This window comes from Helianthus annuus, chromosome 14 (assembly GCF_002127325.2).
Source record: "Helianthus annuus cultivar XRQ/B chromosome 14, HanXRQr2.0-SUNRISE, whole genome shotgun sequence".
NCBI classification, from domain to species: domain Eukaryota; kingdom Viridiplantae; phylum Streptophyta; class Magnoliopsida; order Asterales; family Asteraceae; genus Helianthus; species Helianthus annuus.
The window spans coordinates 167,917,284-168,061,462 of record NC_035446.2 but is presented as its reverse complement, the minus strand read 5'-3'; the positions used below and the strand labels follow the sequence as shown (position 1 = coordinate 168,061,462).

Below are 144,179 nucleotides of genomic sequence, written 5' to 3'. Positions count from 1 at the left end.
AAATTTTCACTTCAAATTCCGTGGCCTTTGGGTTGCAATTTGGGGGTTGGGGAAGAACTACACGGGTATTCGTAGAATCAACGTGTCGATCTTCATTTTCCGTATCACGCGCTACATCAGTATGGGTATGCTGTTAATTTTTTTTACATATACATATCATTTATTCTAAATAAGGTGCCCTTCGAAATATCGGCCCTGGCCGATGGTCCTCCCGCCCACCCTCAGGGCCGGCCATGCACCGCCTGATAAGTAACAATAGCATAAAGGACATGTAATTTCAGGACAAAGCCTGAAATTTGGCTAAAACATAAAGGGACGAAAATTGTAATTTACTCTTTTAGAAATCGTTTTATAACATTTTTCTTCAAACTGCAACATAGCTCGCTATCTGGTCTGCACTTGCCAAACATTGTCGACAGTATTAAAAGTTTGGAGGAATGTAAATTTGCAGTCTGGTCTGCACTTGAAAATTATTCTAACAGAGTCCTTAGAGTTGGTGTTTTAGGTCAATGCTAGTTACATAAAAGGATAACTTAATATGCTTTACATAAATTTAGGAATAGTTTTACATTTTAGTCAAGCAGAAATGACATGATTTCTATAGATAGCATGTGAGGATTTCATGTTCAAGCTAGAAAACCAAAATAGATTTGGTTAACCTAACACTAATGTTCAAGGCTAATTTCTTTTTGTTGATTTCATGATATATTGGTTAAATTATACCACCTTAATCTGTGATGTAGTTTTTCACAATTTGTATCTTGTTAAATCTCAACCATGAGAATTATAACGATGCAGAAGCCAAAACGATAAAACACTTCTCTAAAGATCTTGACAAGTTAACTGAACTAATTGCTTCTTCATTATAGCCGTTTTATTTATCTCACATTACTTACTTATGGTTTAAATATTCTTATGCAGCTTACCAGATATAATTAATGAAACAGTCAAGGATGATGAAGAAAAAAAAAGAAAAGACATATTCGTTATGTTACCGCTAACAAGAACGACTAAAATCATGCCCACCACGTTTAGGAAGGCACAAGTAAGGCTTGCTTATTAATATTATCTTTAGTGTGAAGTTGATGGTATCTTGTTTGCATTATTTGACTAATTACATTTCAGATTTGAGCCTGCATCTGTTCAAGTGTTGTTATCTGAAGAGATAACTCGTTCTTTGAGAAAAGAGGAATAATCGTCCCTACAGCTAAGAGTGGCAGGTATTATTAAATACCATTAAAAGGATTTCAATCAATTAATAGGCGATCCTTGTTGATGAAAGTTGTGTCCCTCTGTTCTTTTTATGGGGCTTGTTTACGGCCATCATCATCTGAGAAAAACCAATCCCGTCGTCCCCTTTGTGATTTCAGTCCATTACCGTCGCCATCATGAGGAAGTCGTTGTGGTTGGGATCCGGCCGGTTGTGGTCACCGGTTATTATTAGGGTATAATAAATATTGTTGGTGCACTTGTGTCTGTACTTTGTCTTTATTCTGTATGATATAAGATGATGTCTTTTGTTAGTCATGTAAGCTTGACCAAGTCAACCATCCTCCTGGTTTGACTTGGCCAAACAGTTAGAAAATGGTTGTCATGTCTGTGTCGAAGGATGACTCATCGAAGGATAGTTTAGATCCTTCGATGAGCTCGAAAGATGAACCTTCGATGGATGTTGATGGACCTCGATAGATCATCCTTCGAGATATATGTAGATCCTTCGACAGGTTTCAGGTCGATAGATGATCCTTCGATCAATCTATCGGATCCTTCGACCAGACGACCAGTGTTGGGTATATATACCCATGTAGTGTGTTCACTTCATTCAGATGAGAAGAGACACTTCACAGAGAACACACACACACTTTGAGAGTTTGCAAAACAGATTTGTAGACATTGAGCTTGTAACCGAACCTTTCATACGTATTAATACAAGTGGTGTTAATCGGTGAATATTGTGTGTCTTGTGTTTGTGCTTGTTTCATCTCGGTTTGCACTCTAGCTTGGATTCCGCACTTGCTAGTGTGTTTCACATAACAAGGTTAAGGTTTGACCTCATCCTCCGAGGGACCTTCAAGTGGTATCAGAGCTTTGGTTCTTTTCCTTGTTAAAACCGAGTTTTTTACAAGACTTTGGAGTGTTTGGACACATGGTTTAGCACCCGTTTTTAGTGTTTTTCTCGCATTTCTTGACGTAAAAACGTGTTCTAAACCAACCGGGTGTGTTAAAGAACGGGTTGGGTAACTTAAAAACTTGTTTTTAAGAAACTTGGTGATTTCCGGCCAAATTCCGGCTTACTCCGGTGACCGGTTTCTGGATAAGGACCTTCCATTTTAAGCATATTTTATTGGTCAAATCGGGTTTGGTAGAAAAAGTATGGTCTGACCATACCTTTCTGCCGAAAGATCTCTACCAACCCATCACCTTTTCACCAACCTGTCATCTTTGTGTCAGTTGTGTCAGTTCACATCGAAAGATATCCTTCGAAGTCGAAAGATCATCTTTCGATCAAAGGAGGTTCGATAGATAATCATCCTTCGAACATCCTTCGAAGTCTGTGACTTATCTTTCGATCCAAGGAATATTTTCGAAGGATATATTGTTCGATCTACAGTTCATACTCGAAAGATAAGGATCCTTCGTCTTGGAGAATCTTTCGAAGTCATTGTTCGAAATTCAACAGTGATCTTTCGAACACTGTTGATCCTTCGAACAAGTATTATCTTTCGATTCTTGTCTGTTTAAATTTAACAAGTTTGTGTTGTCTTGTCTTTCGATCAAGGGATCCTTCGGCTGGCTGTCACCTTTCGAGATATTCATATAGACTTCATTTTTTTCTTATCCAACATGAATCCGAGTTGGTGGGGAACTCCGGCTCCAGATAGTGGAAAATATACAAGTACGGGTTCAACCCCCTCATGGTGGGGTACACCGGCTCCAGATAGTGGAAAGTACACAAATACAAGTCTATCTCCTTCATGGGTCGAATCTCCGGTATCGACATCTTCACAAGCAAATGCCATATCGTCAGGTCAATGGGCATTAGTATCAAATCAAACTCCGAGCATTCAAAGTATTTTATTGAGCGAAAGCGAAACCGGAAGTTTGAATCAACCTCCAAAGTTGATGCACTTAAACGAGTATCCGGGCTGGGTTGATAGATTTCGTACATACGTTCTTGGTCAAAATACTGAACTGAGGATACGTTTCACTACAGATTTCGATCAAGCTATAGAGGTTGCTGCTTCAGATACTGCTACGTTTGCCGATCTTCCTGAAGATCAAAAGAAAACGTATGATCTGGAAAAGAAAGCATACGCCATTCTCACTCAGGCATTAAGCAAAGATATCTATCACCAGTTTGTCAGTTTCAAGACAACGAAGAAGTTGTGGGACGGGTTGAAAACCAGAGGAGTAGGGAATGAAGCAACACGCCAATTGCGTCATGATCTTCTCAAGAAAGAATTTGACGGTTTCACGTGCATGGATAAGGAGTCTTTGGGAGACATGACAAGCCGGTTTTATCACTTGCTTACAGAGTTGAACAATTTTGGAGTAGCGACAACTACAGCAGAGGTGGTGAAGAAGTTTGCTGATGCATTGCCTCCCCAATGGAATAGTTTCTTGGAAATCTTGAAGTATAACGGAGTTTTGAGAACTACAAACATCAACGACTTCGTGCAGCTTTTAGAAAACAAGGATCAGGAGGAAACATTAAAGGCAAAAAGAGTTCCAGTGCCACAAAATCCAGAAATGTATTATGGAACTACCAATTCTTCGTCTGCAAGAACCGGTCCACATGCTCCACTTCAAACGGCGTTTGTCACAAGTACAGATATGTATGGCAATCCGGTACAAGTTCCTGTTAAGCCAGCTCCCACCACAGACATGTATGGAAATCCAATACAACCACCTCCTCCTCCTGCTGCTCAACAACATGCGTGTTATGGAGGGACATCATCTGCTGGTCAGCAATCAAAACCAAGTACAGTACAGCTCGACACTTCAAGCTTCTCTAAGGTCAGTGTAGAAGTAGCAAGGGAACACATGGAGCTGCTTAACACTATAGTGAGCGCGTACTGTGGGTTAGTGGAAGGTCAGATTGGCAACATTAATCTGACACAAGAAGACTATCGGCAGATTGACAAGGAAGAGATGGACTTGATGGATATCAAGTGGGCCTTTGCTAGTGCTGTAAGAAGGGCAAAGGATTTCATGGAAAGTACTGGCAGAACCAGCTTGGAGAGTAAGAAAGACACCAAGTATGGGTTCGATAAACAGGCAGTAAAGTGCTTCAATTGTGGTGAACGGGGTCACTTTAAAAGGGAATGTACAAAGCCAGCACAGCATGGGAACCAGAACCCCTTCAGAAACCAAGGCAACCAGCAGAACCAGAACAGAAACAATGATCGTACATTAATACCTGTCAACAACCAGAGCCAAGCTGGAACATCAAATGCCAATCGGGCACTTGTGGTTCAAGTGGATGAAGGTTGTGACTGGTCAATCCAGTTGAGTGGTGATGCTCCAGATGGAAAAGCATGTTTTGCTGAAGTGGTTAAGGATTTAGTTCACACCAGCGGTGGAGAATCTTCCGCCAATGGTGGTGAATCTTCTGAGGATGAAGACTCTTCGGGATATAGCAGGAGTTCAGATGAAGAATCCTCAAGTTCAGGCGATGATCATGTGGGTGAGACATCAAATACATCAATCGATGCAGATATTGATGAGCTTTTGGAGGAAGCTGCAGCAGGAACTCAAAGAAGATCTATTCTGGTGGATCAAGCTGCTTATTCTTCGTCTTCTCTCCATTCAGCCTTTATGGCTAATGTCGACAGTTCATCAAGTCAGGTATGTGTCGATGAACCCACCGCTATTAATTGTGATAGTTTGCATGCTAAATGTGCTGATTTAGAAGCAAACATGTCTGAGTTGCAAGGCAAACATGATGCTTTACAAGCTAGTTTGTTTGACTTGCAAGACAAACATGTTTCTTTGAATGCCAAGTGGTGTGAATTGCAAAGCAAACACGAGGCTTTGCAAGAAAAGTATGATGTGACATTCATCCACAATCAAAAGTTGACCGTGGATCTTTCAAAATGCACTGAAGCCAATATGTTTTATGAAAACCATGAAAAGGAGTTTAAATCGGTAATTGAAAAGTTAAAGAAAGATAAAACCGAGCTAACTAAAATGGTTTCCAGAAAACAAACTGACATAAATTTGTATATATCACGCCTTAAGACTATGCAAAAAGAGATGGCTTGTGTGAAAACCGAAAGTGAGGCGATCCAACTTAAGCTAGACAGTTATTTGAGCTCTAGCTATGTGTTGGATCACATCATTGACGTTCAGAAAGAGAAACGGGATGTCACATGCATAGGTTACAAGAAATGTCCACCACCAGTGAGACACAATTATGATGCAATGCCTGACGAGGAGGATAGAGTGTTCTTTGAACCATCTGTTCCTCTAGATGTAAAAGAGTTTGCTACAGGGCTCGGATACAAGAAAGAAGTATCATCAGATTCAGATGTATTAGCAGATACATGTGTGTCTTCTACTGAACTGAATCAGGATTCTCCAGTCATTACTGAGGATGCTGATTCTTCTGATGATGAATCTGATGATGCTGTCCCAGCAAAGTCTGATGCGGTAGTCAAAAATGAGGACATACCTCTTGAGAATCACATTCTATGTGAGCCTTCTGCAAAACCCACTAAGACTGTTGCAATCGAGTCCTCATCTACAAAAGAGTCGGAGAGTGTGAACTTGTTGTACACTCTTGTTGGTGATGATAAAATCTACTCTGACAAAGATTTTCCTATTAAGAATGTTAATCAATCTTTAATAAGCAAAGTCTTTGAAAATTCGACAAGTAAGTTTTTAGGAAAGACAGGACCACGTGTTACAGTTACACAGTGTCCTCCTATTCCAAAGGACGAAATTCGAAAACAATATGGCAACAAGAAATTACCAACAGTGCAGAAACAGCAAACTCACACCAAGCCAAAAGGAAAATCACCGGCTCAAGCACAAAAGAAGCCGAATCAAAAGAAGAACAAAAATGTAAACTTTGTGAAATCGACGGGAACGGACAAAATCGAAACGTTTGAAAACAAATCTAACTTAGATTTTGTTAAGAAAACAACTGTACAGAAAAGAAATGAACCAAGTAGTTCAAAACCTAGTACCTCGGGATCACAAAGTTCATCATCATCGGCAAGACAATCACATGATACTTCGGGGTTTGTTGAACGAAGATCATGTTTTGAGTGTGGAACAATTGGACATATAATTCGAAATTGTCCATATCTTCATAAACAAAAAGGAAAAGTTGATGTTCCCCGTGACCAAACTGACCGCAGGCAAACTGTTTCGGTAAAACAAGATCCCCGCCTTGTAAAAGAAAGGGAAAAGAAACAGAAACGCCAACAGGTCAAGAAAATTGAAAAGGCGATTAAAACCGATGTGGTTAACAAAACATCTATTTCTGTCAAACCAGAAAATTCAAAAACTTCTGACAACCATGAAGTTAAAATTTTAAAGAACAACACTGGTAAAACAAAACAGACCTGGAAACCAAAAACGGTTACTGAATCAGGGGGACCATCACAATTCACCAATCATCAAAGACAAGAAGTTATTGTTATTGATGAAAATGGAAGACCCAAGACCACAATGGCTTGGGTCCCCATCTCCAACTAATTGATTGAGTTCATGTGCAGGGTGTTCCAGGAGGAACTATCAGTAGTCATTGGATTGTTGATAGTGGGGCATCCAGGCACATGACAGGCGACATGAAGCTTCTCTAAGACGTCAAATCTATTAGAGGAGGTTATGTTGCTTTTGCTGGAGATAAGGGTGGTTATATTACGGGTGAAGGAATGATATCCAACGGGATTGTCAGCTTTGACAAGATCAACTTTGTGCAGCAACTTGATCACAATCTTCTTAGTGTTTCTCAAATTTGTGACAAGCAATTCTCAGTACACTTTGATGCTAATGGATGTTATGTGCTAAAACCCGGCTTCAAAATTCCAAAAGAATGGATTCTCTTGTCAGCTCCAAGGATAAATGATTTGTACGTCCTTGATATGAGCCAAACTATTACTACATCTGCACAAGCAACTTGTTTCATTTCCAAAGCCACAGAAAAAGACTCTATCTCTTGGCACAGACGTATGGGTCACATTCACTTACGCAAAATGAATCATTTGGTTTCAAATGAATTGGTGAATGGTGTTCCCCTCAAAAATTTCCATCTTCAAGACGTCTGTGTTTCGTGCCAGAAAGGAAAACAAACGAAGAAGAAGCACCCTACTAAGAGAATCAACACGGTGGCAGTTCCTCTTGAACGTTTGCACATGGATTTGTTCGGTCCTGTCAAGCACAAGAGTATTCGGAATGATCAATACTGCCTCGTGATTACTGATGACTATTCAAGATTTTCTTGGGTGGCGTTCATGGCACACAAGAGTGAAACCTTTGGCATTATCAAAAACTTGATCATTCAGATTGAGAATTTGTATAAGTTGAAGGTTAGGCGGATACGTAGCGACAATGATACTGAATTTAAAAATCATGCCATGGCGGAGTTTTGCACTTCAAAGGGCATTCTTCATGAGTTTAGTGCAGCTTATACTCCTCAACAGAATGGCGTCGCTGAACGTAAGAACCGCACATTGATCGAGACTGCTAGGACAATGTTGGTAGAGTCGCAGTTGCCCATTCCATTCTGGACTGAAGCTGTGGCCTCTGCATGTTATACGTTGAACCGAGTCCTTACAGTCAAAAGGCACAATAAGACCTGCTTTGAGCTTCTTCAAAGACGGAAACCAGATTTGTCTTATCTTGAACCGTTTGGAGCTCCATGTACAATCATCGATCCTAATGGAAAGTTTGGGGCAAAAGCAATAGATGGATACTTTCTTGGTTATGCCACCCCTAACTTACGAGTCTGGAATCTAGAGACTAAAAGGGTCGAGGAATGGTCTGAGGTCAGAGTACAAAGGCACACTTTGCCAGTCAAATGTCCTGGTCAGCCTTGGATGTTTGAGTACGATGACTTTTTCAATTCGATCAATGTTGAAGCCGTTGAAGAAAGTGCGGCGGCAAGGATGTTTTTCGAGAGTGACAATGCAACAATTTCACCGGTGGTTCGTCCAATTCTTGTCAATCAAGAACCATCTTCGGTGAACAATAATACTCTCGACAATGAGGATTTTCATGATGCAACCGAATTGAACGAATCTTCAGAGGATGATGAATTTCTAGATGCAGATCAAGAAGCTCCAACAACAGCAGTTCATGGTACTTCAGAGGGTACTCCTCCAGTGGATGCCCCTAGAACAGCTGAAGCTACTGCATCATCCTCTTCGTCAATTCCGGGCATTGATTTAGTTGTTGATCTCAATTTCAACAATCTGCGTATAAATATTCCAGTTCCAGATAATCCAGAAACAAGGATTCATAATACCCATCCTCAACAAAACATCATCGGAAATGTGCAAAGTGGTATTCAAACAAGAAACATGTTGCGAAACAACAACAATGTAGGCCTGTATGCAGCTATTCGAGAATCCGGGCAACAAAACGATTGGTCTTTCGCGTGTTATGTCTCACAGGAAGAGCCAAGAACTTGGAAAGAAGCCATGAAAGATAACTCTTGGGTTGAAGCAATGCAGGAAGAACTGCAACAATTCCAGAAGCTTGGTGTCTGGAAACTCGTAGAGAAACCTGCTGGCTACAAGAAGATTGGTACCCGTTGGGTTTTCAAATGCAAAAAGGATGACCGCGGAGTTGTTATCCGGAACAAAGCACGTTTAGTCGTTCAAGGTTTTCGTCAGATAGAAGGAATCGACTACAACGAAGTGTATGCACCTGTTGCACGTCTGGAAGCAATTCGGATCTTTCTGGCTTATGCCTCATTCAAAGGATTCAAGGTTTACCAGATGGACGTCAAAAGTGCATTCTTACATGGTGTGGTTGAAGAAGAGGTGTACGTCGAACATCCTCCAGGTTTTGAAGATCCTATCCATCCCGATCGGGTTTGGTTGCTCAACAAAGCTCTCTATGGTCTTCATCAAGCACCACGAGCTTGGTATGCAACCTTATCTAACTATCTGCTGGAGAACGGTTTTCGAAGAGGTCTTATCGACTGTACTCTTTTCATCAAAGAACAAGATGGAGATCTTCTTCTGGTACAGGTATATGTTGATGATATTATTTTTGGTTCTACTAATGATGTCTTGTGTAGGAATTTCGAGCGCATAATGCAGGATAAGTTCGAGATGAGTGCTATGGGGGAAATGACTTTCTTTTTGGGCCTACAAGTGCAACAAACTGAGTCTGGGATATTCATCCATCAGACTAAATATGTTGGTGACATCTTGAGCCGGTTCCAGATGTCTGATGCAACGCCCATTGGTACCCCACTGCCACAAAATCACGGAATTACTCCAGACTTGAAGGGTGAAGCTGTTAGTCCTTCATACTATCGCGCAATGATCGGATCTCTTATGTACCTCACAACATCAAGACCAGACATAATGTACCCAACGTGCCTGCTTGCCAGATATCAAGTCAACCCGAAGGCCTCACATCTTGCAGCTGTAAAAAGGATTTTTCGTTATTTGAAGGGTTACCCTGACACCGGTCTATGGTACCCTAGGGATAATAACTTTGAATTGGTCGCTTTCAGTGATTCTGATTTTGGCGGATGCAAAATCGACGGCAAATCCACAACGGCTGGATGTCAGTTTTTAGGAAATCGCCTAGTCACATGGCAGTGCAAGAAACAGACATGCGTCGCTACATCAACATGCGAAGCTGAATACATTGCAGCCTCAAGTTGTTGCTCCCAAGTTCTTTGGATCCAACAACAATTACGTGACTACGGTTTTGAATTCCTAACTACTCCTATTTACGTTGATAATTCTGCTGCATTACAGATCACTAGAAATCCTGTGCAGCACTCAAAGACCAAACACATCGAAATCAAATATCACTTCATACGTGATTGCTTTGAGAAAAGGCTAATCGATGTCGTTAAGGTCCACACCGATGACCAACGTGCCGACCTTTTTACCAAAGCATTTGACAAATCAAGATTTGACTTTTTATTATTGGTAAACGGCATTAAGGTCAAGCAAGAGTAAACCAACATCGGAAAATCATTTTTGTAAATACCTTTGTGTTTTTAAATTTGTCTTAGTTTATTGATTTTAGGGGGAGTAAATCCAAAAATTTGAAAATCCAAAAACATCGAAAAATTTCAAAAACACAAAAACAATAGAAAAACAAAAATGAGTTTCCTGGCGAGCAAAAGAGAAAATGATAGTACATCAGTGGTCTATCCAAACCTCTTTAAACCTTAAATGAAAAACGATAAGCAGCTCTATATAAGATGTATCGGTAGGCTCACAATCATTTTAAAGTGTGCAGGGTGATATAAACTTAAACCGACTGAAGACCAGGTGGGAACCATTCATTGGCATATGGTCTTAGTACCGAAATTTCGTTTGATAGATTGCCGAGGTTCTGAGATATTCGGTCTTTATGCTGCTTATTATCTGGGTATCATGGTTGTATCTTTTACCGAAAAATAACGGAGACGCAAGTCTAGATCTTCCATGATACTATACATACGTGTACATATTGCATACGACCTCAATAAGTGATCAACAATCACATGTCCAAACAAATAAGTGATATAATATCACATTTATCCGGGAGTCAAGTTCGTCTCTCTGCTGTACGGAAGTACTGACCTGTTCACGGACTTGCTCCTGTGCCCTCATGCATATGAAAATCAAGTTCCTCATAAATAAGTGATTATATCACATAGGGCTTGTTTTCAAATCAAAATAAGTGAGAATCTCACATCATATACGGTCAAACAGATGATAATCGGTATACTCACCGGTAAGATGAACCCTCGTGCATACCTTGATACGGGAATGTGTCGTGATGTGGATGAACACCGGTCGGTAAGTATAAATTATACCTTAACGTATCCCCTCGCCATGATTACATCTGATAAGTTGAGCTTAAGTGGACAACAATACCGATAATTGTTGTAGGATGCTTATCTAAATGTTAACTAACTGAACAACAAGAGTGTTCTGGCATGACCGTACACTGATATGATTCTCTTACCCTCAAAACTCGCAAAAAGAATGTCTGTATATATTTATTTACTGTCTTCTGTCTTTACATTTCGAAATATTCAAAAATACCAAAAAGATTTTAGGTGTGTTTTAATATAAACTGTATAAAAGCCAAAAAGATTTTATTTCTATTTTATTTTCGATCGTACGATGTTGGATCTCGAGTCTTCGTTACCTGAAACCTGAACGAAAACTGAATTGACTAAATCTTCATAAGCGGTTGAAATTTGCAAATTTTGAAAGTTAGAAACTAAAATTGATAAATTCGTTAAACTTTCAAACTGTCGGACGGTGTTTGATTGTGACATGGTCATTCGTGTGTCACTTGCTTATGCTAACAATATTCCAAGCAGTTGTTCTCATTACGCGTTTAGATTTCTTGCATGTGCAGATTCTAAAGGCAAGGAGAACATAGTCGATGACAAGCTTCGGAATGAAGACACGACGTGAAGGCACTCAAAAGATGAAAATGATCGAGTTGCCGCTGACCATCATCAACACCACAAGGATCTCAAGCATTTAAGATCAAGTCATTCACGAGCATAACTCAAGGGGGAGCTTATGTTAAGGGGGAGTTTGTCAACACACTTCCTACATGATACGAGTAGTTTGTTGATACACTTTCTGCTTTCAAGACGTGAAGACTTTGAAGATCCTCCGACATTGAAGACTTGAAAGGACGTCAGAGACTTGAAAACACGAAGATCAAGACAAAGCTACAGCCAAGGGGGAGTTTGTTGGTGCACTTGTGTCTGTACTTTGTCTTTATTCTGTATGATATAAGATGATGTCTTTTGTTAGTCATGTAAGCTTGACCAAGTCAACCATCCTCCTGGTTTGACTTAGCCAAACATTTAGAAAATGGTTGTCATGTCTGTGTCGAAGGATGACTCATCGAAGGATAGTTTAGATCCTTCGATGAGCTCGAAAGATGAACCTTCGATGGATGTTGATGGACCTCGATAGATCATCCTTCGAGATATATGTAGATCCTTCGACAGGTTTCAGGTCGATGAATGATCCTTCGATCAATCTATCGGATCCTTCGACCAGACGACCAGTGTTGGGTATATATACCCATGTAGTGTGTTCACTTCATTCAGATGAGAAGAGACACTTCACAGAGAACACACACACACTTTGAGAGTTTGCAAAACAGATTTGTAGACATTGAGCTTGTAACCGAACCTTTCATACGTATTAATACAAGTGGTGTTAATCGGTGAATATTGTGTGTCTTGTGTTTGTGCTTGTTTCATCTCGGTTTGCACTCTAGCTTGGATTCCGCACTTGCTAGTGTGTTTCACATAACAAGGTTAAGGTTTGACCTCATCCTCCGAGGGACCTTCAAATATAATAGACAGGGGTAGAATGGTCAACTCGTAAAAATTGGGTAGATATGATATTTTTAGTTTTTGTTGGGTATATATGATTTTTTTAATGTTTGTAAGGGTATATATGAAATTAATCCTATCAACAATTTGTTGAATTTATTTGTGCAGGAAATAGAAGTATGTCCAAGAAGTGCATGAATGGCTAGCAATTAAGCGAGAAAGAAGAGATGGACATGCCAGTCAAAGTGATGGAAACGCTGCTAAGGGTTGCTCTATCTTTTTTGGCAAACGGTATTGTATTCTAGTTTATTTCCCAACATCAAAAGCTATGTATCATTAAAAGATCTTACATAGAAGACATAAAAAGCTTTTTTTTTATCGGTCCATTAAGATTGGTTTTAAAATTTGTCTTATTTTATATTTGCCCATTATTTCATCACTTTGTATTATCTCATCTAAAATGTAGGGAATCAGAAGATGAATATGCATGAGAGTGTGATGGTGCAGCGGAATTATGTGTGGGGTTAGTGTTGTCATAAGCAATTGATCCAAATTGAATGTGCATATTGAAGATGATATTGATGAACAAGTGCGGAGAAAGGAATGGACAAATCTCAGTAAAGTTAAGAAATGTCTTGATACCGGACATTGTTTCCGGTAACTTGAATATATACATACGAGTTTTGGCGGTTCGAATTGGCGGGTAACTGTCAAAGACAGTTATTTGAAATGTTTGCCCGCTTATCTACCGATCATTACATAAACTTATCATCAACTAATCTAATACATATCATATGCAGTTCTACTTATATGTTCGAGTAATAATAAAAGAATAAACATAACTTAGTTTAATAAATTCAACATAAAACTGCTTAGATTTTTTTTTTAATATTTTGTTTCCTACAGTAGTAGGTCCTACATGTATGATTTATATATCTAGTTTCCACATCCTTACCCTAACGTAAGAGGTGAGAATTCTTCAAACAAGGTCTTAACTTTAAGCTTGTGATTATCATAGATCCCATGCTCGTTTTGTATGTTGTGAGTATTTGTCGGCTTTCTGTAGCGTTTTCACATACAATAATTTAGACTTTTTGGAGTGTTCTCACATACAAGACTTTCTGGAGTGTTTTCACATACAAGACTTTCTGGAGTGTTTTCACATAGACTTTGCAATTATCCTTATTTGTTTAGTATGTGTAGTTTAAAAAAAAAATATATACTCTATGGACGTGGTTTTATTTGATTTTAACCAACAAATTAAACTTATTTTTCAAAATTCTATACACACATTATACTTCTCTTTTTAAATTTTTTTATTATTGTCCTTTGCATAGCAAATTCAAACTGAAATCGCTTGAGTGGGTACCTCTTTTTACTTTTACTTTTCAATCAAAGCCTGTGTTCATGTGATTTTTTCTTTGGCTCGAGTGGCCAATCAACATATTAGCAGCTTGCTCTAATTCTCTGTTAGTGTTTTCCTTTTTTGCTAGATGGTTTATTCAAATTTGTTTTCGGTATAAAAGATTCAATAATGCGTAGGACCTGCAGTCATCATGCATTGAATAGTAAGTGACATTCTGAATCAATAAACATATAAACAAAAATCACTCATCCACATATTTCATATCAATATGAGTTCATTAAGAACCACATAGACACATAGTGACCAATGACCATAATTAAGTATTATTATATAAGTTTCGGAGTCTTGGTTTATCTGTCATCTCCTATATTCATTCCTCCTTAAATCTTCAACACCAGCTAGTAATAATGCTCTTGTCTAAACTAGAATCAGTCTTGGTTGTTGCTCTTGTCATACATATTATTGGAGCAGTCTATGGTTCTAGTGCTGAGTCAGACCATCTTGCATTACTGGAATTCAAATCAAAGATTACACTTGACCCTCAAGGTGCTTTGACATCTTGGAATGATTCCCTTCCTTTTTGCCAGTGGAGAGGAGTGACATGTGGTCGCCGCCACCGAAGAGTCACAGTGTTGGATCTACAAGACTTGGGTTTAGTAGGTTCTTTATCTCCTTATCTTGGTAACATGAGCTTCCTCGGTAACATTACCCTTGACAACAACAACCTTCATGGAAGTATCCCTCATGAGATAGGTCAATTACACCGATTACAGGTATTATCCCTTCCCAAGAATTTGTTCACCGGGGAAATCCCAGCCAACATGTCAAGTTGGCCAAAACTGTCACTCTTTAACTTAAAGGATAATAACCTATCTGGGAAAATTCCAAATGATTTTAGTTCTAAGTCACTAATAACTGTCATAGCCTTATCCAACAATGACCTCACTGGTGGTATTCCACCATCCATAGGCAATCTCACATCTCTTGAAATACTCGCTCTACAAGGTTGTCAGCTAGGAGGGATCATTCCTAGTTCCTTCAATCAATTGAAAACTTGCGAAAAATAGGTCTGGGAGAGAACGGCTTCCTTGGTGCATTTCCTTCGTTTTTATTTAACCTTTCGATGTTAGAAATAATAAGTTTGACAAAAAACCAACTTCATGGTAGTCTACCCTCCAACTTATGTTTGAGTCAGCCCCATCTCACGTGGATAACATTAGGGGGTAATAACTTCAATGGATTCCTTCCACCGTCAATATCGAATTGTTCAGACTTGGAAATCCTTGATTTTTCTTATAATTATTTAAAGGGGGAAATAGGTATTGATTTTGGAAGACTACAACATCTTAGGGGACTATCTCTTGCTGACAACAATTTTGGAAGCAAGAATCTTGATGACATGAATTTCTTTTCTTCTTTGTCCAACTGCACCAATTTGGAAGTTATAGATATTGACATGAACCAATTAGGAGGGGTGCTCCCAAATTCACTTGGGAACTTCTCATCCAAACTGTCTTACCTAGCGTTGGACAGTAACCACCTCTCAGGTAGCATCCCTTCATCAATAGGCAATTTGTTAGGCCTAAACTCATTTTCTTTAAGTGAAAACAACTTTACAGGCTTGATTCCTGAAAGCATTGCCAAGCTTCAAAACCTGCAAATACTATATCTTTTTGACAACCATTTCTCTGGGGTTATTCCAAGATCTATAGGAAACTTGTCACTTTTAACTAAAGAAGCATTTGGTAGAAATAGTTTGGAAGGCACTATACCCTCGACAATTGGGAGATGGAAACAAGTTATAGATTTGGAACTTTATGGAAATAAGCTAAGCGGGTGTGTACCTAAAGAGCTATTCCAAGTGACATCACTTTCCATAGTACTAGATCTGAGTCAAAACAATCTATCTGGAGTGCTTCCACAAGAGATTGGCAACCTGAAACTCATAGGATCAATTAATTTTTCTATGAATCATTTAACAGGTGAACTTCCAAGTAGTTTAAGCAGTTGCGCCAGTCTTCAAAGCCTAGACCTTTCTAGTAATCTCTTTTATGGATCAATGCCGGAATCATTTAGTTCACAGAAAGCCCTCGAATATGTTGACTTGTCACACAATAACTTTTCTGGGCACATTCCAACATATCTGCAACAAATTCCCTTGAAGGGTCTAGATCTTTCCTATAATAACTTTGAGGGTGAGGTGCCTGTTAAAGGTGTTTTCGCCAACACAAGTGCAATGTCCGTCATTGGGAATACCAGACTTTGTGGGGGAATACCGGACCTTCACCTAACAAAATGCACAAGCACAACTAGCAACCCCAAAAGACGAACTCGAAAGCTTTCTGTACGTGCTATAGTAGCAGTTTCGCTATGTTCCACTGTTGCGGGTTTGGGCCTTTTTTGGTTTGTCTTGTTTTACTGTCAAATAAAAAAGAAGAGAGATCAACAATCAGAAGCAAGATTGTCTGAATCTTTTGAGAAGATATCATATGGAAGGCTTTTCAAAGCAACGGAAGGGTTCTCTGCAGAAAATCTGATTGGTACAGGTAGCTTTGCTTCGGTTTACAAAGGAGTTCTTGATGAAAATGGCTACACCGTGGCAATCAAAGTACTAAACCTTCTACGCCGAGGAGGTTTTAAGAGCTTTATGGCTGAGTGTGAGGCCTTGAGAAACATTCGTCACCGCAACCTGGTGAAAGTCATAACAGCTTGCTCAAGTATCGATTTCCAAGGCAATGATTTCAAAGCTTTGGTGTACGATTTCATGCCTAATGGGAATCTGGAGAGCTGGTTGCATTCTGTAGATCGTACCTTAGATATTTTTCAAAGATTCGGTATCATCAAAGATGTGGCTTGCGCTCTTGATTATCTCCATTGTCGTGGTGGAAATGTTATCGTTCATTGTGATTTGAAGCCGAGCAACATATTATTGGATGTGGATATGGTTGCTCATGTTGGAGATTTTGGTCTGGCGAAAATACTTTCCCTTGAAGAAGGTTCTTATGCAAATGCGAGTAGCTCAAGTATCATTAGAGGAACCGTTGGGTATGCACCTCCAGGTAATTCATGATTACTTGTCATTAGACTGTTTTTTTGTTATACGATACAATTCACTCTAATTAAATAAGTTGCAGAATATGGGCTTGGAAATGAAGTTTCAACAAGCGGGGACATGTATAGCTATGGGATCCTATTATTAGAGATGTTGACAGGGAAAAAACCTGTTGATCCAATGTTTGAAGGAGGGCTAGGCCTGCATTCCTATGCTAGGAGTGCCTTGGCTGATGGTTGTGTGCTTCAGATTGTGGATCCAGTGCTTCTAAGTGAGGGTGTCAACGAAAATAGTTTGATTTCACTAGTAAAAATCGGTGTGCAATGCTCTTACGAGTCTCCACAAGATCGAATGGATATTGGGACTGTTATTCACGAACTCTTCGGGACAACATTTGCAAGTAGATCTTGATTTGTCAAACACCCACGATGCAAGTGGTGCGACCTGAAAAGCTAGCTAGCTTTTGGTTTAATAATATTGTATTAAATTGATGTTTGGGGGTGTGTGTGAACATTGCTTTCTTATCTATACAAGTACTTGCTTTCTTCCATATGTATCAATAAACGAGTTATAATGTTTTTTTTTTGTGCAAAATCAGAAAGCATTTTGTCTTTTATAAAGTATTAACTATATCTTACGGTTTAAATCTATAGTTTTCTTTGCAATTCTCATCAAAATCCTACATTGACACCTGCATCTATTGCACTTGGTGAATGAACTAATGCATGTTGATTAAAGTTATTTTGAAGTAAGAGTTCTAAAGCAGAAATTGAGGTAAAATGCCTTCTGTTTATTTAGTTTGAATCGGTTTGTTCAAATTCTCACAGCTTATGAAAGCATAGGAAAAGAAATTGAGGTAAAATTGAGGTATTTTTGGAATAGGTTATATATGGATTTTCTCTCCACATGCATATTCCCTCCTTATTTTTAAACGTTCATAACATTTTTATACGAAAATATAAAAAAAAAATTGCACCAAAAAATTGAGCATATTTTTAACTTTAATTTGAGTACCATATTGCTATTGCTATACAAAATATAACAACTTAAAAAACCCGAAAATTGTGTTTTATTTCTATGTTGCATAATATTATGGTGCTAAATTTTTTGTACCGGAATTTTGTGTCATTATTTTTTTTTGGCTAAATTGCACTTTTCGTCATTTATGTTTCAGTTTTATGTTTCAATGTTTCGACAGGCGCTGCCCTTTGACTTTAAAATTACACTCTATGTCCTTTCTGTTTGCAATCATTAACGGGTGGTGTCGTTCAGCTAAACCCAATTAACTTTTAATGTTAAAACCCCTCTTTTATAAAGGACGAAAAGTGCAATTTAGCCTTTTTTGTGGTAAATTTTTTGTACCGGATTTTTTATGCTAGATTTTTTTGTACTGAATTTTTTGTGTTAGATTGTTTTTTTACTAGATTTTTATTGTATTTTGAGAAAACAAAAGTGGCAGAAGTTTGTGTTTTAGAACCGAAATGTCATTTCATCCTATTTAGACCGTGGGGTATGGTGGGGCGGGGGTTTGGGGCATGGGTTGACACGTGGACTCCGAGGGGCACCGCTGGTCACTTGCATGTTGGGTCGGTATGGCGGGGCGTGGCTAGCCCGCGTGGGTTGGCCACGTGTCAATTATTATAAAAAAAAATTGAAAAAAAGTCTAAAATTATTTTAAAAATACACACAAAATTAAAAAAAAAAAAGCCTAAAATTAGAGTTAATTACACAAATGGGTCCTGTGGTTTATACCTAATTTCGCCTTTGGGTACTAACTTTTTATTTTAACATATTTAGGTTCTATGGTTTCAATTTTGTAACACCTTTGGGTACTAACACCAAAATTAGTTAATTAATGACTAAAATACCCTTGCATTTTTTAAGTTTATCAATGTAACGCATTTGGGTACTAACACCTAATTTTATTTAAGTTTAAATCAATTTTACAAAATCTATTTATTTTTTTATTTCCATCTTTTTATTATATCTCTTAATTAACATAAAGTCTATTTATTTTTTTATTTTCATATTTTTATTAAATTTCTTATTTAACATAAAATCTACTTGTTACACCAGTATTTTTTTAAATAAAATCTACTAGCTATATAGTTTTATGTAAATTAAATTTCTTACTAGTTTTAAATAATGTGAACCTTACTCGTTTTGAATTTTGGATATATATGATTGATAATAATAATAATAATAATAATAATAATAATAATAATAATAATAATAATAATAATAATAAATATCTTTCATGTAAAAAAAATTAAGCCATTTTTAACTCGTTTTTTGTTCATTTACATTTTACTATTTTAGAAAGATATTTAATTTACATAAAATCTACTAGTTGCACCAGTAAAATCTACTAGCTATATAGTTTTATGTAAATGAAATATCTGTTTTACAAAAAAAAAAATGAGTTAAAAAAAGGCTTAAATTTTTTTAGTTTTATCTAAAATACCTAGCTATATAGTTTTATCTAAAATACCTAGCTATATAGTTTTATGTAAATTAAATATTTTTCTAAAATAGTAAAATGTAAATGAACAAAAAAACGAGTTAAAAAGGCTTAATTTTTTTTTACATGAAAGATATTTATTATTATCAATCATTTCAATCCAAAATTGAAAACGAAAATTTAATTTACATATAGCTAGTAGATTTTATTTAAAAAAATCTATTTAAAAAAATACTTGTGTAACAAGTAGATTTTATGTTAAATAAGAAATTTAATAAAAATATGAAAATAAAAAAATAAATAGAGTTTATGTTAATTAAGAGATATAATAAAATAATGAAAATAAAAAAAATAAATAGATTTTGTAAAATTGATTTAAACTTAAATAAAATTAGGTGTTAGTACCCAAATGTGTTACATTGATAAACTTAAAAAAATGCAAGGGTATTTTAGTCATTAATTAACTAATTTTGGTGTTAGTACCCAAAGGTGTTACAAAATTGAAACCATAGAACCTAAACCTGTTAAAAAAAGAAGTTAGTACCCAAAGGCGAAATTACGTATAAACCACAGGACCCATTTGTGTAATTAACTCCCTAAAATTATTATTAAAATTTCCTAAAATTACAAAATCTTACAAAAAAAAAGGATTACAAATCTAAAAAAAAACCCTAAAGCGTTAGGTAGATTTCCTAAAATTACAAAATCTTGTCAAACGACTTCCGCTCCTTGCCCCGGAACTCGATGTTGGCCACCGCCACCCGGTCTTCGTGACTTATATCACCGCCCGGGACGCTGTCGTAGTAGGCTTTAAAACGGTCGAGTTTCGGTCGTAGTTCGCGCCACTTGTGTTGGCACACGTTTAGATTGTGCCGGTCGTTCCCCACGTTGTGCCGGTAGCTAGCGAAAACTTCCGGCCAGCAACGGGTCTCACCGGGTTGGCGGCCCTTCATCGCGTCCACGACGCTCGTTACAAGTGCTAGCTCTTTCTCGTGCGTCCATGAAGCCATTTTTCAAGTGTGGGTTCGGGTAGGTGGAGTGAAGGGTTGGGTAGCGATGTGGACAGGCGGTGGGGGTTTTATAGTAGTTGGGATAGCGATGTGCCTTGGCCAAACGGTTTGGCTTTGCCAAACGGTTATTTTTTAAATTTGAATCCTAGCCGTTATAGCCTAGTCAACCCAACCAATGAGAGCCGGCCACGGAAGACCGCTAGGCACGCCCAACGCCCGGGCTGAAACCCCCGCCCAAGGGGCCACGCCGAAACCCAAGCCCACCCGCGGTGGTGACTTGGGCGTTTGTACCCAACCTACGCCCCAACCCCCGCTCCATACCCCATAGTCTTATAAGTAGTGTCACATATCATATTTACAATCTTAGGCAAAACCCATTTTTTAGAGGATCTCCCTCTGTATATATAAATGTTTGTGTATTTTTATATATATTTTATTTAAAATTATTTTTATTGTTTTTTTATTTGCAGACTAAAAAAATAAAAAATAGAAAAATAAATGGGTAAATTGTCAAAATCATCCACGAGTTAACGAAATTGTCAAAATCATCCCAGAGTTAACTGGGTTATTGGGATGGAAATAAGTGGGTTTCTGATTTAGATGGAAATAATGGGTTTCTGATTTGCCATTTTACTCATGATTTTTTAAGTCTTTACTTTAGTGTCTATCCATGTATGGATATTGTGAGCCACCGCAGTGGTGGAGATTGACCAAAAGTTTCGAGGGGGCGTAAAGGGATGGGACCCAAATTTTTTTTCCTATTGTTATGTTTCGGGTCGGATCGGCTATCGATTCGGGTCAAGTCAAATAATAATAGTTCCAAATAAAACTAAAAAAATTCATTCATTCAAATGGTAACAAACTTTACTTTAATTTATATATTGTATAAATATTTAGGAAAAATAATTGGGAGGAGGCGATCCTATATGTTTTTTCCTAAATATTTATACAATATATAAATTAAAGTAAAGTTTGTTACCTAAGGGGAGGCGATCCTATAAAATTTTTAAAATTTCCGGACGAAAAATCGAAACCTATACACTTCTAACCGAAATATTGGGGTGGGCGGGTGCACCCCCGGGCACCAACAAACCTTCGCCCCTGAGCCACCGTACCATCATCATCACAGTGAGAACCACCACACCAACCCACTAAGCTCCACCCCACAACTATCCGGTGATTCCGACCACCATGCACCACATTCTCCACAATTCCATCGATACCCCCTTCTTTGGAAATTTAGTTTCCCTTACACTTATTCAACCTACCGTCACCGGAGAAATACGATAAAAACGTTTGATAACTAACAAAAATAGGCAAATAAAGAGAAACAAACCTGCAGGGGTCGGAGATGAGTGGCGGCGCGGGTGTGGATGAAGCAGCCGGGCGGATGTTGTTGTTATGAATATGGAAGGGAGATCGTGGTAGCAGTAAAAGAGAGAGTGAGGGTGAAGATAGTTGCTAGTAAAAGAGCAAGGTGATCGGAGATGAATGGCGATGCCCGCGAGCGCTAGATGAACTATGCTTATCTTGTTTAGTTTCATCATCAGAAGGGTTTGAGAGAGGGCATACTGAATCATTGAGAGGCATGATCTTACTAAACCAAACACTCCTACCTCTAACTATTTAAGAGGTAGCCTTTAAATGTAATCATTAAGAGACTACTAAACAGTCCCTTAGTTTGGTATGTGTAGTTTAAAATATATTTACTAAAATGGACGTCGTTTTATTTATTTTTAACCAACAAATTAAACTTATTTTTTGAATTTCAATCAACACGTTAAACTTTTCTTTAATTTTTTTTCTTATTTTTTTATTGCCATTTGCATAGCAAATTCAAACTAAAATGGCTTGAGTGGGCGAGTCTAATTCACCGTAAACTTGCTTTATATGATCTTTTTTTTCCTAATTAAACCATTGTACTTTTTTAACCAACCCACTAATTATACCTCTATTTTTATTATATTTTTTCAATCAACAAGCTTGTGTTCATGTGATTGTTTCTTGCTTTCTTTTATTGCCCTGTTGATGTGCTTTATGTCAAAGAAGTGTATGACTTGCAGTTAGGGGTGAGCAAATTAACCACTATAACCGATAATCGAACCATAACCGATATAACCGAACCACTAATAACCGATAACCAATATAACCAATAATTATGGTTATGAAACTTTGTATAACCGCTCAATCCGTTATGGATATGGTTATGAAGCTTTGGTTAACCGATATAACCAAAACCGAACCGAACTTGTGATATTAACTTTACGTAATGGATTTGTGTTTTACAAAACCATATAGAGGATTTTTAGCAAGATAAAAGTATGTTAGTAACAAAATGATCTTGATGTAGATGTCATTTACTTTGATAAAGAACTAAGGTGTTATGGCCATAATTGTTTTTGTTTGAGAATAACCTTATTAAAAAGAACCCTAAATCGGTAGTTTAACCAAAAAGTTTAGTCTTCGTTATCTTATAAAATAGGCTCAAGCTAAGTTCAAATCATGCACAACCCTATTTATTTCAAACATTGCTTGGTTACTTAACCGAAATTAACCAAAACCGAACCATAACCGACTTCATAACCGATTAACCGTAACCGAAGTTTGGTTATGGTTATGGTTACCAAAACACCATAACCGAACTAGCGGTTATGATTATGGTTAATAGTAAAAACCGAACCAAACCGACCCATGCACACCCCTACTTGCAGTCATCATGCATTGAATATTGACATTCTGAATCAACAGACAAACATAACCAAAAAACACTCATCCAATATTTCATATCAACATGAGTTCATTAAGAACCACATATATAGAGACATAGTGACCCACGACTATAAGTATTTATTACAAAGTTGACTTAGAAAATGAAAATGCTACATGTCTTTTAACCCATGTCTGGATTCGAAAAAATAGAACTTAAAAAGATGATGGAATAATATCAAAATCATATATTATCTACAATTTTGGCCCCTATGGTTATATTACTTTTACCCTTTTAATCTAAAAAGGAATTTTTTAACATCTGAGCTCCCAACGTCTTTTTTCTAACCCTTTTGGCCCCTAAAAGTAAATGGATGGTGTTAGTGTTAGGGGCCAAAAGGGTTAGAAAAAAAGACGTTGAGGGCTCAGATGTTAAAAGATTTTTTTGCGGGCTAAAAGGGTAAAAGTGATATAACCACAGGGGCCAAAATCGTAATTTACTCTTATTATGTTAGACATAATATAGCCGGCCTTAATTTATGTTTACCTAATATAGATTAGGTATAGAATTATCTATATATATCATTGTCATCTATTGTAATTCATCATTCAGAAATGATATTCCCATTACATTGGTCTGATATGGTATCAGAGCCAATCATTCCTAAACCCTAAAACCCTGCCGCCACCAATCAAAACAATCTCCGATCATTTTTTTTTTCCTTTTCCTTGAACCTATCATCTCCGATCAACAATGGCGATGATTCAACCCTTCACCACAGTCGAAAAGACTGCACATAACTCCCATAAATTTGCTTTCAGCCTTTCCCCAACCAACTACGGGTATTGGAAAACTATGATTCAACCCTTTCTCATTACCAACAATTTATTTGGCTATGTGGATGGTACCATCAAATGTCCTCCTTCAAAAACAGCCGCCACCACTGACACCACATCCGTTGATAATCCTAGTCATCGTCACTGGATTGCCAATGATGCCCACGTCCGAATGATCATCATCTCTACCATCTCAGAAGCGTCATTCCAACATGTGAAAGGAACAACATCGCGTGAAGTCTGACTCGCTTTGGCCCGTGCATACGCACCAACCAATCCTGCTCGTCAACCAATCCTGCTCGTGAGTTTTCTCTTCGCTCTCAATGTCACGGCCCCCGACCCGGTTTGACCCGTTTCAGGAGCCGCGGGACAGAAAATCCCATGGTATTTATTTAATTGAGTTTGACAGCGGAAGTTTTCATCAGGATCTTTTAAAATGTAAATATTTCCCGATTATTTTATTTCACAACGCGGGATAAAACCCGGTAATTTACAATCTTGAGATTTCACGAAGAAATCCTTTATTTTACAAAATATGTTTCTTTATTTTATACTGAGCCACTTCTTTGAGCTTGTAGTGCTATATGGCACTTTTCCTAGATCATAACAGATCACCTGAAACATGTTTGAAAAAGGTTTTGTCAGCGGGAAATACTGAGTGAATCATTCTATTTTGCATAATGATGCATAGTTATCAATTACAGCATAAGAGCGATTACAATGGCTTCTATCTTATTTTTATCTGGCATTCTGTCACAATGGTGACAAGTCACAATGGTGACAAGTCACAATGGTGACGATGGTCATACCACTATTTAGATCAATGAACCTAAATAGTGACGATTATCCCTGTAGGTCAATGAACCTAACAGTGATTATCCCGAGTAGGTCAATGAACCTAACTGGGAGAAAGTTAGTAATGTGCACAATACCCCACTAACCAGTAATTCAAGATATCCACGACTTAGTCCCTGCAATTATAACCTTGAAAATAATTTGAGGTATTGTAAAATAGTTTATAAAAAGAGAATGACTCACATTGCAGATTTATACGAGCAGAGTTTGGCCTACTGATTTAGCCTTTTTAACCTAAATTTAATAACAGGCACACAATTCTGGGTTAGTAATCAATCCAGCATTTACGATAACTCACGAGATCAAATTCTCACAACGAACGACAAAGTGCGATACTTCATCCATCGAATTAACGACGATCCATCGAATTAACGACGAATGATAAAGTATAACCCTAATGTGGGCGGCACTTAAACATCCATTGGATATATTGATCGATCGGACAATGAATCGTAATAGCGATTGTGCTAATACCCTGATTGCGGCGTCGATTTAGTGCCTGTGTGTGTTAATTGTGATAAACAGAGCATAACTCCGTGTAGAATTGGAATTTCTTCGTCGTTTCAACTCCCAGAATCAAATCCCAAACTCCTGTATTTATATGTGAATTTTGTTCCTTAGGCGGCCCGCGTGAGAATTAAGCTAACTTGAGGCGGCCCGCGTGAGAACTATTTTCATGCATAGGGTTGCCACGTGTGGGACTAGCTCAGCTGAGTCGACGGTTTCTGAAAATTCCTTTCTGCCTACGTTTTAAGTGGATAATCGTTAATAGGGTTTAACCCCCCCTGAGTTTTAGGGGCCCTAATCCTGATTCTGAAAATTATGAAAATTTTAGGGTTTGTTCAGAATCACTTGGGTTTCTTAATTAGGGTTTCCAATTGGTCAATTAAAGTAATAATTATGACTTTTGATGAGAGTCGTTACACTCAACTTCTCCGTATTGAACAAAAGGGAGATGAAACCACTGCTGCGTATCTTGCACGTGCTCAAGAGTATGCAACTGCACTTGCAAATATAGATGAACCAATAAGAGACAAAGAACTTGTGATGCTTGCCATATCAGGTCTGCGTTCAGAGTATAACTCTCTGAAATCGGGTCTCCTCACCCGGGTTCCACCGGTTACATTTATCGAGTTACATGGCCTCATCAATGATCATGATTTTCAGAATCCCATTTCACTTAAACTAACACTATTTGTTTACCTTTATATCTTGGAAAGGTACTACCAAAGATTCATCTGATAGACATTTCTTGAGATTGGATACATGAAATACATCATGTACTCCAACTAACTCTTCCTGGTAGTTGTAAACGATAAGCAACTGGTCCTATACATTGGATTACTAGAAATGGTCCTACGTATCTTTGGACTTAGTTTTCCTTTCTTACCAAATCTACCAACTCCTTTCCAAGGAGATACTGTTAATAGCATTTTGTCTCCAACTCGAACTCCAATGGCTTTCGTCTATTATCTGTATAACTTTTCTGACGATCTCTTGTCGTCTTCATCCTTTCCTTTGTGATACTGAATATCACAGTTATAGTCACTTAGGATTTTCATCCATCTCCTTTATCTCATGTTTAATTCTTTTTGCCCAAAAATATATATCTTAAATTCTTATAATCCGTATAGATAGTATCCTTACTTCCATACAGATAATGTCTCCAGATCTTAAGGCAAAAATTATGGTTCCTAATTCTAACTCATGAGTGGTATAGTTCCTTCGTTCTTTTTCAATTACCTTGATGCATATGCAATTATCTTTTTATGTTGCATTAACATGCATTCAAATCCTAACTTTGAAGCATTACTTTATACTTCAAAATCTTTAGTTCATAAGGCTAATATCTGAGTATTTAATTAATTTCTGCTTTAAGATCCTCATTCAAACTTAACTATTTTACAGGTTAACTTAGTTAATGATATAATTATCTTAGAAAAATCCTTAATAAATCGTCTGTATTATCCGACTAAACTTCTAATTTCCATTGCGGATTAGGGAACCTTTCATTTTGATAATATCTTATCAGGAGTTACGTGAATACCTTCGGGATTTACCATATGACCTAAAATTGCACTTCTAGCAGCCAAAATTTATTCTTCGAAAATTTGGCGTACATCTTTTTCTTTTCTTAACAAAGTTAAGGCAAATGCTGATAATGTTTGTCCGGACTTTTTGAATAAATAAGTATATCATCTATGAAGACAATTACAAATTCATCCAAATACAGTTTACAAATCCTATTCATTATATCCATGAATACTGCAGGTGCATTCTTTAATTTGAAGGGCAGGACTGTAAACTAGTAATGACCATACCTAGTTCTGAAAACAGTCTTAGGTACATCTTCCTCTGATACTTTTAATTGATAATATCCGGAACATAAGTTGATCTTAGCAAACTATCTATCTTCCTGGAATTGATCGAATAGATCATTAATTCTAAGTAATGGGTATCGATTCTTAATTGTAACTTTATTCAATTCTCTATAAGCAATACACATTCTTATTGAACCATACTTTTTCTTAACAACCAATATTGTGCTAACCGATAAGGTTCCCCGGCTTATCGGTAAAATTCCTGGAATTAGATGAATTCTAAATTCTATCTCCCTATCTGGTGGTAATCCAGGTAAATCTTCTGGAAATACATCTGGGTATTCTGAAATTACAGAAATTTCCTTAATTTCTTTATCTTTAGTATTAATGATTACTGAAATCATATATACTATTCCTTGCTTTCATTCATAACTAACAACTTTCATTAGATATGAACTTTATGGGTTTACAGGGTTTTATCTCCTATAATCATTATTACTTCTCCAGTGGTTGCCTGAATTTCTATGGAATTCTTATCATAAAGAATAGTGGTTTTACTAATCAATCCATTCTTAGCACCACCTTGATTTCAACTAATTTCATAGATAATAGGGTTGCAGAAAACTTATGACTTATTTCTATGTTCTGCATAACCTTATTTATTTTAACTGAATTCCCATCTGCCGTTTCTAATATAGAAATCTATCTAATGCCGGTTAACGGTAAGTTAAGAGTTTGGCAGAGTAAAGTACTTATAAAACTTTGGTTTGCACCAGAGTCAAATAATACTTTTGGGTAAACATTGTAAGCTAAGAACATACCGGCTATCACATCTGGAATCATCTCGGCTTCTTGAGTAGTCAGCTGGAAGGCTCTTACATTCCTTTTTGCTCCTTCTGCTTGTTTGGCTTGATTGTCAAATGGTTTATTCAATTTTGGACAATTTGGCCTAAGATGTCCAGTTTCTCCACAGTTGTAGCAAACTGAAAATTTCTTCTTCCTGCAGTCTTCCTCTTGATGCCCTGGAATTTTGCAAAAATTGCAATATCCTTTGCAGCTTCCAAAATGCTTCCTTTTGCAAAAATTGCAAAATGGACTAGTAGAAGATTGCCCATTTCCTCCTTTCTTGAAATTGTTATGATTACCTGAACGGAATTCTTGGGTAATCTTTTGGGCTACTTTCTTCCTTCTATTTTCTTCTCTTGTCCGTACTAGTTCGTCAGTCAGAGTATTGGCTAAATCCACCGCATCATCAATTGTGCGAGGTTTCGCAGCCTTGACGATATTACGGATTTCGGAAATCAATCCCCAAATATAACGAGAAAAAAGTACCGGCTCTGGCGAAGCCAGGGTTGGTACCACTCGAGCATATTCGAAGAATGTCGTAGTATACCCTCGACAATCTACATCCACCATCCGATGGGTTAGAAACTTATTTGTCATTTGTTCCTTTTCATACTCAGGACAGAATTTTCTTTCTACAAAGCTCTTAAATTCTTCCCAGTTCATAGCATATGCCATCCTTCTTCCTTTTGCTTGTAACACCGTGTTCCACCATTCTAGTGCTCCTTCTTTGAAAAGGTTTGACGCGTACATGACTTGATCATCCTGAGCACATTTACTTATGGCAATTACTGCTTCGGTTTTCTCTAACCAACGCAGTGCCGCAGTCGCTCCTTCATTGCCTGCAAACTCAGTGGGTTTACAAGCAAGAAATTCTTTGTAAGTGCAACCAGGCGTTGAAATTTTCATTTTCTTAGGGAGCGGAGCTTGCCGTGGTTCATTATCATGATTAACATGATTATTGCCTCCATTTACGCTATTACTGAAATTATCTTCAGAAATATGTTTACTTGGAATAATTTGTTGAGATTCAATTGGATTTTTTAACAGCAGCAATGATTGCTGGAATAGCATTGGCTATCCCTTGAGCAACTATTCCTGGAATAGCGTTGGCTATCCCTTGAGCAACGATATTTTCTATATCTTGCCTAGTCACATATTGGTTCCCCGGTTGTTGATTATCCTCATTAACTGGTTCATTATTAGCGTTTTCCATCTGATATCTAATTTATAGATAAATAATTAGGATAAAGGAAATAATCTGATGTTACAATTAATTGCACATAATCACGTAAACAAATATATAAACAAAATTGTAACTTTCTAAAATTTCCTTATATCATGCTTTTATATACAGCCGTTTTATTATTTACATACTGATTTTACTATTACTATTACACAACCACAGTTTCATAATCCCCTATCCTTTGTCAGATGATATTCTAGTAACGGCGTTCCTTCTCATCGTATTTCCAGGAGATCTGTCCCAAAATCTCTTGGATCCTATTCCCAGCATCCATTTTGTCAAAATGACGAAGTTCAGTCATATTCTCGTTACTCATTGGTGAGTTTGGTAAAGGTTCTGGTTTGAACTTAGGAAAAAGCCTATAGGGATGGTTTTGTAACAGTATTTCATTAGTCACCCATTCGTCTATTTGCGAGTGGATTGAAAGGTTTGGAATAGCTGGTTCTAAATTCATTGGTAGTTGTGTTTCAAGAGAATGAATAAAATCATTTTCATTAACAGACTCAATAGTATCATCTGTTGCCATTATAAAATCTAGTTCTTCTTGAGATGGTAATCCCTCAATTTGCCTAGAACTTTCCCCAATTTCCATTTTCTTAGGCTTAGGTTTCTCGAGAGGTAAAGCGTTGAATTCTATAGGTTCTTCTATGTCTGGATTATACCTATTGAAATCTCTGGAAACTTCTATTCTTATTGGATAGAGATTTAAATTCTGAAGGGCTTCCGACAGATCACTCATGCTGTTTATGCAAGATACACACAATTACTAAGTTTAAAAATTATATCAAATTTCATAGAAAACTTTTAAATATTATTTCATATTGGGTAACTATGAAACAACCGAATATGAAAACATACTAGGTTTTATTTGTAAATTTATTTACTGAAATAAGGTTTCTAGACTTTAAATAATAAAAGTGCTAAAACTTTGAGTCAAATTATTTAAAGATTTATATTTACTATTACAGTAGCTAACATATAAAAATCTGCCCATACTGTTCAAAATTAGTCAGATAATAAAACATATAATCACAAAATAGCAATTAATAAGTATTTTTCTAAATTACTTAATTGGCTTAAATTAGTGGCTCGATAAGTGGCTCTGATACCACCTTTTTCTGTCACGGCCCCCGACCCGGTTTGACCCGTTTCAGGAGCCGCGGAACAGAAAATCCCGTGGTATTTATTTAATTGAGTTTGACAGCGGAAGTTTTCATCAGGATCTTTTAAAATGTAAATATTTCCCGATTATTTTATTTCACAACGCGGGATAAAACCCGGTAATTTACAATCTTGAGATTTCACGAAGAAATCCTTTATTTTACAAAACATGTTTCTTTATTTTATACTGAGCCACTTCTTTGAGCTTGTAGTGCTATATGGCACTTTTCCTAGATCATAACAGATCACCTGAAACATGTTTGAAAAAGGTTTTGTCAGCGGGAAATACTGAGTGAATCATTCTATTTTGCATAATGATGCATAGTTATCAATTACAGCATAAGAGCGATTACAATGGCTTCTATCTTATTTTTATCTGGCATTCTGTCACAATGGTGACAAGTCACAATGGTGACGATGGTCATACCACTATTTAGATCAATGAACCTAAATAGTGACGATTATCCCTGTAGGTCAATGAACCTAACAGTGATTATCCCGAGTAGGTCAATGAACCTAACTGGGAGAAAGTTAGTAATGTGCACAATACCCCACTAACCAGTAATTCAAGATATCCACGACTTAGTCCCTGCAATTATAACCTTGAAAATAATTTGAGGTATTGTAAAATAGTTTATAAAAAGAGAATGACTCACATTGCAGATTTATACGAGCAGAGTTTGGCCTACTGATTTAGCCTTTTTAACCTAAATTTAATAACAGGCACACAATTCTGGGTTAGTAATCAATCCAGCATTTACGATAACTCACGAGATCAAATTCTCACAACGAACGACAAAGTGCGATACTTCATCCATCGAATTAACGACGATCCATCGAATTAACGACGAATGATAAAGTATAACCCTAATGTGGGCGGCACTTAAACATCCATTGGATATATTGATCGATCGGACAATGAATCGTAATAGCGATTGTGCTAATACCCTGATTGCGGCGTCGATTTAGTGCCTGTGTGTGTTAATTGTGATAAACAGAGCATAACTCCGTGTAGAATTGGAATTTCTTCGTCGTTTCAACTCCCAGAATCAAATCCCAAACTCCTGTATTTATAGGTGAATTTTGTTCCTTAGGCGGCCCGCGTGAGAATTAAGCTAACTTGAGGCGGCCCGCGTGAGAACTATTTTCATGCATAGGGTTGCCACGTGTGGGACTAGCTCAGCTGAGTCGACGGTTTCTGAAAATTCCTTTCTGCCTACGTTTTAAGTGGATAATCGTTAATAGGGTTTAACCCCCCCTGAGTTTTAGGGGCCCTAATCCTGATTCTGAAAATTATGAAAATTTTAGGGTTTGTTCAGAATCACTTGGGTTTCTTAATTAGGGTTTCCAATTGGTCAATTAAAGTAATAATTATGACTTTTGATGAGAGTCGTTACACTCAACTTCTCCGTATTGAACAAAAGGGAGATGAAACCACTGCTGCGTATCTTGCACGTGCTCAAGAGTATGCAACTGCACTTGCAAATATAGATGAACCAATAAGAGACAAAGAACTTGTGATGCTTGCCATATCAGGTCTGCGTTCAGAGTATAACTCTCTGAAATCGGGTCTCCTCACCCGGGTTCCACCGGTTACATTTATCGAGTTACATGGCCTCATCAATGATCATGATTTCCTGTGCTCCCGTGCCTCTCCTGCTGTCCCGCAAGTGTTCACTGCCGCCACCAGCTAGCATGAATCTTTAATCCGTCCAAATGCAATTCAGCCATCTCAACTACAATCCTTGCAACAACTTGCATCGCAACTCGGGCTACAACTCAATCTCTCGGCTACACCCAACCAACAGCCGCAAGCTTTTTACTCAAACCGTGGTGGTGGAAATCGTGGTAATCGGCGTGGTTCTTATCGAGGTGGCAATAGCAATCGTGGAAATTTTTCTCGGAACCGCGATGAAAACCGGAATCGTCCACAGCAGTTTGCTTGGGCTTCAACTCAAAACATGGTGTATGGCCACTGCAATCGATGTGGAATAGGGCATCTTCCGTCTCAATGTCCACATCAATCCAGTCACTTCTTGAGCCGATCTCAACCACATGCCAACTATGTCTCATTTTCGGACAGCGACTCTCAGTCCAGTGGTGCTCCTTGGTTAACTGACACGGGGTCTAACAGTCATGTCACTCCAGATTTGACAAGCCTGGATAACTCTGAAGCATACCTTGGCAACGACTCGCTCCACGTTGGTGATGGTAATCCTCTTCCTATCTTCCATATAGGTTCTTCTCAAATCTATTCCCCAACCAAAACCTTAAATCTTTCCAATATTTTGCATGTTCCTCAAATTAAAAAGAACCTCTTATCTGTTCAGAAATTTTGCACTGACAATGATGTTTTCTTTGAATTTCATTCGTCTTTTTTTGTTGTGAAGGACGAGTCTACACGACGTATCCTACTCACGGGTCCAAGTAAAGATGGTTTATACTCACTCCGCCTTCCCACCTTAAAGTCTATTCCACGTGTTTCATTCACTGCCACTAAAGCTTCATCAACCATCTGGCACAATCGACTTGGACATCCGCATGATCGTGTTTTCAACTCTATTGTTTCTATTTTTTCATTACCAGTTTCAAATAAACTTTGTTCATCTTTATGTACTCCCTGTCAATTTATCCAATTTTCGTAGTAATAACATTTTGGATTTAATTTATTGTGATGTTTGGGGTCCCGCACCCGTTTTGTCGTATGATGGTTATCGCTATTTTTTATTATGTGTTGACCACCACTCTCGTTACATGTGGTATTTTCCACTTACCCAAAAATCTGATGTTTACCCCACCTTCCAGTCCTTTATCACCATGGTTGAACGCCAGTTTAATACCAAACTCAAAAGTGTTCAATCTGATTGGGGTGGTGAGTTTCGAAGCCTCTCAACACTTCTATCCTCGCTTGGCATTGTGCATCGGCGTTCATGTCCTCACACAAGTGCCCAAAATGGCACTGTCGAACGCCGTCATCGCCACGTTGTGGAAACGGGTCTTGCCCTCCTTGCCCAATCTCACCTTCCACAACGTTTTTGGCACTTTGCGTTTGAGACAGCGGTATTCCTCATTAATCGGATGCCCTCACGTTCTAATTCCAACACCTCTCTTTTTCAACACATTTTCCAACGTCCTCCCGATTATTCTTTCTTACGAGTATTCGGGTGTCAATGCTTTCCCTACCTACGACCCTATAATCCACACAAAATGGACTTTCGTTCTACCCCGTGCATTTTTCTTGGCTATAGCCCCAATCATCATGGTTATCGATGCCTCGACTTAGCCAATGATCGTGTTTACATTGCACGACATGTTCGTTTCAATGAAAATCACTTTCCGTTTAAACCAATACCACATCCCACCACTTATCCCCATCCCGAACCATATTATTCTACCTACCCGAATCCCATTCCTATTTTTCCCAATCCTCCTCCGGGCTTTCCAGCTCATCCGGACCAACCACCTTCCTCTCTTTCACCCACTGCTCAAACTAACCCATCTCCTTCTCCGGCCCAACCACTACATAACCAGCCCATACCTACTACCCTTCCTACCCCAACAGCCCATAACCAATACACAACCAGCCCAAACACTACACAACCTGCACCTCCCCCCACCCAATCAGCCCCTACCGAACCCAATCCTCAACCGGCAGCCCCGCGAACCCGGCCTGCCAACCTACGGCCCAATCCAACTCCTACCCAAAGATATTCTCCTTCCTCGTATCACACCTCTCTTCACTCCTCACCTATTTCTGAGCCGTCCTCCTTTACCATCGCCAACAAATCTCCGGAGTGGCGTAACGCCATGGGCGAAGAGTTTACTGCGCTTGCTAAAAATGGTACATGGTCTCTTGTCCCTCCTGTCAAGAACTCAAACATTATTGATTCCAAATGGGTATACAGGTTGAAAAAGGATCAACATGGCAAGGTCACCCGTTTTAAAGCTCGTCTTGTGGCGAAAGGTTATCGTCAACAGCCGGGTATTGATTATCAAGAGACTTTCAGTCCTGTTATTAAAGCAACTACTATACGGGTTCTTCTCTCCTTGGCAGTTACAAACCAATGGCCATTGAGGCAATTAGATGTTCAAAATGTTTTTCTGCATGGTGACTTAGAGGAAACAGTCTACATGCGCCAACCACCCGGCTTTGTTGACAAAGACAAGCCCGATCATGTGTGTTTACTCCACAAATCTTTATATGGGCTCAAGCAGGCACCTCGGGCATGGTTCAATCGGCTCTCCTCTACACTCCAGACTCTTGGTTTCAATGGTCCTAAAACCGATCCCTCATTATTTATCCTAAAGACCAATGAAGTTCTTCTATATGTGCTCGTTTACGTCGATGACATCATTGTCACCGTCAACAACCAAGATGCCATCAACAAGGTCATCGCCCAACTTAGCTATACTTTTGCGGTTAAGGATCTAGGGGATTTACATTATTTTTTGGGAATTGAAATAGTCCCACATGGCAAAAACATTATCTTGTCCCAGCGTAAGTACATTTCTGAGCTCATCGCCAAAGCAGGTTTATCGGATTGCAAATCTGTTCCTTCACCTATGAGCAGCTCGCAAACTTTATCCCTCGCTGACAGCGCCCCTTTGTCTGATGCAACAAAATTCAGACAAACGGTCGGGGCTCTTCAGTATGTGACTCTCTCACGTCCGGACATCACTTATGCTGTCAACAAAGTGTGTCAATACATGCATGCACCTACTGAAAATCATTGGTCGGCGGTCAAACGAATTCTTCGGTATCTCAAAGGCACTTCCCACTTTGGCCTCTTTATCCGTCATAACTCGGCTTCAACTCTTCATGCCTTCACTGACTCACAATGGCCTTCGTCGATTCAGGCATATTCCGATGCAGACTGGGCTGGTTGCCCAGATGACCGCCGATCCACCGGGGGGTTTGCCATCTATTTTGGTTCAAACTTGATCTCTTGGAACGCTCGAAAGCAACGAACTGTTTCTCGGTCTTCCACCGAATCTGAATATAAGGCGCTTGCTGACACTGTTGCTGAACTCACATGGCTAGAAGCCCTGCTCCAAGAACTTGGGATTGTACCAAAATCGACTCCAACATTGTGGTGTGATAATCTTGGAGCTACATACCTCTCTGCCAACCCGGTATTTCATGCTAGAACAAAACATGTTGAGGTCGACTTTAATTTCGTTCGTGAAAAAGTAGCTCAAGGCAAGCTAAAGGTTCAGTTCATTTCAACTGCAGATCAAATTGCTGATGTGTTCACAAAACCGCTTCCTTCTCAACGATTTCTGGTTTTACGATCCAAGTTGCAGGTCGTTCCCCGCCCTCAACTTGCGGGGGAATGTTAGACATAATATAGCCGGCCCTAATTTATGTTTACCTAATATAGATTAGGTCTAGAATTATCTATATATATCATTGTCATCTATTGTAATTCATCATTCAGAAATAATATTCCCATTACATTGGTCTGATATATTATTATTATTATTTAAGTTTTAGAGTCTTGGTTTATCTATCATCTCCTAAAATTCATCCTTATATCTTCAAAACCAGCTAGTAATAATGCTCTTGTCTAAACCAGAAGCAGTCTTAGTTGTTGCTCTTGTCATACATATGATTGGAGCTGTCTATGGTTCCAGTGCTGCTTCAGACCAACTTGCATTACTAGAAATCAAATCAAAGATTACACTTGACCCTCAAGGTGCTTTGACATCTTGGAATGATTCCCTTCCTTTTTGCCAGTGGAGAGGAGTGACATGCGGCCGCCGCCACCAAAGAGTCACAATGTTGGATCTACGAGACTCAGGTTTAGTAGGTTCTTTATCTCCTTATATTGGTAACATGAGCTTCCTTGGGTACATTTTTCTTTACAACAACACACTTCATGGAAGTATCCCACCCGAGATAAGCCATCTATATCGATTACAGGTATTATCCCTTTCCAACAATTCATTCACGGGGGAAATCCCGGCCAACATGTCAAGCTGGCCAAAACTTACGTTCCTTAGCTTACGATTTAATAAGCTATCCGGTAAAATTCCAAATACTTTCACGTCTCTAATGATGATAACTTCATTATCCTTGGCTGGAAATGACCTCACCGGTGGAATTCCACCATCCCTAAGCAACCTCACATATCTTCAAATACTCGGTCTTTCCTTTTGCCCGCTAGGAGGGACCATTCCTGATTCTTTCAATCAATTAAAAAATTTGCGAATGAAAGGCCTGGGAGAAAATGGCCTCGTTGGTGCATTCCCTTCGTTTTTCTTTAACCTTTCGATGATGGAAATTATAAGTTTTCTAGAAAATCAACTTCAAGGCAGCCTACCCTCCAACTTATGTTTGAGTCAACCCCATCTCACGCGGATAGAATTTGCAATCAATCACTTCGATGGCTTCCTTCCACCATCAATATCAAATTGTTCAGAGCTAGAAATCCTTGATGTTTATCAAAATGATTTAAAGGGGGGAATAGCTATTGATTTTGGAAGACTACAACATCTTAGTTTTCTATCTCTTGGTTTCAACAGTTTTGGAAGCAACGATCTGGATGACATGAATTTTTTTCATTCTTTGTCCAACTTCAGTAATTTGGAAACAATAGAACTTTTGAGTAACCAATTAGGAGGGGTGCTACCAAATTCAATTGGGAACTTCTCATCCAAACTATCGTACTTAAAGATGCAATCAAACTATATCTCAGGCATCATCCCTTCATCTATAGGCAATTTGTTAGGCCTAACCACAGTTTCTCTAAGTGTAAACAGCTTCACAGGCATGATTCCTGAAAGCATTGGCGAGCTTCAAAACTTGCAAATACTGTCTCTTTATGACAACCATTTCTCTGGGGTTATTCCAAGATCTATAGGAAACTTGTCACTTCTAACTAAAGTAGTATTAGGTGGAAACAAGTTGGAAGGCACTATACCCTCGACCATTGAGAGTTGGAAAAAAGTTATAGCTTTGGATCTTCATGGAAATAAACTAAGCGGGAGTGTACCCAAAGAACTATTCCAACTGTCTTCACTTTCCATAGGGATAGATCTGAGTCAAAACAATTTGTCCGGAGTGCTTCCACAAGAGATTAGTAATCTCAAACTCTTAGGAATACTTGATTTTTCTATGAATCATTTCACAGGTGAACTTCCAAGTAGTTTAAGCAGCTGCACCAGTCTCCAAAGCTTAAACCTTTCTGGCAATCTTTTCTATGGATCAATGCCGGAATCATTTAGTTCATTAAAAGGCCTCGAATATGTTAATGTGTCACACAATAACTTTTCTGGACACATTCCAAGATATTTGCAACAAATTCCCTTGAAGCATTTGGATCTTTCGTATAATAACTTTGAGGGGGAGGTACCTGTCAAAGGTGTTTTCACCAACACAAGTGCAATATCTATCATTGGGAACACCAAACTATGCGGGGGAATACCTGACCTTCACCTACCCAAATGCACAGGCAAAACTAGTGACTCCAAAAGACGAACTCAAAAGCTTTCTGTGCGTGTTGTTGTCGCAATTTCACTATCTTCCACCGTTGCAGGTTTAGCTCTCTTGTCCTTTGTCTTGTTTTACTGTTGTATAAAAAAGAAGAGAGATAAACCATCAGAATCAAGACTGGCTGAATCTTTTGAGAAGATATCATATGGAAGAATTTTCAAAGCGACGGAAGGGTTCTCAGCAAAAAATATGATCGGTACAGGTAGCTTTTCTTCGGTTTACAAAGGAGTTCTTGATGAAAATGGCTTCATTGTGGCAATCGAAGTACTAAACCTTCAACACCGAGGAGGTTTTAAGAGTTTTATGGCAGAGTGTGAGGCCCTGAGAAACATTCGTCATCGCAACCTGGTGAAGATCATAACATCTTGCTCAAGCATCGATTTCCATGGCAATCCTTTCAAAGCTTTGGTCTACGATTTCATGCCAAATGGGAGTCTCGAGAGTTGGTTGTATTCACAAGACCACAAGCTCGATCTTGCTAAAAGAATCAATATCATCAAAGACATGGCATGTGCTCTTGATTATCTACATTGTCATTGTGGAAATGTTATTGTTCATAGTGACTTGAAGCCAAGCAATATTTTATTGGATGCTGATATGGTTGCTCATGTTGGAGATTTTGGTCTTGCGAAAATACTTTCCGTTGAAGAAGGTCCTAATGCAAATGCTAGTAGCTCAAGTATCATCAGAGGAACCTTCGGGTATGCACCACCAGGTAATTTATGATTACTAGTCCATTAGACTTTTTTTGTTATACAATAGAATTCACTCTATTTAAACAAGTTGCAGAATATGGGCTTGGAAATGAAGTCTCAACCAGTGGGGACATATATAGCTATGGGATTCTATTGTTAGAGATGTTGACAGGGAAAAAACCTATTGATCCAATGTTTGAAGGAGGACTAAGCTTGCATTCCTATGCTAGGAGTGCCTTGGCTGATGGTTGTGTGCTTCAGATTGTGGATCCATTGCTTCTAAGCGAGGATGTCAAAGAAAATAGTTTGATTTCACTAGTAAAACTCGGTGTGCAATGCTCTTACGAGTCTCCACAAGATCGGATGGATATTGGGACTGTTATTCACGAGCTTTTCGGGACAACATTTGCAAGTAGATCTTGCGATGCAAGTGGTGCGGCCTGAAATGCTAGCTAGTTTTTGGTTTAATAATATTCTATTAAATTGATGTTTGGGGTGTGTGTATATAGATTTGTGTGTGAACTTTACTTTCTTATCTAATTTGTTATATATGAAAACATAATCACAAGATCCATACTCTAGGAAGCTCTTGTCCATATTTACAAGTAATTTCTGTTGATACATGTTTGTGGACGCGACTCGACTTAACGCGACTCAACTTAGCAACGACTTTCCTCCGTCGTGTGCAAGAAGACTTCAAGCGGGCCAAGAGAACAAAGGACTGGACCTTAGTTCTGGGCTGAAACAAGACGGCGAAACAAGTCCTTGGGCTTAACAGAATTGGCGAAACAAGACATTGGGCCTTTTCCTTTGGGCCGAAGCCCATAATCGACGAAACAAGGATATGGTTGACGAAACAAGCCTGTTTCGTCAACATCAATTCAGTTTCGTCGTCTTTCACATGTGATTCGTCGAGTGTGGTCTGATTCGTGGAGTCTGTTCCGTTTCGTGGTGTCTGTTGCTATATATAGTCTGAAGTCAGACAGAAGACAAGTGGGAGAACACAGAGAGCAAAAACACACACTCACGAGAGAACTTAGAGAGTTTACAGAATAGATTTGTAAACATTGCTTTGTAACTGACTTTTCATACGTATTAATACAGAGGTGTTAATCGGTGAATATTGTGTGTTGTTTATTTGCGTGTTCTATCTCGGTTTGCTATCTCGGTTGGATTCCGCACAACCGGGTGGTTTGTATACAAGGATTAGGCGACTAGATCCTCCCCTAGCCGGACCTACAAGTGGTATCAGAGCCTTGGCTCTTCTCCTTGTTAAAACCGAGTGTTTTCGGGTGTTTTCCGGGTGTTTGAAGTTTTTATTTTTCTTGAAAAATCTGGTTAAATCTTCAAATATCTTCATATTTTGCTGGAAGTTCACATAAAAACCTTGTTATTTTTCATTTTCACATGTTAAAGAGTGGTTTTTAGTGAAGTTTTAAGCAAAAATTTGTGTTCGGAAAGTTAAGTTTCACCGGAAAAGTAACTGTGTTCTTCATATATTCATATTATCTTCAAGTGTTCTTCATAAAATCTACTTTTTGATCATTGAAAATTATATGTGAAAGGTGTTTGTGTATTGGAAGTTGAACCTCACGAGTAGCGTCCAAGGGGGAGTTTGTTGGTACATATTATGTGGACGCGACTTGGTTCGGTTCAACTCGATTCGGTTCGACCCGGTTAGCTTCGGCTCAAGCCCGACGTCACGACATTCCTCCGTCGTGCGTCCCAGAGTTCGGCACGCGAAGCACGGAGAGCCGAGAACGTTTCCCGCTTGACACATCATCATGACATCATCATGATGATGTCATATACTTTGACCAAATGATTTAGAAATGGCAGCCATGTATTTCACGTAAAGAATGCATGAAACAATAATGTTGCCTTTGATGGAGAGAGGAGAAAAGAAGACAAAAATGTCTGATGAAAGAATGTTGTTGAATGAAGTTGAAAAATTCGACATGATGAGATATGTGCCAAAATTGGTTGTTATGGTTTTGATCGGGTCCTCAGGAAAGATTCCAATGAAAAGTACGCGCCTGTAGCACGTCTGAAGCTTTTCGAAGATTCATGGATTTTTTCTTCCACAAGAAGTTCAAAGTCCACAAGATGAACGTGTAGGGTACTTTTCTCTATGGTGTGATTGAAGAAAATGTGTTTGTTGAACAAACCAACCGGGTGTGCGGATGCCTTGGCGTGGATTGAACAACCGCACACTACCTCTCAAAGAAAAAGAGAAAGACAAAGACCTTCGCTGGTACAATGTGTAAGAGACCAGTCGGACCCAAAGGTTTATGATCTTGTTGCTATGAAGAGATTTCTCAGTAGCTACAAAAATCGACTTTGATGTCCACAACGGGTGGATATCCAGTTTGGGAGAGCGCTCAGATTCCTTGCAATGCAAGAAGCAGTTGCAGGATACGGTTTTAAATTTCTAATCTCTCCTATACTTGTCGATATTTAAGCTGCTTTATAAATTGTTATCCCCTCGTAGCACTCTTTGACCTGACACATTGATCTCGAATATCACCGCACACGTGATTGTTTCATTATGAAACTCATCAATGTTGTCATGGTCCACACCGATGACCAACGTGCCGACCTTTTTACCAAAACATTTGACAAATCAAGATTTGACTTTTTATTATTGGTGAACGGCATTAAGGTCAAGCAAGAGTAATCCGCATCGGAAAATCGTTTTTGTAAATACCTTTGTGTTTTAAATTTATCTTAGTTTGTTGATTTTAGGGGGAGTAATTCCAAATTTGAAAATTCAAAAACATCGAAAAATTTCAAAATGCAAAAACAATAGAAAAACAAAAATGAGTTTCCTGGCGAGAAAAAGAGAATATGATAGTACATCAGTGGTCTGTCCAAACCTCTTTTAAACTGAAATGCAAAATGAAAAAGGGATAAGCAGCTCTATATAAGATGTATCGGTAGGCTCACAATCATTTTAAAGTGTGCAGGGTGATATAAATCTTAAATCGACTGAAGACCAGGTGGGAACCATTCATTGGCATATGGTCTTAGTACCGAAATTTCGTTTGAGAGATTGCCGAGGTTCTGAGATATTCGGTCTTTATGCTGCTTATCATCTGGGTATCATGGTTGTATCTTTTACCGAAAAATAACGGGGACACAAGTCTAGATCTTCCATGATACCATACATACGTGTACATTCTGCATTCGACCACAATAAGTGATCAACAATCACATGTCCAAACAAAATAAGTGATAATATATCACATTTATCCGGGAGTCAAGTTCGTCTCTCTGCTGCACGAAAGTACTGACCTGTTCACGGACTTGATCCTGTGCCCTCATGCATATGAAAATCAAGTTCCTCATCAATAAGTGATTCTATCACATAGGGCTTGTTTTCAATCAAAATAAGTGAGTTTCTCACATCATATACGGTCAAACAGATGATAATCGGTATACTCACCGGTAAGATGAATCCTCGTGCATACCTTGATACGGGAATGTGTCGTGATGTGGATGAACACCGGTCGGTAAGTATAAATCATACCTTAACGTATCCCCTCGCCATGATTACAAATGATAAGTTGAGCTTATGTGGATAACAATACCGATAATTGTTATAGGATGCTTATCTAAATGTTAACAAAAAGAACAACAAGAGCGCTTTGTCATGACCATACACTGATATGATTCTCTTACCCTCGAAACTCACAAAAAGAATGTCTGTAAATATTTATTTAATGCTTTCAGTTTCTGCATCTTGGTATATATTTATTTACTGCTTTCTGTCTTTACATTTGAAATATTCAAAATACCAAAAAGATTTTAGGTGTGTTTTAATATAAACTTTATAAAAGCCAAAAAGATTTTATTTCTATCTTATTTTCGATTGTACGATGTTGGATCTCGAGTCTTCGTTACCTGAAACCTAATTGAAAACCAAAACGACTGAATCTTCATAAACGGTCGAAATTTGCAAGTTTTGAAAGTTAAAAACTAAAATTGAACAATTTGTTAAACTTTCAAACTGTCGGACGGTAGTTGATTGATATATGGTACATGTGTGTCATTTGTTTAATGTTATCTATATTCCAAGCAGTTTTTCTCATTACGCGTTTAGATTTCTTGCATGTGCAGATGCTAAAGGCGAGGAGAACATGTTCGATGACAAGCTTCGGAATGAAGACATGACGTGAAGGCACTCAAATGATAAAGATGATCGAGTTGCCGCTGATCAATCATCAACACCACAAGGATCTCAAGTATTGAAGATCAAAACATTCACGAGTATAACCCAAGGGGGAGCTTATGTTAAGGGGGAGTTTGTCAACACACTTCCTACATGAAACGGGTAGTTTGTTGATACACTTTCTGCTTTCAAGACGTGAAGACATTGGAAGATCCTCCGACATAGAAGACATGAAAGGCGAATCTCGCGAGTAACGTCCAAGGGGGAGTTTGTTGATACATGTTTGTGGACTCGACTTGACGCGACTCAACTTAGCAACGACTTTCCTCCGTCGTGTGCAAGAAGACTTCAAGCGGGCCAAGAGAACAAAGGACTGGACCTTAGTTCTGGGCTGAAACAAGACGGCGAAACAAGTCCTTGGGCTTAACAGAATTGGCGAAACAAGACATTGGGCCTTTTTCCTTTGGGCTGAAGCCCATAATCGACGAAACAAGGATATGGTTGACGAAACAAGCCTGTTTCATCAACATCAATTCAGTTTCGTCGTCTTTCACATGTGATTCGTCGAGTGTGGTCTGATTCGTGGAGTCTGTTCCGTTTCGTGGTGTCTGTTGCTATATATAGTCTGAAGTCAGACAGAAGACAAGTGGGAGAACACAGAGAGCAAAAACACACACTCACGAGAGAACTTAGAGAGTTTACAGAATAGATTTGTAAACATTGCTTTGTAACTGACTTTTCATACGTATTAATACAGAGGTGTTAATCAGTGAATATTGTGTGTTGTTTATTTGCGTGTTCTATCTCGGTTTGCTATCTCGGTTGGATTCCGCACAACCGGGGTGGTTTGTATACAAGGATTAGGCGACTAGATCCTCCCCTAGCCGGACCTACAATTTCTTTCTTCCATATGAATCAATTAACTTATGACTTTTTTGGGCCAATGGGAATCTACCGATCTTGGCCACCCAATCGGGTGAGCTTGGTTCGGATCAGCAGCAGTTTGGTCGTGTCGGGTTTAGACATTTAGAATCAGTAATAGCCCGGTCCGGTCGAGATGTTTCGGGTCGGGTCGGGTCGAGACACCTCGGGTCGTTAATGAGCCGGGTAGGGTCATGATGTTTTTGGTCGTTAACAGGTCTGGACGTTTCGGGTCGTTAATCGACTAGGTCGGGTCGAAGTGAGACACATCGGGTCGATAATTAGTCTGGTCGGATCAAGACGTTTCGGGTCATTAACTTTGATTCAAGACGTTTGGAGTCATTAAAAGGTCGGTCAGGTCAAGACGTTTCAGGAACGTAACGGGACGGGTCTGGTCTGTAACGGGTCGATTGGGTCGTTAACGGGTCTGGTCAACCAAGACGTTTCGGCCCGTTAACAGGTCGTGTCGAACTGAAATGTTTCGGGTCGTTAAAGAGTCGGTTCGAATCGGGGTATTTCAGGTCGTTAATGTTTTGGATCTTTAAAGGGTCGGTCCGAGACATTTTGATTCGTTAAAGGGTCGGTTCTGGATGTTTCGGGTCATTAACGGGTCGGGTCGGGTTGAGACGTTTCAAGCTGTTAACGGGTTGGGTTGGTTTGAGACAGTTTAGGTTGCTAATTGGTCGGGGTGTTTCGAGTCGTTAACGGGCCAAGTCAGGCCGATACATTGCGGGTCGTTAATGGGTCGGGCCGTAGTGAGAAGTTTCGAGGTCGTTAACGGGTCGGGTCGAGACGTCCCGGGTCTTTAATGGGCCGAGTCAGTTCGATATGTTTCAGGTCATTAACGGGTCGGGTTGGGTTGAGACATTTCGGGTCGTATTGTTGCATGTCGGCGGTGGTCCGGGTCAGGGCGAGGCGTTGCGAGTCGGTGACGGACTAGTTTGAGTCAAGTCATTTTCGACATCGACTTGGTTTTTAAAAGCGCGATTAAGCGCAAAGCGACCCTAGGCGCGAAAAGCTGCACCTTGTGTGACATAAGGCGAGCTTTGTACAAAAAGCGAGCTTTTTGGAAGAAAAAAAATCCCAATGAGGCGCGCGCTTCTTGTACAGAATGTGTTTTGTGCTTTAAACTATTATACATGTAGCTAAAATGGTTGATACATTTAAGTGATACATTAAATAACATGCAAACCTTATTTATAACTATTTTTTAGGTAAGGGATTCTAAAAATCTATAGGATATATAAATATATATATATATATATATATAGGGTAAGGTTCATGCGAGAACCACCCTTATTACGAGAATCGCGAGAACCAATGTGAACACAAAATAAAATCTAAAAAAAATCAAAAAAGCACTCAAAATTTTTTTTTTATTTTTTTTAATATTTTTTAATAAAAAATCGCTATATTTCGTTACCATAAAAAAAAAAACTTTTTTTTTTCGAGTAACATGTATCCATGCACATATGCATATGTATCATTACTTCAACAAATTCGGTAATACGTTATCAGGAATAGACAATTGCACTTTAATTTACAATACCATTAGTAATACACTACTTTTTACATTACCAATATTCAAAATGCACATGTGCATAATTAGGTATAACCATGATATAACGTGTTTTGGTACAAAAAGTTTGTGATTTTGAATGGAGAAGTAGGCCCATATACATGTTTTTTGGTTAGTTATATCTAGTGGTTGATGGTTTGGTTATAGTTGTCAATTTTTTATGTAATATGTTGATAGGATGGTATAAATGGTGTTTACATACATGTAATAAAGTGAAAATATTGTTAATGGTATTGTATTATGGATGGTAGGAGGTAATGGTATTGTATTATGGATGGTAGGAGGTAATGGTATTGTATTATGGATGGTAGGAGGTAATGGTAGTGTATTATGGATGGTATGATAGATGAAAGGGAAAGTGTATTCAAAGTGGTGTACCAAAACACCTTATTTCATATTGATACATATAAATGCACATGTGCATTTCTAATATTGGTAATGTAAAAAGTAGTGTATTACATATGGTAGTGTAAATGAAAGTGCAATCTATTATATATAATAAATGAAAAAATTTGGGCTGACGTGTCATTACCTTAGAGCTTCTTAAATGGCTTTTTGGCGGGAAAATAAGATGGATCATTTTCTTGCTCGCGGATCCCGTTTTTAGCTACCCGACCCAATTAGTTCGGATCCTATATAATCCACAAAATTAGGCGCTCTACCTAGAAACCCTAATTTTTATCTCATTGTTCTGGCCGTTCACTCCATTTGGCAAGGAACACGACCACCAAGAATCGCATCAACAATCAACCTAATATGGTGTTATTCATTGATTCTTGCTACCAATTTCTAATTCTCGGTATGTTTATTCAACTTTTACAGTTTTTTTCATTGACGTTTAGAATTTTGCTGTAATTTTTTTTCGATTTACAAACCCTAAATCGATTTTTTGTTGATACTTGAAGATCCTAGACCGATTACTTCTCTGTTTGATTCTTCAAAATGCTTTAATCATCCAAGAAGTCTGCCTTTAAGGTACCGTTAAGTGTTGGATTTTATACATGTATTTGATGATTTATAATGTCTATATATGATTTCTACCTTTGTGACAAATCGGTTCTGATGTCTTCCATGCGTTTTTGGCATTTGGGGTTTTTAGGGTTCTGATGTTATCATCTCCAATTGAGGCTATCGGAAGTTGACGAGTCACCGGTGTCTATTGTAGTTGTTTTGCTTTGTTGCTTGCATTACTCATTGCACTAGGTATTTCGTTACAGTGTAATCTAAGTATTTGGGATTCCAATCCGGTTCGGAGGAGGTGTCAAACCGAATGGCAGAGAATACTATGTCGAGTCTGGTCAACTGGGTTGCGTACAGTCACTGAGTCCATAATTGAATTACTGGAATCTCATTCCATAATTTCAATGTTTGTTTGTTGGATGATGATTTAATGAGTTTTAAAGGCTGTAATGGTAAATTTCAATGCGTCTCAGCGAAATTGGGCAAAGATGAGATTGTCCGCATCTTGGCAGGGCAACCCGGATGGTCATGTGGTTTCACATGGCAACCGTAAGTATGCAGCCATGGCGGAATTTATCTACTCTGTTTGATTATTTACAAATCTGAGCCTCATAATCGTTTTAATGGATAGTGACTGACTGACCTTTTCACTTACAATTTGCATTGCGACAGACAGAAGTTTAAAATTTTGAATGGCTTTATAAAAAATCACCATTTTGAATGGCTAAGCATGCAGCCTTTAAAATTTTTCGCCATTTTCAATGGCTAAACATGTAGACTCGGAAAAGTTTCGCCATTACAAATGGCTTTTTGCTGGATTTCGCCGTTCCAAATGGCATTTTGCAGGTTTTCGCCATTCCAACTTGCTCTTTGCAGCTTTTCATCCTTTTCAAGATGATTGGTTCTTACACTTTCTGATTATTCCCTAACACAACCTACTACCTTTAAAAATTCGCCATTTGTATTGGCGCTGGAATTATTTGTGCAACATTTTTGAAACTAGCATTAGTTGTGATCATCATTTCAAAAACAACACTATAACATCAAAAAACTCGGTGCTTATCCCATCTTCAATGAAGATTTTAGAGAACTCCCTGGGACTTTCAATGCGGAGCGAGGCGATAGAGATATTTGAGCAAGTCAGTTTTGATTTATTGACTAAAAAGCTATAACCTGTATATTTTTCTTTCTACCATAACTGATGTACAAAAAACGGGCTGAGCCGTTCGCGAGACTGGCTTGTGAAAAGTCTTCTATTCTATTATATATAATAAATGAATAGATTTGGGCTGAGGTGTCATTACCTTAGAGCCTCTTAGATGCCTTTTTGGCGAGAAAATAAGATGGATCCTTTTCTTGCTCGCAGATCCCGTTTTTAGTTACCCGACCCAATTAGTTCGGATCCTATTTAATCCACAAAATTAGGCGCTCTACCCAATTAGTCCATAATTTCAATTTTTGTCTGTTGGATGATGATTTGATGAGTTTTAAAGGCTGTGATGATTAATTTCAATGCGTTTGAGTGAAATTGGGCAAAGATGAGATTGTCCGCATCTTGGCAGGGCAACCCGGATAGTCATATGGTTTCACATGGCAACCGTAAGTATGCAGCCATGGCGGATTTATCCACTCTGTTTGATTTTTTACGAATCTGAGCCTCATAATCGTTTTATAACATCGACACATTCACTATTGTTTAGAAACGCAAACCATATTTTGAGACAAACTGACTCTGTCTTGGTCAACGTAAGTCACAACCAACTGGAAAACGCGGCAAACACTGGATTGAATAATCTTTTACTGCTGCTAATCCATAAATAACTAACATGGTACTTTTTGTACCTTCTGTCTTAAGTTTATAAGTCAAAGAGACCCCATATCGCTTCTTCTTCAGCCTACTATATGTAGAGGTGGCAAAAGGGGTGGGTTTGGCGGATTTAGAACATGTCAAAACGGGTAATTCTTTTAATACGGGTCTAAATGGGCAGGGTTTTTTTCGGGCTGATGTGCGCATTTTATATATTATGAATAATTAACGCATTAAAGAGTTATAAAAGGCATACTGGTTAACACAATGATCATTTTTTTATTAAATGATTCTGATTGGATGTTTTCGGACCTGTTTGGACCTTCATCTATGTTTAAGATACAAATTAAAATACAAATTAAATCCAATTTCTATAATCTTGAAAAAATTTAGCAAGTGGGCTGTTGTGTAGTAAAAAAAACACATGAGTATGTTGTAACAAGGTATTGAGTTGCTAGCTAGATCCTCAGTACTATTTCTTTGTTCTCACACTTCTCTGGAGAACATGCTTCATCTGTAGCCGAAACAATTCAGTGGTTCGCATAGTTTATCTGTGTTTACAGGTATAATCATTCTCATTTTCTATTAGCTTGAATCAGCTTAAAAAACATGTGGGGTTATTTATGTGAACCTAAATATATGTATATCTATGTAGGTTTGGGTGTTCACACAGATCTAGAAACCAGTTTTCATGCTAAAGTGATGTTCTTTTCACTTCTACCATTTTAATCATCCTATTTCTGAGTGATTGGATTATCATATTCTCCTCAAGAACACAAGATCGTCATACTTGTGTCACTTTCTGTTTCAATAATCTATATAATCACATACTTCTTCTATCAGGTATACATTTGTTTCATTTACAAAAAATGTTGCTAGAAGCGTATAGGATGTAGATGCATTACTTGATTCAATGATGGTGTTTTGGAAACCTTTTTGTAGTGTTTTGAGCAACGGATATAGGAAAAGAGATGACTAGAGTCCCGTTATAGACCCTCAATGAAAAAAATCATTGGTCCGCCATTGGTACCGCATAGTAGCATAGTATCAACACCAAAGTTTATTTTATATATTTAAACACTCTTGAGTTGTTCATCTACATGCATCATCTGGCATGCATCATCTGGCTATGATTATATAATACCATTTAAAGATGGAATATCTTGCCTAAACAGTTGTTGGATTAAGATTTAATAAATAAGTTTTGAAATATTTATTATAGTTTTTGGGGAACAAATGTGAAATATTAATGGGATGAGATTTCGATTTTATTAGTGTGCATATGATACACATCCAGGTGTACATTATTTTTTGAAGATGAAAAGGGTACTTTTTTTCACATGATATATTTTTACGATATCAGTTTATTCAGTATTCCTTTCGTATTGCAAAGAAAATACAACGTTTCACATGATACTTAACTCTTAGGAAGACAACCTTTAGAGGATCCGAGGTAACAGTTGCACGAATGGCGTATTTTTTTTTTTTTATTTTGATCACTTTGTTTTAAGTAGATGTGCTCTTTAAGTGGGAGTTAATGTTTTTTTTCTATAGACATTGTTGTCGAATTAGATATCCCATCAGTGAAGAAAAGTTCAAGTGAACCTATATTCAAGCGACCACGCCCGTCTCCAAACACCATCGTCATTACCGAAATTTAAGGTATATACCTCTTTTACTTTCAAGATTTTTTTATAGGTGACATTACTTTGAAGACTATCCTCATGATTTTTTGGCTGGTTCTTTTTGTAGAAGGGACTCGATTTACTAAGAGAATTGTTTTGGCAACTTGAAGGATATGCATCTTTAAAGGGACTCGACTATCTTTAAATTGTATTTCCACTGTCATTAATTCATGCAACATAACACTGTGTTTGTATTTTTTTTATTTGAACACTTAATATTTATCTAATTAATTTTTCCCAGCCCGGGAAGCAATCCCGGGTGATAACCTAGTTGTCTAATATATGTAATGAATTACGGAATTTGTCAAAGAAATGACAAAAATGCACATGTGCATGCTTGTGTATTATGGATGGAATGATAGATGAAAGAGAAAGTAGTGTACCAAAACACCTTATATCCTGTTGATACATATAGATGCACATGTGCATTTCTAACATTGTTAACGTAAAAAGTAGTGTATTACACGTGGTAGTGTAAATGAAAGTGCAATTGACTATTATTTGTAATGAATTACGGAATTTGACAAAGAAACGATACATATGCACATGTGCATGGATAACTGTTACTCGAATTTTTTTTTTTTTTTTGAAATTTTTTTTATTTTTTTTATTAACAAAATATTGCGATTTTTTCAAAAAAAAAATAAAAAAAAAAAAATTTTGGGTGTTTTTTAGATTTTTTTAGGAATTACTGTTTGTGTTCACACTGGTTCTCGCGGTTCTCGCAATAAAGGGTGGTTCCTAACGGATCTTTGTCCTATATATATATATATATATAGGGTAAGATTCATGCGAGAACCACCTTTATTGCGAGAACCGCGAGAACCAATGTGAACACAACCTAAAATAGCTAAAAAAACCTAAAAAAACCTAACCCCCCCCCCCCAAGCTAAATGCTAAAAACTAATCCGTTAACAGTTTCGAGGTCGTTAACGGGTCGGGTCGAGACGTCCCGGGTCTTTAATGGGTCGAGTCAGTTCGATATGTTTCAGGTCATTAACGGGTTGGGTTGGGTTGAGACATTTCGGGTCGTATTGTTGCATGTCGGCGGTGGTCCGGGTCAGGGCGAGGCGTTGCGAGTCGGCGACGGACTAGTTTGAGTCAAGTCGTTTTCGACATCGACTTGGTTTTTAAAAGCGCGCTTAAGCGCAAAGCGACCCTAGGCGCGAAAAGCTGCACCTTGTGTGACATAAGGCGAGCTTTGTACAAAAAGCGAGCTTTTTGGAAGAAAAAAAATCCCAATGAGGCGTGCGCTTCTTGTACAGAATGTGTTTTGTGCTTTAAACTATTATACATGTAGCTAAAATGGTTGATACATTTAAGTGATACATTAAATCACATGCAAACCTTATTTATAACTATATTTTAGGAAAGGGATTCTAAAACTCTATAGGATATATATATATATATATATATATATATATATATATATATATATATAGAGGACAAAGATCCGTTAGGAACCACCCTTTATTGCGAGAACCAATGTGAATACAACCAAAAATGCCTAAAAATAGCTAAAAAAACACACAATTTTTTTTAATATTTTTTTTAAAAAATCGCTACTTTTAGTAGTAAAAAAAATTTAAATTTTTTTTTAAACTTTTTTTTTGCTACTAAAAGTAGCGATTTTAAAATAAAAAATATTAAAAAAAATTTAGATTTTTTTTTGTTTTTTTTAGATATTTTTAGGTTTTTTGGGGTTTTAGTTTTTAGCATTTAGCTTGGGGGGTTAGGTTTTTTTTTGGGGGGGGGGGGTAGGTTTTTTGGGGGTTTTAGTTTTTAGCATTTAGCTTGGGGGTTAGGCTTTTTTAGGTTTTTTTTAGCTATTTTAGGTTGTGTTCACATTGGTTCTCGCGTTTCTCGCAATGAAGGTGGTTCTCGCATGAATCTTACCCTATATATATATATATATATATATATATATATATATATATATAGTGTAAGTATATGGAGAAAACCAATTTTATTGAGAAAACTTAGCAAACTAGAATATGTGGACCACATTCATCCACATCACCTCATCCAAACCCATGCTTTGAGGGTGTTTTGGTCTTTTTGTTTTGGAGCATGTGCTTTGTACTTTCACCAACTAACACATTTCCCCAACCCTCGATTATACCCCAACCCCAACCCATGATCTTGTTCATTCTCTCTCTTCTGTACATTCACCATCAAACCATCATCATCCATTCTCTCATCCTCTCTCTCTCTCTCTTCATGTTTCAATATAAACACCAAGAACACACACACAAGTGTGTGTGAGAGAAGCAAGCCTGAATCGTTATTGTTAAAGAAAGAGAAACACCAAAAACACACACACAAGCGTGTGAGAGAAAGAAAACAAGATTCTCCATCGTGTTCATAAAGAACACCAAGAACACACACACAAGTGTGTGAGAGAGAAGCAGGCTAAAATCGTTAGGTTGCATGAGTTTCTAGAGAGGGAAAGTTATTGGAACATCAAGACCGAAAACACATACAAGTGTGTGAGTGAGAAGCAGGTCAGAAATCATTTGGTTCATGGGTTTTAGAGAGAGAAAATTGTTAGAACACCAAGAACACACACAATTGTGTGAGAGAGAAGCAGGTCAGAAATCGTTTGGTTACATGGGTTTTGGTTGAGAGAAAAACTTGTTAGAACACAAAAAACATACTCACAAGTATGACATGGACTGGTTCCATGTCTTAATGTTATTTATTTGGTAAAAGTTAAATGATTTTGTGTGTGTATTAGTAAAATAGATTTGATAGTTTGTTGGGTATTTTTTTTATTTTAAATGTATTAAAAAAAATTAGAATTGAGATAATGATTGTTGTTGTTGTTATATATTAGTTACATTTAAAAAGTCCATAATCTAATTGCAGATGATCTCGTTTATTTTACAAAAAAAATTGTGTTTGGTTTGGTTGCTTGTTCGAGACTTTTGATCTGAACAGTAACTGTTTTTGTTAGTTTGATTGCTTGTTTGGGGCTTTTGATCTGAATACTAACTGTTTTTTTTTTTTTTTGTTATACTAGGCGGTAACACATGTATAGGTATGTTACATGTGTTACAACAAAAAGTTTACACATGTGTAACACGTAACACATGTTATACATGTGTTACCACTCTAGTGAAACACAAGTTACAAACATGTGTTACATATGTGCAAGCCCCTATATGTTGCTTGTTTAGGGCTTTTGTTTATCCTATATGTTATAACATGTGTTACCTTAGAAACTTCATAATTTAATCATAATATCTCATTTATTTTAAAAATAAAAAGTAGTGTCTTTTTGTGGGATAATTAGATACATATATTACATGTTATTTATAGTTACCCCAACCCTTTTTGGACACAAATGGGGCTGCACATATGTAACACATGTTTGTAACTTGTGTTACATTAGAGTGGTAACACATGTATAGCCACATTACACATGTTACATATAGTTGTTACACGTGTTACAACAAAACTTTACATTTAGAAACTTCATAATTTATTCATAATATCTCGTTTATTTTAAAAATAAAAAGTAGTGTCTTTTTGTGGGATAATTAGATACATATATTACATGTTATTTATAGTTACCCCAACCCTTTTTGGACACAAAGGGGGCTGCACATATGTAACACATGTTTGTAACTTGTGTTACATTAGAGTGGTAACACATGTATAGCCACATTACACATGTTACATATAGTTGTTACACGTGTTACAACAAAACTTTACATTTAGAAACTTCATAATTTATTCATAATATCTCGTTTATTTTAAAAATAAAAAGTAGTGTCTTTTTGTGGGATAATTAGATACATATATTACATGTTATTTATAGTTACCCCAACCCTTTTTGGACACAAAGGGGGCTGCACATATGTAACACATGTTTGTAACTTGTGTTACATTAGAGTGGTAACACATGTATAGCCACATTACACATGTTACATATAGTTGTTACACGTGTTACAACAAAACTTTACACAAGTACACATGTTATAACATATACCGATGTACTTGTTTTATTCATATGTGAATGGATGTTTTGTGTTCAAGATGAAGATGGTTATCAAGGAGCAAAGCATATTGTTTTGAAGTAACAATGAAGGAATCTTTTCTCACAACATTATACAGATACATATTAGAATGCCTATTGTTACTTCAAAACAATGGACAATTCTAATATGTGCAACACATCCTAGAATTGCCTATTGTTTTGAAGTAACAATGAATTTATCTTTTTTTTCAAAACCCCTTAGGATAAGGGCTACATGTGTAACACATGTACAACTGTCAGAAATTTAAAGAAGGCAGATGTGTAACACATGTAACACATGTTACAATTGCTTATTGTTTGAAGTAACAGAAAAGGTTGTAACATAAGAGCTACATGCGTAACCATATATTAGGTAAGTATGATACATATGTAATATATCTACTAACTTGTTTGTCTGGTAAGTAGCATCGAACGCTAGCACATCGTCAAAAGCCTTGTAGTTTAGCTTGGATATCTCATCAGCCCAAAACACAGCCTTCAACTTCCCATCAGATACAACAAAGTCGTAGTAGAAGTGTGGAAGATAAGTATATGATACTAGTGTAACAAATTAAAGGGACAAACGATACACTTCATGTTACATATGTACCTAGACTTGTTATTAACAATGTTATTAGTAGATAAAAAAACTGCATTAATGTATATTTTTTTACATTGAACCCAGCTTATTGGTCATAAGTCTTACACATGGCAAGAAGTTCTTCTAGTGTGACGTATGATTTAACAATAATAGGATGATATTGCTCGTTGACATTCGGTGTCCACAATTTAGTGCCATTAGAATACTCGTAAAGATGGCAACGTGGAGTATGTTCTAGATCATCTGTGGACATAGGGACGGATGTTAGTATAAGTTTACGTGTGTTATGAACGTTATAATACGTTTAGCACCCTAGGGTAACAACAAAAGATCACACATGACACTTGTCGCCATGTTACACATGTTATTTGTGTGTGCACATGTAACATCTTCTCTACAACGTGTGTAACATCCTTAAAAGTTGTGTTCCTACTCTGTTTTATATTTTGTAAGTACTTATAGGTAAACATGTTTTAAAGATACAACCTGTAACATGTGTTACACCGAAATGTTACACAAGTGTTTCCAGTTTACACATGTTACATCTTGTGTAACTCTGCTTTATACTTTGTAAGTGTTTCTAGTTTCCAGTTTAAACATGTTTTAAAGATACAACATGTAACATGTAAGTACTTATAGGTAAACATGTTTCAAAGATACAGCCGTATCACCTTACAAGTTATATGTTTTGCTGACAAACGCCATGTCACACATGTTACACACTATAAAGTGAAACAACAGTATTGAACGCTACTACATATTTCCCATTCTGTCGTAACATGGTAACCTTTTTGTGGGGTATCGATGCTGTAGGTTTATACAGACTTAACTATATACAAATGATCCAAAAATGATCGTAGATGTGTTACCCTCTAGTGTAACATAAGTTACAAAACATGGCTTACATATGTGCAGCCCCGTTTTTTGGTAACAAAGGGGTTAAACATATGTAACACATGTTTGTAACATGTGTTACACTAGAGGGTAACTTCAGTACAACGTGAAAGGTACCCACCACCTGCCCTTCATTGACTTCTTATTCCACTTCTTCATCGGTTTCTCCATATACCTTTTTTCGCTTTATGGCCACCTTTTGTCGCATCTGATATTGTGGTTATCTTTCTTCCTGCCAAGATCCCTTCTCGTTTGGCTGCAACTGCTATGGTCAAGTCGTAATAACACAAGTTACAGTCCAGTATTTTTAATCTACTAATTAAAAAAATAGTAGTAACATAACTAACACTAGTTACCTTCTACCCAATTATGCCCTGAACTTGAAGACTCCCCAAATTTTGAGTTTTTATCTGCATCATTTCACACATAAAAAAAAACTAAATAAAACCACCCAAAAAAGGTTACATATGTAAACAGTTACCATACACTTCAAACAACTACTATCCGGTGGAACCAACTCTCTCGCTGCAAGCACTAAACAAACATGTAACATATGTTAGCACAACCTTTCGTATTTGTTTGCCTTCGTATAGCTTTTGTTTTTGTTTTCTAGACTAGACAGTTGTGCTCCCACAACAATTGTTTTAGATGTGTTACCCTCCAGTGTAACACACGTTACAAACATGTGTTACACATGTGTAGTCCATTTTGTGTCCAAGAAAGGGTTGGTTTTAACATTAGAAACACGTGTAACATTGTTACAACATATGTAGCAGCAAAAAGAACAACTTTTATATATAAAATGAACGAGATCATCAACTATTAAATTATGGATTTTCTAAAAGGTAATGAAAATGTGATATCGGAGTGAAGTTTATACAAGATAACTAACAAGTCATCTAAAATAACATTTCAACATTTAAAAAGATATAGATTTGTAAGTTAATAATAACTGATAATATCAAAAAATAAAAATGATTTTAATACAAAACGAAAACCTGTAACTACATAAACATTTACCATTACTAGACCACTTTGTGCGTGTGTTCTTGGTGTTCGAGACGAACACGATGAAGATTGTTGTTCCTCTCTCTAAATCTGTTCTCTCTCATGTTCATCTTCAAATCTGCTTCTCTCTTATGTTCATCTTCAAATCTACTTCTCTCTCATACGTGTGTGTTCTTGGTGTTCTAACAATTTTCTCTCTCTAAAAACACATGCAACCAAATGAATTTCTGACCTGCTTCTCTCTTTCAAACTTGTGTGTGTTCTTGGTTTTGGTTTTGGTTTTCCAACAACTTTCTCTCTCTAAAAACTCATGAAACCGAATGATTTCAGGCCTGCTTCTCTCTCACACATCTTGGTGTTCTTGATAAAGACGATGGAGAATCTTGTTTCTCTTTCTCTCACACACTTGTGTGTATGTTTTTTGTGTTTCTCTTTCTTAAAAAACAACGATTTAGGCCTGCTTCTCTCACACACACTTGTGTGTGTTCTTGGTGTTTATTTCGAAACATGAAGAGAGAGAGAGAGAGAATGGATGATGATGATGGTGGTGGTGACTTGTACAGAAGAAAGGGAATAAGAGGACAAGGCTCACATTTTTTTAATATATTCTATGTACATTGTTTCATTGTGTTTTTACCCAAATACCCTTTAAACTACATATGAAGATAAACATTGCAATTTATTTAATTCAATAATACTAGTTATTTCCTCAACAATTAGATCATCAAGATCAATGGTCACAATTGGGTTTCCTTAGTTTTCTCATTAAAAAATGGTTTCCTTATATATATATATATAAGCACCTTGTGCATCACATACGAAAGCCATCCACTTTTGCGATTTGCGCTTTAATATTAGACATTGTCCCTTTTGTACGCTTCGAGCTTTTTAAACCAAGGACAGCGATGACCGGTCAAAGATTTCAACGAACTTTAAAATTTAGAAAGATTTTGAATTCCTTTAGTTAAAGAAATTTGTTGGAATTCATTTCCAATTACAAGTTACAACTACAATTCCAATTCCAATTTCAATTCCTTTACTGATCGAACACGATCAAAAATGGAATCTAAATTCCAGTTACATCTAGATTACATTTTATTTTGTAAAGCAAACACTACCTAAGTGTAATGTGATGGATTCCAACTAGAATCATGACACTGTTAAAATAAAAGTTGTTTGTCATCTGCATATCAATTTAAAATGATAATATTCTGTTAAAAAACCTAAATTTTTCAAAACACATCTTAAAGAAACATCAAACCTGGATTCGAAGGGTCGAGTGAGGAATCTACCCCATATCTAAAAGAAAAGATAGGCAAGAGTTAGGGGAATGGGCCATTGTAAGACTTGATTTTCATGGTTTGTTTTAACTAATTTGAAAGATAATCAGCAACTTTTATGAAAATAGGGACACTGTAAACAAACTAAACAACAAAGTAAAAAAAAATGTCTTTTCCCCGTGAGGCGTTCGTAAAAGCGAAATGTCAATCTCAACCCAAGATTAAAGAGAGAATAATAACCAGAAAGAGGTTCACAAGTAACTAGCGGCCAAGGTATGAAGGAAAATTGGGGGCCAAAGATCCAGCTCCAGATTGTTGTCTAGCCGCCAGTGTTGACGTTGTGTCAGCCGAAGAACGTCCCACTTGAGAATTCTGGTATCCCCCCAGACCCGATAACCCAAGCTGAGAACCATAACTTGCCATCATGTTTGGGCCCACAGTGTTGATTCCGTAACCACCACTGAACCCAAACGTCTGCGGTGTTGGAGATATACCGTTCTGATTCAAAGCAGAGACCAACATCGGATTTGGCGCAACCATAATTCCAGCTGGGTTCATAAGCTGAGGTGCGTACAGCCCGCCATAACCGTAGCCCACATTCCCCGTCTCAGTACTAGAAGTAGCAGGGGTATTTTTGGTAGTTTTGTTTAGACGTTGTTGATTGTCTACGGCTTGTCTGCACTGCAACTGACAACCGTCAAAAGCCTTATTCGGTAATTCCAACGCCTTCTTGCACCCTTCAACCGTTTTGTATACAAACATCGCAAACCCTTTGAACTTTCCAGTTGCAGTGTCTAACCCCAACGGCCCGTCCTCGATTTCCCCAAACTTGGTGAAAAAGGAACGGAGTGCGTCAGGATTCACATGAGACGCGACATTTGCAACGAAGATCTTCCGTCCAGCTGGATCTGGTGTACCCGTTGTCTGGTTGTTACTGGGCCCACTTGGTGGTCCCGCTGAAGCTAACTGACAAGAGGCCATACGGCTTCCGATTTTCTTCTGTGTCTGTTTGAGGGATTTCTGTGCGCTTTTACGAGTCTTGAAGAGAACGAAGCCGTAGCCTTTGGCTTTCCCGGTCACTTTATCCGTAACAACCTTGCAATCTTCGATTTCACCGTATTGTTTGAAGACAGAAAGTACTTGGTCTGATGTGGCGTCCCATCCAAGGCCGAAGACGAATATCTTACGGTGAGCGGGATCCACCTCAGCGGTTTGAGCGAGGCTAGCCACTATTGAACGATCATTCATCGCTGCTTCTTTGAGAAGCTCGATGATCTTTTCTTTTGGTAAGGGTTCTAGAAGCTTTCTAAGATTTTCCTTTTTAGAACTCTCGTCATCTTCTTCTTCCACATCGTCTTCTTCTTCGTCTTCGTCCTCTTCTTCTTCCTCTTCTTCCTCCTCTTCTTCTTCTACTTCTTCTTCTTCTTCGACTTCTTCGTCATCCTCGTTTACTTCTTCGGAATCGGATACTTCAACTTCTTGTGTTTCTTCTTCGGCTTCTGATTCTTCCTCCTCAGATGTCTCATGCTTAGCTACTATCTTAGGTTTCTTTTCTTCTGCTTGCGCTTTGGGCGTTGTTGATGGCCTTTTCTTCTTCATTTCACAGATAGAAGGCAAATATTACCTAAAAAGAAAAATATTTAATTATTACAGTCGTTACTGAGTTAACAGGTATAAAAATGTAGCTATTATTTCATCGGCCATCCAATATGCCTTCATACGCACTTAACATTGATCAACTTTCTCAACAAGGATACTATTAAGCTGAGATTTCAACCCACGATACATAACAGATTAATAGCCACGAATGGTTCAGAAGCATGACATCATCAACCTAATATATGAGTTCTAATATAGAAGAATGTCAACAGACAAACAGTGCATGGACTATAATCACCTGTAGGGATAAAATGTATCAATTATGAAACACAAAATTTCAACTTGCATAATTTTTTTATGGCAAATTGGAAAATAATAATCCCATCTTTCTGAAATTGGTTGATAATAATCCCAAGTCAGTTATTAGCCAATAATGATCCGACCTCGTCCAATTTTTTTGTAAAATAGACCGCCGTTAAAATAAGCTTAACGGAGTTAAGTTTTTTTCCGAATTACAAACCGATGTTTTAGGGATTTTGTTCAGAACGAGGATACGAGTCGATTGATGTAAAACTTACCTCGAAATTGTGTTTGAAATGGCTTGAATTTCGTTAATTGGAAGTTAAACACCCGAATTGAAGCACCGTTTCGTGGGTTGGGGGCAATATTTTGTGGTAAGTTTTACATCAATCGACTAGGATCCTCGTTCTGATCAAAAGCCCTAAAACATCGGTTTGTAATTCGGAAAAAAACTTAACTCCGTTAAGCTATTTTAACGGCGGACTATTTTACAAAAATATTGGACGAGGTCGGATTATTATTGGCTAATAACTAACTTGGGATTATTATCGGCCAATTTCAGAAAGATGGAATTATTATTTTCCAATTTGCCATTTTTTATTCACATTTAATGCTCAAACGATTTCTTTTACTTATCTATGCAGAGCACCGAATGGGTGTTGCACCATCTACTTGCAATCATAGTACTCTAGCAGTAAAAAAAATGAATAGCACGTTGTGTATCCAAAACCTTAGCTGTATTACCGAATCACGATTCACAAAATTCTTATTATATCTAATAAACCTTGAACCTTAACTATGTGCGTTTCTTTGTAATTAATAGAAGACATACTCTGTTAATCTGGCACGAAAAAAAAAACAGTAGAAATGCGTCTTCAGTAAATAAAAATCTTCAAACAGAGAAACTAGCTAATCCGTAAACGCACTTGCTACATCACGAAAAAAGCACTTCTTGCACCGCGTAATATAAAAAGTGCACTAGTGTAAAAAGTTCTAGCAAATGTTCTTCTCCGCCGCAGGTAGTTATGTTGCCAGTAATCGGTATGCCCTTTTCTATAAAGAGTTAACAATGATGATGTCATGTCACCATGACTTCAAGGTATAATCATCCAAAATTTCAAATAGGATAACAAGTATCAAGTACAAACTAAAATCTCATCCTTAGCTTTTGTTCAACAACACAAAGCATACCCCCCCCCCCCCCACACACACACACACACAACAAGGCAAAATAAACTACAAAATTGGCTATTAAGCATTGACGTTGTGGATATAAAATCGAATTATTGTAGGTTAGATTACTAAATCTCAACAAAAAGACTGTGATGAACAAGGATTAATTTTTAATCGAAGAAACCCTAGCAAACAATTGACAGAGTGCGAGAACACAAATTAAGAGGATTAATAAGCAATAGGGCACAGATAGTTAAGATACAAAGGAACGGAGTGCTGAAGCGATAAAAAGTGAGGAGTTACCGTGTGTATAGACGGAGGGTTTTCCGGACGGAAGACGTAGCACTGTGCCCCAGTGCGCGATTCACGACTGCGTTTCTGATATTGTGTACTTGTCACTTGCGGTCTATTTATATTTTCTGATTTTTTTTTCTTTTAAACCTAATTATATTGTTGATTTTTCTGATTTTTTTCATTTAAATCTAATTATATTGTTGATTTGAAATAAAACAAAAGAATGGTAATAGAAACTATGTTAGCCAATGATGTTGTAGCCTAGTGGTTGCAATGGAGGTGGGAAGGTTTACTACCTTGTGGGTTCCTGTCCAGGAGTGTTCAGGTTTGAATCCCACTTCAATCGAGCTTTGATCATGTATAGCCCTGATCGATATGCTGTTTAAAAAAAAAATAGAAACTATGTTAAGAGTTGAGATCTTGTACAAACAGTGCTAACTGTAAGAACCGTAAGAACAGATCTAAACTATTGATAGTTTAAATCAAGGGTTTGGATTGATTATAAATAAAACCCTTATAATTAAAAATTAGTACTAACAAGTTAGAGGTAATTTCGTAAAATTGCTAGTCAGTTGACCATTTTCAATTAAATACAAATTCCACCAAGGTTTTTAAACTAAAATAACTTTTATATACTTCATTATTTCTTTTTAAATATACTATAAAATCAAGTATTTTTTTATCTTTAATATGAGTACCATATTGCTATACCTTTTTTTTATTTATAAAAGTGACTTTTAAAAAAGTTGCCAAAAATTGTTTTATAATTTTGCTGATTATGTGTTAATTACAATATAATACAAACAAACACCAAAAGTAGATATAATTAACACATCTGATTATGTGCTGATAATGGAGAACGATTGAGGATGTTGTGCTAATGTCGTTTATGTTGATAATGGAGAACGATTGAGGATGATGTGCTGATAATGGAGAACGATTAAGGATGTTATGCTAATTATATAGTGTTGTGCTGGTTATACTTTTTTGTGGTGGTTCCTGCAGGTTGGTTCGATCATAGAGAGTTACTAGATCATGGATATGTTAAAAATTTCAAACTTTGATTTGAATTAAACTTGCATGGATTTAGCGATGTTTTAATAATTATTTTTAATTAATTATAAATAAATATGGTCAAAAGGTCTAAATTACCCCTAAACTAATTTTTTTATTGAAGGACACTTGTCAATTATGTTTTGGTTCTTATGATTCTTACAAACATAAGTGTTTGTATCTGATCCTATTCCACTATGTTAAATCTAATTATATTATTGATTTGAAATAAAACAAAAGAATTGTAATAGAAACTATGAAAAGATCAAATACAAAGTAAGTTGGGGCTATCACACTTGATAGAGACATATGCTAGTTAAGGAAGAGGTCTCGTGTTAAATTTTGGGCAAGGGTGAAAATTTTAGAATTATTGATGAATAGAATAGAGTAAGCGTTGCTATTCAAAAAATACAAAGTAATCTTATCATACAAAAGGTACAAATTGAGTGGAAAAAGTTAAAAAACGATGTAGCATTTTCGTAATTATTTTACTCGTAGGGTAATTATCAAAATTAATCTACAAGCGATTTTGTTGGTAACTTTGATCTTATCGGGTAATTTTAGAGAGTATCATAGTTACTCTACAAATGATCTTGTAGGGTAATTTTGATAATCACCCTACGAGTAAAATAATTACGAAAATGTCATCACGTTTTTTTTTTACTTTTCCATGTCATTCATACATTTTGTACAATAAGATACTTTCTACGAGATCTTTACTCAATAGAAGAAAAGAGTTAGTTACAAAAACTGCAATTTACATCCATACATGTCCATGTGGCATGTAGCAAAAATCAAATGAATTCCCTATTTAAAAAAATGGATATCTATGTTTTTGTGGTTTTCAATTCGTTTCAACTTTCGTCCTTCTGTCAAATGTTCGTTAGTTTGACCATCAGGCCAAAGGCTATTTTGGTAATCTTTCACCCTCCATCTCAACCCTCCTTACCACCATCATTACCTACTCTAGTTACCACCTCCACCCACCACCACCACCACGGCACCACCACCCAACCACCACACCAGAAACACCACCACCCAACCACCACACTAGAAACACCACCATCCGCCACCACCACAAACACAACCACTAAATTCGGATCAGGATAACTTCACTATTGAATTTAAGTTTAAATCAGAGTTCTTACATTCACACCAAATTCATGAATCTATAAGTTCAAAATGAATTCAATGTTGGTTCAACAAGATAATTCTGATGTGTGCCACATCTACCACCTCCAAGACCCACGTCCAATTCTCTTTCACATGCATATTATCATTTCGAGTAAACTGCAATTTTACCCCCTAGGGTTATATGTGATTGGCACTCTTACCCCCTCCTAGGAAAATTTTGCTATCTTACCCCTCAACTATTGAAAAACTCTGCAATATTACCCCCCCCCCCCGGTGTTAAAAAACTTAACAGTTCTATTAAATGGACCCTTTCTTATTACCCCCTATGTTTTGTTGTAAGAAAACGTATTACCCCCCGGTGTTAAATGACTATATTATCCTTTCTTATTACCCCCTATGCTTTGTTGTAAGAAAACGTATTACCCCCCGGTGTTAAATATTTCTTTGCTTCCTTACCCCCTGCAGAAAACGAAACCATTTCCGCCTAAATTGTTTGACCAGGCAAAGTCGAAGCCTGCATAAACGAATCCACTGTGATTCTTCAAACAAATGCCTAGTAGGTGGTACATGTCTTATGTCGTGGAATGGTGAGGGACAAAAGAGTGGTGTTATTAGGAATGGTAAGGAGGTCCCATATGCATTGCAATGTGTGTTTGGTAGTGTAGGGGGGAACAGAGGATGGTACCACATGAAAAATAGAGATAGGGGACAGTGATGCATACGTATATGTAGCCATGAATACATGGCGTTACATGATTAATTATTACATAGTAACTAAGAAATGTGAATGCATGTAATTTGTTTTGATGTTCCTATATTCATTAACTTCCTTTCAGTTAACAATTTCATGCCTGTGCTCATGTAAAGCATAACGCAGTTGCATGCCTGTGATCATCTAAATTTAACAATTTAACACTATGGTCATCAAAATTTAATACAGTTGCATGCCAGTTATAATGCACATCAAACAACAATCAGTATATACACATCAAACATAATATCAAAACACAATCAAACAGGAACACCATACAGTTATAATGCACATCAAACAGCAAACAACATGATTAGCAGGAACACCATACAGTTATAATGCACATCAAACAACATGATTAGCAGGAACAACATAACTAGTTGGAGTAAATGTAGACACACATTCTAAATGTACATAGTTGCATGCCCTAAATAACTCACAGGAACCTCCGATTCTCTAGTTAACAATTTCAAACATAATCAGAAATCACAATCAACTATATATAACATAATATCATTATAGATTAGAATTTACATCCTACAGTTAGCCTACATAAATACATTATAGATTAGAGTCCATTAAGTTATCATACACATGATATCAAAACACAAGGAACAACATAAATAGGCAACCATTTCATGCTGAGGGTGAAACTGGAAGTACAGGAAAGGGTGGCCACGCATTTTGACCACCATGGAGAACACAATCGTTGTTACTGTTACCTGCATCCCCATGTCAACTGCAAACACAGATGACAAAAATACAACTGTAATAAAACCCCTGTGATACATTAAACCCTGTGATACATTAAACCCCTGTGATACATTAAATCCTTGTTCGATTATACCTGTCAAACCCCTGTTTCATATCAAACACTGTGATTCCCCTGTTTCAATCATTCATATCAAAATCAAAATGAACTAAACCCTTGTTCGATTATACCTGTCAAACCCCTATTTCAATCATTCATATCAAACCCCTGTTTCATATCAAACACTGTGATTCCCTGTTTCAATCATTCATATCAAAATCAAAATGAACAGTAAACCCTTGTTCGATTATACCTGACATGTGGCTCAACATTTCTCTGATCGTCGTCCCAACCGGCATTTCTATGAGTTATGGTGTGATCGCCTGAGATGTCATCGCTGGTGGTGTGTTCGCCTGAGATGTCGCCGGAGAGAAGATATGGGATTGGGGGAATACTTGGGGGGTAAGGTGGAAATGAAAGTTATTATATAGGGTGTTGTGTTGAAGCTATCAAAAACAAGTGGAAAAGACAATAATACCCTTTGACCATTAATAAGTGAGCTTGACTTTAAACAGATTTTAACACTGGGGGGTAATATTGCAGAGTTTTTCAATAGTTGAGGGGTAAGACAGCAAAATTTTCCTATGAGGGGGTAAGAGTGACAATCACATATAACCCAGGGGGTAAAATTGCAGTTTACTCTATCATTTTATTTATTTCTTAATTAGTTTTGTTTGTAGCGGAGTACTGATGGTTGCAAAAGTCGTTAGGCGCTCCCTAGTCGGTCGACCGGGGAGTTGAGAGTACTCGGCATAAGCGGAGAGTACTCGGACATGTTAAATTATAAGGAAATTAGTTTTCGGAAATTAAATATATGTCTAATAACATAAATTTACTAATATATAGAAACTAATTTTTGATGAGAATGAGAAAATTATTTCAAAGAAACCATTTTCCCTCATATTTTTCATTGCAGTTAACAAATTCAACATCTTAAAAAATGAACATCGATGGTTGAGAATGATTCTTGTATGAAGAAGGAGAGGGGTGGTCGGCGATCGATTTGTCGTTGATGAAGGAGAGGGGTGGTCGGCCACCGGTTTGTCGTTGACGAAGAAGGAGAGGGGTGGTGGGTGTTGAATAATAATAATAATAATAATAATAATAATAATAATAATAATAATAATAATAATAAAGAAGTATTAGGGGTAAAATAGACTTTTCCCAAATTTTCAAATGGTCAAACTAATGATAACATACCTTAGGGGCTCAGAGTGTAGCGTTTTTCAAACGATAGGGACACAACTTTCCATTTTTGCAAAATAGGGACCCAAGTTGATTGTTGCCTCATACCACAAGAACACAAATTCCACTTTACTCGTTACAAAATAATACTTAGGATGCTATCAATTTGAAAATGGGACTCAAATAGTTAAACATTTGAAAATGGGACTTAAGTATTTAAAACCAACAAAACACAAGGACTCATATAATAATTTACTCAGGTAACCGAGCTCAGAAGGAAAAAGTTGAAATAAAGACTAATATATATTCACGGGAGAACAACACACCTCAAACATTCTGAAGCATATTCAAAATATGTTTTACTTCATGGACAACGCTTTCAATATGCATCTGTTGTGTTGGGGAATCTACCGAACATGATACTCCAATCTTGACTATTAAATCCAGACATTCCTCCATCTTCTCGGCATTTGGTACCTTGGTTTGCATACCACTTGCATCCTCTTGGAAGAAATTAAGAATGTCACTATCAATAACATCAATTACATGGTCTGGCAAGGCCATATGCGCGAATTTATGAAGACTGAGGCCGTTGATAAAGATATCGCCTGTTGGCCTTTTCCTTGTCATTACCTCTAGCAATGATATTCCAAAACTGTAGACATCCCCACTACTTGTCATCTCACTCCCGAGACCTTACTCTGCATGCAACTTATAAGCAATTAACTTAAACAAGAAGTAATAGTGTTAGTAAATATGAGCGTCTAGAATACGAGAATAAGAATTTACCTGGAGGTGCATAACCAATTGTTCCTTTAACCCCACTTGAGTTGTTTCGGTTGGAACCTGATCCAAGAAATCGAGCTAAACCAAAGTCTCCAACATGGGCCACCATATCATCATCAAGTAGAATGTCGCTTGGCTTCAGGTCTCCATGAACAATAGCAGTTGGGCAATGATTATGAAGATAATCAAGTGCACATGCAACATTCATAAGGATATTTATTCTTTGAACTAGGTTCAGCCGAGATGTGCATGTACTCGAATGCAACCAATCATGTAAACTCCCATTGGGCATGAACTCATAAACTATAGCTTTAAAATCATTTCCTTGAAAATCAACACTTGAACATGAAGTTATTATCTTCAACAGATTCCTGTGTCGAATACTCCGCCATGCTTCACACTCCCTCACAAAGCTTTTTCGTGCTTCTCGACTTTGAAGATGTAAAACTTTGACTGCAACAGATCTATCAACATGACCAAGAATTCCTTTATAAACAGAGCTAAACCCACCTTGGCCAATCAAATTAGCTTCAGAGAAGCCATCGGTAGCCTTGAGAAGTTCATTGTATGAAACTTTCAAAAACCGTTCATTTGTCGATGATTGCGACGCTTGGCTTTTGCTTTTCTTCTTGCACCAAGAATACACTAAGCATAATATGATGAAAAGTGTGGATGCAATCAAAATGACTATAACGTACACAGGAAACCTCTTTCTATGTTTTTTCGCCTCGCATTTGGGTAACCCAAGTTGAATCAAGCCACCACAAAGCCTACTATTCCCCAAAACCGAGAATGCACTTGCATTGGCGAACACTCCTAGCACCGGTACTTCACCCTCAAAATCATTAAAAGATAGGTTAATATAATTTAACGAAAACTCTTGGAAGAACTCAAGAATTTGCCCCGTTAAATTATTATGAGAAACATCTAGATCAACCAAACCTCTCAAAGAACGTAATGATGGTGGTATTATGCCTTGAAATAAGTTGCCTTTTAGGGATAAGGATGAAAGGCTTTGGCAACCACCAAGGCTACTAGGAATGTTACCTGTTATGTTATTATAAGATAAATCCAAAATACCTAACATATTGAGTTTTCCAACCTCTGAAGGAAGTGAACCAAAAAGGTGGTTTTGAGAAAGATTTAACAGATAGGATAGAGATGAAAGTTCAAGAAGTTCTTTGGGTATTTCGCCGGTGAGTTTGTTGTTAGAAAGATCCAACCCAATTACTTGATGCAGATTCCCAAGGCTTGATGGAATGTGGCCTTCTAACTTGTTGGAATATAAAGCAAGTTTAGTCATCAGTGTTAAGTTCCCAATTTCGTCTGGAATCTGCCCTGAAAACTGGTTTTCAACAAAAGTTGCAAGCTGTAGGTTCTTAAGCCTACCAATGGTAGAGGGTATTTTTCCTATGAATCGATTGAATGATAAATGTAATGTTGTCAAGCCAACTAGATTACCTATACTTGAGGGAACATATCCATGTAACCAGTTAAATCCTAAATGGAGACTACGTAACTGAGAAGAAAGATTACCAATTGATCTAGGTAGCACTCCTTGAAAGATTACCAATTGATCTAGGTAGCACTCCTTGAAAGTTGCAAGTACTAAGTTCCAACACCTCCAATCTGCTACGGTTTTTCAAAGAATCCATAAACTTCATTTCATCAGCTTCTCTGCCTCTATAGGGGTTGTTACCTATGGAGGTGGGTTTAGCTCTGTTTATAAAGGAATTCTTGGTCAGCAAGTCAAGTACTAATTTCTGTTTATAAAGAATCAATAAACTTCTTGTTACCTATGAAAGTTGCAAGTACTAAGTTCCAACACCTCTAATAAACAGCAAGTCAAGCTTACGCCAGAATACATCTATGTCGTCGAGTTGTAACATACGCCCTGCACAGTTAAGTTAATACGTTGTGAGAAACAGCTAAATCATACAAAATAACAAAAGGTTTGTGGTTTTAATATTTTTTACCTGTACGTTTGTAGTTTTCCAGCCTACAAGCACACGGCAATCCACAGCTAAGCCACATATGGCAACCACATGATGCGTTAAGTTTCCGCAACACCTCCAGCTTCCTCATTAGCTCTTTTGCCAGCAAATCAAGTGCTTCATGGGAAACCTTTCCACGTAGGTTGTCCAACAACGGGTGTCTGTGGTGGTTTATCGTTTTTTCGATGCTCTCGGTGAAACTTTTTTGTATTTCATCGTACTGAGTTTCAACTATATCAATGACGCATCTTGCTATTCGCACCAATGAACTCCCGCGCGTAATGTATCTTTTTAAATTTGCGTGCTGGCTCTCAACTCTGTTGGTGGTGCGCTGACCAAAGTTGCGACACTTATCAGTCCATGCATAAACGAACATTTCTTTATAGTCTTTGAGCCAGTTTTCGTAGACGTAATCATAGACACCTGCAAAAATAAAATAATGAAATGTAAAAGCGTGTGTAAAATAGTCGTTTGTTGAAGGAACACTTACTTTCTCGGTTGGCAACCACGAGTCGGTTACACATTTTCTCCAAGTTGTACTTGTACATGGGCTCTGAAGTAGATTCACACACTCTCCGCCAGTACGTCATAAATTTCCCCCAATCTTCTTTATCGAACCCTTTCTTGCATTGTCTAACTATATTTTGTTCGATGTGAAACTGGCATAGAAGCCTGGTTGCGTTTGGGAATACTTTAGAACACACGTTTATTAGGGCAAGCTCCCTATCCGTGACTATCACACGCGACATCATACATTCATGCAAGATTGACTTTATCCGCTCAAGCACCCACACGTAGTTACCCCTTCGTTCTTTACAAATAACGGCATGTGCGATACAAAAAGACTTCCCAGTCGACGTCACACCCACAACCTGGACAAATGGCATGTTGTAGAGGTTTGTTTTGTAGGTCGCGTCGATCAACATCACGTGCGGGAATGCACGCCACATAGTGATTGAATAAGGATGAACAAAGAAAATCTCTGTTACGACATCTGTTTTGGGTTCCTGTCGGGTGTCATAAATGAATCGGTGGTCATGCGGCAGGCTTTCCAGTGCCTGTATAGGAGTCTTTCCGTCCATTAGTGTCGCTCTAATTTTTTGTACCGCATTTTGCACGTCTTTCTGAACATGCAGGCTGTCAGGGAACTGCTTTCTTAGGGTTTGAAATATGATACGTGGCTCCATGTTTTGAGCAGTTAGCTGCTCCACTAGCTTGTATTCGGCTTCAGTAAATCTTCGCACAAAAGCGTGGCCCAACAGACTCGTCGTAGGTTCGTGGTTATGGTTCGCGTTGTCCACTTTTAACTCCCACGTGTCATTCGTCACGTCCCGGATGGCGAGTAATGAAAATGGGCAACCAATTTTTTTGCTACCAGCTTTCCTAACTGTTGCTTTACTACGGTGCTCACCACTACGGTCGCACACAAGCCATACCATCCCAGTAGTACCGCCAATATTTTTTGATCGGCGGGTAACAATTATGTAACCATACTCCTTTCCCGTTTCTTGTACCTAATTCTTCAAATCAGTTAGAGACATGAAACGCTAAAAAAAGTTACATTAATAATAATAATAATAATAATAATAATAATAATAATAATAATAATAATAATTGTAATATAATTGAAACTCATACTTCAGGGACTAATATGGTCATTATTGAAACTATTTTAACTGAATGGTTTAACCAGGTTAACTTTCTATAAAGATTTCTTCTTTAAACACTAACTCAGTTAGCATACTTAACTGAACAGTACAGGGACCATTTGTGTCAATTTTCGAAACTTCAGGGACCATTTGTGTCAATTTTCGAAACTTTAGGGACCATTTGTACCAATTTTCGAAACTTCAGGGACCATTTGTTACAATTTTCGAAACTTCAGGGACTACGTTTGTAAAATTTGAAACTTCAGGGACCAAAGTGTAAATATATAAAAAATCGGTAAAAAGGGGGTCTTCTTTAAAGAACCGGCACTTGTAAGGGCCAAACTCGTGACCTCTCGTTTAGAACCGCAACGCCTTAACCAGTTTATCCTCCTACTAGGAGCTGTTAGAATATGAAACTTAATTCCTTATATACACTAGTTAGGATTAATATAATTATTAATTAAATTCAGAAAACAAAAAGGCTTTTAAACCAAACGAACCGGACAAGGACGGGACTCGAACCCGCGCCTTCCCGCAAACAAAACAGCGCACAAACCAACTGGGCTACAAGTTTGAGATGTGTTAGAATATGAATTTTTATTATATTAAATTATATTTAGATAAACGTATTTATTGTTATTTTAACCACTTTAATTCATTTTATTTATTTAAAATGATTCCAAGGCCATAATAATTATTTTAAATCAATGATATTCAAGTTAAATAATTAAATTGAAATATAGTTTTTAACAATAATAATAATTATAATTATAATATTGGAACAACAACAACAATAATAATAATAATAATAATAATAACAATAATAATAACAATAATAATAATAATAACAATTATAATTATAATTATAGTATTTTAACAATAATAATAATAATTATTTTAATGTGATACCTCATTTATTTGAAACGGATTGCCCGGTGTAGATGGTTCATAAAGTGATGTGTTACGGGGCTCATAACCATATCCAACATGTTCTTCGTATCCACTGTAGCCTCCGTATCCACCGTAGCCTCCGTATCCACCGTATCCACCTTCACCCCAGATCTATCGTATCCACTGTATCCACCTTCACCTCCGTATCCACTGTAACCACCTTCACCCCCATATCTATCGTATCCACTGTATCCACCTTCACCCTCGTATCCACTGTAACCACCTTCACCCCCGCATCCACCTTCACCACCGTATCCACTGTAACTTCCGTATCCACCTTCATCCCCGTATACCCCGTAACCCGGATACGATTGCTGCGTTGGGTAATATGGTTCATCAACAGGTGCATTCTCAGCACCGTATCCACTTTGTTGCACGTACGGAGATTCATACCCGTATCCGTAATCTGGATACACTTGATGCACCGGATAATTTGGTTCATCAACAGGTGGAGTGGGAGTCTTGTTCAAGTCTGGCAACTGTGTTTTTTGATCAACAGGGACTCCAGACACAACCTCCTCCTCCTCATTGGCAGCATTTGCTCCCCATGTGTCGTTAGAATAGCGATTACCGAAATAATTATCGTTCCAAAATGATGACATTTTAACAAGATTGAACAAAAAACAGAACAAATAATTTTGGTTTAGTGTGTAAATTGTTTACTGAAGAAGAAGATGAAAAAGAAAGCAGAGGAGATTGAATTCGAATTGTGAACAGATATGAATGGATGGATAAATAGACTTTCATGTGACACTTCAATAGGCAGCATATTGCTCTCTACTCCCCGTATTACTTTATTCACGTGCCAGGACAACATCGTATCAGTGTCAAATCAGTCTGACATACGCTGTGTATTGACCACTACGCAGCGTATAGGGTTACCTCTATACGCTGCGTATTGATCAATACGCACCCTATGTCAGACTGATTTGACATGGTATAAGGTTTGACTGCCTGGTCGTGTACCTACCCCTTACATACGCTGCGTATAGGCCTCTACGCAGCGTATTGAGGTAACCCTATACGCTGCGTAGTGGTCAATACGCAGCGTATGCAAACCCTAAGTGTGCAGATAGCTTGCCATGGTGTGCAGATAGTGAGAGCCTATTTCATAGATATCTCTTAGATTTGCAAAGTCGATTGACACCTTCCCACTGAAACTATTAAAAGCCATTTCAAAAATTACCAATTCCGAACAGTTAGATATGGAGGGTGGAAGAACTCCAGTTAGTTGATTAATCCTTAACTGAAGGAAGACAAGACGAGGGAGCATCGCACCAAAGGCTAGAGGAAGACTACCAGTAAGGCGATTCACAGGCAAGGCAAAATGAGTTAGGAGTGAGAGGTTATAAATGGAGTGAGGGATGGTTCCATATAAGTTACATTCGCTACATTGTATTTTTCTTAAGAGCTTCAACTGACCTATGGTGTGTGGAATGTTCCCACCCAACGGATTCGTATTAGCTGAGAACACTTCCATTGATGTAATATTCCCCAAGAAAGGTGGGATTCCGCCTGTTAAGCAGTTGGCATCAAGTCTAAGAGTGTTAAGTTTTGAGAGGAAACTTATCTCCTTGGGTATGCTTCCAACTAGCTTATTACTGCGAAGGTTAGAACAACGAGACAAATTAGTAGGAATCTCTCCACTAAATTTGTTGTAGCTAAGATTGAGGATGCGTAGCCTAGATAGATGACCAAGCTTGTGAGGGATGACTCCTTCGAAGCTGTTGTTAAGGAGCAAAAACTCACGAAGGAAGGTGAGGTTCCCAACATGGGGAGAAAGAGAGCCTTCTAGGCCTTTGGAAATGAGTTCTACACGAGTCACTCGTTTGTGATGCTTCCCACATGAAACACCACCCCAGTCACAAAAATGAAAGGAATCATTCCATGAGGTTAGAACTCTATATGGATCGTTGGTGATCATCGACTTGAACTTCAACAAAGCCTGATAATCTGTTTCATTGTTTCCGCCATACGAAGAAGAGATGTTGGAGATAGTCAGAAAAAAAATAACAAGACAATGAAAGAGGAAAACAGCAGCAATATGAGAGGAAGATGCTAAGCAACTATTCATTGGTTGCCTTGACATCTTTTATACTTTGGAAATAAACTTAAGATCCGAAGAATAGGTGTTGGCCTTTTATATATAACATGCAGATAGTGAAATAAATACCATCAGCAAATTTCTTAGCACCTTCACCAAGACAAATTGACTGCTACACTCAGCCTCAAAAGTCAGCAATAAAGTAGAATATGAAAATTAATACAGATGTCTATCAATCAACAAATATCCAAACATTTGTCTTGTTGATTTAAAGTCTAGAAATAATCTTAGACCATTTAATTATACGACGAAAACAACCAAAACCATTAAATGATTGGTTTGTAATAATGACAATGAATAAAAGGCAACTTAAGTTGACTGGTGTTTAAAAACTTTCGGCACAATGCATATGCAGAGAGCAGATACGGTGATACACCATAGCCTGCACTACGAGCACAGGGAGACTGAAAGAATGCAAGAAACCTCATAAAAAACATATATTAGCTTTGTGAGAGAAAACAGCAACTCATATAATTTCTACTGGCTATTCTGTTAGAAATCCAGAACAGAATTCGAAGAACATTAGGATCATATGATATGCAGAGATCGAAGGAAGGAACCGTTTATTGAATAAAGAAAATAAGATACAACCAAAAGTGTATAATCTGATTACATATATGTTTATATATAGTCTTAAACTTAACCGCCAGGACTACCGTTTGTCATGGCAGTTATACCATTCGGTTGACCCATAATTCGACCCATAATAATTACTTAATACATAATACATAATAGAATTATAAAAGTATAGTTTATAATTCCAACACCCTCCCTTAAACTAGACTTTTATGTAACTAGTTTAGGATTCAGTTGAAGCCTTCATTCTTTTGTTTCTTCCCGATCCATAGGTGGAGATTGTTGTAAACTGGTGCCGAAACCGGTCCCGATGACGTTGCGTGTGGAAAATTACATTGTGGCCGAATTATATTGTCATTTGTAACTGGATTTCTGAACGTAAACCCCTTCACACCATGCAGATTTTCACTTCTCTTCATCTTGTTTGCTGCAGCCGAACATTCAGCCTCATCGATCATCTTGTTCTTATTATTCCTTGGCACCATTGTTCTGTTCTTATTACGATATCGGCTTCCGTCAACATTCCGGGTGTCTCTTCTTCTCCTATTGTTACTATCTTCATCGTCACTTCTATTCCTGCTTTTATCTCTTCTATCAGAGACCTCTTCGGTATCAGATCTATCCTTCTTCATCATCCGCACGTGTTGCGAATTTCATACTTGGTATTTCATCATTTCCCCGTATGGTACTCTTGAATGATACCCCGTCTGCGTGAATACTACGGTCCATACCATAGCCGTCTTCAACTCTTTCCCTTTCCGATCTTCGTCTTTCATTTACTTCATCGGAACAACGTTTGCATGACATCGTTTCCCGCTTCATTCTTGCAAACATTCGTGATCGCGGAGTCGTGCGATCGGGGTTGGATTCTTGTCCGTCTTCATATCCCCTGTTTTTCCTTCTTCATCCGGATGTGCCCGGAATCTCATAATATCGATCGATCTTTATCGATTTCCCATCATCGCTCCTGTCTCTTTGTTGTTTCGTTCGTATTATCTCCATTCATATATGAGAGTATAAACTCGGTGTCATATAAGAATCCGATTAATTCCTTTTTCCATATATGAGAGTATGAACTCGGTGTCATATATGAATCCGATTAATCCTGTTTCGTAATTCTGGGTCGTAATTCTGCGATGATTTTCTCTGTTTCATTCTTATTTTTTTCGACACTAATTCTGGTCCGCTTTCATAAATTCTTAATTCTTTTCTGATAGATTGACTTTTGGTTGATCGTTTGATCTAAATTCCCTGCATATCTGATTTCTTTACCATACGAGTGATCAATAAAAAAATGATTTTATCACCGTGTGTTCTTATCTCTTCCTTCGATCTCTTTGAATCTGATTCGTCCCCTGTTTTTGAACATGTATCTTCTCTACTTCTTCTTCTTAAGAAAGAGATCTTTTATGTTAATCGACTTCCTGCATATGTCGCTCTTCTTTAAATCTGATTTGTCCCGTGTAACAGACGAACCACAACCGTATCCTTGACTGTTCTTGATATTCCGGTTTGCGCAGCGTATCGAAATCCCTAGGATCGTTTTCTGATGCTCTGATACCACTATGTAAGAAATCCAGAACAGAATTCGAAGAACATTAGGATCATATGATATGCAGAGATCAAAGGAAGGAACCGTTTATTGAATAAAGAAAATAAGATACAACCAAAAGTGTATAATCTGATTACATATATGTGTATATATAGTCTTAAACTTAACCGCCAGGACTACCGTTTGTCATGGCAGTTATACCGTTCGGTTGACCCATAATTCGACCCATAATAATTACTTAATACATAATAGAATTATAAAAGTATAGTTTATAATTCCAACATATTCGCTTTAAAGATGTTTATGGAAAGTCGATAACATGGAAGAAATTGGTGGTTGTTTTTATAAAGAAAATCAAATGATTAGATTATTTTTTGTAAAAGAAAAGATTTTTATAAAAGCATTATTGATTTTATAACATTTGACTTGGTAATCATTTCTAGTTCTTAGCCAAAAGATATTCCAAGTCCTTCATCTTGTATTTTGATAATCTCTTGTATTTGATCTGTATGCGTTGTGGTTTATTTGATCTTCAGATTTTATATTTAACATGGTGTTTATCTTTGTTGTTCTTGTAATTAGTGGCAGACCTACCTTAGAAGGTAGTATAAATTATTGAAAAATTTGACATTTTTTGACGCTTTTTCGATTTCGTTACTTTTTTTTTTTGAAACGTTAACCCTATAAGGATTTTCTAGCTAGATCCGCCACTGCTTGTAACTATTTTTGTTGATGGACTCAAAGTTCGAAGTTTGACTTAGTTCATTAGCACAGAGCCACAGACATGATGTGGGTGGCCCTTCATCTGATCTTCAAATTTGAACAGTTATTCATAGTCAGATCGTGCATTGAACCATTGATTATGTATTATATTCTTGCATTATTAAGCTGTGAGCTTTGTCTGATCTCAAATTCATAGTAAGATTAATCCATGTTCTGATGTTCGAACAGTCTCTTTGATTAATATAGAGTTTGTTCACGGGTCAGCGGGTCGGATCTGAACCGGGCGAGCAGGTTAATTGGTCAAACGGGTTTTAGCGATTGTTGGTCAATGAAGATTTAGTCTATAACTGACCAAGTAAACAGGCTAGCATGGGGAGTATGGCACATGGGAATATGGATAATAAACTCGTCAAGTCATTACATGTTATTCTTTTAACCAACTAATAAACATATTTCCAAACATGTGTTATTCTTTTAACCAACTAAAGTCTTAGCCCGTGTATATGATAACTAACTAAAGTGGTTAATATGAAAGTTTGTAATAATGAAAGGGAAGACCAAGTCTTCTAACTCTTTCTTTAGGTTTAGAAATATTGCATTCTTAAGCTGACTTGAAAAATAGAAGTCAACAAGTCTTCTAAACCCTTCTTTTGGTTTAGAAATATTACATTCTTAAGCTGACTTAGAAAATAGAAGTCTAGTCTAGTCTTCTAAACCCTTCTTTTGGTTTAGAAATAGTGCATTCTTAAGCTACCTTAGAACTGTTTGTTTACCTCTTAACGAGGCTCTTAATGGTTCAGACTTTGTTTCGTGAGCAGATGTCTGAATGGTTCAGACATTTGCCTTTGAATGGTTAAGTATTATACAAAGTCTGAATGGTTAAACCTATAATCTGAATTGGTTAGACATTTGCCTCTAAAAGGTTAAGCATTATACTACCTCTTAATGGTTAAGACATCCTACTGGTTCAGCACTTGATGGTTCAGACCTCTTACTAGTTCAGCACTTAACCATTCAGAAGTTGCCAAACAGCCCCTTAGAAGTTGACAAATCTTCTAACCCTTCTTTGGGTTTAGAAAACTTTGGGGTTTCTTTTTAAATCAGTCAAATAGTTTATTGCATAAACGCATTAGTCATCCAAACCCAAAACCGCCAGTACAAACTAAACTAATCGAATAATGTTCAGTGTTCACACATAAAACTATGAATAATATGAATTCTCAGAGACGCTTCTGGTAATATGCTCGCCTAAAATACGTGATAAGATAAATCAGTCTGTAATTTAACTTTATGCAAACATTTCACTTTTAAAGAATTATATCAATTACATTTCTTTGTAACAGCACAAATATTACAATCATAACTTGTAACATTCTGTAGACTGTTACAAATAAACAACACAATTTCAAATTACACAAATTTCACTAGTAAGAACAGGCAAAACATGATAACAATTCAATTCTCCTCCAAACAGAGATTAAAACATACAACACAAAAACATGAAAATCAGACAACAAGATGATTAGTTTGAAAACAGTGACTCATCTATCTCAATCTTCACAACCTCACCGTCGTCATATTTGTCCTTCCTTGGTGGAGCTGGTGGAACCGGCACCCTTGGTGGCCCTCTCCCCTTCTTCTTGTTCCTTGGTCTTGCCTGCCAATCCATACACAACATTCACAATCTAATCTATACCCAATAAATAATACACCGATATTCTTTCCCCAGTTCTCTTATTTCATCCCGTGGGTGCTAAACGGGTCGTGTTTGAGGGTTCAACCCGATCCGAAAATTTTAGATGAACCCGAACCTGAAAATTGTGCCATACATATGAAACCGAACCCGACCCGAATATTGGTGGGTTGACCCGAACACGACCCGTCAAACCTGAAATTTTTTATTTTTTTTCTGCAAATTAATATACTAAATTAAAATTCACTAAAAAAACACAAAATGTATATAATATAATTATATTTAAATTATAAAATCTTGTGTCAATTTCTTTTTTTATGTTATCAGACCCCCCGTAGTGGGGCGTTTTTTTTTTTTTTAAATAAAAAAAACGCCAAAAAACGCCCCTTGCCCATTACATAGGGCGTTTTTGAGCATTATTTTTGAAAAAAAAATTACATCAGCGTTTTTAAAACAACGCTCAAATTGGAAGAGAACATGTTGACTGGCCAATGGGAGTGGTCCACTAGTAGTTTCTTTTTTTTTTTAACCTCCTCTCTAAAAAAATAATTGTTTAATAATTGGAAGGGGCATTATTCCCACTACGCCACTTTTACAATAACGCCCAATAATGCCCCATGCTGACTGGACTGCCACGTGTCGCAAAACGCCCCATGATGGGGGCATTATTGAGCTAAACCACTACACATGGTCTAATTATGGTATAAAATACACACCCGGCTTAATTTATGATACAAAACATATTGTAAAAACTATAATATAATAAAAATGGGTTAAACGGGTCAACCTGTCAACCCGACCTGTTTAGCTAAATGGGTTCAACCTGAAACTGACCCGAACCCATTAGAATAAACCTAAACCCCCGAATTCCGTGTCGTGTTTTCAGGTCGTCGTGTCAGAAATTCACACCCCTGATTTTTGTAAATATGACCAGTCTCGTAACATCATTTTATAAATTCATAAATCTTCATTCCTAACTATTCAATATATATCTAGAACACAGGTTTCTAACCTAGTTTCATAACTATTGAAATTGAGGTATTAGAAAAACTCACATTCCCAAACGAATGATTGAATCGTTTTCCCTTGGCAGTCTTCTTGTCACCTCTTCCACAATAAACTGAAGCTCAAAACGAGTATATTGTTAGGTAAACCGAAAATCAATTAAGATTAAAACAAATTGCAGAAAACAAAACAGTATACAAAATTAGGGTTTACATACTGAGGGGTGAAATTGGGGAGGTTTCAAGAGCTGAGAGAGAGATTGAGGAAGAGGAGTGAGAAAGGGGGACGGAGGTTACGGATGGGGAACGAGAGAAGGAGAGAGAGTTGGAAACCATCGGGATTGATGTAACGGCGAGCGCCATTGACGCCATCGTCGGAAGCAGAAGCAGAGGATTTGTCTGTCGAAGTGAAGAAGATAAGTGTTGCGTTATTCGCCACTGATAACTTTTATCCGAATATAATCTGTTACATGGGAATACGGCGTCGTAATGGTTAGTTACTCTTGTGCCCAAAGCCTAGGTCAGTTTATTTACTTTTTTTTTTTTTTTTTCTGAAACTCATTTATATAATCTTAAAGAGAAATGTCGGTGCACCCACCAAATTACAATAATGCCCTTTCCTCATAATTACGGTAATGCCATTCTTTCTCCTCACTTCTATTTCCTCCTTCGTCAGATCCAAAACCCTAGCACAAAACCAATTTCAATTCAAACAATCATCTCATCAATCACAACCATCACACAAGCGATCAATCACACCGGTGTAAACTGTTCCAAATTGTCCCAGTTCTCCTATTGTTAATTTTGTACGGATTGTTTAGCGTCTCACTAGCTCCGATCACCAACTTCGTGTACTTCAAAGTATGAATTTCCTTTTTCTTCTTCTCTAATCGTCTAAACCTATATTACTTCCATCGTCTCAGATCTGCATTTAGGATACAGAAGAGAGAGAAATGGGACGAGAATGGAGAAAAGGTAATGAAGGGTGTCAACGACATATGAAGCAATCCATATGGTATCCATTCAAATAATGTTGTTGGGATTCTTAAATGATGATATATAATCGCTATCGTTTTTGCAGAGACATTGTGTAATTATCATTGATTTTGGGTATGTATAATGATTTTGTTCGTTTTCTGTTTCTTAAACTATTGTTGATGTTGTCATTAGTTACTATTGTAATGGTAGAACTGTATAATAGATTGGTGGTTTTTTATAGGATTTTGATGTTGATATTATATATTTTGTTTTGTATTTTGTTGAAAATTAAAAGGACGATCATATCGTTTTTAGGGATTTGTATCAATCAAGTCGTTTTAGTGGGTATTGTGTTTAGATATTTTACCAGATCTGACTTCTGCGATTTTTATATAAAAAAGTTTTATTTGTTTTAGATATTTTTCTTTTATTATGCCTTAATTTAATCTGACTGTAATAGAAGTCTATATTACTATGAATATACAACCTCACTGTAAAGCCAGCAAGCACTAAGAAACAGTTGATTCTGGCTTATGTTATAGGCGATTGAAGTTTCTTCACATGACATGTCTGTGTATTGTTGCCGCTGGCCCACACAGGTTTGGTTTGTTTTCTTTTAACATGTAGTTGATTTTTTCATCTTCAAAGAAAGTCAAATGTCAAAAATATTTGTAATTGATATCCAGTTTGTGTTCTTTCTTTGGCTTGCAGGAATATTTTTAAACAACAGTGGTTTAGGCTCATAAGACTGACCCTTTGTTGTGTATATTAATGCATTGTATGTAAGCCTCTTACTTGACTATGGAAGGTAAGATTATATTTACACGTTTAACTTACAACTGCGAGTGGTTTCAAGTGGTATATTTGAGGGTTTAGGAACAGAGCGAACGATGTGGAACAACTCCGGACAGGAGATGTGGAACAACGGAGCAATTGATCCGCCTGGAACCAGCGGAGGACCGCCGCTAGCACCGCCGGGGACTGGAGGTGTTGGTGGGTCGATTCCGCCACCGCCGGCTGCTCAACCGTCGTACACTGTGTTGCCGTCTCCGGCTGAAGCAGAGGCGAGTCTTCTTCTTCTTCTTCCATTCAAACCCCATAAGTACCCAAGTTTTGTATCTATACGATCACCATCTTATTCTAAACCACTTTAATCCAAGTGGGCACTTCTTCTTTCCTATAAAAATCCAATCTTTTAGCGACCCATCAATCAAGATGACGTGGATATACTCACTGTTTAGTGGGCCATCAGGGTTTTCTGCAAATTCAAGAGCCGAAGATGTTACAAATGGGATTGATGGAACTGGGCTTACTGGTAATTTTACTCTTAGATCTGTTGATTCTTCTTGAATTACCCTTTTTTATATTGTGAAATTTATGTTGTTAGGTTGATTGGATTTGAAAGAAAGTCAAAGATTGATGATATCATGCAATTGGTTTTTTCCAGTTTGTGTTTTTTGGTTTGAGGATGATTGATAAATAGCTGATGAGATCATGGCAAAATTTTGTGGTCAAATGTTTTTTTTTTTTTTTGTGTGTGATCAAAGATTGATGTATGAATGATTGAATATGATGCTGGCATTTGCAAGTCAGACTGGTCAAATGTTTTTTTTTCAATCTTTGACTGATAAGAATTAAGTAGATAATATCAGTGGAAAACAAGAACACAAAACCAAGAACTCAAGAAACAAATTTTTTATGTGCACAGGTTGATAGAAGATACAAACAATATTATCATCAAATGCAGATAATTATATCATCATTTCAAGTAATTGCTGAAGGTGGAGTAGCAAAAACCTACACATCACTCGCACTCGAGACCAATTCATGCCGTTTTCGGTGCTTGAGAGATGCAATCGACAGCCAGGTAACACGTTTTCAATAACTTTTTTTCAATAAAGAGCCGGTCAAATTTAAAGTATAAATACGTTTTCATTCGACGGTGTCATAATGTTTTTTTAGTAAAGAGCCGGATCAAATATAAAGTATAAATACGAGTTAATTACTTTCGACGCCGCCGCAACGCGCGGCGGGTCAAAATCCTAGTTTTCACTTAAAAGAAAACCAGTTTAACGATCTAATGTTGTTATTTGTTTTGGAAAACCACCATTGGGTCTATTATTAAAAGCAAATTTTTTGAGTTCAAGTCTCACTTATAATAGTGATTAAAAGAAATTTACCGTAATAAAATTGTTTTGGAAGACCAATAATCTAATGTGTATAATTAAACTCCTACTTATTTAACCTTCTTAGTTGTTCTTTCTCTAGACCAATGGCTTTTCATCAAAAGGTAGATGATAAATTGTGATCATGTAGGTGTGTTCATGATTCTTATAGTCACCATAATCCTTCACATCAGCGTCATGTTACTCACTTCTAATCCATCAGTCAAAATCACTACCCTAAGGGTGTGGTCATGACCCAAATAAGACTGCGGGGTATGGTGAGGCGGGGGTTGGGCTTGGGTTGGGGCATTTGTTGACACGTGGCTTGGGTGGCAGACATGGGGCGACCCACATTAAAACAGGGTATGGTGGGGCAAGGGTTGGGGGCGTGGGTTTGGTGGGCTTCGCTGGGCTGACCCGGCTGGGCTCTTTGTAATTAAAGAAAATTACATAAAAATTAAAGAAAATTACATAAAAAAAATACATAAAAAAAGTTACATAAAAAAATTTCCTAAACGGAAGTCGGTCCCCACATTTGTCTTGAATTGAACCAATGCATTCGTCACAATGTCGGCTTCGGTTTCACCACTTTTTGGGTTTTGTTTTGCTTTATTTAAAAAACCACTGTATTTTGTAAGTTGGCCGCTTATCTCGGTCCACTATCGTTTTCACGATAAACCTCTTTTCCCAATTCTTCATGGAATATTCTACTAACCCCTTGCCAAAAATAGGTTCGATGTTGAGAATTTTCTGTTTTTATAAAAACAAAATTTAATATATTACAAGTGCTTTATCCGCCTCGGTTTTTTTCTTATGGCTTCTCTTTTTTATGGGTTGGGGTGCGGAAGGACCATCGTTGGGTGGTTGAGTTTCGGGGACGGTTTCGTTTTGTGAAAGGTCGATGGAGGTTGGTGAAAGGTTGATGGCCGTTTGTGTAAACGGGGTAGATATCGAATCATCGGTGTGTGGGAAGTTAGTAAACACACGATTCCCAATATACGATGCATAACTCGCTTCTTGGGGCATAGAAGAGTGTATGAAAAATGGACGAGGCATTGGACGATTGGGTGGTGGGCTAGGATTATTTTCTTGGAATCCATACGGGTTGTTCGGGTCAAAAGGACGGTTATGAGGATGCATTTTTTTCGTTTTGTAGATGGAGAATTGAAGATGAATGTGGTAAAAAAATGGAAGAAATTGTGAGGTTTTATAGTGGAAAAATAAAATTTTATTAGTTTTTTTTTTTAAGATAGCCGTTGGCCAACGGCTAGCCCAACGGCTTCTTTGGTTTGTCCAATTAGAGCCCGCCATGTCAGCTTGGCCAGACCGCCCCACGCCCGACTTGAAACCCATGCCCCAAGGGCCACGCCGAAACCCATGCCCACCCAGGGTGGTGGCTTGGGCGTTTCCCCCCTACCCACGCCCAAACTCCCGCCCCATACCCCGCAGTCTAACTATTTTCTTATTTGAGTTTATTTATTTATTTATTTATTTTTGTGAAAATGAAAAGAAAATATTGAAAAGGAAATGAGGCTCATGATTGATATGGTTTAATCCATGCGAATCATGATGGATGAGACAAAAGGATGTTGTATCAATCCATTAATAGTCCTACGTGGTGATTGATGACCCAACCCATGCCCCCACGCCAATTAGTCTAATGACAAACTTTGTTCTTTCACTTGTTTGAGCAAAGATGAAGTGACGTGTCATTAAAAAAACCCTTTGCAAGCAAAACTAAAATAGTTTTTTATTAAAGAAGCTTAGATAATAATTGTTTCATTAAAGGGCCTTCACTTCATAATTTATTTAGGGTCTTTAAAAATGTTGTAATGACCCTCCTCTTAAGTAAGAAATAACATATACTTTATCATATTCGGTGTTCGTGTCACTCGTATTTTTATAATAAATATAGTTATATGTAAAAAATCTATGGATCATTGAATGATAAAGTGTGGGAGTTTTTTATTGATATTTATAATTTGATTTTACATTTTCATTTTCAACATCTACATTTACCATAATAGGGAATAGTATATCACTGTCATTGGTCTAATGGGTGACCGGCCCTCCCTATTAGATCAACCAGTTTATTATTTTATAAACACTTTAAAATTACGTTTTTGCCCTTGAATAGTGTTTCTCTGCCATTGGTTCAAATGGACGGAGGGCAATACCCATTGGACCAACCAGTTTATTATTTTATACACACTTTAAATTACGTTTTTGCTCCTAGTTAAAAAATACGGTTGTGCCCCAACTTCAAAATACATTTACCCTTTTGCCCTGAGCTAAAAAATACGATTTCGCACTCGGTAAAAAAAATTACGCTTTTACCCTCAACCAAAATTACGTTTTCGCCCCAGTTGAAAATAAAATTTTGTTTTTTCCCCTGCTCAAAATTACGATTTTACACCAGCTTATTATTTTATACCCACTTTAAAATTACGTTTTTGCCCCCACTTTAAAATTACGTCTTTACCCACAGTTCAAAATAAAATTATGTTTTTGCCTCTAGCTAAAATTTACGATTTTCCCCTCGGTTCAAATATGATATCACCCTCAATTCAAAATTACGTTTTTGCTCCCAGTGCAAAATAAAAATATGGTTTTCCCCTAGCTAAAAATTAGGATTTTACCATCGGGAAAAAATTTTGATTTTTCCCTCAAGTAAAAATAAAAATATGATTTTGCCACCAACTAAAAATCGTGTTAAGGAGCTGCCTAACACTCTTTTTACTTTTTCTTTATAACAAAACTGTAGTACTATTTTTTTAATTGGTTGAGAATTAATCGGCTATCGCCCCGCAGCGCAGACGTAGCATCACCTAGACATTTCCATGAATAAAACTAGCATTGCTATTTCGAGTATATTGGATTACAAGTGTTCGTAACATCTACGAAATTTTATGTCATCAAATATACTATTATATAGGCCAATGTAGAAGATTCACGACTTAGATATTTAACCAAATGGGCCTCTATTTCAATCGCCATGTAGAAGATTCTCGACTTAAACATATTTAACTAAATGGGCCTCTATTTATGTTATTGGGCTTAAATGTTTTTGTAGCCGACAACATCCAGTAACCTATTTTAGAATTTAGGGCTCACAATTACAACTCGCAGGAACACACACACACGAAACTTCCATCGACCGATCGCAAATCATGTCATCGAAGGTGGTTTTGAAGACGAAAGGAAAATCAACAAAAGGATCAAAGCCATCGGATGATAAATCAGCATCGAAGATCTTGAAAGAATGGAGCACATGGACCATGAAGAAAGCTAAAGTCATCACCCATTACGGTTTCATTCCCTTGGTTATCTTCATCGGCATGAACTCCGAACCCAAACCATCGATCTCCCAGCTTCTCAGCCCTATTTGATTCGTAATGATCTTTCACTATTTGTCGAATTAATTAGATCGATTTTGTATGGAGACATAAATCACCATTAAGGATTCAAGGTTTACGTTTATTATGAATTTGTTGCTAGTTAATGTTATCGATTGATGTCGATTTACATGTGTTAATAACATAGGTTGTGAACTTATGCTATTTTGTTGGAATTAAGAAGTTTCGTGTGATATTTTGAGTATGCTATGAAGTATCAAATCTTATGTTTTTAATATCTGGTTTTTGGAAAAGTGTAAGATTGTTTCTTTACAGATATTGCTGATATTGTATTGTACTGTATAATTTTCAAACATTAATTTACTCTGACAGGCTAACTGATTGTTAATTGTGTTTTAGTTAGCGAGTTAACCTGTTGTTAACAGATATATTTTGTCCCTGCTTGCTCTTAAAAACTAAATAACTTGTGTTTATCGTGTTACTGTGTTAGAACTATATGTGTGACAATCTGGGGAGACTAATTATCGGCCACATAGCAAAATAGGTACTCGGTATGGTTTGAGATTAGACACATCTGTTTGTTAAAGAAACCCGTTGTTAGATAATATAGAGCCAGTTTTAGGTTAATGACCCAAGTGGTAGTCTCCATAACGAGTTATTGTAAGGGACGTCTAGAGATTGAAGAGATTATAATTTATAACCGACCCTTGGGCTTTGGGACTTCTTTATGCAGTTTGTTTTTGGGAAATTTTAAGGAAACCAACTCACAACAAACCTGTTTTTGAACAAAGAACCAACACACTACAAACTTGTTCTGTAACATCTGTAACAAAATTGGTAGGTTCAAGAACCATGCAGGGTTGCAGTTTTATTGTTGTTAACGTGAACGAGTCTCCCATGAACTCAATTAAAATGTGATAGAATTGAAAGAAGAGTCTAAGTCGGTTAACCATCATTGGTGGTGATATTGAAGGGGTTGGTAAAGTATGTATCATGGATCATGTCTTCCAATCATCATCAGAAGTTTTACCGAACACTTTTCTAAGAATTGTTGAGGGGAATGTCATGACAGATAGAGGTGACACAAGAAAGCGTGAGGGATGGCATGACGTGGGTTGGATGTTGAGAACTAGAGTCTCAATGAGGGCTGCAGCGAAAAGAGGAAGAGAATTGCACATCTGTGACCAATGTTTATGGTGTTGCATTGCTAGTTTCATGGCTACACCTGATCGTTGCATCGCTAGGTTACCCCGAGAAGGTGTCTATGGTTTGAAGAAGAGAAAGTGCATCAAACAATGTATAAAGTAATTTTGACAAATATAACTTAATACACCAAGACACATAACATGCCTAGAAAGTTGTTACATACACATATAGCTTACAAACACCTAGACCCACTCAGTGTGGGGTTGTGGAGAGTAGGCATGGCATATCGTGTCAGACATGGCCTGTTAAGACACGAACATGATAAGATACGCACACGAAACAGGTAAACACGAACATGACACGAAATCTTATCGTGTCGGTTTTTCCAAACACGAACACGAACCTGATAATAAACAAGTTAACAAACACGACCTGCTAAGACACAAACATTTACAAGTGTATCATACGACTTGTTAAGACAAGAACTCGCCCTAGAGGGGTGGTGTGTGGAGTCTAAGGCTGGCATATCGTGTCAGACACGACCTATTAAGGCACAAACATAACATGTTAAGACACGAACATGACAAGACACGAACTCGAAATAGGTAGAATGAACAAGACACGAAAACTAACAGGTCTCATCCTGTCGACCTGTTTAAGACACGGAATCTGTTAAGGATCAAACACGAACCTGTTAAGATCGTGTCATTTCGTGTCGTGGTTTCGTGTCCGTGTCTGAAATTGTCAGCCCTAGTAGAGAGGGGGGCAAGCCCCTCCATGCCTTGCCCACCAAGGCACCAACCCGTCATCTCGTTTGATGTGCGTTGCCCAAAGCCATAGGCATTATTCTTCTGGGCGTTGCCCCTTTCCTCCACTCTCACCACTTTTGACTTTTTTTTAACCCCTTTGCCTTTCCCCTTAAAGTATTGGTGGCACCTACGTGGCGGGGCTTTGCCCCCTTGCCCACCGCACTATTTAGTCTTAAGAGTTTCATTGCCACACCAAGCAATGACAAGTTTACTACAAAAAAGAAGCAATTGCAGTCTCCAACTTTTCATGCTTGCTTGATGCCGTTGCTGCCTTTTTAATCTAATCACATTTGGTTCAAATTCCATATATCTAAAAACCAATTCTGATTTGTGCTTCTGTTATAAATCATGTAATTCAATCTACTCTAATCCCAGTCTAAAACATGGTAACCAATTAATAATACCGTCAACAATCGAAATTCTTATAACAACTTAATAATCTCAATTGTGTTTTATATAATTAGCAAGATTGCTTGTAAGATAATCTCGCAACATCAAAACGCAAGCTCTCATTTCATATGCAGCATCCTCTATTAGCTATTTCTACATTTTGAAACATTCATTGTAATAATAATAAATACATTTTGAAACCTTAATTGTAATAAGAAATTCTAATGATGGAACATAAAATGCCAATTTAACACTTTTGGTTACTAATGGCCGACTAAACCGGATATTTCTTCCCTATTACAGGGAAGTGGAAACAGCAAACGTGAAGGATGACACAGAAAGCACCAACGAATCAAATCTGTTTTTTTATTACCATTCAATAATCATATTATTAGACATTTGGATGGGTAATTGGGTGGAGGACCAGAACCCTGATCCCCACTTATGCCTGCCGGTCAACAAGTTTACAAACCCATCCATGCTTGTCTTAGGAAATGCTGTAATCATATTGTGTGGTTTCACTTCATGATTATGCAAGTTCAAGTTGTGTTACTAAACTCTCCTTTAACCCGATCGAACCATCCAAACCAAAGCAAGTTGACTGGTTTGGTTGACGGTTTGAACTTTGAAGCTTGGAACCGGTCACTAAAACATTTTTTAGTTCATTTTTTTTTTCATTTATAAAAATAGAGTAAAGTACATGGATAGTCCTTATGGTTAACTAAAATTTTGGATTTAGTCCTTAGCATAGTAGCATTTTAAAATACACGGATGGTCATTGTTGTTTACACTTTGTAACGCATTTAGTCCTCAACTTTACCAAAAGTACATGGATGGTTCCTATTACGCTGGGGATTAAATGCGTTACAAAGTGCAAACCGCAGGGACCATCCGTGTACTTTTGGCAAAAGTTGGGGACTAAATACGTTACAAAGTGCAAACCACAGGGATCATTCGTGTAATTTTGAAAAACTAGGGACTAAATCCAAAAGTTTGATTAACCACGGGGACCATCCGTGTACTTTACTCTAAAATATACAATCAAGCATATGGATTATATGCCAATGATGACTAGCTCAGAGGCCCGAGAGACGTTTGGTTCCGGGTTTGATCCACACAACTGGCGATATCCGGGCGTGCTTACTTCTTGGGACGAAGGTCGGGCCATAAGTGTTAATAACCCTTTTGGCGCCAGATACCAGGTTCGATCCCGGCTTTGCCTCCACGTAGGTTATCCTATAGCACTTAACGCACACAAATGTAGCCACCGCTACACGTGGTCCAAAAAAAATATACATATTATATCTATGACTTATCTTTATCATTTTATGATGTTTTAATTTAACTTAAACTAACTATTTTGAAATTAAAAAAAAAAAAAAAAACAGTTTAAACAATTAAACCATCAAGATATACATATCTAGTCATGAAAGTTTAACCACACTATTATACACACCTAATGATGATATCAAGACTATCATTTCCTTAGTGGCTAAAAAAAGCATGTTTGCTGACAGTGGGATACGCAATCACAACGACTAGCAACAACATATAAAAGAACATCACACTATAACACATGTGACACACACAGACATGAGACACCCTTGTTGGGACTAAAGCTAAGAAAATGTTACAAATTAGCCAATCATATGGTAAAGTAGAATGTTTACTTTCAACTACAATAGACAAAGCATGTATAAAATTATCAAAAAGAAACTGTCAATGTCATGCTAGCTTGTCATCAAAGTGATATATCGGTTTTGTTACCTGTTCGTGTTCCTTGTTGCTACCTGTTAGACTCATCTCCGCGTGAATCCACTTATGGCCTATTGAAGCCGACTGGTTACGCTCCCATCGACATGATTTGTGTATGTGATATGTCTTCAATGTGCGACAGCACACAACTCCACACCTTTATTTCCCTATGCAATGCAATAGCAAAAATGTGATCAAAATTTGTAGTTCAAGATTTAGTTAATCAGATTTGAAGATTGTAGATAAAACTATAGAAGTTAATAGTTGAAGGTTAAGCTATATATTATATAAAACAATCATTGTGAAAATAAGAGATAATTATAAGATTGGGTGGTGTGGGATAAGCCCCTGTGGAATTTATTGCGCCACATCAGCGCTACATATGTGCAACATAAGCGAAAGACTTTATCGTTAACTTGCACGATGTGAGATAACACACTTATATAAAAAAATAAAAAGAAATTACAAAGAAAATAAATCTCATTGGTTAAATAAATGTGGGATCCCATCACCATCCCTATAGCGCTCGCCAAGGAGTTAACTAAATTGCAGTGGCGGATCTAGGATTCGTTCGTAAGAGTAACGTTTTATAAATAAGCGGTAACAAAATCGAAAAAACGTCAATTTTTTCCAAAATTTACACTACCGCCGGAGCGCCAAGCGGTAGCGGGCGTTGCCCCTTGTTAGTGCATAGGTCCGCCCCTGCTAAATTGCCCATAACGCCCCCCATAGCGCCCAGAAAATGGGGGAGGGGCGCCAAAGATGGTGAGGTGGCAAAGGGCGTTGAGCCATACCGCCTGGTCTAATAGGACATTTAACTAGTTTAGTTTTTTATTAAGATAAATTATTATGCAAACCATCCAATTTATTAAAAATCTTATATGTTAAATTTGACTAGAAACATGTTGATTGACTGGAAATTTTTTGTAAGTTTGTTTTGAATTTAATGGTTACATTCATTATTTAGTTTTGATTTTTAATATTTTTAGAGTAAAAAACAGAGTTTTTCAAAACAAGACAGACTCCGGTACAATAAAATTCAACTTATTTAGAAACTTATACAAACAAGTGGAAATTGTAACCCAATTATCATATAAATTATCTTTTATATTATATCACAATAATAAATGGTTATTCAAACCCAAACAATTATAAAGTAGCTAGGTATTGCATTGATAATAAAACATTTATAAAATAAAAAAAATATTAAAAACAACTTGTGAATATATATTCATAAAATTGTCATAAACAACAAAGTAAAATCAAACCTATGTTATATCCCAACCATGACTAAATTCATCATCGACCATTTTACACACTACAACATCATATATTACCACTAGACTAAAACCCGACACCATGTCGAAGAAAAACAACCAACGAACCCAAAAAACATCAAACTCAATGATTATGAGCTGGTAGCAATGGCGGCGGTGGCTTGCACTGGTAACACTTCGCAAACAAACCGAACGTGTCAACTTGTTTAATGAAGTTTGTCATGCTAGCCCACCCACCGAACCCGAACCCAACCACAAAAACCCAAACCACAATGAATATGTTGACTATGTACATGGCCGTCCAGCTCGGTAGAAAGAATGGTGGCTTCTCCGCCGCGTTCTGCAAGCAACGAGTTTGATAATATTAAGGTTAGGTGTGACTGATGCATCCAAGCTTATAAATATATGATAATGAAATGTAACCTAACTTTTGTAATTTACCATGTTCTATACAACTTCATTTCAAAGTTACAATTGAGACAAGTCATCTTTAGTACGGATTGAAATGGACGGGCCGGGCTGACCCGCAAAAAAGTTATTTTTTCTTTTAAAGAAAAGTTAGAGATAGTTGACGTGTTACTTATGGTTACCGGAAAACGCTATTACTATAATAATATAAATCTTTAGATAAAAATAATTTAGGACGTTGTATTCATTAAAAATAGACTGTGGGTGACTTTTGACCCGTTACAATGTTTGTCCTTCGATCATTTTTAATTGAGCAAGTACACGAATAGTCCCTATGGTTTTCCAAATTTCGGATTTGGTCCCTAGGTTTCCAAAAGTACGCGGATGGTCTCAGTGGTTTGCACTTTGTAACGCATTTCATCCTTAACTTTGGCCAAAAGTACATGGATGGTCCCTGTGGTTTTCACTTTAGAACGCATTTAGTCCCTAGCTTGGACCTCATGAATCCTTTAATTTGTTCGGTGGGGACTAAATGCGTTATAAAATGCAAACCACAGGGACTATCCATGTACTTTTCGAAAGCTAGGGACCAAATCCAAAATTCTGGAAAAACCACAAGGACTGTCCGTGTATATGGGACGAAAAAGCCTAATCTTCGTTTACTGCTATTAATAAAGATTTTAGAGTCAGTGTGGACTGAATACCTGACGCGCAGAAGCCTTTCGGTAGGTGAGCATATGGGCTAGAGCCGGGATAATGTAGACGGTGAAGCTAACCAACAGAGCCCCAACAGCCGAGTTAATCGGACCGAAAAACGGGAAGATGATGGCTAGGAACCATATTGGTATCACAACCGGCAGCCTAGCCAAAGCCCGTAAACATATGCTCTTTGTATCGTGCATCCCCACCACTTTCTCCCACACAAAATACAGCGGAGTACACGCGAAACCAAATGTTATAAACTGCAAAAAAAAAAAAAAAAAAATTAATAACAGACCCAAAAACTTTAGTAACTCAATTAAATGTTTTAATAACCGATAATCGAACCTGATGGATTAGCATGAGGATAACAGCTGCATCACGAAACCGCGTTCGTGGCAGAAGGGAAAACGCGTTGGAATGGTTTAAAAGCTGGTCACCGAAGGCCCAATACATTGCGGCAGCTGACGGGAGAGTTAATGTGAATACATACAATGTAGCAAATAGATATATGTATTTAAATTTCCTCGGCTTCCACATCGCGTGCATTATTTCACTGCAATAAACATGTGAACCAAATCAATATTAATATATATTAATATTAGAGTAAATTACAAAAATCGTCCTTTATGTATGTCATTATTGCAAACTGCGTCCTTTGTCATTAGTAATTACAGAAAACGTACTCGATGTTTGCAAACCTTTGCAAGTTATGTCATTTAGCCCTAACTCAGTTAATTTTTTGTGGTTAAATCTGACCAAATGGACCCCACATGAGGGTATTTTGTAGTTAAATCTGACCAAATGGACCCAGCATGAGAGTAAAATGACCAAAATACCCTCGTGTGGGGTCTGTTTGGTCAGATTTAACCACAAAAAATTAACTGAGTTAGGGCTAAAGGACATAACTTGCAAGGGTTTGCAAACATCAAGTACGTTTTCCGTAATTATTGAAGATAAAGGACACATTTTGCAATAAGTGACATACATAAAGGACGACTTTTGTAATTTACTCTTAATATAATCCTCAACTAACAATATGAACTATGATTAAATTAGGGAGCGATTTACTAACACTGTGACTGCGTGTCCGCCGAAAGTGTAGAGTATGTTTGTGGCTCCAGTGAAGTACAACACGAGCTTCGTAGGACCCGAATGAACCACACCGTCAACCTTGCCATGGACCAACGCTGCAATGGCTAGGTACCAAGCGGTGTAGGTGGTCATGCCGAGCCCAAGAAACGACCAAATTCGGTAGTTGTGGAAAGAGGGTATGAAGACGGTAGTAGCACAACACGCTCCGAATATATACGTCCATGTCCTCTTGTCCAAATGATCATTTATGTAGTATATATTGCTGCATATGATCATATATGATGTGTCACACAATATATAACATCAATATATAGTTTGTATGATGGTTAAAAAGTAAGCTGACCTTGCACAAGCTATGAGCTGTATGACAGAGCCAAAGAGAAGGAAGGTGCAGTTGAAGGCTAACCCCACAGCTTTCCAATGTGGGCCTAAAAGACCATCCAACACTTCAAACCACTGCATCAAACTAGTGAATATAAGTATGTATTTTTTATTTTTTTTTTTGTTAGAATTTAGCATTTTTATTTCATTCCAATCATCAGGGCAAATTACATAAGGATAGCAGGTATGGGATGCGTATATATGTCTTAGGAAAATGCATCATGTAGGGCATATAGGTGCATGTATCACATGCATCAAATGATGTTTTAGTTTAATGCATTTGTCTAGAACTATGGTACAAGTGTATAAGCACATGGTGCATTATGTCATGGAAACTGATGGGTTTGGTTTTTTACCACTACTAAAAAACAAATAAGTATGTAAAAACAAATCATCTTATTTTCATTGGTTTACATCATTTTTATTTAGTTTTTGAGTAAAATGTCATTTTTGTCCCTGAGATTTGGCCACTTTTGCAACCGTTGGTTTTTTTTTTTTTTTTTTTTTTTTTGCATCTGGATCAAAAAGATTCGAAATCTTGTCATTTTCATCCTACTCCTTTAACTCAATTCATTTGTCTCCGTCTCCGTTAAATGAGGGGCATTTCCATCTTTTTAGATATTTCTTTATTGAAATAAAAAAAAAAAAAAAAAAAACCCTATAAGAAATAAAGATACACCTCTTGTGCCCTACAAAAATACCGTTGACTTAACATTAAAAAATGGATGGAGTTAACGAGTCGATGAAAATGACAATATTTCAAAACTTTTGGATCCATATGAGCAAAAACAAACCTGTGGACGAAAGTAAAAAAAAAAGTAGTCGAAACTCAGGGGCGAAAATGCATTTTACTCTTAGTTTTTTTCTTGATATAAGACAACATGTATACAAAATCAGATAATATTTCTTTACTGATGTAAAAAATATTGTTAAACCAATAAAAAATGGATTTTAACCTGAATCACATGATTCTTGAAGCTGACATTCTCTTTCTCCTTCCTTGCTCTATACTCCACATAGAGAACACTGATGAGATAAGCAGTCCAACTTCCAAGAAGACCATAAAACACTTGTAATATGATTCCTGAAAGCATACCCAATTGAGAGAAAGAGTATGGCAAAGTTAAGAGCACTTGAGCCACCTAAAATCCAAAAAAAAAAAAAAAAAAAAAAAAAAAAAATCATCTTTTTATACAAATTTTATACAAGAGTTAATTACTGTTTTCGTCCCTGTGGTTTGTCAAAAATCACTATTTCAGTCCGTTAGTTTAAAAATTGCGATTTCAGTCCATGTGGTTTCACTTTCTTAACCATTTCAGTCCCTGTGGTTTGACTTTTGTAACCATTTCAATCCATTATTATGTTAACTACAGGGACTGAAATGATTACGAGGTGGACTGAAATGGTTACGAAAGTGAAACCACAGGGACTGAAATCGCAATTTTTAAACTAATGGACTGAAATAGTGATTTTTGACAAACCACAGGACACGAAAACAGTAATTAACTCTTTATACAAAGAAAGTACAATAACAAGGTCTAGTGGGTTTTTGGTAAATTACCTGGTTTGAAGCACAACTGAACCAAGCATCATAAGCAGAACCACCATGCCAAAGAAAGTTCTTGAATCCAGACATTGACTGTTCTACCCCTGCATCTTGTTCCCCCTGTTGTTGTTGTTCTTGCTCATTAGCACCTTTCATTTCACCAGGAACTATAGCTTCTTCAGCTTGCTTGTTTGGAAGCATGTTTGCTCTGTTTTCTTACTCTACAAAAATCTTGTAAAATATATCTGAAACTGAAAATATTACCCACTATTAAAAGAGCAGAAAAAGGCTCCACCTTTGCCTTTATTTTGGTTTGGTGGCAGGAAATATGTAAATCAATGCAAGCAATTAATTTAAAAAAATAACACAAAAAACCCCACATAGATGTCCACTTAACACATGTACACACACCCTTAAATCTTGAAAAAAAAGAGTGATTTTTGGTATTAAAATTGAGAAGAGAGTGACACTGTATGTGTGCATAATATATATACATATATATATATATATATATTACTCTGAATCGGTGGTGATGATGATTGCAGTTTCCCAAGATTGACAGAACTTTAACTACAGTAAACACACAATATAATCCCTAAAAAAAATGGGAATTTTAAAACAAAATCAAAACTTTTTGTGTGTATCGCAGACCCATTATGTAGTAGAAGAGATATAGCCTTATGGGTGTTTCAGAAATTCAAAAAAAAAAAAAAAAAAAAAAGATCAAGAAACTTGATGAAAATAGGGGTGAAAGAGACATACCAGCTAGAGAAGAGAAGAGAATTATTAGAGGGAAAGAGGAGGAAGAGGCATTGATGAAGCTTTAAAGAGGGAAAATGTGAGTGGCTTTTTGCAGTGGAGAAAGAAGAAAAGGTGAAGCCGCGATTAATCTGGCTGCTGATTTGGTGTTTGTTTGTCTGTAAAAACTTCTGTTATTATGGCTACTTACAGGCTACAGACAGAATCTTGGACAGTTGTTAATATTAATAATAATAATAATAAAATCTTTTCCTTTTTCGTGTAAATGAAACAGACGTTACATTTACTTCTAATCTATTTCTCCAACAACAAAGGTTTTTTTTTTTTTTTTTTTTAAAGGTGTGAATTATTCGCGAATGTCGGGAGGTCTAACATTCGTTGTTTTATCGGGTCCGCGCTAGAGAGCTCCCTCGCATAATAGATTACTAATTTAAACCCCTCAATGATGTTGGGGAATTTCAGTTTGCCGGATGATCAGAGAGGCGTGTAATCACTCCCAGATCAAATTATTTCGATGGTTCACCCGAAAAATTCAATCGGATACAACTCTGATTTTATGAGAAATTGAACCGGTGTAAGTGTTTTAATTAAATTGCTTTATGGAAAATGCCTTAGAAAATGAAATTTATGAAAATTCGTCACAAATTTCCAGACAAAAAATCATGGTAGTTTTTAATGCAATTTAATTGAAAATTCGAAAATAACTGCCTCTGGCAGGCGAAAATCCCAAAAATTCGAAAATAGCTTGACCCCAGCCAGGGGCTCTGCCCCTTGGACCCTGCTCCCAGGGGCGCTGCCCCTTGGAACCCCCGTAGAGTACGGGCTCCGCCCGTACACTTCGAATAATAATAACTCAAACAAGCGTGCACTCCCGCACATCCTAACTTTCTTGATGTATATTATTATTCGCTTTGATCACCAAGTCAATCCCCGATTACACTAAAATATCTAACAAATGATAAAACCAATATTACCCAAACCCGAATTTGAGACCACAGGAGAAAACAACAAAGTTTTTAACTAAAGCTTACATGCTTTCTTTCTTTCTTTCTTTTCCTTTCTAAAGTTTGATTTTAGTTTTTGTTTTATACTTGCATGCCAGTCATTTATTTATTAAAATATATTTTGTTTTTTGAAAACATTGAAAGTAAATTAAACGTTTCCAATAACATGTAACTTTTTAAATCCTTTTGTGTGAAATAATATACTGCATACATAGTTTGGTATTTGTTAAGTATAATATGATATTATGATTAAAAAAAGAATGTGATAAGTGGTTACACAAGCATCATATGTATGCGCAGTGGCGGATCTAGAAAAAAACTAAAGGGGCAACGTTTCTATAAAAAGGGGCAACGAAATCGAAAAAACATCAAATTTTTTCAAAATTTACACTAATTTTACACTACCGCCGGAGCGTCAAGAGGCAACGGAGGTTGCCCCTTCTTCTATGCTAGGTCCGCCCCTGTGTATGCGTGAGTATGAGTTGGTTCGGTTATGTTATAAACGATTTGGTTGATTCAGTTATTGATAAGTGTATTTTGGTTAATTCGGCTAAGTGCCGGATGTAGTGTTTGTGTTAAGTTAAACAGCAGAATGTAATATATATCAAAATTGTTAGATTTTTACACCTTAATAAAAAAAAATCTGAAATATATGTTTGAGCACAAAAATTATAGTCATTCAGAAATCAGAATATGATAAAAAATATTACTAAAACCGTTTGTCTGTAGATGGATTCCGCATGAAAAGACTAATTATTATGGTATTCCATGTTACTTGATTGGAAAGCACATTGAATTAATGTATTCTTTTAATAATAATAATAATAATAATAATAATAATAATAATAATAATAGTGTAACTAGTAGATTTTATGTTAAATAAGAAATTTAATAAAAAGTTGAAAATAAAAAAAATTATGTTAACTAAGAGATATAATAAAAAGATTAATATAAAAAAAATAAATAGGTTTTGTAAAGTTGATTTAAACTTAAATAAAATTAGGTGTTAGTACCAAAGGTGTTACATTGATAAAATTAAAAAAATTGAAGGGTATTTTAGTCATTATATTGATAAAATTAACTAATTTTGGTGTTAATACCCAAAGGTGTTACAAAATTGAAACAACAAAACCTAAACTTGTTTAAAAAAAAAAAAAATTAGTACACAAAGATGAAAATAGCTATAAACCATAAGGTCCATCTGTGTAATTAACTCTTTGTATTACATATTTGAAATTTTGAATGCATAAGATATGATTAATGGAAAAATGGGAGTTCTAACACAAGTAAAGGCAAAAGTCATAGTAGAGGCCTAGAGCGATAGTGGGATGCAATATATTAAGAGAGGGGCACCATTGTTTTATACTTTTATTTAGCCATCACGAGCTAGCTCAGGTGGTCAAGAGTTCTCCTGTTAAGGATATTCTTAATTGGACGTCTCAGGTTCGAATCATACTCATGTGCCACAAACGGGGGTTAAGCTCGGGTGAAACACCACTTGGTTGGTCTCAAACTTGCAACATCGAAGAACACCCCGTGTTCCTTCGGGGTTTAGCCAGTTGTTCTTCGCCGTTAAAAATATATATATCTTATTTTTTTATGAATGTTTATTCTAACTCTATATTTAAAATTATGTAATTTAAATGTCTTGTATAATGTATAGCGTATAGCTTGTTTGTGTAATATGGCCTATTCAACCTATCATATAAGTTGTAGCCGAGCTGTAAATTTGTTAAATAGTCGTAAGAGGGTTATGAGTGGATTACAAGAAAATTGTAAATAGATTAACCATGTCATATAAGGGTTGACAAGTTGAATTTATAAAAAAAATATATATTTTAACTTTAAAATGGTAGATGTGTCATAGTGTTAATTAGATTTGGTAAACTCATACCCAACATATTCATTAAACAAGTTGTACATAATTTTTTATCAATTAAGTTATACTGACCAACCTATTATTTTATTATATTTGTTTTGTTAAGTTTGTATCTTAAGTCATACGATTTATCCATCAGGTTTTAAATTCAAGACAGAGTATCCTCGGGTGCTTGTTCAATAACTTCTCTATGGATTCGAGTGGTAACGTATCTTTTTTTTTTTAAAGCTTAGAGATTTTCAACCCGTAAAATGTCAACTTTAATATTTAACTTCTACTGATTCTATTTTAATAACCCTCATTGTTATTTATATCACTCTCTTAACCTTTTGGGTATATGTTGGATATAAAAACAAATACTTTGTAATTTGTAAAACACTAACATGTCACTAAAAACACTAATCAAGATGGTAAAGCGAGACGAAAATCAGTTTGTAAAATACATCATTAACAAAATGTAACTAAAATTTTGGAATTAACACTTTGTTACAATCTTATAAAAAGTCTTTAAAAAGCATAAAATAAATAAGAAGTTCATCATAAAATATGTAATACATGAACGATGATTATTATGTTAAAATATGTAATACATGAACGATGATTATATGCCATGAACGCCCAACGACTAAAATCGCATATAATGTTTTGTTGAAAAGTTATTATGAAATATACGTTCTTGGCCGGCCCAAAGGGTGGGCGGGGAGGACCACCGGCCAATATTTTTAAAGGGCACGTTATTTAAAAAAACGATATGTGTATGTAAAAAATAAATTAATAGTGTATACTCATACAAACATCAACATAGGCCCACTTACAAAAATATTTTTATGGTTTAGATTAGTTATTAGCCCATTGACATTAGGTTTAGACCTTTAGTGAGCCCAACACCCAATTTCATTAAGGCCTAAGGGCAGATTTTTTCGAGCTCGAACAAAGTATATAAATTCTCAGAGTCAGCCATGTATACGTTACACTACACCTATATTTTGGAAATCATGTATCATTATGTTATATATTTTTTGAATATTAATGCTAAATAAATTCGATTTTAAATTCAATATTTGGAACCTACCCACTATATTATATTTTCAGCGGGATGAATATGGTTAATAAATTCTCTCTGCAAATGCTAAGCATGTTATTAAATTTGCACAGACTAGATGTTCTAACTCTATAGATAGGGATTTTAATATGTAAGATACTTTGTATTAATGACTGCTATTACATAACCTACATTGACATTTGTAACGATACTTGTTTGGTCAAAATTAGTAAGGTATCAACTATCATCTTAATGTTCTTTCTTTATAGCTGTTTTATTGTTTAAAATTGATATGAATTTATTATTATCATCATTATTTTTGGAGAAATACAAAACTGCATTATATTTATTATTTATTATTTATATATAGGTTATCAATACAAAACTTACCAACACTAATGAATATGTTGATAAAAATATTGTAATATGTTTTTTCAAGAAAAGACAATGAATGTGATTTTAGGTGTGATGATTCAAGTGATGTTGTTTGGTGAGTGTAGAAGGGGGCCTCCATCTCACTTGCAACCAAAATTTTGCATAACTTTTCCATAATTTCATACTACCCCCCACTCTTTGTCTCTTTGACTGTTGACTCCCACCACCACTACTATATAAACTACTATTCCATGTAATTAGGAAAATCCTATATTCCCCTCTTGCATTTTTGTTTGGAATGACATCACTCATTAGATTAAAATGTATACCTAATTTCGAAAGTATGAAAAGCCATGGTCCCTTGCTCAAATCTATGTTGTATCAGAATGAATATTTGCAAATGAATTAAATCTGTCAAAAAAGTAACCTAGCTTTATACTTATATTGCTATATTATATCTTCAATCTTTCATTATTAAGGAATAAAGACGATTAAGATAAGCTAATGAAATAAAACTGTAACGTATTGCCTTCTTAACATTATAGTGGTAGTTTCGTAAGGCTCCTATGAATTTCCTTACTGACCCTATGGAAAGGAGATCTACTCTGCGACCAGCGGATTTGCTCGTCTTTGGTTGGGTTAGGGGGAAACATGCTTGTGTGGACCTCACGGGGGTTTCCCCTCTGGTTGGTTTAAGGAAAAACGGGTTTGTAGCGGGACAAGCATCAAGAAAGCTAGAATCGAAGAAAGTTGATAAGCACGCTAAAGCTTATGCAAAGAACCAACATGTTTCTGTCCCTTTTGCCTTTGACACATTTGGCTCCCTAGCGCCAGAAGGTATCAAATTCCTGACCAGGATCCAACGGGTCATCCACAACAATTGCAATTCAGAAATGGGTGACGACGTAGCTTGTTGCTCATCTACGATCTGTCTTGATGTAACTTGACAAGTATAAATGATTAATATAAGTATAATGGCCATTAAAAAGAAATCTATAGAAATGTTGTACAATCACTATAATATGATATATAGACTTACATGAGAACAAAACATACGATATGTGTGAGTAAGAGAGGATGTTGATTTGTATAACGACATTACCTTATTCGTGAAAATGTAGTGTTCAATATTTTTTTATTAACTAGCAGCAACTAAATGTAGAAGAGGCTAAAAAATTATGTTAACATCTCAGTAATGAATATGGATAATGAAACATAATTTATATTAAAAATAGACTTAATTACACAACTAGTCTATGTAGTTTTGACAAAACAATAATATTGGGTTCTATTTTTTTCAGTTGCAAGATTGAGTTTTTTGCTTTCGCTTTTTTTTTTTACCAATTTTAGGTATTAAGGCAAACTCACCTCAAACTAACGTAAAAGTAAGAGTATTTTTGTTATTACACAAAAATATGTAACTTATATGATTTTTACCATCCCCCCCCCCCCCCCCCCCTCTCTTCTCCATTAGCCTCTTCATCACTAATAAGTAATAAACAATAAACAATTAGGCCCAATGGTCTTGAGTTGGTGTAGTAGATGTTTGGGGTTTTGCTGAAAAAGGTGAGTTGCTTTTGGGTATGGAGCAATGGCTTAAGAACTTTGGCTTAAAACACGTGCTAGAATTTGAGGGTGCAATCCAAATCTTCCGACGGATATACCGAAGCTGGCGTACTAGGCTCGTTGAAGTTTGAAAAATTGTTATATGTTAATTCAAGTGAGCAATTTTCGGAAATACCAACATAAGTTATAGTGTTTCATGGTTCGAGTAATTGACTCATAGTTGTTGTGATGGTTCAAAACATACCTTTGACTTGTGATATCAACTCAAAATACTTGATCAGGAACTTCTTAAAAACGAGATATGTGTCAAAACAACATTTCAATACTTTAAGAACATCATAATGCAATCGACAGTTTGCGAGAACGAAGAGTATCTAAGAAAATATGTCGTTTATGCAACTAGTAAAATAGATCTTCTATTCAAGAGGCGTCGAGTCTAAAAATTGTATACACAAACTGTCAATTGAAGGTGGTGTTGTCGGCGTTATTTGATTGTGCGGGTTGTTATCGGAGTTGTCAGATTGATTGATAAGGTTAAGAAGGGATGTGGTAGAAATTTTTGTATAATTACAATTATACCCTTACTTTTACGTTAGTTTTTAACTAATGTTTCCAATAACCAACATTGTTACAAAATTGAAAGAGAAAACTTAATCTTGCAACTAAAATTAAGTAGTACCCAATATTTTATTTTGCCAAAATAAAAGGGATAAAAGGCACTAATTGTGCAATTAACTCTATTAAATATAACAAAATGTACATTCAGTAGAAAGTTGACTTAGAGGCTACCTAGGTCTACTTTTACTTTCTATGTTATTTCTTTTTACAAACAATAACACGTTGAAGAACCTCAAGCTTTAACTTTAACTAGTCATGATCCACTCATTTTAAACTTGTCAAAATATATTCATACGTATCAAGACTCATGTCTCTATGGGTCGTTTTCCAAACACCAAAGAACTTTAAGCTTTTATCAAGGAAACGTGGGTTGTGTATCTTTCTTCTCTCTCAAACCTATAAAAATTTCCATTCAATTACGAGACATTTGATTATACTTTTTTGAGTTAACTGCCATTTTCGTCCCTGTGGTTTGGTCACTTTGGCCATTTCAGTCCATTTTTCAAAAATGCGCCATTTTCCTCCCCGACGTTCTGGAAAGGTGCCATTTCAGTCCAAAAATCATAACCCAGTTAAGTCGGTTAGTAAATAAGGACTGATTGTGTAAATTTGTAACATAAAGGACTGATTGTGTAAATTTGTAATACCACCACCACTAGCCCTGCCACCACCACCACTCCGCTGCCACCACCGCCACCACCGCCACCACCGCCACCACAGCCACTGCCACCGCCACCACAACCACTGCCACCACCACCACTCCGATCTGCCACCAACATCTCATATCACCATCTCCACCTCGTTCACCACGGAGGTCGGCGGTGAACGAGGGTTGTCGGAGAGGATGACGACGATGAACGGAGGTGAACAATGGTGGTGAACGATGACGGGAATGAGGTTCAGGTTAAGTTCAAGTGGTTATCCGGCACGGTGGTCTCGAGAACTCCGAACACAGCGGTGGTGATGTGCTTGGTGATCGTTGTGATCGTTGACGGAGATGATGACGATGATGAACGGTGACTGTTGATGAACAATGATGGATGGATTGGTGTATGCTCTGCAATCACCACCATAGTATGATGAATAAGTTGAAAGTGAAATTGCTCAGAGGAACTAGGCTCCGGTGAGAGAGATTTTGGTTTCGTTGGAGAGAGTTGCACAGATGGGATTGGAGGATGATTGATGATAATGTTGTTGCTGCTGTTACTGTTGCTTCCTTCAAATATTATTTCGCTATTATTTCCCACAATACAATGGAAACATATTGGTATTCTTTTAGTCTTACTCCTGGTAGAGGCTACATTATGAGGGAAAACAACTATTAATAGAGGCGATGATGATGATGATGATGAATTTGTCGTCGTCTGAGTGGGATCGGACAAAGCTTGAAACAGACCGTATCGTTCATCGCCGATTCACCATCACATTCTCGTTCCATCGTCATTACTCCGACACGCTCCTCATCACCGCACAATCCGAACACCGCAGTCACCTCCGATAACCATTAACACCACCGTCTCCTCACCGCTGCACCATCACCATAACCCACCACCACTTCACCGTAAACCACCATTCACCTCTGTCATCACCTCCGTTCACCGCTGTAAAACCGACAACCTGCAACTCATCTTCATCAATCATCATCACAGTCGGAGAGAGAGAGAGAGATAATGTCGAGAGAGAGAGAGAGAGAGAGAGAGAGAGAAGGAGTGGTGGTGGTGGTGGCGGTGGTGGCAGCGGAGTGGTGGTGGTGGCAGGGCTAGTGGTGGTGGTGTTACAAATTTACACAATCAGTCCTTTATGTTACAAATTTACACAATCAGTCCTTATTTACTAACCGACTTAACTGGGTTATGATTTTTGGACTGAAATGGCACCTTTCCAGAACGTCCGGGAGGAAAATGGCGCATTTTTGAAAAATGGACTGAAATGGCCAAAGTGACCAAACCACAGGGACGAAAATGGAAGTTAACTCTACTTTCTTTAAGAAAAACAATCTAATCATACTCTTAACTCTACTTCAATGATTACCGTGGGACTCGAACTCTCAACTTCATAGAGTGGAACATCGTTTTAGACGTCTTGATACCATTAGGCCAAAGACCCTTTAGTAGGGGTGTTCACGGTTCGGTTTCAAACCGTGAAACCGCTCAAACCGGTTATTGGTTTGGTTTCACGGTCAGTTCTTTTAGTTATCTTTCAGTCGGTCGGTTTCAATATTTTCAAACCGTAGCAAACGGTTTGGTTTACGGTTATAGCAAAAACCAACCGTAATAAACCGAACCGGACCGTAAGATTTTATTTTATTATTTTTTAATATTTCATATATAATATATACACGTAAATAAATTTAGAGTAAACTGTCATTTTGGTCCTTGTGGTTTAGACACTTTTCCATTTTAGTCCAAATCTCAAACTTTTTAAATATGGGTCCATGTGGTTTCACTTTTGTTGCCATTTTAGTCCAAAATTCAAAAACCCCCTTTTTTTACAGTTGAAAGCTACCTATTTTGTCTTTTTGTTTAGGGGTATTTTGGTCCTTTTAATTTTAATATAACATGGCAGTTTATTAAAATGGCATGTTTACTAAAAAAAACCCTATAACCCTTCATTCTTGAACCAGCGCACACAACCACATTGCCATCTCTTTCTCTGCTTATCTTCACCTCCTCAAACCCTAAACACCCACAGACCCCCTTGATCTCTCACTCTTGATATCAGCTCCGACAGCCGGAGCCGGAGGTCCGACCTGGCTCTGGCACCCCTGTTCTCACCAGTAAATGCTCACACACTCACCCACATAACTCTCTCTCATTCAGTTCCGGCAAAGACAAAGGCAGCGCCGCCTCAGGCGGCGACGGTTGTTTCCCATTCTCATTCCGGCAACCACACCATCACCTAATCCCCCTATTCCTCCCTTCTCTCCAAGCAGAACTCCGGCACGGAGGATCACCTGTGCGTTCTACGTACCCACCACCACCGTACACCCACACCACCTCCTTTCCACCTCTACCTATCTCTGCCACCGTCAAACCACCTGCAACAGCAACAACCACAGCAACATCCACTGTGTTTAAACCATCGGCAACCACCACCTGTCACCTTCCGTCATTCTCCCACAACCACAAAAACCTAGAGAGAGAAACACCTCAAAACCCCCAATCTAGAGAGGGAAACCTCTCAAAAATGTCAAAACCTAGAGAGAGAAACACCACGTTCTTCGTTGATGTTTTGTTGTTGTTGTTGTTGTTCATCGAATGAATAAAGATCTGAATAAAAAACAAAAGTTGTGGTGGTGGAGTTCCTGGATCGGGTAGTGTTATTGAGAGAGAGAAGAGAGAGAGTCAGATGTTTGTTTAGAGAGAGAGAGAGAGTGCGGAGACTTTATAGAGAGAGAGATGTGTTTTGAGGTTTTTTTTATTTGTTATAATAACTTATAAAATGACCAATTTGCCCCTGAACAAGAAGACAAAATAGGCAGCTTTCACCAGTCAAAAAAGGGGGTTTTTGAATTTTGGACTAAAATGGCAACAAAAGTGAAACCGCAAAGACCCAGATTTAAAAAGTTTGAGATTTAGACTAAAATGGCAAAAGTGCCCAAACCACAGGGACCAAAATGGCAGTTTACTCATAAATTTAAATCTAAATTTAACATGTAACTTAGCAATTAATAATGTAAACTAAAAATGGGCCCACATATGAACTTTCAATTTTAAAATTTCCAAACATAATACATGTTGGCCCATATTAGAACTTTCAAAATCCTATTTTCCTAACTCTAATAAACTGATTTGACGTTCATAGCTTGTGTCTTTTTCATTCTTTTTGTTTTATTTTTCATTTTTAGCACATAAGTCACAATAGCTTAAACCGTGAAACTGAACCAGAATCAAATCGTTACTAATAGTTCAGTTTGGTTTAGTTTAAGAATTCAACGATTCAGTTTCGGTTTTCAATTATCAAAAACCGTGACTAACGGATTGGTTCATGATTTGACCCAAAAACCGTTCAAATCGTACCATGAACACCCCTACCCTTTAGAACAATTTGAAGCTTCACAAAAACTCAATTTATAACACATACATAAAATGATCAATATTTAAATAAATAATCAATTGCAAGCAAAGTAAACCAAATTTATCTCAAACAATGCATGTATTTTTCAAAAGACATAGTTTTTTAGAACCCTTAGGGTGGTGGGTGTGAAGGAGTGTAGTTTTTTGAAATGATCCATCACGTAGACGATCACGTCATCGGGTGTGGAGGATGAGCCACAAGGGATGGGCCAAGGATATGGTAATGAGCCCCTTTATATATACATATGTATGTATGTGTGTGAGTTGATAAGGAAGAGAGGGATGTCACCATCGTCTCCCAGCTGACGAAACAGACGGGACAAAGCGGGGGGGGGGGGGGGGTGGACGATCCCCAAGGGCCTGAGCCGTCCCCCACACCGCATACCCTTATAAAATGTTTGTACGTAGAATCCAATAGTACTATATTTGAAATGCAGAAATAATTTCCAATCATAATTCTCAACACACTCTTTTATCATGCCTACGTTTTGATTAAAGATTGGTATAGGTCACAACTAAGGTAGCCATCCATTCAAGTCATGATGTGTTTGAATCCTTCTTTTTCTTAAAGTTGTTAATAAACCAAGTTTCTTGAACTCTGTAATTAGTGGACGACCAAATGATTAAATGATAAGAGAGTATTAAGTAGGGTTTAGGGAGGAATAACCTCTTTACTTCAATACCATTCTAACATAGAATCCTATATCACCCACCTTCAAACTATTTTATTATATATTTGTGTGTATGTGTGTGTTATTTTATTTATGCATGCTGTTGGTCTAAAGTTTTGTGACCCTTGCTCGAGACAACTTTCTCCTCTAGATCATGCTATTTTAATAAAATCTATGTCCCCTCCACCCAAATTTTTTATTTAAAGAAATTAGAGTACTCAACGGAGAAAGAAACCTATGTTTTTATAAAAAGAAGGAAGAATAAAATATCTAGTAAATCGAATAAAATCATCTCATGCAAGATATTAAACAAAGAAGTTTATAAATATAGATAAATAGAGAGAGAAATAATTACCTGAGTTAAGGCCATGCGTAGTGGAGAGGTGAAGGGGGTAATAAAGCCCTATAGCGTCCAGAACACCGTCCCCTAGACGTTATGGAGGGTTATGGGTTAGGCGTGATGGTGATGGCGGTGTTATTATTTGGTTTCTCTCTCACATACATACGTACATACATACATACATACATACATACATACATACATACATACATACATACATACATACATACATACATACATACATACATACATACATACATACATACATACATACATACATACATACATACATACATACATACATACATACATACATACATACATACATACATACATAGATACATACATACATACATACATACATACATACATACATACATACATACATACATACATACATACATACATACATACATATAGGGTTAGGTTCATTTGTGAACAATACCTTGATTGTGAACAACAGTAAACTAATCATAGCCCTTGATTATCAATACACGAGTGTAAACATAAGTGTAAATCAATGGCTATAATTCGATGATAAAAATACACTAGTGTATTTTACGATTTGATAATGTAAATCAATAGTCATGACTTGTTCACTCAGTTCACAAATACACTACTGTTCACTCTATAACCTCACATAAGTATAACTATAATTGAAGGGTTATCCACTACACAAATAATTAAAGAGGGGTTATCAAGGGTTATATTTGAATAAAGAAGGTTATGTGGTGTTATAACTACATATAAAAAACTATAAAATATAAATTTCTTTTCTTCCCTCTTTTGTCATACATGCAAGATCCAAGACAAACATTTCTATTGTAAAAACAGAAATGGCTAGAAATGCATAATTGCTAGAGATAATTGTACATATTAGCCAAAGGTCATTATATTTTATTATCTATGCATCAAAAACTTACAAAAAAATATATATAGTGTTGAGTATATAGAGAGATATATAACCCAAAATGAATTTCGGATTTTACGGCATGTCAATTTCCGAGTTTATAAGAATACATCCTAGCTAGGGTCTTAAAAAATTACTAATTAGGATTGAAGAAAGAAGAAATCCAATTGTGGGGTGAGTGGAATTTGCTTCCCACACTCAACAATGATAATTAACAGGGTCCATAAGATGATGATTAGAAGGAATCATTAGTTCCCACAAAAATAATTAAAGAATATATATTGAATTAGTTTATTATCTTAATTATATAAGTTCCAAGAAAATAAGGTATTTGTTTTGCCTTTTTCTCCAGTCTTCTAAACAATCTTATCCCCTGATCATGATTTCATGAAGTACCATATAAAGCTTACCTTTTGGAGTTTTTTCATGAGCAAACTTTTTTAGTAATTAGGGGCTGTTTGTTTACCCTCTTAATAAGGCTATTAATGGTTCAGACATTTTAATGGTTCAGACTGTTTGTTTCACGAGCAGATGTCTGAATGGTTCAGACATTTGCCTCTGAATGGTTAAGATTTATACAGAGTCTGAATGGTTAAGACCTCTAATCTGAATTGGTCAGATATTTGCCTCTGAACGGTTAAACATTATACAAGCTCTGAATGGTTCAGACCTTTTACTGGTTCAGCACTTAATGGTTTAGACCTCTTACTGGTTCAACACTTAACCATTCAGATGTTGCTAAACAGCCCATTACACTTTCTGCTTACACATTTTAAGAAAGAATTATTATATACAGAATTATATCAATACATGTTAGCTGATATTGATCTTGTCTTATATTGTTGTTTGTTTGATGATTATTATTATTATTCAAAGGGTAAAAATTCTGTATTTAAAAGTAAAATACATATTAGAAAAACACTATAGTTTGATTGTTTATGATAAACTGGTAACAGATTCTAATTATAGAATAAAGTGATGAAATTTAATTATTTTGAATAAAGTGACGATTTTATCATGATTTATTTATATAAAAATAGAAGATTATATGTGACCAAAGACGATGAATTAAAGTACAAATCCACAAACCTTAATATGGAAAAAGAAACCAGGAAATAAGTACACCTTTTATATATAGCTTGTGATTCTCATACATGGTGTTTAAGCATCTTATTCCCAAGCTTTTCCTATCGTTGTAATTTTCAAATGTGTAAATATTCATTAAAGTTGCTTTTAAAAAATTATATAATTTGATACGAAACAATATATAATATTATATATATTTTTGTCAGTTATAATTTTATTTCGCCATTTACGAATTCAAAAGTATATACAAATATAAAAAAAAAATAAATCATTTTGTTATAGTTTTCTTTAATATTGGATGGTCGATCGAGTATTTGGCCGAGATAATCCTTTACATGTCTTTGTAAAGGGTTATATCAACGCCCGGTTGATTATTGAGGGTTAGATAAACACGTGTCTTTCAAAAGGTTAAAAGACAGAAAACCAGTGTAACATAACAACATGGATACAAATATGAGTTTAGAAGAGTAGAATTAAGAGTAAATTGCCAAAATCATTAATGAGGTTTGGGTATATTTATCATTTTCATCCAAAACAACTTTTTTTGTACCATATAGTCCTTTATTTTGGATTTTTTTTGCTATTTTCATCCAAACGTCTGCCTTTTTTTGCCAAAATCGTCCATGAGATTTGGGATTTTTTGTCACTTTCATCCAAATGTTAGATCGAAAAAATAAAGCAAATTAGAAGTTTGGATGAAAATGACAAAAAATCCCAAAATGAAAAGAATATATGGTACAAAAAAAGTTGTTTTAGATGAAAATAAGGGTGTCCGGAGTGGGGGCGGCAAACCCACTCGACACCGATCGGCAACCAATGCCAACCATTTTGCCGCTTGAGTGTTTAACGAAATGGGGTGAAATTCGGTGAAGGATCACCGATTCGGTGAAGGGAGGGAAGGGGAGAGAGAGAGGGGTGTGTGGTGGGGTCCATGCCTTCTCAACCAATCACACATTTTTTTCCTTTTTTTTTTTTAAAAAAAAGTTTACCAATTCATGAAGTGTCTAACCATTGCCAACATTTTTGAGCATAGTTTACCACTTTGACATGACATACTCTCATTGGTTGATTTTGAAGTTTACCACTTTCAAATGTCTAACCACTTCCTACACCCTAACAAATATGCCCAAACCTCATGGACGATTTTAGCAATTTCCTCTAAAATTAAATCGAAAAACCTTTGGGGAATCTTCAAAGCTACTTTGTCAATGATTATATATAGAAATGTTATGGTTATGATGGGTATGAGAATCATTATTAGGGGAGCATACCAGTTTGTACTTTGCATATAAAACAAAGGGGAACCTTTTGTAGCTGCATAGGTTGGATTGGATAATTTATACATATTTTGTTTGTTTATTACAAAGTACTTCAATACCTAGCACTCCTACTCTTTACTTGTATTTCCACTTTCATCATAACCAACAACATTGTCTTAGGGTGTGACTGGATTAGTTAGTTTCTTTTTTTTTCCTTTTCAAATTAGCTTCTAAAAAACAAATGACCTAGTAAAATTTCACTTATAAACTTATAAAACACAATAAGTTCATTTTTGGTATTTGGTTAGTTTTATAAACTATTTTTTCATTTGAATTTCACATTGGTTATAGATGGTAAAGTGTACCTCATTGAGGATAATGAATTCTTAAAGGGTGATCAATAACAGCTTAGTGGCACGGAGTTATTTTCTTACTCTCGTGCGGCACTTAGATTTGATCTAAGTTAAGCCTTTTGGTTGTGTTGGGTTATGTTTATGCAGCGGAAGTCTTTTGTGAGAATCACAAGGACAAGTTTTGTAGTGCAATACTACAACAAAGATAGAGTTTTTATTACTTTGAACAAGGTTACAAGTGAGAGTGATTACAACAAGTTGGGTAATTACAAATGAGGCCACTTATGCCTATTTATACTAGTGCCTCATGTCTAGATGGTTCTTAATCTAGATAGTTCATTACAAAATATCTAATGGCTGATTTCTAGAGTTTTCCACAGAAATATCTAGCTTATGTGATGATTTAAGGGTTGATCTAGAGGGTTCTTTAGCAGCCCTTATGACCAACCTTTTCTAGATACTTCCTTGATAATATCTTGGTCTTGTCATGATCTTTCAAGGCTATTCTAGAGCCTTCTTGGCTGGGACTTTTGGTGCTGAATTTCCAGCCCATTCTAGAGAGTTCCGCAACTTTGTAGCATGGTCTTTGAGTCCAGATTGGTGTAGCATTCTCCGGAATGTTCCAGCAGCCCCTAGTGTGCCTTGAATAGCCCGGAAGGTTCCGGAATCGCGATGAAAAGATCTGATTTTTAAGCGGGACGTGACATTCTCCCCCACCTAAATTCGCAACGCCCTCGTTGCGATTCTTGGATACCCTCGGCTTCTTTTTTGTAAGTTGTAAAGCGGATACGGTCTCTCCTTTTCGCACCGGTTTGGTCTCTAGATCGGCAGTGTAAACATGTTTCTTTTTGACCAGGTACATGGTGTTTGTAAACGGTACTATGACGGCTTTGGTTTGACGGAAGAAATCCATCCCAAGGATGATGCCGTAGTCGTCTAGGGGTACTACTGTGAAGTCTAGCCTTCCTGACCACGTACCGATACTCGTCTTGGCATTCCATGAGTGCCCCTGTATTGGCTCGGGATCTCCATTGGCTCCTTTGATCCATCCTTTTCGAAATGTGATCGATAGACCAAGTCTCGTAGCCTCTTCTGGGGTGATGAAGTTGTTGCTTGCCCCTGTATCAACGAGTGCTTTTCCGGGTTGACCATTTATTTCGATATGCGCGAATCGAAGTCCTTTGGGCTCCTTATTTGTATTGTCGTCTGTTCTCGTTAGCGGGCAGGCTTTGGTTTGCTCACATTCTGCCATCCTTAATCGTTTTCCATCATATGCAGTTAAGGCATTGAGGACTTGTAATTGTATTGATCCCAAGTGAGCCTCCTCGGTTTCAGCAGGTTCTTCGTTAGCCTTTTCCATTGCGTTAAGGCTATTCTTCTTTGGGAAAAAACGTGGGTTATGTGGCCCATCGCATATCAGACAACCCTTATAGGGTTCGTTGGCCAGTTGGAGTGGTTTCCAGGTATCTTCTTTCCGGAATTGGTTGATGGGTTTGGCTCCCCCACCTTTTGCATTGTTGGTTTCCACTTGCGTGGACTTTGATCGTGTTTCAGTACGATCATGTAAGGATTCGGCAGCAATGATGGCTGATGATAAGTCTTGAACGTTACGACGTTCGACTTCGTTTTTCGCCCAATATTGTAAGCCATCGATAAAGTATGCGAGTGAGTCTTTGGGCGAGATATCCGGAATTTCAAGCATAAGTGTTGTAAATTCACTTATGTAATCTTTGATAGTGCCTCGTTGTTTGAGGTTACGAAGTCGAATTCTCGCTTCGTACTCAGCATTTTCCGGATAAAATTGTCTTTTGATTTCTTTAGTGAAATCAGCCCAAGTAGTGACGAAGCACGTACCTTGCTCAATTTCTTTTTGCTTTCGTCGCCACCATAATGCAGCCGTGTCTTTTAAGTAAAGTTGCGCGGTTTTGATCTTCTTGGCATCATCCGCGATGTCTAAGCCTTCAAAGTACTGTTGAATTTCCCATAGGAAGTCGTCCACCGCACGCGCTTCTCGCTTTCCAGTGAATGGAGTTGGTTGTGGGACTTTGACTTTCGTGGGAACAAGGGTGCTTGTACCGCCGGCTCCGTTTGCAACAGCTTGCTTGAGGATATTGAAGTCCATTTGCAACTGTTTGAAGCTATCATGGCAGCTTGCAAGCTCCTTCTCTACGTTGGTTTTGAGTTGACCCAACTCGTTCATAAACATTTCTTTTATTTCATTTCTCAATATTGCCATAGCAGCTTTGAAGGCATCCTTTGTCTCGTCGATATCACAACTCAAAGGTTCTATTTGTTGTAGCGATTCAGTGACGTGTTCCTTGAAGGTGTCGAATTCAGCCCTTAGAGCTTCAGCATTGTTGTTGTATTCAGCCATCGATGTCTCAACGTCTTCAATTCGTTTATCCAGACTTGCAACTAAGTCTTTGGACATTTCTCGGGTCTTCCTTCCACCTTTTCGAGTGTCGTCACGTCCACGGGTTTCGTCTCCGGTACCCGTTGTATGTTGCATCTTTTCTACTTCAGCCATCTCCAATAGATCGAACGTTGCTCTGATACCACTTGGCACGGAGTTATTTTCTTACTCTCGTGCGGCACTTAGATTTGATCTAAGTTAAGCCTTTTGGTTGTGTTGGGTTATGTTTATGCAGCGGAAGTCTTTTGTGAGAATCACAAGGACAAGTTTTGTAGTGCAATACTACAACAAAGATAGAGTTTTTATTACTTTGAACAAGGTTACAAGTGAGAGTGATTACAACAAGTTGGGTAATTACAAATGAGGCCACTTATGCCTATTTATACTAGTGCCTCATGTCTAGATGGTTCTTAATCTAGATAGTTCATTACAAAATATCTAATGGCTGATTTCTAGAGTTTTCCACAGAAATATCTAGCTTATGTGATGATTTAAGGGTTGATCTAGAGGGTTCTTTAGCAGCCCTTATGACCAACCTTTTCTAGATACTTCCTTGATAATATCTTGGTCTTGTCATGATCTTTCAAGGCTATTCTAGAGCCTTCTTGGCTGGGACTTTTGGTGCTGAATTTCCAGCCCATTCTAGAGAGTTCCGCAACTTTGTAGCATGGTCTTTGAGTCCAGATTGGTGTAGCATTCTCCGGAATGTTCCAGCAGCCCCTAGTGTGCCTTGAATAGCCCGGAAGGTTCCGGAATCGCGATGAAAAGATCTGATTTTTAAGCGGGACGTGGCATTAGGCCATCCACAACCAATTCGCCCATGTCACATGGCATTGGGCCGGCGTTGCTGAAGGGCGGGGGGAGGTGGGCGTGGGCATGTTCACGGCGTGGAGGTGTGTGGTGATGGTGGGCCTCCTTTGTGAACCAATCAGAATATTTGTGTGTGTTTTTTAAATTTATTTAAAGATAGTGTTATTTTAATGGGTAGTGAATTGTATTTGGGGGGGGGGATAGTAGGTGAAAGTGAGAGAAAGTATGGAGGTGATGCGTTAACATGCACTTTATGACGTGGTAGCGACGTGGAGTTAAAGGGGCGTGTGTCCATTGCGGACAACCTTAGTCGAATATAATAGGTCTTAGGTTATTGAAGAATGTCTAACCTCAAGCAACATCAATGCTTTTTGTTCGTTTGACTATAGGCGAGAGAGAAAAGGCTTTCCTTAGCTTGAGTAGTGTAAAATACACACTCTTGGATTGATGATTAACAAGTCTACTTCAAGCCTTGAGCTTACGACTGATTCCATTAGCCTATGTGTTGTGCAATAACTAAACTATTGCCACATTATCGTCATGTCACTGTCATATAGGAATTTGAGCAATAACCAAACATTCAACAACTAAACGTAGTGGAATAACTAAACATCCAATAACTAAAACAATTTGTTTTTTTTTAAGAAAGAAAAGAAAACCATGTGATTGGTTGGAATAAGATGTGGCCCACATCAAAAGCCCCTTCCCCGTTAATGTGTTAGTGCCCACAGTGGCGGATCTAGGATTCGCGCCAAGCGGTAACATTTTATAAATAAGCGGTAACGAAATCGAAAAAACATCATTTTTTCCAAAATTTACACTAATTTTACACTACCGCCGGAACGTCAAGCCGTAGCGGACGCCACCCCTTACGCTAATGTACATCCGCCCCTGAGCGCCCAAAGGGGCATGTGGTCATTGGTACCCCCAATAACTAGAGGGCACGATGTTTCACTAGTTATTGAGCTGTTGTGTCACGCTTAGTTATTCCACAATCCCCAACCTTTTTTTTGAACGGTCAACAGAATTAATCTCGAGAACTCTCGGGGCATTCATTGGACCAAATGGAGTACTTCGAGAGTAACCCGAGTCCACCACCAATTCCGGGGAAAACCCGGTAACCCACCCGTCCGTAGACACGACGATGAAATTACCGGTAAAACCCATTTGGCTCAAACACATGTTTCTCTAGGTCTCCTATCATTATCCACCAATACATGTAAATTTATCAGTCTAATGTTGCAATTACTTTTTCTCAGATTCTTTTTCTTTTTATATAATAATAAAAATAATAATACAACCTTTATATATATTGTCACACCCTGACCCTTTGACGGATATTACATATAATAATAATAATAATAATAATAATAATAATAATAATAATAATAATAATAATAATAATAATAATAACCAATCTTAACGTTATTTAAGTATATGTAAAGATTTTATAAGAGAATGATATGCATATGTAGAAAGTCATAGTTTAATACTTCTGTTAAGTTTTTCTCCGTGTAAATGCAAGCCATTTCTTTAAAACTCTTTTGTTCATCAATGGTTTGGAAATCTGCTAAAAATGCACAACCTTGCAAAAATATCTATTTTATATTAAAACATGACAAAATTGGTTGTCATTTAAGGTCTTGAATCCTAGCTTAAACCTAATGCAGAAAATATAACAAGTAACTTAATTTTTATATTAGTCGTTGACCGGCAACGGTTCCAACTTTAAAAATAATCGGTGGTGGTCCCACATTTTCATATATTGTAAAATGTAAACCAATAGACATTTACTAACAGAAAAGGAAAATTGGGACAAAATGAAATTAAGGTTAGAGTTAACTTTCATTTTGCTCCCTATGATTTGCTCATTTTAACGGTTTTTCCCCAATAGTTTAAAAATAGTCATTTTCCTCCCTGATTTTCCTAACTTGTCGTCATTTTACTTCCCGCCTCTAACTCCATCCAAAAAATCCATTAACTAGAAGGGTATTTTGGTAATAATATAGATAAAAGCAAGGGCATGTAAGTCTTTTCACCTAAATAAACCTATAACTTGTTTATTTACATGTATATAAGTAATTCTTTTCTGATCCCTCATCTTTCCAACCACTCTTTCTACCTGCCACCACCAACCACAACCATCCACCACCACCTGCAACTACCACCTGCTGACCACGACTTTTAACTTAACGTTTTAACTGAGTTAGAGCCAGGGAGTAAACTGCCGAAATACCCCTACTTTTAATTGAACGTTTTAACTAAGTTAGAGTCAGGGAGCAAACTGGCGACAAACTCGAAAGATCAGGGAGGAAAATGGCTATTTTTAAACTATTGGAGCAAAACCGTTAAAATGACCAAACCACATGGAGCAAAACGAAAGTTAACTCTTAAGGTTATGTTAGTAAAGGTCCATTAGTTTACAATATGTGAAAAGGTGGGACCACCACTGGTTATTTTTGAAGTTGGGATCGTTATCGGCCAACGGCTAATAGTTAGAATTATTAAAATCCATTATTCCTTAATTAGGGTGTTCATAGTCTTATCAAAACCAAAAAACCGATGATTTGACACACTAGAGCCGTGTATTGGTCCAGTTAACAATATATTATATTTTTAACATATATTCTATACTTTTTAGTATACTCGGTGCCAAAATGCGAACCTCTTTAACATGGCAGCCCTTGAAAATACTTAGGGCATCACTTTAACGCGCGCACACACATTTAAATAAACGAAAATAGGGCTTGTGGCCCATGCCTTGCATGACGTGAGGCCCATTTGGCCAATAAGCTTTCCATGTCACACTCGGTTAGGAAACACAACCTCAGGCGTGGGGACTAGCCAATTAGGGTTAAATTACTTCATTTGGACGCCCCAAATTGCCTAGTTTAAACTGAACCAAATTGGTCGGTTAGATCGATTCAACCAACCATGTTGGTATGGTTTAATGCTTTTAGAAATCGTGAGTTGATGATACGACTTTGAATTTATACGGTTAGCATCCATATAATTGAAGATGAGAAAGTGAGATTCTATAAGGGCTGAATCAGGAATCTAGACAAAAAGAAGGTAAGAAAATAAAGAAGTGAGATTCTTAAGGGGTATAATTGGAAATTTGAGAAGTCAGAATCAATGCCCCAACATTGCAATATAGCATACATCCGTTCACGATTATTATCAATCTTTTTGACGGGACACCTCTACATATAAATTGCATTTCCTTTTGCCTTTATTGTCACATTCAATGAATTTAAATATATGTATATATTATAGTTCTTAAAACACTTATATAAAATATTTCCTTTTTAATTCTTTTTTAAATGATTTTCATAATAACAAAAATAAATCAAGCACGAAAAAAGTTAATAACAAATATACCATGAGTATATGCAAAATGATTATAAGAACTTGAAATATTAATTTATCAAAGACTTTATGTTGTCATTTTAATTAAACTTCATATATTAAACATCAACAGATTTTGGTCTAAATGGGAATAATGGGATGTGACAATCGACATGGTGGCACTCACAACAAGTTTACTTAATCTCTCTCTCTTTCAAACTTTCTTATATTCTTTAGAATGAAACTATTCCGAGCAATAATTAGATATGCGGTTCGAATCCAGAATCTATAACATATTTTATATAGAGTAATTTACTGTTTTGGCCCCTGTGGTTTAGTTAGTTTAACGCTTTCAGCCAAAAAAGAAATCTTTCAACATATCAAACCCTGATGTTGCATTTTATAACAGTTTTAGCCCCTCATACTAACTTTGTTACTTTTTTGCAGTTAAGTTTAAGGGTAATTAGGTAATTATATATCTTAGGGGTTGTTTTTGATAATTACAAAGTTCTTTTAATATTTAAGAAATTATTAATGCAATTACACAAGTTTTTTTTTTATTATTTCGTTATTTTAACGATTACTATTTAACAAAATACATTTTAAATTTACAAATAAATATGTATTTCATTAACCGTTTGTTTAAAAGACAAACAACTTTAAAAAGAATGATTTTAATAAACAAACGGTTAAAAAAGGAATAATTGTAAAAACGATAGACGGTTAAAAAAAGGTTGAAAACAAATGATTTTAAAAAAGACGTTTATACGAAAATAAACGCTTAATGAAAATACACATTTATTTGTATATATAAAACATATTTTGTTAAATAATAATCGTGAAAATAATGAAATAATAAAAAAATGAGTAATTGCATTAATAATCTCTTAAATATTAAAAAAACCTTTGTAATTATCAAAAACAACATCTAGGGTAAATAATGACCTAATTACCCTTACACTTAACTGTAAAAAAGTAACAAAGTTAGTGTCTGGGGCCAAAACCGTTATAAAATGCAAACTCAGGATTTGATATACTAAAAGATTATTTTTTGGGCTGAAAATGTTAACAAAGTTAGTGTCTGGGGCCAAAACAGTAATTTACTCTTTTATACAACTTTTAACAGCTTAAAGTTAATCCAACTATTTAAGTGGCGTGTAAATAAATGAATTATTGGTTTCAAGTCAACAACGAGCGGACTTTGCCCGTCTAACAAAAACTAAGACTGTTGAGTGTTGACGAAGACATGTTTTTTTTTCCAAAGGTTAGGTTGATGCTGTGCAAAAAGATGTGGTCGAAGAGTTTGTTGTCCATACGTTTGAACCAACATAGTTGCAATTTACCAACTTGAAAATGATGTTTTTTTTTTCTTCAAAAGTTTGAGAAATTTAAATCGAGGAGTTGGGTGTGGCCCGGCTTGAATCAAATGGCCCACCAACAAGTAAATCATGGAGCCAATCATGTGCACAAACCCGGTTTTTTAATACCCGGGTACGGGTATGATTGGGTTTTGATTTTTCGGGTATTGCCAATATCCGGGTCGGATTCGGGCCTATGTATTGGCCAGGAAATCCATACCCTGTGTTCCCAGGTTCGGGTTTTCTATACCAGGGTATTAGAATACCATATTTCCGGGTTCGGGTATTGGTCGGGTATGAAAAAAACCCGGGGGTACTAAAAAACCCGGATGGGTATAAACACGAACTTTGTAGGTTTTTTTTGTTTTCAATTTCATTTTTGGGGTTATAAACATGAACTTTAATTATATAAAACTTTAATATAACAAGATTACATGTTACTAGGAACTAAAATTATTGAAGTCTATGGGGTTCCACTCTAAAACCAATTGGTGATAGAGTGAGTAACCCAAGATCTTATTAATACAACCGGAAGGTCTTATTCTTTCGATGTGGGATAGGGCTCCTCCAATACCCTCCCGCACGTGTAACCCGGTCTATTAAGAGGTGTACACGTGGCCTTAACCGGAGCTGACATAGAGCCGTGGCTCTGATACCATATTGAAGTCTATGGGGTTCCACTCTAAAACCAATTGGTGATAGAGGGAGTAACCCAAGATCTTATTAATACAACCGGAAGGTCTTATTCTTTCGATGTGGGATAGGGCTCCTCCAATAAAAATAATCAAAGTGCATACATTCCTAAAACCCAGTTTCAGGTATTCGTAAAACCCGGTGCGGGTATTCCTAAAACCCGGGTATAAATCGGGTACGAAAAAAACCCGGGTCCGGGTACTGATGAGAATATGCATACCCGGACCTTACCCTACGGGTAGGGTGTAGGGTTCGGGTTTTAAAAACCCGGTTTTTAAATACCCGGGTCCGGGTTTTTTGTCGGGTTCGGGTACTGATAAGAATATGCATACCCGGACCTTACCCTACGGGTAGGGTGTAGGGTTCGGGTTTTAAAAACCCGGTTTTTAAATACCTGGGTCCGGGTTTTTTTGTCGGGTTCGGGTTTTTTGTGAAATTCAGGTCATACGGTTTGGATAAAATCGGCCTTTTAACAAATGCAGGCCCAGTTTGGCCCATTAGAAGATAAATTTATGTTTTCTGTATGATTGAGAGTTGAGACTATAGATTTAGTTGTCTTTACTTATTTTCTCGCATGTTCTCTGTCTTGGAAAATTACTTTTAATTGTTTTTGTTTGAAGACAATTGCATATGGGGAGTTCATTAGATAATTTTGTTGTGGGGAGCTTGGTTTTGCTCAAATTGTGTGTGCTCATGTTGTATTCTATATCAGTGGCGGATCTAGGATTCCGACCAAGCGGTAACGTTTTATAAATAGGCGGTAATGAAATCGAAAAAACGTGAAATTTTTCCAAAATTTACACTAAAAATGTCAAAAATTTTCTGACCAAGCGGTAGCGGAGGCTACCCCTTGTTCCTATATACATCCGCCCCTGTTCTATATATTGGCACAAAATACCAGGTATGTTTAAGTTATAACATAAAATACATTTAAGACAAATTAGTATACAAGTAACTGGGTCAACCCATGACCCACCGGGTCCACCTAAACACACGGCATGTTAACTAAGTGTGTCCATCTCAAAATCGTTTAGAGTAAACCCAACCCATAAATTTTATGTTTGGTTTGGGTCAAGTTAGAAACTAGCACCCATAATTTAGATGCTTCTTCAGTTATCCCATGAATATAATGTAAAATCCTTTTAACTTTAGATCGATGCTTTTCAGTCGGGAGATGTATAAATTTACTTAGTTTGTTGATGGAAAATGTGACACCAATTCGAGAAAAAGTAATGTACTCAAGGACGACAAAAACCTGTATGTCTATTTAAACCGGTTAGAAACGACAACACTATAAGCAATTGATATGAGCTAGATATGGTCATAAGCTTGGAGTCTGAAAGACCAGCATGTCGTAGATGCATTTAAAATGCATTTCTATAAACGTAGCATGATGTTATTGGAACCCTCAACACCTAAAAAGTAATTAAGACTTTTGCGAGAGTAAAGTTCTTTTAGTGTAAAAGCGTCATTGGACGACCCTGATAAGAGTGATGGTGTGTAAGATTAAATATATTTATTTTATATTTAATCTAGTAGCCATTATAATCATTTACATTTTATATGGATCAAAATATATAACAACCCTATTAAATAATTAGTTGGTAATTGTTGATGGGCCCAATTACCCTTATTAACTAATTAGGATTTCCTCTTGGGTGCATATATAAGGAGACTTATGTGGAGGTTAAGGGGTTACACAGTTACACAATTAGACACCCTATTAGCCATAACATCATAATGTTCGACCTCCCTCTCCTACGGCCGATACCCTTTTCGGTTTTCTTAGTCACCATCATTAGATTGCACCCTAAGGAGGAACCAGACCAAACTGACAACTATGTCAAACACTATTGCTGCATCTACATCTGGATTCTCTGCTGGCCTGTACCGATGCAATCAAAGGTATGTTTTTCATGTTTTCCTTCATGTATAAACAGAACTGAACCAACATGTGGTATCAGAGCATATGTTGATTAGTCAGTTCTGTTTTCGTATCCATAATTCTGGGATTGAAACTTGGAAAACAGATTTTTTGTTACTTTAAAACGGTGACAGCCGGTTTCGAGTCATGAAGATCGACTTGAGATCTCTGTTTTCGGGAAAAATGATTAATTATATGTTCACTCGATTTCAACTAGGTTATGCTTTAACCGAAATCTGTAAAGAAAAACTATTAAAATTCAGGTTTCGGGTTCCAGAATTTATGTTTTATGTTTTATGTTTTTTAGGGTTCATCATGTTCTTAGGAAAATTCGAAAATTCTATTATGTTTTGGAATGTTTTAGGATTAATGAGTGTTTTTTTTCCATGTTTGATCCAATTTTATCTTTTAAGTTTATTCGAAAACTGTTATTAGATAAACAGTTATAATTTTTGAAATATGCTGATAAAATTAGATCATCTTAAAACAGGAAATAATATCTCATAATCCCTTAGAATTCGAATTTTCAGTTATGCTTTCACATTCACAGCTGTTAACAGGAAGTTTCGAGATCATCAGATTACGACTCGAGACCATCAGTCTCGACTCGAGACCATAAGGTCTCGACTCGAAATCATTAGGTCCTTAAACCTTCACAACTCGAGACCAACAGATCTCGACTCGAGACCATAAGGTCTCGACTCGAAATCATAAGGGCTCAAAGGTCTCGACTCGAGACATAAGGTCTCGACTCGAGACCATAACGTCATTACTCGAGACCATAAGGTTGCGACTCGAGACCTCATCATGACTCGAGATCTCATAAGATATAGTAGTCGAGACCATGGTTCCGACTCGAGACAACAAGGTTGCGACTCGAGACCTCATAACTGACTCGAGATCTCATAACTCAGTCGAAACCTGACTCGAAACCTCATTATTTTAGGCTGTTTAATGTGAACTAAGATTTAGCTCGAGGCTCCGTCCCGAACCCCGTGCGGGGACACGCTGTCCCCCTGCACCCCCCAGCGAACTCACCGCGGAGTTCGATCCGCGCTAACGGGTGATTTGCTATTAAATGATTGGTTTTTGTAATTAATTAGTTAATTAATGAGGATCAAATAATGTTTTACAAAACCAAAAATGGCTTAACTTGAATGAGCTTCTGATGTATCACTTCTGGCCAAAGCTGACTTGATACATCTACTTATCGTTCAAGTATTACGAAAGCTATGTTAAGTATGCATCATAAGCATGAATGTTTTAATATCTGGCCAAAGCTGATTTAATTCATTCATAGATGGCACACTTAACAAGTGCATAACTAAAGTGATTGTCTCAATTTCTGGCCAAAGCTGATTTGTTACAACCACTTTGCACATATGCTTAAATGATTACACTTCTGGCCAAAGCTGTTTTGTCTTCGTTTAAGTAGAACTTTAAGTAGTCTATTATTTTGATGTTAGTAATAGACATATCACAACCTCTTCACATAATGATCCTTATATTAATGATCCTCAATTAATTTTTGTGATCATTTTGTCTGCCTTATACTTAGTACCCATATTTTTTTTACTCACTATAATTTTCTTCTATAAAGCAATATCTCATCCACTCTAATTCCTAAGCCTAAAATGTTTTGCTTTATTTAAAGTTTCTATAAAAATTAGCTCTTAAATTAAATACTTGATTATCTCTTAAGACACGATAACCCTATTGCTCTCTTCTGATAAGGCACTACAGAAGAAAAGTAGAGCATGATGATTAGGATAAATCGAACATGATGTCTCTTATGATAATCAAGAACTCTCTAACATAATTGCTATCACTAAAGTTATTCCAGATTAAGTTTTTCCTAAGACTAATCTATAATTGTGGAATAATCACTAGAGTTCCTAAGGTGCATGTCTTCATTTAAAATTATAAATTATAAGGTTAAGTGGTATATGTGAATATATTATAATGTACAATACCATGACCCATAAAGTTAAGGGCTTACGCATGGAAATAAGTACATTTTCCAGTACATTACATACTAAGTTTTCATTTGTACAATTTGATGCATTATAAATCAGCTATAACACTCAAAAGTACCAAAGTATAATGAGTGTGTTGATAAGCAACATATGTACAAAGAAATAAATGTTTGAAACTGGAAAATAAGGTGTTATTCACCTTACAACCACTAAAACCTTAAGAGAGGATTGTTCTAAGGTCCATAGACAAATTACAAGTGCTAATCCCAACGTTAAGGTTCTTCAAGGGAAAAAATCTCACTGCATAATTATGTCATTAGACTAGGCATAAGCTACGAGACTATCCATTATTCTAAAGAACAGTTGGATAAATTAATTAGATAGTAACTTCCTAATGATATTTAAGTCTGATAATTTTTAATATTCCAATTAACACATGATTAGTTGACTCTAGTTCCATACGTTTCCTTACCAGAACTCGACAAATAACTAACATGAGAGTTAGTGACAAAATTAAATGTTAAGACTATAAGAACCATAATGAACAGTCTCCCAACAACGCTTTTCGATACCTTATATATTCTGAAGATTAATCAGAATATAGTATCATAATTAAGCAATGTTATGAAGGTTGTGAGGTTTGCATAGTCAACATAAAGTCACACTTATCTTAAACTCTCTTCTTATTTGTTCTAAATATCTGGATAGAAACATTACTAAGATGAAACTAGATGATACCTTACTTTTTCACACCTTTTGTCATCATGCTAATGAGAATTTGACAACAGGTAAATGAGACTTATAAATTTCATCCATTAGAACCAAAATTCATGAGAAATCATGACATAGTTAATGAGGATGATTTTTTTCATCTAATCTCATTTTAAGTGATTTTAAATCATGACGTTAAAGCCCTAAAATATGACTTGGCTTAAGGAATAAGCATGGGTCCATCATAAGTCATTCATTGACATTCGTGGAACTTATTCCAAATGGAATATTCAGACATAATTCATTTATCATTTGAAAGACTATCAACTTGTATCTAAATTTTGTCGCATATGGCCCACGGTCTTAGAAAAACTCTATTCATATATGTAGTTAATCAGATTTCTATTAAATATGTCCCTAAAGTTTCTTATGATATCTGGACATTAAAGAAATCAAATAAAGTCTAACGTATATGTGATAGGTTCCCACGTCACGTAGCTCATTGAAACTTCTCTTGTAGCATTCTAGAGATATTAAAGATCAGTGGGAGCATTAAGTGTCTTAATAATAACTTGCAATAGTTGCAAGAGGTGGGGGAGTGAAAATTTTAAATTTACACCTCTTGTACAAGACATCGCTCCATCACGACACTGTTCTATCAAACCTTATCTCCTTAAATCTAATGCTACCCTTACAAAAGGTTCATTGTTGCTTAATTGTGGGCACACTTAGATTTCTTACCTAAACTAACATAATCCTCAACAAGAGAAATCACAACGACTAATGTCATTAATTTGTTTTCTCTATTAGAATTTGTTGGTCGTTAAGTATTGACCCTAAGCATGCTGAGTTCTAAAGATTTCTAAGCTCGGTGGGAGCAGTCAAAGTCCTTATCATGATTTGCAAGGAATACAAGAGGCGGGGGGAAGAGTGTCATTAAATTTCACTCCGAATTTAACTCCGATTACACCTCTTGTATACCATACTGCACGAACCCTTACAAACTTAGAATGAAAATGATAGCAACCTAACCAAGAGCTAATCCATAAAACTGAAACTTCTAATGAACCCAATAATCAACTTAGGAGGTCATCTAGATTTAAAAGCCTACTAACTTTGATGATTACATACCCTCCCTAATGAAGTTGAAATGGATTTTGGAAAAGTTTACTGATCCTATCTCTTCAAATTAAGCCATTAGTGTCAATCAATCCTTAGAATGAAATAAAACTGTTTTCTAGTAAAACTGATTTTATGTGTTCTTATAACGTTTGGGATTTGATTGAATTACCTTAGAGTGTTCATAACTAAACCAAATCCTAATATAAGCGTTAAGACACAAAGAGGCATGATTGGTTGTCAAAGGTTGCACTCAGGAAGAGATAAATTATTAAAGAATCTTATTACATATCTAACAAAAGATTTCTTTGAGGATCATCACTGTTCTAGTAGCTTATAATAGTTTTAAGCTACATTAGATGAACATTAAAAACGATTTTCCCTAACAAATGGCTGACACATTTGCATGTTCATTAGATAACAACCTAAAGTTTCAAACTGAAGGTTAAAGAACACTTTATTTGTAAGCCACTAATATCCATGTATGGGTTAATGCAAACATCATAATGTGATGAAATCTTAATGTAATTATTTTCATCAAGAATCAAGTGGATTAATGTACCTACCTCAAGATGAGTGGGAGCAACTAAGATAAACTTGTCTATATAGATGACATTCTTTTGACAAGTATATGTTACATAAGTCAAAGCATTGTTAACACAAACTTTGATATAATAGATCTCAGAGATGTCTCTTATGTAATAGATATCATAACGTACCGAGATAGACCCAATGGGACAATAGTTTCGTTCTATAAGTTTAACGTTAAATGGGTCCTTACATATGTAACAAAATACTGCTCTCCTTTAGAGGATAATAGGATAAATGAGATTATTTCCTTACGCTTCATTAATTAGAAGCCTTATGTAAGTTTAAGTCTATACTCGTTTAGATATTACTCACATTGCAACACACTAGATATGTCTAGATTAATGTGTAGCATCTAATGGAGTATTACAATATCTTTAAAAGAAACGAGAGACTATACTTTAAAGAAGAAGTGAGAATTAAACCGGTTTATTACTCTAACTTTGTGATATTCAAAGATTATAAAATGTAATTTCGGGTATATCTTTATGTCAGCAGACAAAACCTATTTCATGGAGGAGTCATAATGCACTGATATTAACAACCTAAGTTATAACGACATAATATAGTCACTAAATGTTGTTGGAAATTTATCAGTGGACTCATAAGTTTATTAACTCCATAGAATTAATGTTTTGAAGAATTAGTGTGATAAAGTCAGTTACCATAACTCCTTGAACAGTAACAGTTCAAGAGGTGCTGCATTAAGTTTCGATACGCAATTAATTATTCGTTTATGAACGAATTGAGGAAACTAAGTTTTGTATCGAATACATTCATGATATGCTTAAGGATCCTATAACTGAAGGGCTATTACCCATAAGTCTTATTAAGAGAGCTCATAGACGGGTATTAATTAATAGTCGTGCGCAATTGCATATCGTACTATGAATGACTAAGTATTAGTTAATTTTCCTCATCAGTTTGATTTTGTATGTCTCTAAGAATATGTCAAGCTAGCATAATGGCATATAGACAAATATAGTTACAAATCAAACAAAGGGCTTACGCGTATTTTGATCATAACGATTAGGTTTTAAATTAAGGCTATAGTATGATTAATGGGGGTCCTGAGTCGCATAATGATTCAACGGCTGTATTTCTCTGCTATAGTACTTGTTTAAGGCTAAAATGAGTGTTAACTCCTGATCAGGCTTATCTAACACTCATAGTAAATGATTACTCGGCTAAGTGGGAGAATGTAAGATTAAATATATTTATTTTATATTTAATCTAGTAGCCATTATAATCATTTACATTATATGGATCAAAATATATAACAACCCTATTAAATAATTAGTTGGTAATTGTTGATGGGCCCAATTACCCTTATTAACTAATTAGGGTTTCCTCTTGGGTGCATATATAAGGAGACTTATGTGGAGGTTAAGGGGTTACACAGTTACACAATTAGACACCCTATTAGCCATAACATCATAATGTTCGACCTCCCTCTCCTACGGCCGATACCCTTTTCGGTTTTCTTAGTCACCATCATTAGATTGCACCCTAAGGAGGAACCAGACCAAACTGACAACTATGTCAAACACTATTGCTGCATCTACATCTGGATTCTCTGTTGGCCTGTACCGATGCAATCAAAGGTATGTTTTTCATGTTTTCCTTCATGTATAAACAGAACTGAACCAACATGGTGTTGCTGACTTGCTCGAATCATCAAACCTTATAAGAGGGTAGTGATATATAAATAGATAAAGAGCGAAAGATGCGTCTTGGAAAGACGCTAAAACCAAGCACCTTGGGATGTCTAAGGTCATAAAAGGACTTATGAATCGGAAACTAGGGATAAGCAAAAAACCAAAAAAACTGCTTCAACCGAACCGAAAAACCGAACTGCACAAAAAAAAAAACAAAAAAACGAGCCGCACAAAAAAACAAAAAAACCAAACTGAAATTTACGGTTCGATTAAGGTTTTACATTTTTTGAAAACTGAATCGAACCGAATAACCTAAAAAATCATTTTTTAAATGTTTGTTAGATATGGATTTAGGAATTATTAGTTTTATACTTGAATGCTAAGTTTATTTGGCATGTAATTTTTATTCAAACCGGAAGTTACATCGAGATAGAAGATAAACGGGCAACAAGCTGCGCCGCTAACCCTTTATGAATAGCAAAACTAAGTCTTTTAAAAACTACATCCGTAGATCGCGGGGTCATAACATTACTGTGCATATCCCTTTGAACTCGACTAAGTAGGTCATGGTTTCGGTTTTACCATAAAACCTAGTCGAACGAAACCGTGCATACCCCTATAGGAAACACATTATCTCATCGATGTGGATGAGCGGATCAATGAAACTCGAAGGTTACTTGATATAAATGCTTTCTTTTGGATCTCCATGCAGAGGAACATTATTGACATTTTAGTGTCTATGTTGTAATTAGCACGCCTCAGGCGACCTCATGTGTTGGCTTGTGGGCTTTATACTGAACGAATGTGACCATGGCACATGAGTAGTGAGCCTCCAAGCGCTTTTGTGGAAGACGCCCCTATGCACATGCATGCACCTCATGTCTTCATCTAGCTAGTTCCCTCCACTCTGCTCCTCCTTGCATTTACAAGTTTGGGATTCCTTTGATTCTCCTGAGCCTCAATTGTTCATCGATTGTTGCACTATGATCTGTTTGATGGTTCTTCACTTTTTCCGCTGCGCTCTCTTTGTTTGATTTGTTCCTGGCATGTGCTCTTTTCGATTGTTCTACATGTTTAGGCCTAAGGTTACATGCTTACACTCTTTTTTTTTTAAAGTAAACTTGATTACCACACCCCTAACTCAAACGGATAAGAGGACACTTCCACTTTTGTGTACTAATTTTTCACAAGTATAAAAAACTTAAAAAGAGTAATGGTTTTATAGAGTAGAGTTAGGTTTTTAGAAATTAAATTTGCATTAAATGTTAATATTTTAGAATCAACGAATAAGTATTTTTTTAAACGGAAAATTTCTTTTATTCCCTGTTGTCTGTGGGACTTGAACCCAAGACCCCCCCCCCCCCAAAGTGTTTTAGAGGCTTTACGTGTAGGCCAATGGACCACCACCCCAGTGGAATCAACGAATAAGTATTGAAAATCGCATTAACTTCTTGAAGGCATAGTAAATGCACTTTTATTTTGAACGACAAAGAATCTCACGTGTAAACCCACCCTGCTCGGGGCTATGTCCAAGGTTGATTCCTCGACTGCCATGAGACCGTACCCCCACGATACGGGGGAATCGGATGAAATCCGTAAACTCTCGCGCCCCCTTAGGTTCGAACCCGAGATTAAAGCTCCGATCCGTCCCTTCACCTAGATGTCCTTTCAAAATAGCCTAAACGAGAATCGAACTTATGTCTCCACTAGAAAGAGGGGACCAAATTACCACTAGACAAAATTCTCAGGACTTTAATATTTAGTTAAAAATCTATATTGTTTGATGTGTTAGTTATAGTTATAGACCATATCTTATTTAGGGCCCTAGAAAAATTTGGGCCCCCAATTTCCAAATTTGTAACATAAAATTACTTTGGGCTTTTTGCAATACATATAAACCATTCCACAGCGAAGAATCAAAATAAAATAAAATACTTACGGACTTTTTTTAAAAGGATACTTACGGAAATCTAGATCTCTGTTCCATAAACAAAATCAAATTACCAACGGAAATCTCGATCTTCATTCCGAAAACAAAGTTAAAATACGGAAGCCCACTAGGTTTGCTGCTTAAATCAGAAGATTTCTAGTTTTTTTTTTTGTTTAAACGACTAATGCTACTCAACTTCTAATCAACATTGGCAGAAGATTTCTAGTATAGGGGAACGTGTGCCACGACCTGTCATGCAGTGTTAAGAATTTAGGATCAGTTTAAAGAAGAAAGAAAAACCAGAAACGAGAAGAGTTATATTAATATCAATTGCTAACCAGTTATCTCGTTTCTGGTTTTTCTTTCTTCTCTAAAGTTGATCGTAACATGCGGCAATGCGAAGTTAGTTTATATATTATCATTATCAATCCTTTTTATTTAGTTACGTTTCTGGTTTTTCTTTCTTCTCTAAAGTTGATCGTAACATGCAGCAACGCGAAGTTAGTTTATATATTATCATTATCAATCCTTTTTATTTAGTTACGTTTCTGGTTTTTCTTTCTTCTCTAAAGTTGATCGTAACATGCAGCAACGCGAAGTTAGTTTATATATTATCATTATCAATCCTTTTTATTTAGTTACGTTTCTGGTTTTTCTTTCTTCTCTAAAGTTGATCGTAACATGCAGCAATGCGAAGTTAGTTTATATATTATCATTATCAATCCTTTATTTAGTTACGTTTCTGGTTTTTCTTTCTTCTCTAAAGTTGATCGTAACATGCAGCAATGCGAAGTTAGTTTATATATTATCATTATCAATCCTTTATTTAGTTACGTTTCTGGTTTTTCTTTCTTCTCTAAAGTTGATCGTAACATGCAGCAACGTGAAGTTAGTGTATATATTATCATTATCAAATCCTTTTTATTTACGTTTGAATGAAATTATCCAAAAAAATTGTCTTACTCGGAAAAATGTCCAAATGTTGTAAACTTAGGATTAAAGAAGACAATGTAAAAATAAACAACCAAAGAAAGCTTACGCTGTTGTTTCTAACTTTTTGTTTAAAACTGGGACTTACATTTTTAATTATGAAAAATTGCTATTTACAATAATTAAAGTGTAAAGTAAAATATTAACTAGGGTTAAGACCCGCCCGCGTTGCGGCGCGGGTACATCGTAAACATTGAATGAATTAGTCCAAACGTTATATGATGTATTAACCATATGAAAACACACATTTCGACGTATCCAGTTGAACTCAATGTAACTTGTATAAGCATTGTGATTGGATCAAACGTAAAGTAAATCAAATTTATATCGAACAATCATAACGTATTATATGTGACCCAACTCATACATAGAAAACGTAACGGGTATGAAGGAAAATATGCATATGTGACCCAACTCATACATAGGACCCGCCCGTTGCGGTGAACTTTTCAAAAGAGAAAAAATGGACACGTTGTGACGGGTCTGTCAAATTTGAAAAAATAGAGCAAAAAACGTTGAGCCTCACATGCACGCTACGAGATGTTAACTCACAAAATTTAGAACGAAACGTAAAACGAAAAGCTTGCGAAAGATAAAAAGTATGGGGGACCAAAGTTGTAAATAATAAAGTGTTGTGTTAAATTATAAAGTGTTGTGTTAAATTATAAAAGATAGAAAACTTTGGGTTGAAAGTAAAAAAAAAATAAAAGGGGTCAAAATACAAAATATTAAAAAGTTTGGGTAAAAAGTGAAAAATCAAAGTATTTTTTTTTTTTTTTTTGAAAAATCCCCAAAGCTTGGGGTACAACACATAATGCAACCAAAAGTTGCTAATTTATAATATGGTAATAATTACTTCTAGTAGTAAATGTTATCTTTTGATTTGATTTGGTTTACGATTATTAACAACTACGGTGCAACGACTCGTTTTAATTAATGATTTGTATCGTACTAAACATCAAGCCGTTTTGACATCTACACTATCTAATTGTCTAACCAAACGTTACGTTTAATTAATGATTTGTATCGTACTAAACATCAAGCCGTTTTGACATCCACACTATCTAATTGTATAACCAAACGTTTTGTTGATTGGAGCCAACTTGCTACTCTAAGCTCGACATGTTATTATATTAGTGTGCAGGTTGCGATGATAGAAATATCAGTTATAACTAAAAAGACACGTCTTTTGGAATGTTTAATTAAATTGTGTGATTTTATAATGATAATGAATTTATAGACAAACATAAACCATTATTTGTCATTTTATCAAGAATAAATTTTGATCAGGGTTTCAACTTTCAAATATTGAATAACTTCATTCCAAAACTTAATAAAGTGATCCAGATTAAATAGTATAATTTGTTTTCAAATTAGATCCAGATTAAAGAATAAGAAACTACACAAATAAACCATCAAAAATTAAGTGTTTAAATCTACATAAATAAATAAACTTGTGTGTTTAAATTAAAAATTGATTTAGCCAGACCTGGTAGCTAAATCAGTTAAAACAAATGAAACAAAACATAAAACTAAAAAGTTACAATCCAAAATTAATTATCATCAAATGGATTTACACCAAAAGATTTTTTTCAATTGCTGTCCCCCTTTTTATATCTCTTGTGGGCAGCCTCTCGTGGGCCAAGATATATTTCTTGTGGGCTGCCCATTTTACACCCAAAAAAGATTTAGGTAAAACCCACTAAAAATAAAATGCAAATGCAACTAGGCCTAAGTACATTTTACACCAAAAAAAAAGATTTAGGTAAAACCCACTAAAATAATAAAAAGCAACTAGGCCTAAGTACGTCTAACTCTGTTTGGTATGGGGTAATGGAATAGACGAAGGAATGGAATAGACGAGGTAATGGAATGGACGAGGGAATGCAATGGATCATTACCATTCTATGTCTTGTTTGGTTACCATGTGAATAGAATGAATTATTATTGTGTATTGTTCGGTAGGCAAGAAAGAAAAATGGAGTAATAAAATTAGCGGTGAGTGGTGGTGGTGGTCGGTGGTAGTGATTGTGGGCGGTTATAGGTGGCGGTGGTGGGTGTCGACGGCGGCGATGGGTGGTGGTGGTGGCGGCGAGTAGTGATGCAGCGGTGAAGACGAGTGGTGGTGGCCGTTGGTGGTGGGTGGCAGCAAAGGTGGCGGTTGGTGGCGGCGGCGGCGGTTGGTGGTGGCGGTGGTGGCGTCGACGATGGTTAGGGGTGTTCAAAAAAATCCGGATCCGAAACCGAATCCGAAATATCCGAAAATCCGTATCCGAAATATCCGAAATTTCGGATATCCGAAAATTCGGATATCCGAAAACCGGATAATCCGAATTTTCGGATTCGGATTCGGATATTAATTTCAAAATTTTCGGATAATCCGATTATCCGATATCCGAAAACTAATTATTTTTTTATAAATATATATAGTATATGAGCATTATATTTAGTTTGAAGTAATGTAAAAATTAGTAAATTATTGTATTCGTGTGAATTAATCATTGTTTTTAGTTTTAAATGTTGGAAATTTGGAATATCGGATATAAGTTTAGTTTAATTCTATACACGAAATAAATTTTTTGAATTTTTTTCATAAATTCGGATATCCGTTTGGATATCCGAATCCGTATCCGAAATTCCGGATATCCGAAAATCGGATATCCGAAATTTCGGATACGGATTCGGATATCAGTATTCACTATCCGAAATTTTCGGATATCCGGTTTTCGGATATCCGAAAACCGGATAATCCGATCTTGAACACCCCTAACGATGGTGGTGGGTGGCGGCGGCGAGTGGCGTTGGCAGTTGGTCGCAGCTATGGATGATAACGGTGGCGAGTGGGTGGCGGCGGCGGCGGTGGCTGTCGGGGTGAGGTGGTGGCGGGTGGCGGCGATGGCGTCGGCGGTGGGTGGTGGTGGTGGTGGTGGTGGTGGTGGTGGTGGGTTGTGGCGAAGGTCGTGGGTTGTGGTGTTGTTGATGAATGGTGCAAGAGGGGATGGAATGGAAAAAAAACATGGGGGGTGGAAGGAATGATTTTGAGGGAATGGAATGCCTTTTGGAATGGGTGATTCCATTCCATTGACCAACCAAACACTTTTTTCTTCATTCCCTCGTAATCACTCATTTCATTCCACCTCTCATTCCTGCATACCAAACACTACCTTAATAGTTAACAGTTAATTCTTAGAGATCATATGCTTAAATCAACTTCTTTTTTCTTTACTGTTGCTACGTATCCAACTTTACCAACAATAATTCTTATTGTTGTTGTAATTGGTTATTAGTAAATAATAAACCATATGTATTATTACCATCATCACCCTTTTAAGGATTGATAATGATAATATATATAAAGGTCAGTTGTAATTCAACCTTAATTAAAAAAGGATTGATAATGATAATATATAACGGTTAGTTGAAATTCACTAGTCGGTCGTTACCAATTCAATGTCTCGTGTTCCACATATCCACATCGTTTAATCTCTTTTTTCTGTATAACCAAATCATCGGCACACCGCACAACTGGATAGGCTAAATAAGTTTCTAGTCTAACATTAGATAACTTCGACCCAACATCCCAAAATCATGTTCCGAGCTTCTTGTATCATCATGAATCCTTCCAAACCTCTCGATTATCCTCCGCAATCTTCCCATCCCTATAACAACCAAAAAACAAACCAAAGTCAATTCTATTCTACCAAAACACCTATTTTACAAAACGATACACGAAATGCAATAAAAATGGATGCTAAAATGTGATTAAAGAAAGATACATTAAAAATGCTTCTAACACATACTTTTGTGATCGATCGCTCTTTGTTTAGCGCTTTTTACAAGCTAAAGATTAGATTCTAGAATGTTTCTATCTAAACCTCATTTAATACCAACCATCAAATTTTGGTGTATTTCTCTTAGTATGATCATTAATCTAAAATAAAACATATATGAAAAATCTTGGCCCATGTGGTTGTTAAAACTTCATGTTCTAAGTATCATATCACTTACTAGCAATGTTCCATTTGACTTGTTCTGAATCTAAGATGTGGATAATATTTCTTGCAAGCAATTCACCATAAACGCAAGTATCACATACCACATCATGTATTCTAAATCTAAATGACAACTTTCACTATCGATGTTACATAAAGCGTCTATAATCGATTATGTAACGTCTCTTCTAGTCTAGTCTTCGTCATGCCATATGTAATCAAGCATTGCGCGAATTGAAATGATGTGATGTAGATTTTGGTTGATGAACCTTTAGACAAAATTTATGTTCGTACTTGTTTGGAACACTATTAACAAAATCAAACTTAATGGGTTAGATGTGCTTTCTTGGAGGCATGAAATGTCCCTTCAAATTTGGCATTGCAACCATTAAATGATTTCAGGTACATGACCGCATTTAATTCGGGCCTGATTGGTGGCTTTTATATTATTGGGTTTCTTGTCATCATAGTATGCCAATATGATCTCACCAATTCTAGAAGCTTGAGTATCATCAATGATCAAACCTAGCTCACAGGTTGAGATTTTGAGTTTCACCTAACTACATTTTCTGCTACTTTACTACTGGGTTTCACGCGATGCTGTGAATAATACTGACACTGGTAATCACGTAACATGTTAAATTAATCAATTAAAGGAAATAAAAGACTCTTTTATATGGTGTTGTTTTTAATATCAACATATAAAAGAGGTTATGGCCGCTTAATATCTTGAGGGAAAGTTAGTTTAAAAGTTAACAATGTGTGTAATTATTTAAAGTCTTAAAATTTTATAAATTAATTTTTTCTCTCTTTATATGTGTTATAATATAGTATACATAATTATTGATCAATTTCAAGGGTATTCACATTGATGAAATATTAAATATTATGGGAAATTGCAGGGCCGTCTCCGAAAATCCTCGAAAAAATTTAGGCCCTGTGCGACCAGGAAAAACGGGCCCTTATAAGATAAAATCAATAACTCAATTTAAAAAAAAAAAAGATAAATACATTTGAATTAATACATATTATATATTGAAACAATAAGAATAAATGAAAAAATAAGCCGTAAATATAACTCTTTTTGTATAACAAAAGGATAAAACCATTTCAAAATTGTTTAGTTATATATTTGATTTATTTAATTTAAAATAAAAAACAAAGTAAATAGTAAAACAAAATATTTCAGTTTTATATTAGAAAAGAAAACTTCAAATTGAAATAAGAAGAAAACAAAAATTTCAGTTTTATATTAGAAAAGGAAATGAAATAAGAAGAAAACAAAAAATACAATAAGGAATAAAAAAAAGGGAAATATGAAGTGACAGAATCAAAATGAGAAAAAAAAATAATAAGTAGCATGGAAAAGGGCTCCTTCTCGATTCGAACTCGGCACCACTAGTAAACAACATATTTTAAATAGAGATGATGACCACGGAAACACGGATACATTTGTTAATTGTTTTTGAAACAACATTTATATATATACACTTAATATAAACAAAATTATAAAAAAAAATCGGGCCTCCGGAGGGTTTGGGCCCTGAGCGGTCGCCCACCCCGCACCCGCTCTGGGCCGGCCCTGGGAAATTGTATTTTAATAATTTCATTTAGAGGTTATTGGCTAATAATAGTTTCACCCTCAAATATCATCACTAGCAAACTCACCTTTAAAAAAAATCTCACTGGATCTCCGTAAAAAAACTTAAATCCATGGAGTTTTTATTTTCTGTAATTCAAACTGATGTTTTACAGCTTTTGATCACAACTTACATCAAAACGGTGCTCCAAACGGCTTTGATTTTTGTTAATTGGAAGTTTAAACACCCGAATTGAAACACTGTTTTCGTCGTTTGGAACATGATTTCGAGATAAGTTTTACTTCAACCGACTCGTATTCCCGTTCTGGTCAAAAGCCCTTAAACATCAGTTTGAAATTCAATCCTTTAAATTTTTTTAACCGAGGTTCAATGAGATTTTTTTTAAAGGTGAGACTGCAAGTGACAATATTTAAATATGTGATTATTAATGGCCAGTCACCTATAAATAAGATTATTAAAATCTAATTTCTAAAGTTCAATAAATACTAAATGAACTTCTCATAATCTTTTTTTTTTTTTTTTGAACGGCAACTTCTCATAATCTCTTAATACCGACATATTTGTTTCATCTCTTAATAATACCATTACTTCAAATTAATAGTTTCTTTTGAAGTAAACAAAGTTTTACATTTCATTTCTTTTTAATAAAAAACTAGCTTAAAACCCCGTGTTACAAAGGTTGCATAAATTTAATTTATATAGTTATATCTCTAAAATATCTCATGTATTGCACGAGTTAAGTAAATATAATGTAAATGATTAACATATACAGTCGTCAACATATGTATTTAAATGATGAATTTGATGTGTTATTTACTTATTAAAATTTTAATTTATTATTTTTTATTTATTAGTAGGTTAGAAACACGTGTATTACACGTGGTAAAATCAATGAAAGATTAAATGATTATTAATAAGGGAAAAATATAAAAAATAATAGATACATAAGAGAGATCCGTGAAGTTTATGATTTAATATTATTTTCACATTTCTGTATCCTATTAAATATTAAATATTGATAATATTAAAATTTACTTTTAACTAAATATAATTTAAATAAAAATAAAAATTAATATATTTGCCTTGTTCAACAAAGAAAAAAAAGCCTTTTTCTGTCTCCTATAGAGAAGGAGAAAATACAAATTATATATTATTATTAATTCAAAGTTTGACTAAAACTTATTATCCTTATCTAAATTATATTTATATAAATTATTGTTTAATAGGAAAAAGAAACTGAAAAATAAGAGGAGAGACAACAGAGATTGACACGTGTAAAAAAATAATTTTTATTTATTAGTATATTAATTAAAAAATTATTATCCTTTCTAAATTATATTTATATAAATTAATGTTTAATAGGAAAAATAAATTGAAAAATAAGATGAGAGACAACAGTAGGTATGAGAGGATTAATGTCGGATCCCCAAGGACATATGATTGATTTACCTTACCCATTCAAAACAATTTACGCGAATGACTCTCTTTAACATAACAGTGTAAAAAAATAATTTTTATTTATCTGTATACAGGAAGATAACAAGACTTTGGTTAGATACATAGTTCCAACGGATAACCTTAGTGTCAAAAATGAAAATAATAAAAAGTCAAACTTAAAATAATATCAAAGACTTAAACATGCGACCCACAACATGCTTCGTTTCCTCATGTCTTCCTTCTTATCCACCCACTTAAAATATTAGAATTCCTTTTATTATTTTAATCAAAATTTATAAACTTTTTTATAATACAACTTTTTGGTGACGTGGAATAGCGGAACCGCCCACCCAATGAAATGTGTACACGTAGGCAGAGTTAAAATGAAAGGGAGTGGGGGTCACGTGAGACCATCTTCCAACGTGTCAAAAGACGTACACAACAAGTCACGTGAGGAGGCCGCGTGATTAGCTGTGGTGGTAAAGTGTATGCTGAGCTGGACAGACGTAATGCATTTAATCCAATCACGCTGCGACACGGTGTCCAATGGGATCGGTGGCGGTAAAAAAGGGAATGAGTAATGGAGAACGCGTGGGATTGAAGCCCACTCCGTTGTTTAAAAAAGCAAATAATAATGACAATATTAATCTTATTCACGTTATAAGATTTTTCAATGATTTCATTGCCACAAAGCAAACTAAAATTTTTGTAGCAAAGGTGTGATTAAGGTTACAAATTTTAATTTCTTAATGGACTTATAAATATGAGCCTAGTTGTTGTTGGTTAACTAGTTAAGGGCTGTCACTACTCAGTTAACCGTGACCGTAAATGGAGGTTTTATTAATAGGTTAGTGATGTTAGACTGCGGGGTATGAGGCGGGAGTTTGGACGTGGGTAATGGGGAAAACGCCCACGCCACCACCCCGGGTGGGCATGAGTTTCGGCGTGGCCCTTGGGGCATGGGTTTCAAGCCGGGCGTGGGGCGGTCTGGCCAAGCTGACATGGCGGGCTCTAATTGGATAAACCAAAGAAGCCGCTGGGCTAGCCGTTGATTTAACTATCAATGGCTCAGATCTAGCGAAACCCACCAAACCCACGCCCCCAACCCCCGCCCCACCATACCCTGTTTAAATGTGGGTCGCCCCATGTCTGCCACCCCAAGCCACGTGTCAACAAATACCCCAACCCAAGCCCAACCCCCGCCCCACCATACCCCGCAGTCTTAATGAGAAGAAGAAGGTAATAATGGTGGGGGCCACCCCAATCTAAACCAATCACATGTCTTACTTTATTTATTATTATTTTTTTGTTAGTATTGAGTGTTTATTTAATTCAAAACACATTGTTAACCGAAATTTAGTTAATTGTCAAGTTCTTATGTGGTAGTGACATGACGATGATATGGCAATGAGTTTAATTAACCAATAACACATATTCTTGTCATGATTTTCCTTTGTAAGATTTCTTTTAACTTGAAAGAAAATAAACACGTTTATTTATTATAAAATAAAAGGTATATATTTATTTTAGGAGAAATAATTTCTAAATTTTAACTTTAGGTTTGTCTTCGGTTAGAAATACAGTGAATAGTTTATAGTGGTTGGTCTGAGCTAAAAAGTAAGATGGCCTTTTCAACAAATCTATGGTTACAAAGGCCTAGTCTTGTTTTGTGTTGTGTTGTGTTGACAAATAACTATAAAAACTAGTGAAGTTATGATTCATACAATTGACATATAGGTAATTATTATTCATAGCCATGTAAATGTCATATAAATAAACTCTTATAATATATTTGTCATCAAATTGGGTTATTTTGTGTGTAAAATAAACTCTTATAAATAAACTCTTATAAATAAACTCTTATGATATGTTCATCAAATTGGGTTATTTTGTGTGTAAAATTTTACTTGGTACATCCAAATGTTAATTTAATTCTAGTTAAATTATACAAGTCAATTTCATTCCAATTAAATTATACAACATATCCTTTTGTATTATTATTATTATTATTATTATTATTATTATTATTATTATTATTATTATTTTTTATTATTATTATTATAATCCAACTGGTAACTTGTAATTAGTACCAATGAGCGATCGCCTATGGCATTATAGACTAGTGGCATCTTAATGATGGGATAAGGCTTATGACCATTAGGTTATGGGTTTGATTCCCATAAGGGATTTTTTTCCCAAATTTATTGGGTTTCCTCCTGAATATGATCATTATTGCCTAGTGGGGATAGATGTGATCGGGTGGTATCGCTAGTGGCACGATGATACTCTAGTGGTCCGTCAGTGATCCAAATTTGTCGTTAAAAAAAGTACGAATGAGCGATCAACACCCATGCCATAATTCCTTGTTGCCGTCACCGCCACTAGGGGTGTAAATAAGCCCAGAAGCTCGAGATCTATTCGTTATCGGCTCGGTTAAAAGCTCGAACGAGCAGAGCTTTAACGAGCCCGAGCTCGAGCCTGAATTAGAGCTCGTTTAGTTATCGAGCCCGAGCTCGAGCCTGAAATACAAAGCTCGTTTAGGCTCGCGAGCCTAAACGAGCCCAAACAATTTTTTTATATAATATAATAATAATGATGATAACCTTGGGAAGTCGAACTCGAGCCGAGCTTTGGCTCATTTAAGCGATTTTGAAGCGAGCTCGAGTCGAGCTTTTAGCTCGTTTGAGGTTGTTCTCAAAATAGCTCGAGCCGAGCTCGAGATTTGGTTTAAATTCGCGAGTCGAGCTCGAGCTCGAGCTCAAATAGGTAGTCTCGCACCGAGCCGAGCTCGAGCCCAGTCGAGCTCGGGCTCGGCCCGTGTAACACCTCGAATTTTTGTGTCCAATGATGTGTTAACACGTGTCGTTTGATTACACGTGGCATCTATAATAAATAAAGGACTAATTTTGACAAACCTTGAAAGTACGTAAATTCGAGGGTTATAAATGTCAACAAGGGTAAATATACGGTATAGTATCCCTAAATAATGCTTGGACCTTCAAACGAATAAATTATAGATCGTACGAAAACAAGACGCGGAAGAAAGTGAGAGATTACAAACTACAGGGGTTAACTGTGTCAACATGTTTAATTATACCTTTGAGTGACCCTTTAACGTTCCCAAGACTTTGTAACGGTATTATACACTCACTAAAATAATATATATAAATTTCGCGAAGTTTCGATATGAAACGGGAAAGTTACGATCGAATTCGTAGAAGAAGGGTTAAAAGCGTCAATAATGAAAGTTAAGACTTTCAGAATAATTAAATAAATAAACCGGGGACTTAATAATGCGGGTAAATAGCTCGAGGCCCCTATCGGTAAATAACCGAGGGCCAAACCGCAAAGTTACCCCTTCAAACCCGAAAGGTCAAGTAATTAATTACCTAGATTTAGTAATCATGACAAAAAGATTTGAAAATGATTTATTTTTAACCCCTTACGGACCGCAAAGGCTATACCTTACGGACCGTAAGGAGGTGAATGATTTCAAATTATCCGCCTATGGCTTACGGACCGCAAGGCCGAAGCCATACGGTCCGTAAGCAGCGCCCAGCGACAGAAACATGGCTGTTGGCTGTTTTAAACGCCAAAACATGTAATAATGGGTCTTTCAGAGGTATGGTTGCCCCCTACTCGACCCATAACTCTCTAGGACACATGCCAACCATCCATAACCAGTTGTAGCTTGAGTTGTAATGATCTTGGATCATGTTTTTGACTATAAATAGCACCCTTATGTGCATAACATTCACAACAACTCAAACACACATCTCTGGCCATTCTAAAGGCTCCCAAGTGTTTCTTCTCTGCTCTACATTCAAGTCTTAACTTCTGTAAGTTACTTTGATCATTCATAGTTCAGTTCATGCTTAGTATTTAGCTAAAAACCGAACCGTCGTAAATACGGTTTGACTTTAAAATAACTCAGTGATGGTTCAGTCTTATGACGAATCAAAAGTAGTTATAAGTTGGTATGAATGGAGGTAATAAACCCCTAAAAGGGTTCCCTCTGATCACCACTCTAACTATGTCAAATGTCGAGTCAAACGTGCGGTTAAAAAGTCAACAGAAAGCTATTTTAGCGATATATGCATAATCCGTAAAATATATGTTATGGAACCTGTTTTGATAATCATAAAACATGATAATAAGCATATAAACTTGTTTGCGCTCGTTTGAATCGACCGTTTACTATATTGAACCGGTTCGGAGCCGAAAGTCGCAAAAGTTTGACTTTTGCTTTGACTTCAGTTCTGACCCGTTTTAGTGAGGTATAAATATACCTTAGGACTCTCTTAGGACCAGGTCACATGTTGGTAATAACCTCTGTGGTCGGTTCATGAGTTATCCGAGTCTTTTGCGCGATTCCGTCATTCGCCTAAAAGTTGACCGTAACGGCCTTTTTAAAACTAAAACGAGTATTTCGGACACGTGAACGGACCAAAACCTTGCTTGTTAAATTATAAGCATGTCCTTAAAGTTTCACGTCAATCCGAGGTCTAGAATGAGAGTTATGCTAAAAGGCGCACTTTTAAGAAAGTTTTGTAATTAACGGCGCAATTAGCATAACGCCCATCTAACCCAAGTTTTCGTCACCAAAACTTTTACCCACTGTGGTAAAATAATATTTTGGGAATTTTAAAGATTTTTAATAATTTTTACCTTGCTCATAACCTGCGGTTATGGCTACGGTTCGGTAAATACCGAATATGCCCTTTTTGGCCAAAACGGGAGTTCTACAAGGTCTTTTGACCCGATTCCAGTTGCCACTGGTTTTAAATAATAAATAAAGTATTTTAAGCTTTATAAACTGTTCGGGAAACTCAGATTTCCTGTAGAACTCGAAAAGCTTTTTTTTAAAAGTCTTTAAAATGACCGAAAAGCCCCTACGGGGCATAATATAAACTTAAACTCGTTACGGGCATTACGGAAAGTATCCTACTGATACCAAAATACTTTTAAGGCATATTGACTTAGGAAATAAGCGTACGACTCTTATGGTTAACCGTTTCGCCTATTTGCGCACACGGTACGGCTCATGAAACTAGTTTTCGTGCAATAGCCGATATGGGTCAAATTATATTATTTGAACCCCAAAATCCAGAGTATGAACTATAAACCCATATAAAACAAGTCACTGAACTTGTTGGGTTCAAATCATACTCCATTCTCGGTTTTCGCCTTTTCGTGCGAATTAACCATATCTATATATCGGAATCAACCGGTTTAAGCTACGGCTAATACAAGGACCGTTAGGATTCTAAGAGGTTAATTAAAACCTTCGTTCCAGATTAGGAGCCCCAGTAAAAGCTATCGGTGACTTGATCTTAATTAAGGATTTATACTTGCAAAGGTAAATACTTTAACTTATTTCCCCTATATGGGCTTGGGTTACGGTATATTAATACCGCTTGATTGAGCATTATATAATTCCATCGCTTAGGTGGTTAATTGATTAAATATGATCGGCTCATTTAAACAGTCTTGTTGCTTATAAGCCTTTGGGGGGTTTAATGACCGTTGTCCCGGATATCCTCGGCATCATTTTACGAAATGGCCACGACCATCGACACCCCGGTGTAGGCGTACCCCGGTATAAAGTGTCGACATTAAAACTAAAAGACGTAGCCGTTGGTTTTTGTACTACGGTTTTACGCAAACGTGGTGTGTCTATAAATCTTTAACCCGGCACGACCCGGGCTACTGAACGCATAAAAGAACATGTAAAATGTTCACAAGATCATTATGAATTTTCCCAAGTTATAAAAAGAGTTTGTGCCTTGTGCATTCAAATCAATTTTAATAAACATTTTCAAATGTGTCAGTTGAATGTATTTACCAGTGTAAACTGACGTATTTTCCCCAAAAAGATTAAGTGCAGGTACCTAAACGTAATTGGCTGGTATTAGCTCCCTAGCGTCGGGATAAGCCTCGCAAGCTTGATTGCAGTATCTGATGGAACATTACTTTACCTTTATTTACGATCCACTGTGGATATATCCAACCCTTGTAATACATTTTGATATTACAATCAGAGGTTGAAATTTATATATTTATCTTATGCTTCCGCTGTGCATTATATAATTGTGTGGTTTGACTATATTGTTGCCAACATCGTCACGGTAATCCCCCACCGGGCCCACCGGTGAGACACGTGGAAATCGGGGTGTGACAGCCCGGCTCGTTTACACCCCTAACCACCACCATCAACACCAACCCCTCTGCCACCAACGCCCCTATCGTCACCATAAAACGTAGTGTGTGAACCATTTTTAATAAGGTGAATAGAGCTGCAAACGAACCAAATGTTTGGCGAACAGTTCATGAACCCTTCGGCGAGAAGTTCATTTGTGTTCATTCGTTTATTAAACAAACGAACATGGACAAGAAATTTCGTTCGTTTAATTAAATGAAAGAATATAAACAGAGGTCACGTTCGCTCGTTTATGTTCGTGAACGTCCGGTATCGCGTTCGAAATTTTGACAAGTAAAATATTTAATAAGTGTAAGTGTATTACGTATTATATATTATGTTCATGAACGCTTGTTTGTGTTCGTTTGTTTCCATTTGTGTTAATGAACATTAGTGTGCTCATTTGGGTTCGTAAACATTTGTTTTCGTTCGTTGCCTAAAATTAACGAACAAACACAAACGAATACGAACAAGTTCATTTCTTTAACAAACAAATACGAACATAAAATCTCATTCGATAAGCGTTCATAAAGAGTTCATGAACACATATATTTTTTAACAAACGAACACGAACAATGTCTTATCCATATTTGTTCGGTTCGTTTCCAGCCCTAAAGTTAGAACCTTTTTTGACAATAACTTATTACTCAACCAAATCATACTTTGATAAGATGTCTTAT

General features: G+C 36.6%; 8 protein-coding genes and 4 long non-coding RNA genes across 19 annotated transcripts; 6 read left to right on the top strand and 6 right to left on the bottom strand.

The window, feature by feature from the left end:
• Positions 1-14,275: 14,275 nt before the first annotated feature.
• On the top strand, positions 14,276-14,935 carry LOC110904939 (putative receptor-like protein kinase At3g47110). Its single transcript, XM_022150802.2, has one exon. The coding sequence runs from the start codon at positions 14,276-14,278 to the stop codon at positions 14,933-14,935; it is 660 nt and encodes a 219-aa protein (XP_022006494.1).
• LOC110904938 (receptor kinase-like protein Xa21) lies at positions 14,281-17,509 on the top strand. Its single transcript, XM_022150801.2, has 2 exons — positions 14,281-16,927; positions 17,003-17,509. The coding sequence occupies exons 1-2, from the start codon at positions 14,992-14,994 to the stop codon at positions 17,329-17,331; spliced, it is 2,265 nt and encodes a 754-aa protein (XP_022006493.1). The 5' UTR covers positions 14,281-14,991; the 3' UTR covers positions 17,332-17,509.
• Positions 17,510-35,917: 18,408 nt separating this feature from the next.
• Positions 35,918-39,065, top strand: LOC110907838 (receptor kinase-like protein Xa21). The gene is made up of 2 exons (XM_022152760.2): positions 35,918-38,570; positions 38,645-39,065. Exons 1-2 carry the CDS (start codon positions 35,918-35,920, stop codon positions 38,992-38,994), a joined length of 3,003 nt encoding a protein of 1,000 aa, XP_022008452.1. The 3' UTR covers positions 38,995-39,065.
• Positions 39,066-45,848: 6,783 nt separating this feature from the next.
• On the top strand, positions 45,849-49,939 carry LOC110904937. Of its 4 annotated transcripts, none has more exons than XR_004879871.1 (5): positions 45,849-46,020; positions 46,127-46,196; positions 46,321-49,441; positions 49,543-49,650; positions 49,741-49,939. It is a non-coding gene; the product is annotated as an uncharacterized LOC110904937 (long non-coding RNA). The 4 variants fall into 4 exon arrangements; XR_002572847.2 differs by having other exon boundaries at positions 45,850-46,020; positions 46,321-48,551; positions 48,644-49,650; XR_004879872.1 differs by having other exon boundaries at positions 45,853-46,020; positions 46,321-48,831.
• Positions 49,940-55,025: 5,086 nt separating this feature from the next.
• Positions 55,026-56,779, bottom strand: LOC118486778. The gene is made up of 3 exons (XR_004879869.1): positions 56,210-56,779; positions 55,546-55,599; positions 55,026-55,454 (listed from the first exon to the last, which is right to left on the bottom strand). It is a non-coding gene; the product is annotated as an uncharacterized LOC118486778 (long non-coding RNA).
• A 578-nt stretch (positions 56,780-57,357) lies between these two features.
• LOC110904936 (UBP1-associated protein 2A) lies at positions 57,358-60,955 on the bottom strand. 2 transcript variants are annotated; one of them, XM_035983532.1, is made up of 3 exons: positions 60,853-60,955; positions 57,718-59,101; positions 57,358-57,496 (listed from the first exon to the last, which is right to left on the bottom strand). In XM_035983532.1, exon 2 carries the CDS (start codon positions 59,074-59,076, stop codon positions 57,739-57,741), a length of 1,338 nt encoding a protein of 445 aa, XP_035839425.1. In that variant the 5' UTR covers positions 59,077-59,101; positions 60,853-60,955; the 3' UTR covers positions 57,358-57,496; positions 57,718-57,738. The 2 variants fall into 2 exon arrangements, with proteins under 2 accessions (XP_035839425.1, XP_022006492.1); XM_022150800.2 differs by lacking the exon at positions 57,358-57,496 and having other exon boundaries at positions 57,545-59,101.
• A 3,123-nt stretch (positions 60,956-64,078) lies between these two features.
• LOC110907837 (receptor kinase-like protein Xa21) lies at positions 64,079-73,245 on the bottom strand. 3 transcript variants are annotated; one of them, XM_035983530.1, is made up of 6 exons: positions 71,116-73,245; positions 69,048-70,077; positions 68,540-68,980; positions 68,360-68,457; positions 66,567-68,282; positions 64,083-66,478 (listed from the first exon to the last, which is right to left on the bottom strand). In XM_035983530.1, exons 2-4 carry the CDS (start codon positions 69,994-69,996, stop codon positions 68,378-68,380), a joined length of 1,470 nt encoding a protein of 489 aa, XP_035839423.1. In that variant the 5' UTR covers positions 69,997-70,077; positions 71,116-73,245; the 3' UTR covers positions 64,083-66,478; positions 66,567-68,282; positions 68,360-68,377. The 3 variants fall into 3 exon arrangements, with proteins under 3 accessions (XP_035839424.1, XP_035839423.1, XP_035839422.1); XM_035983529.1 differs by having other exon boundaries at positions 69,048-70,071; XM_035983531.1 differs by lacking the exons at positions 69,048-70,077; positions 71,116-73,245 and having other exon boundaries at positions 64,079-66,478.
• A 4,145-nt stretch (positions 73,246-77,390) lies between these two features.
• Positions 77,391-79,292, bottom strand: LOC110904935 (30S ribosomal protein S31, chloroplastic). Its single transcript, XM_022150799.2, has 3 exons — positions 79,028-79,292; positions 78,861-78,925; positions 77,391-77,769 (listed from the first exon to the last, which is right to left on the bottom strand). Exons 1-3 carry the CDS (start codon positions 79,179-79,181, stop codon positions 77,635-77,637), a joined length of 354 nt encoding a protein of 117 aa, XP_022006491.1. The 5' UTR covers positions 79,182-79,292; the 3' UTR covers positions 77,391-77,634.
• A 123-nt stretch (positions 79,293-79,415) lies between these two features.
• On the top strand, positions 79,416-80,851 carry LOC110906268. 2 transcript variants are annotated; one of them, XR_004879866.1, is made up of 4 exons: positions 79,416-79,784; positions 79,891-79,919; positions 80,330-80,386; positions 80,499-80,851. It is a non-coding gene; the product is annotated as an uncharacterized LOC110906268 (long non-coding RNA). The 2 variants fall into 2 exon arrangements; XR_002573789.2 differs by having other exon boundaries at positions 79,416-79,919.
• Positions 80,852-80,882: 31 nt separating this feature from the next.
• Positions 80,883-85,583, top strand: LOC118486777 (mitochondrial import receptor subunit TOM7-1-like). Its single transcript, XM_035983528.1, has 3 exons — positions 80,883-81,102; positions 81,496-81,654; positions 85,082-85,583. Exons 2-3 carry the CDS (start codon positions 81,615-81,617, stop codon positions 85,339-85,341), a joined length of 300 nt encoding a protein of 99 aa, XP_035839421.1. The 5' UTR covers positions 80,883-81,102; positions 81,496-81,614; the 3' UTR covers positions 85,342-85,583.
• A 5,029-nt stretch (positions 85,584-90,612) lies between these two features.
• On the bottom strand, positions 90,613-95,740 carry LOC118486776 (auxin transporter-like protein 4). Its single transcript, XM_035983527.1, has 8 exons — positions 95,577-95,740; positions 94,830-95,065; positions 94,225-94,410; positions 93,231-93,343; positions 92,868-93,149; positions 92,141-92,348; positions 91,798-92,055; positions 90,613-91,025 (listed from the first exon to the last, which is right to left on the bottom strand). The coding sequence occupies exons 2-8, from the start codon at positions 95,013-95,015 to the stop codon at positions 90,810-90,812; spliced, it is 1,449 nt and encodes a 482-aa protein (XP_035839420.1). The 5' UTR covers positions 95,016-95,065; positions 95,577-95,740; the 3' UTR covers positions 90,613-90,809.
• A 31,974-nt stretch (positions 95,741-127,714) lies between these two features.
• LOC118486775 lies at positions 127,715-129,907 on the bottom strand. The gene is made up of 2 exons (XR_004879864.1): positions 129,619-129,907; positions 127,715-129,529 (listed from the first exon to the last, which is right to left on the bottom strand). It is a non-coding gene; the product is annotated as an uncharacterized LOC118486775 (long non-coding RNA).
• Positions 129,908-144,179: the final 14,272 nt, after the last annotated feature.

Excerpts from the sequence above, each read along its gene's own strand:
- LOC110904938 (XM_022150801.2), top strand. The coding sequence starts at position 14,992 with ATGTTAGAAATAATAAGTTTGACAAAAAACCAACTTCATGGTAGTCTA. Across the intron at positions 16,928-17,002 it reads CGTTGGGTATGCACCTCCAG|AATATGGGCTTGGAAATGAA; the intron begins GTAATTCATGAT and ends AATAAGTTGCAG.
- LOC110907838 (XM_022152760.2), top strand. The coding sequence starts at position 35,918 with ATGCTCTTGTCTAAACCAGAAGCAGTCTTAGTTGTTGCTCTTGTCATA. Across the intron at positions 38,571-38,644 it reads CTTCGGGTATGCACCACCAG|AATATGGGCTTGGAAATGAA; the intron begins GTAATTTATGAT and ends AACAAGTTGCAG.
- LOC110904936 (XM_035983532.1), bottom strand. The coding sequence starts at position 59,076 with ATGAAGAAGAAAAGGCCATCAACAACGCCCAAAGCGCAAGCAGAAGAA.
- LOC110907837 (XM_035983530.1), bottom strand. The coding sequence starts at position 69,996 with ATGGTATGGCTTGTGTGCGACCGTAGTGGTGAGCACCGTAGTAAAGCA. Across the intron at positions 68,981-69,047 it reads CGTGGTTGCCAACCGAGAAA|GTGTCTATGATTACGTCTAC; the intron begins GTAAGTGTTCCT and ends TTATTTTTGCAG. Across the intron at positions 68,458-68,539 it reads GGAAAACTACAAACGTACAG|GGCGTATGTTACAACTCGAC; the intron begins GTAAAAAATATT and ends TTAACTGTGCAG.
- LOC118486776 (XM_035983527.1), bottom strand. The coding sequence starts at position 95,015 with ATGCTTCCAAACAAGCAAGCTGAAGAAGCTATAGTTCCTGGTGAAATG. Across the intron at positions 94,411-94,829 it reads TCAGTTGTGCTTCAAACCAG|GTGGCTCAAGTGCTCTTAAC; the intron begins GTAATTTACCAA and ends TTTGGATTTTAG. Across the intron at positions 92,349-92,867 it reads GGCGGACACGCAGTCACAGT|TGAAATAATGCACGCGATGT; the intron begins GTTAGTAAATCG and ends TGTTTATTGCAG.
- LOC118486777 (XM_035983528.1), top strand. The coding sequence starts at position 81,615 with ATGCCGTTTTCGGTGCTTGAGAGATGCAATCGACAGCCAG. Across the intron at positions 81,655-85,081 it reads GAGATGCAATCGACAGCCAG|GAACACACACACACGAAACT; the intron begins GTAACACGTTTT and ends TACAACTCGCAG.
- LOC110904939 (XM_022150802.2), top strand. The coding sequence starts at position 14,276 with ATGCTCTTGTCTAAACTAGAATCAGTCTTGGTTGTTGCTCTTGTCATA.
- LOC110904935 (XM_022150799.2), bottom strand. The coding sequence starts at position 79,181 with ATGGCGTCAATGGCGCTCGCCGTTACATCAATCCCGATGGTTTCCAAC. Across the intron at positions 78,926-79,027 it reads CTCCCCAATTTCACCCCTCA|TTTATTGTGGAAGAGGTGAC; the intron begins GTATGTAAACCC and ends TTTGAGCTTCAG. Across the intron at positions 77,770-78,860 it reads TCAATCATTCGTTTGGGAAT|GCAAGACCAAGGAACAAGAA; the intron begins GTGAGTTTTTCT and ends ATGGATTGGCAG.